The following is a 121,896-nucleotide window of genomic DNA, read 5'->3' as shown; positions in this document are numbered from 1 at the left end:
TTACTCAACTTTTTTATATCAACCCTTCGGCCTTTTTGATTTCACCTCAGTTACTAACAGTTACCTGTTAATTATCTCTGTATCGAGGAGAGAAGACGTTTTCTTTCAGGACCTTTTAGTCTGTGATCTCTCAGCCGAAAACATTCTATGCTCCTTGTCATTTAATGACTTGATAAAATTAAATCCTGTGGAAAACTATTTTTTACCGTGAAGACATAGTAGACATTGCATCCTTCAAATTTCTTCTGAGTTGGGTCAAGTTCAAGGCAGAAGAACAATCAATGCATAACCTTGTCTGATTAGTGAATAAAAGCCGTCTGAAATTCTTATCATTTGTTCACGTGCGAAGCCTCGTGAATGTGGTCTTCATCAGTCAGTGTAATTGAGTTTACCAGCTACTGCGAATAAATTCATAATTAGCCTTTCCGCTTTCACAGGATGCCTTTTGGTGTAGCGTTTCAACGCAGGTGGAATTCATGGTAATATCTGCAGTTGCCATTTCTTCCCTCAGTTGTCTCTTACTAAAATGCTATTGGTGAAGATAAACAAGCAAGTAACCTTTAGACTTACTTTTCTTTCCTTAAGAAGACTTGAATCGTGGTATTCCAAAATCACTCCTCCAAGACACATAACTTTGATTAGCAACATAATTCAAATTGTTTCCCGATATAAAACCGGTACTCAAGACTATTAGACAGCCTTTAAGGACCTAATTGTCACTGTTAGACAACAATTGATGGTGTTTCACTCTAACACTGCTATGCTATTCAATCCCTTATAAATCATGTCGACCCCACAAAACTGAACTGAAGAGATTTATTATCTAATCGTATCACTCTCTTTGAAATACTGGGCAACTTCGAATTCTTGAAAGTAGCTCAGTGGCAATCGTTAGAGTGATTATTCACGTTGCTTGGAAGAAAGATTAGAAAGAACTAGTCATAGTACCCTATTATATACATTAATTGCGTTCGTATAGTAAATACAGGCCGGCCAGTGACATAAAGATATCAACGCCCGAGCTCTTGTCAAATGATTTTCATCGCTTTCCCTTTCGTGATTGTAGAACTCAGTCCATAGGTGGACTTTCACCCCTCAGCATTTTCCGTCTGATCACTGACCAAGGTTAAATGTAGACGAATAAAAAAAAAATTGGAAAAAACAATGTTGGCATCGATTATGTGATTTGAGTACTAAAGAATTTGCACTATCATAACTGAAAGATGTTATATCAACGGTTTCTGTTTAAGCCAATAGCTTTTGACTTTTTTTCAGCTTTGCATTTTTGCACTGAGAAAAAGAGATAGAGAATGGGTTACTAAAGTGTCTATAGCTCACGCTTTTTGCCGATCAAAGCACGACGACTTGTAATTTGCCGGAATGTCATGGATAACCCTTTGCTCTTATCTCCTTGCCATGGTACAACACAGTACATATGCAATTTTCAGTGAAAATGTTATTTCAATAAAAAAAGGTTTTTTTTTGTCGTGATATCCGACTTGATAGCTCGGTCGGGGTTCTTTCATTAGGTTACTCTCACACTGACGCGAAAACAAAACTATCATCGCTCGTCTAAAACCATATCACAATCAATTTATGCTGTAGGTACAACTGGGTTTCGGATGATGGCCACCTCGGATTAGTCAAAGAAAGCCGGTTTTTTTCTACTGGAGATACAATTCCCACCGGTAAAGTGATATGAGGCAGGATAAAGATTTGCGAAAATACAAAATCTACGTTGTTCAGAAAAAGCTTTTCTTCAGAAATAAGAGCGCAGTGAATGATGGATAAACTACTCAAAGTCATTAGATTGTTTGTCGGTACCAACCGGAGCTTTCTAGCACTTCCCATTTCCTACAGAACAAGAAAGCAATCCTCGAATACACTACTGAGTTAAAATCATTCGAGATGAAGAAACATTAGGGCAAAATTTTTTGCATTTTATAGAATAACTTTTTCATTGTGCGCAATTGCATGCAACTGCTATGGATGGGAATGAGCAATGATTGAGTAGATCAGATGCAAAACCTTGTTATCGAGAGAAGCATTCTCGAAGCCTCTTAGATTTTTCCGTTCAAGTGTTTTAAGAGTTATTTCGAGAGCTGAGCATATCAGTCTGAGATTCCATTAAGAGTTGCAGCGCAACCTGTGAATGAATTTTTCAGTGAGACAACTTTCGGGATGAAAAAATTTAGTATTTAGGAGCAAATGTATGGTCACCTCACTCGGTTAAGTTTGTTACAAGTAGTGTTCTGACTATCATTTTCACTTGGGTTGAAACTTCGCAGTGAGTTCTTAGAATATTGGACCTGTCACATTTTATTATCAAGATTGATCGAGATTCTCTTTTCACAGACTTTTGGACTTGTATCATTTAGTTTCTCCACGTTGGCGGAAACTTGAGATAGAAGTTTCCACAATCAAGAGATTTTCGTTTTCTCTAAAAAAAAAAAAACCCTCAAAAAATCCCTACATTGCCCACTTCATGTCATGTATTGCATTATGCTCTGTCGTCTTTACTTCATCAAAAATCCCTCTTTACCAGCAGGCGCGTGATAGTTCAAACCTTGGTATTGACACACCGTTGCACTTTGGTTATTTTTTTTTTAATCGATGGATGCTGATAAAAGACCAAGTTATCTCTGCGATGCAAATGTTTAAGAGTGGCCGGTTCTTCTAAAAACTGAAATATTTACTTGAATACTAAGCCGACACTCAGGAAGGCTCAAATGGAATACGTATTATCTAATTAAAGTTGAGAAAGGGTTGACTATGTTTGGAGAAGCAACTGATACCAAGTTATCAGTTTTTAATTGTCTTATCGCTTCCCTCTGATATTACTGCTTAGGAAAGCAGTATATTCGAAACATGAACTTCACACTCCGGGGGAAGAAAATTCTTTCAGTTGCATGCTGTTTGGCTATGTTCGGTGCCAATATAGGATGATAACGCAAACAGTTATCTACAATCAGTCAAGGTAAAATTCTAAAACACAGATTAAACTAAAACTTCGTAACAACCAGTAATATTTGCGGGTGACACCATAACAGGTGTATGAATGACAATCTCAGACACACAGTTTCCCCTCACAATTTAAACGCAAGAGTATTGAAAAGTCTCATAGGCGAACCGGCTGTTTTCCTTACGAATATATCTACTGAGTGTGATGAGCCATGTTGTAAAAGTGAACTCTTGAAAGAACAGCGGCTAACTGTGATTATTACATAACATTCAGTTATTATATAACAGAGACTTTTTCATGGTAGTTACAAAACCGTTATTTTAAAAATATTACGATCTAGAGTCTAGTTATCATTATGGACATGAGAAGACATACAGTTATTAGTCATTTCCTTTACTCCCATTTACGTATACACTGAAGTTAAGATTCGTTGTTTGGGAATATAATTCCTTGTTCGGGTGTTTTCAATATTTCGAATTTTTCACGCTGTTTGTGCAACTGAACATTGCGGAAAAACTATCTAATTTTAGAACAGGTAACTGTTTAGGAAAGTAGGATTTCATCATGGCAACTCAGTGCATAAGAGATTTACAATTAGAAATTCAGTCGACAAGTTATAATAAAGAAATATTGACATGCATAGATACATAGTAAAGCCTCGGTGGAGTGGTATTGCAAACAGCGCGGCAAATGTAACGGAACCGCATTTAGTTGTAGTTTCAGAAGTCTGACCATGTAATAGTGAGAGAATACTCCTGATTGTTTTGGAAGAAGTGATTCAGTTCTGGAAATTTGAGTCAGAACGGCATCATCAGTAATCTTGAAGAAGAAAAGGTAATTTTTTGTCTTTGTACCCTCTAACCGGTGGCCTTTATAAAATTCCTGACCCGTATCGATTTGAATTTTTAACCAACTCGTGGGAACATTTATTGACAACAACGTTGGCTCCGCATAGCTCGCACTTCAGTATGTTCATTGCGAGACAACACCATGCAGCGAACCATAACCGGGCTGTCGCCGTGACGCAAAAACAATTAACTGTAGTGCCACCTTAACGAGAACGTGTCCTTATTAGCGATCGGCAATTAAGAAAACTGAACTATAAAATCAGAGATAGGAACACTTTCGAAAACAGATAAGGTTAACTTGAAGAATGACGTTTCCAAAATTCATCTGAGGAATTTTTAGCACGTGGCTTTATGTTCAAGACAGGTGTACATTAGAGTTTGCGGGCAGGCACCGCGGTTAAATCGTACGTAGGGCAAATATAGATTTCCATCGCGTGTTTATATCATGTCGAAAGTGCGCACCTGAAATAACAACCGCACGATTTCTCTGGCCATGCTTTTGCTGTCAAAAGTTGAGCGAATTAGTACTGAGGCTGTCCATTTAATTGACACCGCTTGGGTTCGGACAGTGTTAAAAAGAGGGGTGTCAACAAATTGGTAGCATTTTTTTGCGCGTGGGTTGGTAAACATAACACATCATTTAGCAGCACAAAACACACTTGTTATTATTTCGAATTCAAGCCATGGGATTTTTAATGTTTGCTTTCTCTTGAAGAATGCCTTTCACTCTTCGGTGGGCCCTAATTCCATTTGCTCTCTTAAGGTAAACGCATTCTTTGAACAAAGACGTCACTTCTAATTGTCGGTGCGTGCTCTTTAAACAGAAAGGAAACCGCAGCGAGTTCTCTCGCGCGCTTTTTGCGTAAAAAACAAAACGGGTGCTGGCAAGCTACACACTTGGAAAAAGACGACAGCAATTTGAGAAAATTCTAGTCCTTTATTACAGTATTTACACACAATAGATAGGTTGGCACACACACGGAAGGTTCTGTGACAGTCTACTAAACGCCTCTGTCAAAAATGGATTTCCTGTAAATCTGTTGGCGTACTTGGCGTGCTTCCGTTTTCGATCTTATCTGATGGAGTTTCCGTGACATTAAAATGAAGTACTTCTTCCATTAGTCTTTGGCATGATTGTAGGTATTCCTGAAACAAGAAAATCCCAAAATAGATCAATTTCAGTTTGTTTGTTTGAGAGGTTTTTTTTTTTTTCATTGTAAAGAAAAGTTCTATTTTAAGTAAGATTGTTTTTTTTCTTGCTGATTACATATCAAATGACCAAAAGGCGGGCCTCTTGGTGCAAAAAAAGGAAAAAAAAAGGAGTCTTTAAACAAGAGATAAATGTGTGAAAAAACCACGCGTTTTATCAAAGTTTGCGCAAGGCTTTTTCCTTATTTGCTCTTTGCAAAACTTTATTTGCACGGCACAACTGACCAGTCATTCCAAACACTTTTTAACTTAGAATGTTTTTTTTTATTTTATTTCATCCTTACCGGTTCGATATTTGTGAGTCCTTGTAGGAATGATTCAAGTTCTCCGCTTGTCCACAAGCTTTTTTGTTCTGTTGTAGCGAGACCAGCAAAAGCCGCGCAAATAGAAGACGCAGCCAAAGTGGAAGGCGGGTACATAAGAAACTTCTCATCTGAAAAACAATAAAGGCGGAATTTAAGAGAATTAAAAAAAAGGCATTTAGTGATGTATAAAAATATAATATAGTCAAAATACAATGAAGAAGATAAGTGGAAAATAACAAGAAAAAGGGGCTAAAATAGATGAATTCAGTGTGGCATGCATTTTAAAGTAGTTAAGGTTTGATGGGCAGACGCAGACAGTCTTGAAGACCGAGATATAACCCTTATCTTTGTAAGGTAAATAGATAGGAAGCTCGTCTTACCAGTACAGCATAAAGCGATGAAAGTCGCCGCATGCTTTCGGATCACGCTTTCATTGGGTAGGGAGAGGCGGCTAAAAATCTGCTCTAGAAAATCGTAAGGAGTAACGGCTGACAAGTCCCATTTAAGTTTCCCAAGAACTAAAATTTCCCAATCCTATACGAATAAGATAAAGAGAGGAAAAAGGTTAGCTTAAAAGAATGACGAAAATCGCGTTTTCTGGGAATTAGTGGGAAATACACTTAGCCGGAGATAGATTGACAACTCGTTGAAATCAGCTGCCAGACCGCAAGCACACGAACATTGGAGAAGGAATGAATGAACATATTCCTAAAGCGGTATTTCATATCGTATACTTACCAGTAATTCCTGACAAGTGATGGAATTATCTGTATAAATACACAGCTTTTCAGCCGATAGCGGTGATGTCTCTTTAAGTTTGCTTGCAATAAACATGCACACAGCGCCAAGCAGTTGAAGCTGGCATTTTCTGGTTGGTACGACCGATAAAAATCGGTCTAAATAGTTCACTGCCAGTGGAAAGACCTCTTCTTCGCACAATTGTTCCTCGCACACCTGGAAAATTCATAATTGAGACAAATTTTAGCACCATCATCACATCGCAGTTCAGCAAGGGAAAATAAGCATTAACGAAGGAAATACGTGTTCTTATTTACCTCTAGCATCCATGTCGTAACCATTCGCCTCATGCGAGGCTCAATCTCCTTCTGTACAATGTTGAAGTATCTACAGCTGGGAATGTATTTGTCTTCGCAAGTCAGTAAATTACGCAGAACACGATCATCTTGAAGGAGAATTGGATCTTGGTATGCGTACCGAACTCGAGGTCCCTCGCAGCACAACAGTTCCATGCTAGATTCGATGCTGACAGCGGAAGTCAAAGCGCTACGCTGATATGGACAGCGCCGGGGATATAAAGTAAGCCAGTTTGCAGTCGCAGGCTTTGATTACAGCAGCAGATACTTCACTGGATGGAAGGAATGCCGCTGAATCTCTACCTATTGCGTGTGGCCTCTTCGCGACTGACCCCCGGCGCAATTCAGCTCCGCTTTCTAATGTACTTGCGCCAGGTTAGGCGCAGAAAGAACCAGAGATCTGGGATTTTGTAAATTTATAATTGACAACCCGTCATTAGGCATATGCACACCGACGTCTCTACGTTGCTGGGTAGATTTTCCACTTACGCTAGGCAACGTGCATTGTGACAGCTTCCTGTCTTTCATTTACTGACCAATGAGCGAGTAGCGGCACGGACATATAGAAGAGTATCTTTGACCGCAAAATCCTTCACTGGACCGGAAACGATTATGAAGCTATCAAACAATCTAACCGTGAGGATTGAAATTTTATTTCGATTTCCCGAATCTTTTGAAAGTAAAAGTAATCCGATATGTTCTCTGCATCACACGATTGACTGGTTGCTCTATCGATTTCATAAACGCTTTTTTTTTAACTTTAAAGTTGAACAAGGTGGAGCTTAAGCTTACATGCCAAGCATTCCAGCACATAAAACCAACCGCCCATGACCGACAAAATGAGTGTTGACACCTAAGCGTTTTTGTAGATCAAATTTCAATGAGTTTTTATCTGCTGACAGGTTGCCAAGTATATTTGCGTCTCGGATTTTCTCTTCCAACCGCTGACGTGTCGTCGATGCTCTGTAAGAGAGATGGGAATAAAGGCACTTTGCGGGAAATTTATTGGAATTTTGTCTGTTGCGCAAGGATTTAAGAGAGTGTTAAAAGATTTTATTGGCTAAGTAAACTTTTCAAAAGGTCACGGATGATTAGTAGTGCATTGTTCTAAATATACCCAATGAAAGAAGCTAACTGAAAACCTCCTTTAATCCATGCTACAGTTCATAAACAGACGAAGATTATCTAAATATTCAAGTTCAAGTTATTAAAGATTTGAAGTATGCATGGTTAGGACTAGATAAAATTTCAACCAAGCAAGTTCACAAGGATTTAGAAGTGCGATACTCTGCGATATTTGATTGACAGTTCATATTTCAAGTTAACCAAGAAATTTAACCGATATCTACATTTTCTTGGAAACTGATTCGTGTTAAATAGCGGTATCGTACAAAGCCATGTAACTTATGGTAGCAAAAAAATTTATTTCTATTTTAGAACCCTAATATGTAAAAAATGTTTAGATTATTCAGCACAAATGCCCTCATGGCGTTTTTGTTTAAAAGTGCAAATCTGTATTGATTTTTCGGTCACCGCAGGTCAATAAAACAATACAACACAAGGTACAACAATCTAACAAAACATACTAGGAATGATTGATATACTCTTCAGGCGTTAGTGTGGGCTCGATTTGAGCTAAAAACTCCGTGAATATTGCGTCTTATTCATGTAACACCATACATCCTATTCAAAAATACTATTCAATTCCATACCACGAAAACTTAATTGCCTCAAGAATAAAACAATGAAATAAGCATATTCACGTGTTTATCATGTTGATTTCTCTTTTGATTGTCTCTTAACCTCAGTGGCTTTGCGTAATTGAAAATTTGCACGTATAAATTTTCTCTTAAGGAATAACATGCCTACTGCGTCTACGAATTAAACGCAATTGACCCATGTCACTGTTGTTTTGTCAAACAGTTGAAATCGTGAGGTAATGACCTAGCAACATGTCTCTTGCCAATTTAAGTACCACTGTTTTAAGTACGTCGATTACAAATAGAACACAGCTCCAATTTTCGAACCACAGATCGGTAGCCGGTAGGCATTTGATATCCCTGGATAATTCTGATCTGTCCGCTTAAAGGGAGAGAACATGAAAACAACAAGCAATTGCGCTGAGCAAAACGCTCTTTTCCTGTTTCTCGTGCATATTTAGTTTCCGACTGATCCTCTTTCGACAACAGGAAATTTATAATGAGTGAAAGCTGTTTTCCGCGCCAGGGGAGTAAATCTGTATTGTGTTATCATTTCCCACGGAATACTTTAGTATGCACTTCTTCGTTTCGCCAGATAACAGAAAAAAATGACCTTTCACCCTAAAAACAGCTGGAAAACCATCTTTGTGTTGTTTCTAACTACTGGCGGATTTTTCACGGCACTACAAAATTATATATCTGAGGGAGGCCAATACACGTTCGGATGTTTATCGGTGGGCACCAGCTGTACTGCTAACAGCTCGCATAATGAGCAATCTCACATCCTGCACGAGAACATAACATTAGCCGTTGGGGCGGGTCATCTTGTCTCGACTGGCCACTTAAGAGGGTCCAAAATAAAATAGCTTGCATTGCGTGAAAACTATCTTTTCCACGAAAAACGAGGTGGTCATGTTTATTTAGCGCTGTAGCTCACAAGGTATGAGGAGAGTAAAATACAAAAAGTGAAAATCAGGGAACTTTCTGACAAAACGACAAATTAGGACATTCAGAACAAGAAAGCAATGCAAAAACTTACGGCTAAGACGCTGTTTTTTGGGCATTAAAAATACACCTCGAAAAAAATGTGGCGAAAGTGATATGGATTCGAGGTGTTTAATTACCAATGCTTTCAGCAATAGATATGACGAGAGGTTACCGAGCTGATAAAACGATTTTTATCATTTCTTTGACGGAACACTTTCTGGCAATTAATGTTGCTGATGAAATAATTGTCTTATCGAGAACTGGTACATAATACATCACAAACCAGGAGACATATGGTTTTGTTGTTTTTTCCTGCTGCTTAATCCGCGCGGGAAAAAACAAATTTTTGTCCAGAAATGGCTCAAGTTGAGCATCAAAACAAACTGGTACCCGTATGTTCCCAGAGCAACGAGTCAATTAGTTATATCAATTTTGGCAAACAGGAGGGCTTCATCGCAGCATTATCAATATCGAATGGCAATCGATCCAAGGCGTTGATCAAGTCAAATCCCTATTTCAATACGAAGGGAACGGTTTTCAATTTCATAGTTGTACATTCAATATCTGGACCACCTTTCATACCAACTGGATTTGAGCTTTTGAGATATAACCGCGACTACGTAATTTCCATTCTTAAATTTTTATCATTGAAAAAAACCGAACCCGGGGAATATTTTTAACTTATGCCGAAAATAAATTTAAACCCATTAATATTGCGGTGACCTTGGTGGGCAATGTTGTTATGAAACACGTGTGCAAAGAGCTTTTCGCGCCACTTAAGTTAGGGAAAGCCTCTCGTGCGCATGCGTGTCATTATCGGTCGCGCAAAGTCCGCGCAAAGTTGTTTTAAGTGGAGTTAGCCAAAGAGCATGCGCAACAACTTCAAGAGGTATAACGGGCAGGAACGACGTAGACAAATAAACTTTAGCATTGACGATTAGGGAACAACTATCAATTAAACCTGCTTTGATCGCTGACTTCTTTCTGCCATTGCGACTTTTAGGGCCAGCTGTAGACTGGGCGGATGATGGTATCCAACGGATAAATCCCTATTCATAGGATAAGTAATAGCAAAACGTTATGCACCATCCACCGGATAGAGATTTATCCACTGGATAGGGTTAACCAACCTTCGAACAACCGGCCGGGCCTGGACTTTGAACCCAGGTGAATGAAAGTCAAATGAGCCACTCTTCCTATAATAATTTGCGATATTGGGCAGTCATAGAACTATTGGAGAAGACAAACTTTTGAGTATGATGCCGATGCCAATAAAAGTGGGGCTACTTTGGTGCAACTGCAATATTTTGCACTTGAAAGAGAAACGTTGCGTGCCTGCGCATCTGTTCGCTGTCAACGTGCCACCTTCACGCATACTTCATGTTTCTCTATTTCTGTTGACTATTAAACTGTACTATTCTTTGATATCAGACAAAAAAGAACCTATAATCAGCTTTATTAAGGAATTTTACAATTGGGTTGAATACGTCTCTCAAATATTATATTTCGTGAACTTAAGATGAATTCCAAACTGATGATATCGTTACAATCATGGCTTAGAACCTCTGAGCTGACATAGTGAAGGTCAGCTTAATTTTGATTGCCGTGGGAGCTGAGGTATTGTCTAGAACAGTAATAACGAAAATCCGTAAAGAAAACAACTTAGATTGATTGAAGGAATTCCCCGTCACATGAAGTCAGTTTAGTTTCTTTTATCTCGAACTGTTCCTGTCAATGAGTTACTTGTCTTCTCCCTGCTATATGTAATAACACGTCAGAAAATAACCGTTCAGTCATTGTACGCCAAATGCACTTTTTGAAAAGCATTTCAGATAACCATAGTCGCAGCGTCATGATGGCCATGAAAATATTGGAATTCTAATCTTATGTTTCTTTAATACGTGGGGTCAGTGGCCAGGAGCCGATTAAAATAATGCCCCCTCTAAAGTGATTAATAGTGAACTACGGAGAACCTTTCCAAACGTAATAGCAGTCATTTATTTTGGATATAATGGTTTAGATAACAAAGATTTAATATAATACGATTACGTACATACCGAGCATTGGAATTTTATTGTTGTTAGTAAGATTGATAGAGGGCCAGCTGGATTATCCGAAGAGTTTAGTGGTTATGATTATTTGTTCGAAAGGCAATAAACAAATTAGACAGTGTAATTATATATTTAGATATAACTTTGGTCCAATTTAATTATTGAGTCGTGAAAGCAATGCATTCAGAGAATTCTAGATTCGTGAAATTTCTGACTTGACCTGCAAGGCGGACAAATGCGTACGCACTCGATCAGAGCGTGGACTGGGCTCATTAGCTGAAGTGAAATAAATTGGCCATTATTCCAAACCCTGGATGAATTAATTGAAATGCCGAAATGTAAACTTGCCGACAACAAACTCGTCGAAAAATGAAGTCTCCGTAGCTGATTCACTGCTTCACTTTAAATCTTACCCTTCTATGGCGTCGGCTCGGTGTGCCAGCTACCACCTTTGGTCAACTCGCCGACCTCTTCGGTAACCTCGCACGCGTCCTTTGCGCTACGTGCAAATAAACGAATAAAAATAGGACATTTAAGATTTTATTTGTCTGGTTCACACAGGCTACTGGTTTGCATTAACTGCTGTTTGTTAAACGTACGATGCTTTTGATTTAATAAGTCAAGAGTAAAAAACATCACACACCCTACACTTACTCAAGTGTGTTTTTTTAAACCGCTAACCTGAAGCTGTTTTTTTAACCGGCAGCTATCGTTAAGACCGTTAAAAGAAAGAAAAAGAACCTAGTATAAAAATAAATACTTAACGCCATAAGCACCGAAACTAAACAATCTAAATTATTGCTTTGTTTCCTTCCTGGCTGCATTTTCCTCAACCTTAGTAACCAGAGTTAAAATCACTAAGAAACTTTGAAAGGGTTTTGTTAAATGATTTAGACGGCGAATTTCGTAATTCAATGTGCAATCGCTCTTTAAATCCAAAACTTTCAAAACGCGTAATATATCATTCGCTGCGACCTTTCAGTTGACCCATCTGAAATGGTAGAGCAAAATATTCCTATTAGTTTATCAGAATCGAGCAAACTGATTGTTATAAGGGTTTCTGGGAAAAAAAATGATTGGAAAACAATGACACTCACAATATTTTGCACACGTTACACTGTAAATTTGACTGCCGAGTTTGTTCTTCATTTTTCTGTATAACCCGTTAACAGATTGGGAAGACTGAATAATGTCTTTTTTACCCGACGAAAAACTGATAAAAGATCGAGAAGTGACTGGGGATGAGTATCGTTGAAAGAGACTGGGAAATATTTGAACGCCTGGTAGAATTTGTCGAAAGTCACCAAGTTTCGTTGTACGGACATTAAGTCAAATTTTACATGTACTCTGTATTTCCCTAAAAGACGACATGTCGCACAAGAAAGCGCTTAGTAAGTTTTTATTCTTTATTTTAGCGATGGGCACGCTAGTCATTTGGTCCACTTTGATTTTTAGCTGTTTCGACAGGCTTGAAACATCTCATTTCAGCGTTTGATGCTAAGATAAATTTATAGCTTTTCCAAATTCATGTGTCAGTGGATAAAAGAAGAGCAAGGAATTCGAAAGAATACACGAGAAACTATTCCCATCTAGAAAAGAAAATGTATTTCAAAGGGCGTTAAAATTTCACTGGATACTGTACTTACGACCAATGCATTTCTGAAGATGTTGTGGTAGTCAACATATGCTCGAAGTTTGGATAGAGGCCGTGTTTTTCGACAGACATGCACTATTTTCTACTTGTTTACTTCAAATATTTTTTCTGTAGCTTTGCTTGGCTCCAAGAGACCTATCTACATCCTTGCAACTCGATGTTTCTTTTCCACCGATTCTGCAAGCAAAGTTAGCAACTTGAAGGTATTTATTTCTATAATATCACTGAGATCAATAGAAATCGGCTGATAGGCTCCTGAACAGGTAACCTTGGTTGATATATCACTTACTGTAGTGGTGAACAGTTGACTGTTGTATATTGTTTGGTAGTCAATCAAATTATGTACCAAATGATCATTGGCCAGTACTGAAAGTCAATTAACACTTAAGCTACACTCAAATGATAGTCAGCCAGAGTCTCAAGAGCTTGTCTGCAGCAGCATGTCTATAAAAACATTGATCAACCTTTGGTCAATTAAGTTGATATTCAACCATCTATCAGGTCGATTGTCAATTGATTGCTAAGCAACACATTAATCAACTCTTTGGGAATATATCCCCCTAGGATACCTTTCGTTCATGAATTCCATTATTCAAAGGGACTCATTTGTTTAGTCATTAGAATAACTTTTATTACTGAATGACTTTGCCTTTTTAAATATTTTGCTTCTTATAACCCTATAACCCTTTCACTCCCAATAGTGACCAAGACACAATTTCTCCTTAAAATATCAACACGATCTCAAGTGAACAAGTGATAAGAATATAGAAAAATATAAATTAGTGGATTATCATTTGATTGAATACCAAATTCTCCAAACTAAAACTATAAGCAGTGTTTGGCAGATAGTAGGGAGAATTACTAAAGAGATCATGGCATTGAAAGGGTTAAGTGATATACAGGTTTATATTTAACTTCTTTCAATTTCGATACATTATATAGCAATCAGCTGGTGAGAATAAACAGATTATGTTTTCTTCGTCTATTTCAAATTTGGTCTTTATGAATTTTTTTTTATCAAGGCACTAGGAAGGGCACAAATATGTTTAATGGTCCAGCAAATCTTAGGAAATTCCACAGAAGGAAACACAATAAATCTTGCTCAAAAGATCTCTATTTTCTTTGTCAGGAAACATTTTGTAATGGGATAGAACTTTGCTAAGTTCTATATCTAAGCATGTATACATTATCAAATCTGTTGCAATCTGTGGCCTTTTGGCAATCTTTCCCACTGTTTTTTCTTTTTGGTTGACCTCTTTATCAGGCATAGAAGGCCTATGAATATTATGGGTGCAGTTGCTGGAAACACGTGATTTCCTTACATAAAAACTGTATTGTGTTAAACTGTTCTTAACTCACCTTTTCAGATGATTGTATCGAGCCACCATGTTTGTTTTGCATGGTGACACTTTTAAAGCTTGTGTATGTTTGCACCCAGATCCTATGGAGCCCTCTTAAACCATTTTAAGATGGATAGGTTTCTTTTTTTCCATTACCTTTCTGTTTAAAAAGGTATTTCTGTTGTGAGAAGAAATTTCATAATTGTCACTCCAAGGGGTAACAGAATTAGCACAGCTTTCTTCAGTCTATATAACAATATTATTGCTCTTCATTATTTTTTAGAACACAAACCACTTTGAGTTGGTTGAAATGAGTGGTTGGTCAAGGGTGGTACTGACTCCTGATCCAAGCACATCTTTGGCCCATTGTGTCAGTGCAGACTTTGACATGAGTGATGGTATCGCTAAGAAGTTTAAAAAGAAGTTTGGGAATTATCAGGATCTTGTCACAAAAGGTTTTGTTAACTTTTTCATGTTAATAAGGTCATGTGCTAAATAAAATTATGTTGTTTTCTCTCTGGAACCGTATAGTGACTTTTTTCAGAATGATAATTTTGTCCTTCCTGCCTTATTGAATTGTGATCTTCAACATTCCTTTATGAATGGGATTTGTGAGCAAGAAATGTCTATGCATCATGTCTTGCCATATGCCAAAGGGTAGGTAATAAGTAAGACAGGTCAAATTCATCTCAAGAATGGCCTTGATTACATTCACCAAAAAAATAGACAGAATGTTGTTCTGTGAAGCTACACGACTATACAAATATAAACTTCTGGAAATGATTTTTAGTAAGTCATGAAAATGCCAGAAAAAATGTCTCTGTTTGAAAGTATCTATGAACATTCCCACAAAAGGTCCCACATTTACCAAGTACTTTAATGTTAACAAAAGATGGATTATTTTTTTTTGTGAGGTTTGTTTTGTGGTGGCCATTTTGAAAACAAGTTTGAGTACAAAGTCTGAAGCAAAAGAGGATCACAGGTGTACTTGAATAGCTATGGCTGAGTACTGAGCTCAGGGGTGAGAAATGTATGGAAACTGCTCAGTGCTACTGAGAAAGGAGTACTTTGTAATTTTTTTTATCTTTCTCGACAAGCGATCAAACTTTCCATAATTTCTTAACTTTCTGATAGCCTTAGACCCACACAAACTGTGCAAAAGACCTGGTTTGTCACCTTTTTCCCAAAATCACTACCACAAAACAGATATCACAAATCAAGTGTAGTGCCTTTTTCTTTTATTTATGAAAAGATACTTCTTCTGCATATCAGAGCATGTTGCACGCTACCCACTGTATGAGTCAGTTGTCCATTTCACATCCAAGTTATGTGCTGTGTTAAGAATGTTATACAGACTGTCCTATGCTCACAAGTAAATGTTTATAATTACAGGTCTGTATTTTCAAGAAGAAGGAAAAGTGGGTGACATTGCTGTGTTGGAGAGAAATGAATCAAGCTTTGTGTACTATTTGGTAAGTTTTTTGTTAAGGGAGAAATGCTTCATCTTGTCTCTTCTCTATCTGTTGGTAAAGTTTTACTTTCTTCACTGAGGACCTCTAAAACTTTTTTTCACTGCACCCAATAGTTTTCCTTTGGTCTTGACCCCCTGGTTAATTTTAGCATTTGTTTGAAAGAAAAGGGAATTGTAAGTTTTAGGATTATAGTAATAACAATTATGATAATTATAATGATAATAATGATAATAAAATATTCATTTATATGGCATTGTTTAAAGGTTCGATGGATGAGTTTGTAGATTAAAGTTGGTGACCTCAATCGCCTATTGGGGGCATAGTTGTGAAGCAGATCACGGATATGACGTGGAGCAAAGTTGTGTAGAGCCTTAAGTGATTAGAAGCAATTTAAAAACAGTACGATGTTCAAATGGGAGCCAAGGAAGCTTTTCAAGTAGTGATGTAATATGATCATATTTGCGACCACCTAAAATTAGGCGAGCTGCGCAATTCTGTACAAGCTGTAATTTGTGAATGAGACGGGAAGGAAGACCAAATAGTAAGGAGTTACAGTTATCTAACCTTGAAATAACAAAAGCATGTACTAAAATCTTGGCATGATCTTTAAACTCATACATTCTGATACAATAAAGATAACGATTGTGAAAAAACAGGACTTGCAAATATCGGTGATATGGTGCCGATAGCTCAGCATGTTGTCAAACGTGACACCAATGTTCCGGGCGCTTTTGAATGGGAGAATAACAAAATCATCATAAAATCTAATAGGTAGAAATTTTAAAGGAGTTCTTAACTCTGATCATATTATCACGTTATTAACGAATTTTATGTCAAATGTATTGAAGGTCAAAAAATATGACACTTTACTTTCTTATTTGTTTTGACTGGCTTGCAGATCACCAGAGAAAACTGGTGGGACCATGCTACACCCTCATCAATGCGCGGCTGTTTGATGCAGTTGAGGAAGCACTGCCAGGAGAATGGAGTTGATAAGTTGGCTATTCCCCGCTTAGGGACTGGAGCAGACAGAATTGACTGGCCTTTTGTAAAGAGAATTGTAGAAGAAGTTTTCAAGGAAACAGACATTTCAATTACGGCATACACATACAGATAGTCTTTCCCATGTGACATAAATAATATTGTTCATTTACTGATATTAACCCTTTAGGCTACAATAGTGACCAGCATCTAATTTCTCCTAACAATATCATTGCCTGATCAAATGTACAGATCATGAGAATGAATGAAATGATTACCAAAGATGAAATGTCTTGATGTTTGTACAAATTCTCTCAATCAGTTAAATAAGAAACATATGGAGAACAGTGACGAGAATATATATATTTATTTAAAGGGTTAAAGAATCAAAGACGAGGCTAGAGCGAGAATGTGTGAGGTGGCCTGGGTTCTAAACATTAATTCGAGTCGCTTCACGTTATGGACGATGATATTGAAAAACATCTGAACTTCATTGTTCAAATTTGAAATTCTCTTGTGCAAAACATGCCCAAGAACTGCACTTTTCACGTTATTATTTCCTGTCTGTAGTTAGGTCGCATTTGAAAGGTTTGCCCAAAGACCTTTTAATGGATATATTTAAGGATTTAGATAACTAGATAATGAGTCCTTTGTGTCGTGCAAAATTTTCTTCTATATGGAGACCACTACATGTAGGACGCTTTTCAGTAGTGTATCTTAAAACAAAATCCGAAAAATCCCCTCGTCAAATTAGAGCATAGGAAAATATCCTAAGCGGCTAGTGAGAACTCAAAATGAAAACCATTGAATGGCTTGAAGTGCGTGAAAATACAAGTGATTAGGACAGGATTAGTGTTAGTTTTGCATCCGTTCGTTAAGTTCTCTTGACCAATAAAAGAGCGAAGGGGAGAGAAACCAACACAATCCTGGATAGCATTCAACAATTATTTTGTATGTAAGTTAAGACAGAAAGAAAACGCGAAAGTGATGGCCGCAAATCTAAAAACAAAAATGATAGCGACGAATGAAGAAGTTGAAACAATTAAAACGGTTGCAAATAGTTGTGATTGGTCAGTATACAAATGCCCTGCCAGAATCAAATTCTGAGTCTCAGAGCGAGAACCCGCAATATGTCCGCCCAAACGAGCTCTTCGTTCAGCCGACTTATTATTTTTTTCACCATCGGAATTGTTTTCTTAAAATTGACTTACAAGCCTTGATTCATCCTCAATAGTCTCGTGCTCTTCTAAAGCTGTGAGAAATCGGAACGAGATATAATGCCACGCAGTGATAGGAAACGATGGAAGGATACATCCCTGCATGCTCACAAACTTAACCCCACCCGCGACTTTGTCACACGTGTTTATCTGCGCTCAGGCTCAAGGCTGTTCACGTGTATAAACTTTGAGTTCTGGCTGGTCAATTTCGATATATGTGCCCGTACTCTTTGGATGTTATTATATCATTGGTTTTGGTAGTACAGTTACGACACGTTTTTAGACACGTTTTCAGTTATAGAAACACATGGTCGTTTCTTTTTTTTTCTGCTTACTTCTTTAAATATGGTTTTAAACGAAAGGCCTCAGTTATTTTTCGATTCTTTGTTTCGCCGAACAGGTGCCAGTTTCGTCGGCGGAAACCCTAAAAGTAAATAAAACCTTTGTTTAGACACGTAATTATACATTTAAAGTCAAATTTATGGCCTGTATGATTATACAGTGGATTCCTCTCTTATAGAGTGAAAAAATTTTTAAATGCCTTGTTTCACGCATCTCGGTGTTATAATGAAAGGATAAAATGCCTAGGAAAGGCCGGTTATTTAAGGTATCTTGTTGGTGATGACGAGTCGATGGCGGTCTGTCGGAGGATCTTGAATTTTCAAAATATTGCTGAAAAGAAAAGATTTTTGCCAAAAGCTTGAATTTTTAACATCTCATCAAAGAGAAGTTCAGACAGATCTTGTCGTCACTATGGGGAATCAGGTTGGGAGAGAGGGAAGAATGTCTTACAAACAGCTGATGCGGTAAATCTTCAAGCCGCACATTTGCAACACTAATTATTATTTTTCTTTGATATATTGTTGTAATTGAAGTGGCCTTTACCATGATCCTGGTGGTTTCTTGAGGTCTAATTATAGTTCTTATTATGAATTAGTATGCTGTAGATTAATTTTTTTGTGTTGTTAAAAAAATGATGATGATGAAAAGTAGTAACTCGTTAGCATTGCGAGGATACAAAACAAGCGTTTTAATGAAGTCTGGCAACATTTTGATGTAAAAGAGTAACTCCCTTTACGTTAGAAAGTCAGGCATTTAAACGCGCTGACTTGGCCTCTCTTTGTAAAATTTTCTAATCTCTCTTCGTCTATCCTCGCTTATTCTGTCTGTTTTGAATCGAGGATATGACTCATTTTATTGCACTTAATGGTGGATATAGACAACTAGAGGGCAAAACTCCCCGCTTTTGACATAAAACCTACCGTTAAAAGTGCTAAAATCTGAAATCTGAATGCCTCTAAGTTTGTTGCGTGACCTGCATGAAGCTTTCCCGAGAGGGCCTGGGAATGACTTAAAGTTCACGTGTTGGTCAGTGACTAGCAGAAACACGTGCCGTCTATGGGTCGTGTGACCACATCTATGCTTTGGGTAAATGTCATAACCAACCCATCACTAGAGAGGTTAAGTCACATTCTACGCTATAGTTGAGCAATGGAGATCTTCGTTTGAAGTGTAGCCCTTTTGCGGGAAAGTGCGCCAAACATTTGTCTTACCGACACTGTGTTAGTCGAAATATATCGTAATGTTTTCTTTCGGAAAAAGTAAAATTTAGGCGATCCAAATAGCAAAACTCAGGGACAAGGCAGATCCTACACTACCATTAAAACAAACTTTAATGCACTGTACACTTTTCGCGACCATAAATTCTTGCTTGAAATTAAGTTTAAAATCTTTGCTAGTGGGGTGTATATTTTTCTTTAAAAATCGTTCTTCCGGTCACGAACGGCCGTGAACTTTAGCAGAGGCTTGGGAGTGAATTGACGAGAGAAATCAACACGAGTATCGATCATCACGCACACCGGAAATTATACAACTCAGCTTAAAACTCGAATGCAGAGTGAGGATCTTTACTTTAATTCATAAATTTTTAGTCCTTTAGGTCTAAAATGGTCGGATTTTCATTTATAGAAACGATTTGCGGCTACTGGTATAATTTAGTACACCAGTTGATAAGCTGTAGCTTAATTTTAACTATCACTTGCTTTGTTATATAACGAAGGTGCAAACCTGGACGCGTGTTCTGAATTCAAGTCTCGTGTTTTTACGAGAACATGTGTAGTACAGGGAATTTCTTTACGCTTGACGACCTTCATATCTTTGATGTCTTGAAATCGTTGTCTGAATTATCTAGAAATTCTGTAGAAACTGAGAGTCACAGAAGCAGGTTTTGCCATCAGTCTACGGATAAACTACTAAAGAACTCTCTGTGAAAATAATCTTACTATTCACTTCCACCACGGCTGATATCACTAATGTCAACTCCTCCAACGATGAGTCGGGAAGTTCTTTCCGTCCTTCGACGCCGAAAAAGAACTTTGGTAAAGGTAACCTGAAATCTCAATCAAACGCCAGGCGATCCGTAAATGTTGTTATGGAAGATTTATCGAATTGTTTAAACGATTCAAGGGTCAGTGTTTCCAGCGACACTTCCGAAAACAGTTTTAGACCATCAACTCAAATGAAGAGTCTCGAATCAAGCATTTTAAAATCACAGTCGAGCTCCAAACGATCCGAGTTTGCTACTCCAGATGATGCGTTAAGCTCAAATGGAGATCAGTCACAGTGTGGAGAAGGAAACGAATCATTGTTGGTACAAGTAACAGGACTTAAGAAACAAAGGGACCGAGGGGTAAGAACCAATTTTTAGGAGTTATGAACTATGAAAAATATAGTTGTTTAGTTTTGTAACCTGTCGTCAGTTTTAACGTTGTAATAATGTTTGAAAATAATGTTCAAGTTTCTGAACAGATTTAATGATCGTTGTGTAAAGTTTGGTGGTATTTGGCACAGGATACCAATTCGGAAGTGTATAGGGCCGACGGGTGCAGAACAGGACATTCTCAGTAGAGTTTCCCTCACATCCCACATCTGACGAAATTATTTTCCAATCGATTGAGTTGAGAGGAAAATAAATTGATAACGTTCCGTCATTTTCAAATTTGGTAATATCTGTTGGGAGATCATCTTGCCTAAATTTGTTTTCAATATCATATAATTTTATTATCTTTTTATTTTATTTTATTTTTTGGTTTTACATGTGTATCCGAAGTCCATTGTGCAGGATTTTTTTTGGGAATTCCCAATTACCTGCATATCACTTAGTAAACCATGGCAGAATATTGTACATCTGTGTAGCTTATGAGGCACGATGGGCTAAGATTCTTTACTATTCAGATGTGTCTTCTGTATCCCAGCTGTTGGTCACAATATAATTTTTTTTAAAATTGAGTTTTAATCCAAAGGGAGGAAAAAGAGTAAATTTCAAGCTAAATGAAGTTGGAAAGATGTATTAAAATAAAATTAAGTGAAATCAATTTTGACCCCAAGGGTAAAGAAATAATTACTGACTCCCTTTTTTTCTTTCCAGTTTTACTTTATTTGCTAAAACTTGAAATGAATATGTTGGGTGAAGTGATATAGGTAATGAAAATGGAATTTTTGGAATGTGGAATTTGTCTCTTTGTAGTCTGAATGTTCTCACAAAGTGATTGAAAAGAGGCGCAGAGATCGCATCAACACATCTTTGGGGGAACTTTCCCAGCTGCTTCCAGCTCAGTGTAACAGCAAACAGGTATGTTGTGGGGGTTAATATTCAATTTATGCAAGGTATTCACAACTACTGGGAAGGAAGGGAAAAAAAACGTGAACATGAGGTGGTAGAAAAGGGATTTTGAAGGGACTTGTTTGATGATGATCATACCAGACTGAGATAAGTCTTGTCCTTGTAACGGTTATGATATTTGGTAACATATCTCCCTTAATTTATGAGCTCCTTTCATTTGCTCTCCAGGATCTCCCCATGCAAAGAATTAGTTTTTGCAAACAGTTTATCTCTGTTGAATTATTATTAGAATGATATTTATAGTTGATCACCTGTTGGCTGTATGAAACATATGAAGATAACTTGTTTTAGCAATTGGCTTTTTTTCCTTGAAATCAATACCATAGGGATCAGGCAAGCTTGAGAAGGCAGAGATTTTGGAGTTGACTGTGGAGTACTTAAAGGCTCTTCAAGGTCGTCTGGCCCAAAAGCAGGATAAAGAGATCAAACCAGAAGGTGGGTTACATGATTATAAATTTGTTGTAGCAACTAACTTGCTAGCTATGAAGCCCTTCATTACTACCTCTTACAGATATCTGAAGAATTATTTGTGGCATGTGTCAACCTTAACTTTTTTGGTTATTACACCCTATCTGCTTGAGGGATGGCCTTTTGCATTTACTCTAAGAGCATGACAAGCACTGATGATGCAAGACAATGAGGATGTTTCGGGAAGTTATGCATCCAGGCATACAGTGCAAATTCAGAAATATATCATATGGGCTACAACTTTGTTTTAAAACAGCTTCAGAAACTTTATATTTTGCTCAATGAAAAAAAAAATTTCCAATTGAAATTCTTTTGTTGATGTGAATTTCTTCCGTTGAACTGTTATGCAATGAAGGGGCCATGAAATTTGAATTTTTCCCAGATAATATTTGAATGTTTCTGATTCATGATGAAAATCTCCCTGTTAAAATTTGTTAAAAATATATGGGTCACTGCACTCAAATAAACTCTTCCCCCATTAGGCAGCACACCTGAGTTGCCAAAAACAGGAAAGGAACAAATGCAGTTTTGACAAGTTATTATTTATGGTATTGATTTTTGGTGGTTAAGTTTGATGCTGGGTTATCCCCCACAGAAGCGTTCCTTTACTTTGATTAGGAATTACCAAGTCAAATTAATAATGTGCAATTCCCATGAAAATATTGTGCAATTCCAGTTTTTCACCTGTATTGGGCTACTTTCTATACATAACCTATGACTGACATGTTTTTTCGAGCTGGCAATCAGGGTGGGTGTTTTCAATCTCTTTTTACATGTCATACCTGATGGATTCTTATTTTGGGCTGGAATAAAATGAGTTAAGTGTAAAAAGAAACCGAAGAACATTTACTCTGTAACTAACTGATGATCTTGTTGACTTTATTCTTTTAGATGATAAAAATTCAGTAGAAGCCACTGCAGAACCAAAGAGCAGCAGCACCAATACTGAAGTCAAGCCTGTCAATCACTTTGGAGGGTACAAGGACTGCACAGAAGAAGTCTTCCGTTTTCTGGTCAATGTGGAAGCTATGGACATGCAACAGCCTTGTTTTCAAAGACTTATGGCACATTTAAGACATCAAATCCAGTTGTTGGCTGAAAATTCATCAAATTCAGAAGATGTGAATCCCAAAGGAAAGGCCAGTACAGAGAATGGAAAGCGCAACACATCAAAGCGAAGCTTTCAGGGTACTATCTCATCATCATCATCCACATCATCCAGTATGGGTGAAATGAGTGGAAGTGGGAGTGGTGGGAAAGTCAAGAGAGCCAGACTTCATGCACATCATAGCAGCAATAACAAGGTACAGAGCGGGAGCAGCAATGGGAACAGTACATCAGGTGGCAGCAGTGACAATGATAACAACTCAGACAATGCCAGAGAAACCCAGAGTGACTCTGCAATATGTTTGGAAGATGACCTTTCAGAGATGCCAGGAAGTACAGGAAAAGAAGGTGACAATGGCAACAGAACAAATGGCAGCAGTGTCAGCAGTGGGACTACAAACAGAAGTGCAAATGAAACTAGCTCTTCAGCTAATACATGTCCCTCTATGCTTCCACAAGGAGGGAACATTCCACTGCGTGCTCCATTTGTACTTCCTCCATATGCAGCTCCAACATATGCACTTCATCCAGCTGGTACCCACTACATTCCAATTGTCTTGCATCCTAGTGTACCTGTACCTTCTGCATCAACATTTAATGGTGCTGGACAGATTCCATTTGGGATGATGGCATCAGGGATGATGCCCCCAGGAGTAATGCCCACTGGAATGATGCCATCTGCAGCAGGTGGAATTCCTCCCAACCTCCCATTTGGTTTCCCCTTTTCATATGTTCCTCCAGCAATGCCCCCTTATGGATATCAAGCACCTCCGATGGGTTTTCCTTTCCTTAATGGAATGAGGAAAGATCTCTCAGGACAGGGTCAAACAGACCCAGGCAATGGGGACAGTGGCTCTAATGGTGATGACTGCAGCATTGAATCACGCATCTCCCCAGAGAGTATTGCTATTCAGACAGATACACCTTCACCAAGTAATTCTGGTAATGAAAGTTCACACACTGATGAAGGAGGAAGTTGAGGTTTACCAATTTAGACTGAATGATATAAACTGTAAAATTTTGAAAACTTATGTGAGTGGGGTTGATTTTGGTGGAATTTCATGACAGCAGCATAATGGCCAAAAAAAATTTTATCTTAAATTAGTAAACATCAATGAGAAGCTAAGTAAATCATAGAGTTTTTGGAGTCTTCTCCCCAGAGCCCTGTACTGATATCTCCTGTGTATGCTGATTGTATAATAAAGAAGCCAGACCATAATGTATGCTACAACTGAAATCTTTTAAAAATAGTACAGTTACAAGCTGTAAAGGGGGCTATGTACAAATGACGAGGATGCACGTTGAAGCTATTGTATTAGCTACTGAAAATTTAGATGATAACTGTTCATCATCATTCTTTTTCACAATAAAAGGCTATTAGTTTCATAGGGCATAATGAAGAAGTGGGGTCAATAGTTTGGCACCTCTCAAGCCAAGTTTTACTCCTGTGTATGTGTGTATAGCTATAAATAGTCAAGCAAGGAAACTGAAAGTGTGTACAAGAGTAAGTGAAATTAGTTGAGCTTTTCCTATTCAATCCTTCACAGTTCCTATATTGCTCCAACTATGGAGAATGATTTAATAAGGGAAAATTTAAGTTCTGGAAGAATATCGAGTGTTTCAATTTTTTCATGACCATTACTGGCAGTTAAGTTTTATTTGTTTGACTAGAGGGTGAAGAATTTGGATGATTTGCCACAAATGTCTAAACCTATCTGTCTCTGTGAGCAGTAAAACGTTTGCCAGTAGGATTTAAATCTTAAGCTATTAATATTAGTATTTAAGTTTGCTTCACAGATTGGTGACATTCCTTCGTATATGCAAACTGACCTAGGTATCCCAGACCTACCATGAGTACTGAATGGGATAGATGAATACTGGAAAGGTTCAAGGTTTTTCTGTCTATCAGTGGGAACAGTGATTTTGAAAATGTCACCTCTCAATATGTGGTTTGAATGGGTTGGTATAACCATTGTAAGTTAAAAACAGTTTCCCAACTTTCCTTCAACAACTTGTAAATATGAGAAATGAAGCAAATTAAAAAAGATTTGATGTAGTAGTGTGTTAATGTTATTTTATAGCTATATTGTTTTCATAAGCCACCTGGTAGGGTGATACTTTGTGTAAAGAGGTTCACATGTCCTGCTCATGGGAAAAACATTTTTTAAAGTTTGGAATAAAAAGTTGGTCTTTGTGAACACAGGACAGGAGTTTACTTCAAGGTTGCCAGTTGAATGAAGGCTATTTGAAGAGATATATACAAGTTTCAATACATATATACACATATAGTTTCAAAAATTGAAGTTAACTAACATATCAAGACTATTGATTTACAGAGTTACTGTAAGAGGCTGGTCTTTGAACTCTATCTATGTACACCATACAAAGTTTGCACCATACTTCTGATACACTGCTTGACATAAGACCAAGGTCCATTGACAACTTTTGCTTTTGGACCCCAACAACTTAGTGTTTTTGGTGCTCCCCTCATCAAGGACTAAGAACAGAATCTAGCAAGTTAGAAATCACAGAAGTAATGTTTGGTGCATTCCTTAAAACTGTGTTGAATATAGTGTAGAAGTACTTGCTAAAACTTCAAACAATAGTTTTGTTTTTTTGCCTGTTTATTTAATTTCGTTTGTAATATTTTCTGTTTAAACAAGTAAAGGGTGAAAATCGTACTTGGAGATTTGCAAAACATATGAAAAAAATTAATTTATATAAGCTCTGACTGGGTATTTATTTTAATTTCTTTCAGTAATATTTTCTAGTAAGCTGTTAAACTATGGAAATAAATTATTTATATCATACTTGGACACTTGGAATAAGCAGTGACGGTCTTTCAAAGGCATTTGTATACCTTGCTCTGCCCTTTGTAAAAACTATCTTTAGTTTATCAACATTACAACCATTTTGTCATCTTTATGTTCACACAAAATTGGTAATGCTTACAAACATTTACAACTTGAATGGTAAATGGTTATCGTCTGACATCTTTGAATGCAAACTACAAGAAATGGGTACTGAATGGAGAACATTTAAGAGAGGCATACAGGCAAACTTTCTGTGTAACATGAAAAACAATAAGCAAACAAATTTTTGTCTCCTGGTTTGTCTTGTTCTTGTTTCTACTAGAACAGTCTTTGGTAGTGCACTGATACTTAGTCAGAGAGACGAGAAACAAAAGATAAGTTGTTGCTTGACAAGTTATTTACCAAAAGTCTTGAGTTGTATACAAACCTTGTTTCCAAGTTCTCTCCTCTTCTTGCTGTAAGAAGAGGGAGAAAAAAATAGGGCCAGAGCTTCAGGGAGATAGGAAGAAGCCACACCCTTGGAACAATGTTACTATTTGTTTGTTTGATCCAGTTGTTTTGACTTGTATACAATCACTTTGACTGAGGGCCAATATCAATGATGTGACACTTGGTCAATATATTAGTTCACTGAATATGACTAGAGCAAGAGACCTTCAATTGCCTTTGCAAAATGATTTTTCACACAGCTACTTGAACAGGGTTTTCTACATGGGAAAGGAGTTGGAGTCTTGCATAAGCTCTCATCTGGCATTGGGTCCATATCAGGCTGATGTATTATCATAAATTAACACTTTTTCCTCTTACCTATGGTCCTCCTCCCCTTTCCCTACCCTTTATCAAATGTAATATCAATACTCTATGGTTTTCACTTGTGGTGGAATTGGTGCAGCACAGTTCCTGACATACAGCCTCTTTGAGGTAAGGTCCACAGGCATCTGTTCCTTTGAGAACAATCCAATACTTATATAAACTGTCTGCAAACTTGATGCTGCTGAATGAATGACAGGTCTTCCAGGAAAATGCTACTAGACTATGTATAGATGCTTCATTATGTGATAACTGTACACCTCTGACAGGAATACACGTATGTTCTGGAAATCAGCTAGTTTCAAACAAATAGCTAACATTTTCCAGCATAAGAAGAGTGAATGAGTTTATCTGTGCCATGGCATCAAGAGAAGCAGCCTGAGATTTGGACCACACCAAGTTTGGCCCAAACACAATAGCCAGGTTCTTTGCTGTCATTTTATTGACAGCAGAATGTTCCTGTACCTGTTAAGAATGGGAAAAGAAGTTTAAACCTACATGAAGCTGAATAAAGACTGTACCCTGTGGCATCTTATATATCTGATGTTACACTATAATTACATCAAACACAGTAACATAGTAGATGTCTTCGCTACCAAGAACTCACCAGTCTTAAAGAATAAGAAATAAGGTAGAAATGTCTTAGTTACACTGGTGTAACAGCTCTTCAGTCACCTAATGGGTTGTAGCAGTTGTTACAAGTACTATAATGCAAGTTCATTGCAAATTTATTCATTCTTTTGTATAGTGACAGAAATTAGCTGGGTTTTTTTTGGTTGCTGTATAGTATATACACCTCAGTATTGGTGAGATTGGAGGATATTTATTCATTTAATATTTATTTATAACAAGTTCATTGCAAATTTATTCATTCTTTTGTATAGTGAAAGAAATTAACTGGGTTTTTTTTGGTTGCTGTATAGTAGATACACCAGTATTGGTGAGATTGGAGGATATTTATTCATTTAATATTTATTTATAACAAAAATGGTTAAACCAAATTAAGAACAAAAAATGAATTCGAAAATCATTTCACAAACATTTATCAATTTTGGTAACACATGAACACCAACCTCATTTAAAAACTGCATGAGAAATTTTAACAAAATATAGTTCTCTTCTGCTAGCTCATGGTGTAAGATTCGCCACATCTGCTTTAACTTCTCGGTTTCCCCGGGAATTGCTAATAGTTAGACAAGACATCAACAAAACACAAACAAAAATAAGTACAAAAATTTTGACTTTTAGTTAAAAAGTATATCTGTTTCAAATTTATTGCAATTCAGACTTCAGGTCAAATTAAATAACCACTAGATAATTACAATGTGTTTTGAAAAAACATTTGTACATTAATTCTGATAAATCAGAAAGATTGTGACTTACTGGTGCTTTGAATCACTGTATCATAGAGTTTAAATGTTAGAATCGGCTCTGGAAGTTCTCTTAAGAATCTCTTTATAATAACTGCTGCACAGTGAATGTCCTCTGGGTTTTTATAATGCACTGATAAACCTAAAATTAAAAAATTAACCTGCTCAATTGTCAAAGTATAAAAATCTTCATGGTAATCAACAGTCTCAACTTGCTAATATAAGCCCTACTTAACTTACTACTTGCAGTACAACTGCATTTTTTATTCAATCAGATGTTTTTCCATTAATTTGATTTTGGCTGATTTTATTAAAGATTTCCTCCAAAGTTGCCTTACCATGAAGCAATAGTTGCAGGTACTAGCTTATAGCCTCAACTTTAAGTAACAGGTTGCAGTTGAAACTGTCTATCTCAATTGAACACAACATAAGTGGACCAACCATAACATAATAATATATTGAGTACTAGTTCATGATTAAGGTATTTACAGGTTTAGCCAAAGTATGGCCAATTTGGAGAATTTTCTTTTTATCTAAAAAAACTACCAACATAATCATGTACCTTTGTTGAACATTTGAGTGATGTCTTTGACAATTGCTATGTTGCCAGACCGTCGGAAAATGCCCTCAACCTCAAGTGCTACAGAAAAATCAGTGTGATTGTTAGAAAATGGTATTTCTAATAGAATTTATGAGTAATAAAGAGTTTGGTTGTTCACAAATTGATATCTCTGTTTTGATAAGTTCACAACCTAAGGAGAAGGATGATTATAAAAAAAAAAAATAATAAAAAATATAGGGCAACCAAAATAGAAAAACTCAGCATGACAAAGTTGTGAGTAACTTAATGTCCTTAAAGGCAGGTAAACTGTACAATTTCATGCAATCACCTCAATAGCATTAAGTTACATTTGTATATCAATAAGTCAGAGAAGATTCCTGGTTCTACACACAAATTTCATTTCATCCTTACCAGTTTCTCTTAAAAATTCCACTGATGTAGACACAACAGGTGGGATACACTCACCATTGTTGTTTTCTCTCATCCTGAAACAACAGAAGAATGATATATGAAGGTAAAGAGCAGCCCCTATGAAATCTTTTTGCCTTTTAATTTGACCATACATTGTCTCCTTCTCAAAGAGCACATAGCACACAACCCCAGCCAAGGACCTAGTCTAGAGCTGGTAGTCTAGAAATAGAGCCCTTACTAGTGGGCTGTCACAAATCCCACCTGTTTTTGGTATTATCATACATTTACAGTAAGTTGAAGACAAAATATTTTGATACATATCATTTATGCAGCAAAGGGCACCTGATATTTGCTACCAGATATCATACAAAACTAGCTTGAACAAATTCCAATAACAAAAACTAAATGTTTAACAAAGAAAAGTGATTATCTACAAGACACTACAAGCTATTCAAGCAACAACAGGTTTGCACTTAGAGTAAAACTACGTGGATAGATGGATGTAGCCACTCCGAAGGAATTATTTTTAGATGAATATCACCCAAACAAAGTGCTGCATCGTATGTGGGGGGGGGGGGGGGGGGGGAAGAGGAGGGGTGGAGAAGGGGCTGGAAGTAAGGTATAAGGAATAAAATTTTAGAACATTGTAATTTCAATGATAAAGTGTCAACAATTCTGATGCTGATTGTATGTCAGTATAAAACTTACCATGACAAAGAAACACCAAACTGCTGAGTTTTAGGTATTTCATCAGGAGTTGCATAAAACACTCCTGATGGTTGTTTTGAGGAACCATTTCTCACTTGGCTGGAAATCTGTTTATCATACCTGAAAAGGAAGTCAAATTACCTAAATTATGTTGTTAATTTTCAATTGATTACTGCACACAGTACTTTCCATTTATTTTAGTTTGCATACTCTGGAAGTTAAAATGGCTGCAGCTGTAATTTTTGAAATAGAATGGGAGCAGGATCTAATTCAAACAAATGGAAAATGTTCCTACTATTTGGAGAATTTTTTATGCTCTTCAATGATAAAAAGCTAACTATGTGTACATCATCTAAAAAAAGGCTTGACTTCAAATTCATACCATGTATATCCCTGCATAGGCTTTCAACTGAAAATTCAAGGTATCTATACTGAAAATATCATTTTACTGGAAAAAAAAAAACTTACAGGATCAGTGGCAATCATGCTTATGTTGTATCTTTCCATGGACCAAATTGTAACATGCCCCAACATTGCTGCATGAGAGGAAGTTCTCTTTCTTCTATGTTTGAAAAACCTGGTTTGAAGTTTAATTTATTTATTTTTATGCTTTGGTTCAAATGTTCCATTGGTTTGAAGTTTTTCAAAAAAGCCAAAATTTTTACTGTCCTTTGCTTTGGATGGTTTTATCAATTGAACATAAAATTCAAACCAGTTTGAAAATGAAAAGAATAGAACCACAACATAGAATACACCTCCTAATGAATACTTACTCAGCAACCTGCACTGGGACATCGATCTGATCAAGATGTACATATTCTGCAAGATCTTCTAGTCGAGTCACATAACACAGCTTCCTTGAAAACTTGGGACTGAAACAAAAACAAAAAACAAAAACAGAAAATAAAATAAAATAAAAAACTTACAAGAAAAAGAGTAAAATTTAAACAAGTAGATGATTATGGCTGTAAACATAAGAAATGAATATAGAATCAATCCTTGCAGTTATGAACACTAATGAACTAGTAGTTGAAATAAGGCCTGAAAAAAATTCTGGCCTGTACAGGATTTGAACCCATGACCTTTGTGATACCGGTGCAGCACTCTGACTTGTTAGCTCAGTTGGTAGATCACTATGCACAGCAGTATCGCAGAGGTCATAGGTTCAAATCCCATACATGTCTGAATTAATTTTTTTCAGTAGTGTTCATAGGTAAATGATAATTTAAAGTGAAACATTCAGCTTCCTCGCAGTGATTACATTACAGGCTCCAAGCTTAAAATGTTTTAATTCTAACCATAGTGCTGAAGCTACAATGGTTGCAGCTTGGAGCACTGAACTTAAAGTAATTTAATATCCAAAATATTACTGATAATATACCCTTGCTTATAATATTGTTTCAAGAAGTTTCTAAGCTGCTGTTAATAAATAAAAGAAATTGTATCAAAAATTCTTTTGTTGCTTGTAGGGAAGTATTTTTTGTTATGGTTGATTCTAATGTAATTTATAGATTTAACATTAAAAAATATACACTGACTAAAAAGGGAGGCCAATTTAGACCTGCAGTATGTTGCACAAATTCAAACTTGTCTGGCTAATTGTTATTGAGGGCAGCAATGTGAAAAATGGGGACATGTTGTAAGTTGTTACATGCTAACCTTTCTCTTGAAAAATACTTTTGATAAGAAAATGGATCAAGGCAGTTTTAAGTCTATTTACTGTGACTCAATATTTTTCAAAAAGTTAAGACACCAACTTTATTTGGTAAGAAAACGTGATTGAAAAGTCTCTTAGTACCTGGCGATTTTGGCAATGGTTGCCCATATTAACTTTATAGTGCTGGATGGGTGCACCACAAAAAGAGCTTTAATGTTCTTGCGGTACCTAAATGATGTATCAAAACCAAACAAAAGAGTTCATTAACCACTAAACTCAACTCAAATTTAAGTAAGCACTGCCCTCTCTTTCCAAAAAAATTTGTTAGAATACTTATTTTCAATAAGCAAAGACAATACAAGATATCATTAACACAATGCACTCTTAACACAATGAAACTATGTAGGGGTTAGTCCACTCATTGTTCATTTGACAAGTTGATGAACAGCAGACCATCGTTTATGATAATATTGAGAAGATAAGTACTTAACTGGTGTGATGAGTGACTTCCCTGTGGCATGTGCACTCTGAGACATTTATAAAATTTGAAACGACAAAAGCTTTTTTTTTATATGATTTTATGGTGTGCAAGTTTCAGTGTTTGTTGAGTCACATTTTCAAGGTTTTTTTGTTAGTGTTAACCACATTTCTGTTCGGTGGTGTTTTTTTCCCCCTGATTAAATGTGTCTGTTTTCCAAAGACTTTCTATAAATGATTTTAAATATTTTCTGGCAACCAGATCATAGCTCATAACAGTTTACTGACGTATCTTGGCACTTAATTTTTCTTGACTAAATCTGAAAAAATCATAATTCTGTTCCATGAGCCCTTTCTGACCAGAAAAATTTAACAATACAAAAGAAAGCTGCAGTGAATGGAGAGCTTGACTCTAAGCTGAATTGAAGATCATTCTAATGGGGGTTAAATAAGTTTGTTTGTTGTCTGTACTGTCCATGTGTACTGACTTGTTAAAATTTACTGTACCTCAGCTTTCATATTCAAGTCCTGTTTAGTAAAATAGAATTAAAATCTTACTTCCTGTCTAGGTCACGGTAAAGCTGTATCACTTTTGACATTGTTGGCTTGTTCTTGCTTGTCAACCCATAATGGAAGTACACAATAGTGTAGTCATTCTCCACATACTGATCCAGAGTGCATAACAAGTACCTGGTCAAGAATGAAGCTGAATGTTAGAGTGATCAAAGGGCTTTCCCTGTGGCCTACCCTTCTGTGTAACAATACTCTTCCCAAGTTTGATTTACAGTGCCACAGAAAATGAACAATTAATGATTCCAGCTACCTACTGTATAATATTGGGCCACTCAGTTTTTACCACTAAAACAAGAAGAGCCAATTCACTGCTTGTTTTCTCTTACCCAATTTGTCAGTATTGTGCAAGTTACCCCATGACTGTAACCACAATTTAATTTAAATTTTTACCCTGAAAATATTAAAGTTTACAAGCATTTTCTGATATATTTGTTTTTACCTGAACATCCTTGTGTGATCAATGGAGGATATTTGTGGCATTCTGCATGCAGAGAAAACAATCACAGGCCTGCCACTTTTATCATCACCTGAATTAAAATAAAGGAAGTGCTTCGATGTTTTAAGGTATAATTAAAAAACACATATTACTTGCAATACAAAGTACATATAAAACAGAAAAATGCAACAGTCATGTAACACTGAATGGTTCTCTCTCAAAGAGGCTGTGGATATTACAAATCTTTTTTGTTGTAATCTAACTTGGTTGCAATAAAACTTATACTGTGTGACCTAATCATAAGCCAATCCAAATGTTTGTTTTAATAAATGTAAATGTAACGTGAAGTCTTGAAATTCAGCTAAGATTGCTCAAATACCCTGTCTAAAGTAAGAAAACTAAGAAGTCACCATGAACATTTTGTACAACCCCTTACCCTTACAATGTAAAAAAAAAAAAAAAAAAAGCATTTCTCACCAGCTACTGATAGTATTCGATGCTGAGCAATATCACGGAAGTTGTCATTCAGTGCACTCAAACCTTCATGAATTGAACCTGTAAGTTTCACTTCTGGTGTGTTTCCTTCTGCTGTGTCTGTTAAAAAATAGTGATGACTTTTATATGATGAAGGAGGTTAAGATCAGTACAGCTGTAGGGTCAAGTTACAAACCAGCAGACACATTTTGAGCACGAAGCCACTATAATTATTGCCACTTCCCTACATAGGAGAAACTCAGAGCAGAGCCATTTTTGAGATGTTAGAGGAATAATTCTTGTTTTATCTTGTTTATATCCCATTGTATTGACAGTAAAGTGGTTGGTTTAGCATGTTAATACCAAACTGTATTGAGCAAAAAGGTGTGGTGAGCACCAGGAAAGAGAATTTTTAGCTTCTGGATGTTATCTGCATCTAAAAAACTTTTTTTGCACTTAAGATCCCCATTTATACTCTTCACATTTGCCAAATGGTGACAGAATACTTTTTCCTGTCACCAGATGGAAAAATTTTGTTGATCAAAAGTTTGATGTGTAAGAGTGTTGCCTCACAAAACAATTTAGGTTGTAGGGATCTTTCTCCTCCCCAATATATCTTGCTACAATCAATGACCACTAGGGTGTAAAAAAGCACAACATAGAGAAGGGCAGAGCATCAACGTTCATGGTTGTAAGATTGTAATAAGGATCAACTAACCCTACAGTAAAACATCCAAATTGCAGTTAAATTATCACTGGATTTTAATCTTGAACTCAGGTTTACTAAAGAATCTGCTACAGTTGATTCACAATTTCCTAGTTTGTCTAGCCTTCTATTATAGACTACGAGCAGTCCCTCCTTTTTGGCAAACCAGTTGCACGAGTCAAGAAAAACTGGTGAAAAAAAGATTGATCTTGGCATGCTACAAGAAGCTCTTGGAGTGACATGGATGCAAGGCAGCAGCTCTAGGAGTGAGGCGTTTGAAAAGTAGGGGCTACCTACTAAGCCCAAGAGTTTGAATTCTACGTTGTGCTCACAAGGCAAAAATATGATTGGTCATTGGCCGGAAATCTCTCAAGAAGTGGTCATCCGTGTCCACGCTTGTCAATGTTTCAGATGGCTGATGACTTGCATAAATGTTTATGCAGTTTCCAACCACTCATTGGCTGGAATCAGAGCAGACTAAGGACCTAGAAACCCTTATTGCTGGCACAGATGTTCTCACAGTTTTGCCAACTGGCTTTGAAAAGAGTGTTGTCTACCAGGTGTTTTGTTTTGCAAAAATTTCTATAGCATGTGTCCTTGTAATTTCACTGCTTATTAAAATTGTGGTGGAACAAGTTAAAGAACTTGGCCCTCTAGCCATTCAGTCACCAGGAAAGGATGAAGACTGCATGAATGCTATCTCTGAAGACCAATTACTAGCACACACATGGCAAAAGTTGTTCTACAATGGTTCCTTAACCAGCCTGCCCTTCTCAATTATCTTCTTAGGAGTTTTGTTCACAAGGGCATCCTTACAGAGTTCCAATTTATTGTGCACCTCAAAATTTGAAATGGTATAATTTTCTAAGACCACCTGTGTGTTGTGATAACATGAAGATTGACTGGTAATTAAGATAATGAATTTCATCAGTTATACCTAATTGAGTTTAAATTTTGATACCTGAAATCTACTCAGCCATAGAGGGAAAAACTCTTAGGCTTAGTCTGTAGTCCTTACTTTTCGAGCCCCTCACTAATGGAGTTCCTGCTGCGCATCATCATTTTTTTCACTTATGTTTTATGACTCATGCGACAGACCTCGCCAAAGAGGAGGGACTGCTTGAATAATTTGGGTATACAACTAAAGGAAAATGATATCCAACTAAGCTGTCTTGTAAATGAAGGGAAAAAAGACACAAATAACTCTTGATACCTCAATGGTTATCCCTAAATTGTTCAAATATATCTGAAGTTATCACATTTTTCTTGACATCCAAAAAAAACATTCATATTACATACGTGCTGACTTTGTTATGGACCATCACACGACTAATTACACCTTCACAGACACAGGCAGTTTCAATTTTCTCAAAATGTTCATTTTTATCTTTTGCATCCTCAGAGTAATCAATTCCTCATATGCGTTCGATTTCAAATACCATTATTGAGAAGGCGGAAACTCAAATATATCCCTCTTGGTAAATAACACTACGTGCAAGACGTGAACTGAAATAAACTGACAACCAATGAAAATTAACTCTAGTAGGGCTAACGGATTATAATTAATGTTATTAACTCATGACAGCACACACAGCAACCTTACCGCTCTTCACTGCAGCATTTTCATGGTGTTTAGTAGTGCTGATACTCTCCAAAGTCGTGTTATTTGCATCATAACTGAGCCGTATATGAGAGACAGCATCTGAACTATCAACTGTTGAACTTGTTAATTCTGTTTCGTTAAAACGGCCGGACGTTAGTCCAGAACCCCGATGTAGTTCCATTTTGTCCCGTGAGTCTAATCTTTGGTTGGATCGCTTTGTAATATTTGACGTGTCTTCGTCCGCCAAACTCGAGCTTATACTTTGAGAAGAAACAAGTGGGTCAAATTGTTCAAGTAGATCAGTCTCCTCTCCAGCCAAATCACCAAAATCTGTCATACCGTACCTCCTGGTTCCACCTGGTGATAGGCTCCCTGACTTTCTGAAAGAAACATTTTCGTCACCTGAGCTGTTCACGTCCGAGAGAAAGTTGTTTCTGGCTTCCGACGATTTAGACGAGGTCGAAATATCCTGCTGCTCTCCGAAATGGCTTCCGAATACAGGAAGCGACTCGTTCATAACTGTCACGATACCTTTATTCCATGAACGAAACGACAAATTAAATCCCTATCAAAGTATTTATGAGAATTTCTGCGCCCATTTCAGTCGTGAAAACGTCATTTACCACATTTGAGATTAGATAAACAGCTTTCCGCCACACGAAATCATCATAAGAAAGTGGCTAAAGTTGTCAAATAAAAGTTTTGTGAAGGGTGGGGGGGGGGGGAAGGAGGAGGAGGGGAGAGCTGTGCATTTATAACTTTGGATTTAATAGCTTGTTGGTGTTTGACAGTATTGAAAAAGGTTTGAGTTAATTGTGAATCTAAATATTCTTACATCAATTTTATTTCGATTTCTTCAAATAGAGAATCGGTTGTATGTTTTATTTTTCCATTTCATATGTTAGCCCATTCCCAGCGTGACCTTAGACAGGTATTTTCTCACTTTCCCAGTTTACCTCATCTTTTAAGGAACGCCTGGAATATTCCACGCTCGTCGGCCATCTTAAACACGTCCGTAATTTGCCCAACGATATTCTTCTTAGTTGTTTTGCAGTTCCATCGTTGATTTTATCGGAATCTCACGTCACGAAAGATTTTTAAATATGGGCCGCTTGCGGAGAAAACGAATGCACAAGAACGACAAACATCTAAAGAAAAAGTATCGAACCAGAAGGCGAACAAAGGACTTGGACCAAATTCACGAGGACATGCAACCAAAGAACGCTGCTAAATTAAAATCACAAGAGTGTGACATGGATTTACCAGGTGCTGGACAATATTACTGTATACAATGCGCGTAAGTATCTTTATAATGGATGTTGCCTTAATTATAATTGCAATATAGGGAGACCTATTATTTTTGTGGCTACTGCCTCCTTATAGGAGGTGAAGCCATAGATGTTATGAGTGATGTTAAGTAACATTATATTAAAGTTCAGATTTAGTGCGCGCTGTTTGAAAGAGCGTGCTATATGAGAGTATCGAGCATAGAGCTGATCGAGCTCAAGCTGTCACGCCATCTGCCAAATTGTACTTGTACTATGTCCGACTTTCTCCAGGACTTTTCCCTAGTTTTGTTTCTTTAATTTAAAGTGAAATGTTGAAACAGGCAAGTCGGCAAATAGCAACAGAAGAACCAAACAAAGGTTTATAAACATGCCAAACACCATAATTGACATTGTTATAACATGAGCAGAGACGAAAACCCTCAAAGAGTAAATGAAATGGACAGTCCAAGTTTTGAAGGTTTTCACACTCAGTTAGATTGCAAGCTTACTTAGGGTAATAAAAATCAAACACAGCTGACATTTGTGTGGTGTATATAGTTTCATGTTCAAAACCGAAACAAAAAAGGAATGATGAAAAATACAACCAAACTGGCGTAACTGTTAAAACTCATACTAATCATGACAATGTCATGCTGAGGTCCAATGTGGCTAGCTCATCATGGCGATCTCTGGTTATAGCATTGAGAGAACAACTAAGAGCTTGCTCTGATATCCTTTCCGAGGCATTGAGTGGAAGGCTGCATCAGACACTGCAGCCAAGTTTGACAGTGCTGTCATCCCGAGCAGTCTTCATATTCTTGTAAATTTGGCTGTTGTTCATTCAAAAAGCAGATGCTTAAATACTTTGTTTTCTAATTTTCATGTGAAAAAAACTTGCATGTTTTTATGAGCCACAATTTGGCCAGATGTCACTGAACATTTCACTTCCAGATTCTGTAGCAGAGACTAAAAGGCTTCAGGCAAAAGAGTTAAATTCTACCTGCTGAACTATTACGTTAGTAAACTATTGATTTAATTGAACATTTCACTTTCAGATTCTGTATTAGAGACTAAAAGGCTTCAGGTGAAAGAGTTAAATTCAACCTGCTGAACTATTAAGTTTGTAAACTATTGCAGAATGTGAACTTTGATGGTTTGACATTTTTGACAGCTTTAGATTTAGTACAGCCAATTAGATTATTTGAACCATTCCAGTAAGGATACTGATTGGCTTATTGGAGTACACTTGGCATATTGTAGATTGACTTATTGTAGAACACTGTTCACCACTCCAGAAGGGGGGAGAAGTACTCGACTACTACTCATGTTTTTCCCTACACTTCTTTCACACTTTAGCCGCAGAACAGAGCACAGATAAGGCTTCTCTATTTGTTTAATAGAAGCTGAGCTTCACCTGACTTTGACACAATGAGACTTATTATTCATTTCATAGTACCTTTGTAGTTCTCATTGGTAACCATCTTAATTTTTCTTTGAAGAGAGATCATGTCATTGTTTGAATAAAATTTTCTCAGTTCTTGCCGTAACATTACAAAAGATGATAAACATCTCAAAAAAATTTCACAATGGCCTTTGTTGAAATCAAGACTTTTCCTTTCGGAAATATCTAAATATGTTTAATCTGCACATCATAGAAACTTTCGAGAAAAATTTTATTTATTTAAAGAGAGAAGATTTTGCCATTTCAATCAGAAAATACTGCCGAAAAGAGCATTATTAGAAATACTTGAATTTAAAAGGGAAATCCTAATTGATTAAATGTTTGAATTACATAATGGTGGAATGTTCTACAGTGTGGAATGCCTTGTTGTATGAAACAAAAGTCTCACAAAAATGGTGTTGCTAGGAGAGGTTGGTTTGGAGGGGGAAGTGTTTTAACAGAAGTTCTTATCTCTGAAACTGTGGTTGGTAATGTTTCAGTGGATACTATTTCATTTTTTGCTCATAGCAGTTTTCTAATTTTTTATTCAAAGAAGTAATTCAAACATTTTGGAAATTGAGAGAGATGTGGGAAAACTTTGCCTAGTGGAATGTTTGTCCATTTTTTTTTTTTTTTTGAAATTGCCTTTATTGTGCTGGTAGCCCAGATAGTAAAAGGAACAAACAAAAAACAGCATTTTGCTTCGCTACTAAATTCTATAAAGATGTACTCTCTCATCAGAGAAATTTGGGGTGCCCAGTTCCTGGACACTTTTATGAAAAGGAAAGATGTTCAAGTTGCCATAAGACCAAAGTTATTTTCCCGTGGTGCCTAATTAACAAATAGAGAAGCCTTGACTGTGCTCTGTTCTGTTATAAAGCACGCAGGAAGCGGCTAGAGCACGAAAGAAGTGTAGGGAGAAACACGAGACGTAATCGAGTGTTTCTTCCCACTTTTTGAGTGCTCTAGCCGCTTCCTAAGTGCTTTATAACAGAACAGAGTACAGTCAAGGCTTCTCTATTTGTTTTATAATAAAGAATCCGTTAAATTCCCCAAGCATTACTTTCAATTTTCAAAACAAACTTTATTTCCAAAGTGAACAACAATGTCATCAGCATGCTCTATACTCTCATAAAGCACACTACAATAAGCCAATCAGAATCCCTGTTAGAATGGTTCAAATAATCTGATTGGCTTTACAAGACTAAAGCTGTCAAAAGTGTCAAACCATCAAAGTTCAAAAACCATCAAAGTTCACATTCTACAATAGTTTACAAACTAAAATAGTTCGGCAAGTCGAATTTAACACTTTTGCCTGAAGTTTTTAAGTCTCTAATACAGAATCTTGAAGTTAAATGTTCAGTGAACTTCAGCCGAATTATGGCTCATAAAAACACGCGAGTTTTTTCACATGACAAGGTAGAAAACAAACTGTTTAAGGCGAGTGTTTTTTGAATGAACGACAGTCAAATTCACAGGAACATGAAGATCGCATGTGATGACAGTGCCGCCAAACTCAGCTTCAGTGACTAATGTGAATTGCCACTCAACGTATTGGAAAGGATATCAGAGCAAGCTCTTATTTTTTCACTCGAAAGACGGCCGATGTAGTTTCTGAGGCTTGCTTTACTGTGATGACCGGAGATCGCCATGATGAGCTAGCCGTGATGAACTTAGCATGATCATATTCGCTCAGACACCGTCATGATTAGTATGAATTTTAACAATTATGCCAGTTTGGTTATATTTTTCATCATTTCTGTTTTGTTCTGTTTTGTTTTTGAACACTGAACTTTATATACTATACAAGTGTTAGCTGTGTTTGATTTTTATTACCGTACGTAAGCTTGCAATCTAACTGAGCGTGAAAATCTTTAAAACTCGGAATGTTTATTTTGTTTTTCCTTTGAGGATGGTGCCTGGTATGTTTACAAACCTTTGTTTGATTCTTCTGTTGCTACTTGCCGGCTCGCTTCAGTTCCGAAATTTCACTTTCAATTATCCGAAAAAAGCTAAAAAGAAGTCCTGGAAAAGCTCGAACATAGTACAATTGGTAGATGGCATGACAGCTGTAGCTCAGTTCTATGCTCTATACTCTCATAGAGCACGCTCTTTCAACCAATGACAGCGCACATTATATCCGAACTTTATTATAATTTATCTTAGAGTACTGCTGATTTAAAAGTTTTTTTTTGTTTGAAGAACCTATTTCTTTTTTAAGAAGATTTTCTGTTTTAAGTCTGAGTCTTTTAAAATCCTTAAAGCTTCAGCTCCCTCAGTTGTTTGATAGTAAATCCTGCAACTCCCTTTGCAACTTAGGCTGCACTAATTCTGATTTTTCCTTAATTCTTGTTATCAGCTGATACCTAATTAAAGTTTAATTGGGTAAAATTTATAATATTTTATATTTTACTATACTTATATTGCTTTATTATTTGAGTCGGTAAATTAGTAATTACTGGTAGTTACAATGTAGGTAGTTAGTTTTTTACCTTAAAGTTTTGATTATTTATAGCAATATGGTTAGGTATCCCAATAGTTAGCTGAAAGATATTAGCATTAACAGTCTAACCTCAGTCTATAAATCTGAGACTTATTAAAATGTATGCTTGTATGTGAGAAATAGAGGGCAAACATTTGAAGAAGTCATAATCAGTGAGCACCAAAGAGTTAAACAAAATCTACTTTAAACTGAAAAAGAAAATTTAAAATGTGCATAGAAGAATCCCTCTTCTAAAGACAACTTGATTGTGCAATGACACTCTGCTACAGCCCATTTTATCAACAAAAACCTGAGTTTTGTTATATCAGAAATTACTGAAGAACTTCTCACTAATGCATTTACTTAGCTTTGTCAGACTTCTCTGATTATTTTGAAATTGCAAGGAACTAACAGTTCTTCTTTTTTTTTTGGTCTTTAGAAGATACTTTGTTGAAGAAAAAGCCCTGAAAGATCACATGAGATCTAGAGTTCATAGGAAAAAGTAGGTTACCTATCTTCAACCTTACATATATTTTCCACATGATTGGTGGCTGTGTGGAAGTAGAAGTCAATAGTAGGACTGATTTCTCATTTTTAAGGGTCTTAAGTTTTAAAGGGATGACAACTATTAATTGAATCAGTCAAGTGCATGTCTATCAAATTTTTTTTGGTCTTATGAAATTAATATTCTTACAATACAGATATGGTTTATGCGCAGTCAGACATGCATTTTGCAATGAGGGTTTTAATGCTAGCATTGGAAAAAGTTTTGTGATATTTGAAAAAGGTCAGCCAGCATACAAAAGGAAATAATTTATGTTATTTATCTATTATTTTACTCCTTAGAGGGCTTCTTCTCAGGTTCATTTGGGAGTGTCCAAGCAGGTCCCTTTTGTTTTTTTTTTCTTTTTTTTTTTGCAGAGCCTGTTGACATTTTCATGTACTGTGCTGGCTCACTTTTTATGAGGTGTAGCTACATTGTAACACAAATACTTATTTACTTACTGTATTTTTTTTTTACTTACATATTTTTAGAGTGAAAATGTTAAGAGAAGTGCCTTACACAACAGAAGAAGCAGAGAGAGCTGCAGGAATGGGATCATACACACTCACATCAACCAAACCTCTGTTACCAGTCAATGAAGATGAGGAAATGACAAACACAGAAAGAGTGGAAAGTGCTGGCACCTAATCACTCAGTGATGATGAAGTGATGCTAAAAATAAATTTCTGATATTTCTACATGTGTGCAATCTGTGTTACTATTTTCTTCTGTTGCTGCAAATGAAAGAAAATGTGAAAATCACATTTGACTGTGGTTTACTTTTGTCATGCCTATACATCAATATAAGAGAAAATGGTGAAAATCTTTAGGTGTAAACTTTAGGGAAAAGAACTCTACTGTAGATGAAGAAAGGTGTTTGCAGCAATGTTCCCCTCTTTACCCCCTCCCTTCCCCCCCCCCCCCGATATGTATGATAATTTGTGCATTACACCTTTTCACAATTTTGCATTCATCATTTTTTTGTCTTGATAGGGCCATCACAGGCAACCAAAAAATAACAATCAATCAATCTTTGTTGCTTCCCCCTTTTATTTCTCAATTTCAGTGATGGATGAAAAAATATAAACAATTGTGGGTTCAACGTTTGAGCGAAATTTTTCAGTCTATCACGAATTCGATTGAAGTCAAGCAAATCATCACCAAAACATTATTAATGTAAAGCGACAGTGTGGAGCTTGTGGAAATGTCGGTGATACAAAAAATCACGAACAGTTTACGGGATAAAATTGCAGCAAAGAGGGGCAGAGAAACCAAAAAAAATTGCGATGAATTATTAGGAAATTTATCGTACGAAAAATATTTTTATACCGAGGTGAAGGCAGAAAAAAGTTCCTGCCCTCATTGACCACCGGTAACTTGAGATGTGCTTTGAGGAGACAAAAAAGAAAATTGTACATGTACTTATTAACACGGCCATATTAAGAAACTTACAAAGGTTTCTTACGTCATTGACACCCTTGTTACTCAGAGTATCAGTTGTCATTGAACGGCGAAGAAAAGATGTTGTGATACAATCACAACCCTATAAATCCAGCCAGCTGTGAAAATTAACTGCAAGGTAAGTCCCATTCAATTTGGATATGAATCGCATCTCCTTGACAACAGTCCTTCTAGCTTCTATTATTATAATAGTTTCTATTACGGAAGGAACTAAATGTGCTACTGGTTCCAAAATGTAAACATCAGAAATGTCAGAAATTGATATTGCTCTTCTTACGAAAACGATAGAACATTAAAAACACTTCCTTGAATATATATATACTGTCTTATACCCAAAATTATGAAAAGATTTGGCTGTTAAGTTCGCTATGAAGAGAGTTCCGTGCATGCGATCGTACGTTTGCGTAATGTTACGCAACTAAGAAGTCGGTAATTTTCGTGTCCAGAGGCTTTATGTCTGTAGCATGGTTTTATTGATTACTGTATTTAAGTTGAGCCTCATGTTCGACAATTTTTTGAAAATAAATATCGTGAGTGTAATCTAGTGACTTGTTTAATCAACCGTGAAATATACAGTGAAATCTGGCGATTACTTCTCTCCATGCGCTAGAGTTTAGTGTAATTGACATCGTGTAATTGACATCGCGTAATAGACATCGTGTAATGGACATCGCGTAATGGACATTGCGTAATGAACATCGCGTATTGATCTCGAGCTTTAGAAATATCAGTTTTAAATCGCCATGAAAAACTTATTAATAAAGTCTTTTCAGTCTTATTTACTTCTGTTAAGTCATAGCTGTGTATCTGAAAAGAGAGAAGATTGCTTTGTACGACACTACCAACAATGTTTTTATAGTAATGGTGTAAACGATAAACGAATACTAAAGACCGGAAATTCCGTCATCTCTTTCGTGTGATAAGATCAATGACAAAAGGAAGGGAGATAAATTTAGTAATAGTATACTTTATTCACAAAGGGAAACGCGAAGCAACTGGTGGATGATTCATGCTAGCCAGTGAGTATCATTAAGCGCTGACACAAGTCGACTTAAAAGGCACACGCGTGACCCAACAGTGGAGGATCGAAAACGAGAATCAGCAAAATTTCCAATAGCAATTTTAGTCGAGTGTTTAAGTGCCAGTTTCGCATTCGTATGAAAAAAAAAATAAAGAGACGTTACGACCCAGCGCAAAAAAAATAGTCAGTCCAAAAACCACTCAAAATAAATTGTATGATCCACTAAAAACTCCATTAATCAGTAGCAATTACTAATACAACCACCTCCCACCCCTCCCTGCGTACTAATAGCTTGCCTCCCACCCCTTCCTGAGTAGTGACAGACTGCATCCCACCCCTCTCTAAGTCCTAATGGTCTACCTCCCTTCCCCAATAAAATGTTCCAAAAAATGGTCCAAAAAATAGTCCAAAAATAGTTTTAAAAATAGTCCAAGGGTCCAATGGTCCATTCCTTTTTTATCATATGCCGTGCTTAAGCACTAAATATTATCATGACATATTTAAGTGATTAAACACATACATTGCCTCTTTGTTATGTTCAATGAATAAGGACGAACTAGCGTTGATAATCGGCTCAATATTGAACCCTTTCTGATGCGACGATGAGTAGGTACGAATGGGTCGCTTAAAGAGCGATACTCAACTAAATATATATACGTCCATATTTCTGCCGGAGTTCCCGTAATCTTGCTTTTCCTGACAAGATCCCTCTTGGAGTTCGAGAAAATAAGTGGTAGCTCAAAAACCTTTTGATTTTTCTCGTCAAATTATCACTTGGCCTCGGGATTTCCTTTTGTTTTTCATCGCTTATTTCATCTTTCCAAAGAGCAACAGCGACGACCTCTCTCCTTTGAGGAGGTACATTTTCAGACATCGTAATTTTTATTTAAAACGTTAACAATTATGAGAACAGGCTGTACATACAAAAATACAACTGAAAAGTTATATCCGTGCTATTTCAGGCTAATTTTGTAATACGTCGAGACCATCACAGGATAATGATTTCACAATTATATTACAGACCTAACGCAAGGAGAGAAGTGAATCGGTATATTTTATAACATATTTCGTGGTAATGTTAACAAAAACTTACTCTCCCGCGCATCAATATCATCTAAATCCATTTATGATAAAACTGCGGCGAAAAAGCGTTGATCTCTCTCCAAGATCGTTTTTTGGACGTCGAAACAACCTTTCTCCATAAATTTCTTTTCAACAACTTGCAATGTTTGCCCTGAGGAAATCCTAGAAATCTTTGCGCAAACATATGAATCCGATTCCGCGCCATGTCACCATTTCCGATGTGGATGAAGACTTTCGACTGCCCGCTGGTGATCGTATTCGGGCAATTTATCAAAAAGTGCTGCAAATCTCGGTTCTACTGCAAAAGGTGTTTTCTTGAGTGCGATCGCATGTTCTAGGTTGCACTTCTTTTCTAGCTCTCATGTTCGCATGACTTGGTTTGATTTCAGATGCTCGGGTTATTGTTTTTAGTGGGGCGTAACGTACTGTTTGAATGCTCTGTCTGAGTCTGATTCTGTTCATTGTTTTGTTCAAGATTGGTTGTTGACATCCTATTTACTGTCGTGTATAACAAGTGAAATTTTCGGGCTTGTTAATTGTTGTTCACAGGAAGCTTAAGCCTGGGTGAAAACTGCTTGAAAACCTTACAGATGGCAAGAAAATCCATGGACACTTTCCATAGAACGGGGCATCACTATTATTCATTCAAACTCCCTCTAAAGCCACGAACTTCTCAACTTCGAAAAAATAAATTATTGAGAACTAACATAATTATTAGACCGTTCGTTTCCGCGGTAATATAATCCACAAGCTGTTATGAAGTGTTTGGCTATAGTAAATTATGATTTGGTGATTTGTTTATATCCAGCATAAACCAAGCTCTGTTTAACTAACCAGCATTTAGTTAAGATTTGAATTCTAAGTCCAGAGTTGTTTGGGTTTTAGCCATCACGATGAGATTCCTGATTTTGATTGTCTTGATAGTTTGTCTTTTGACTCCGCCTTAGACCCACAGTAAACTTCTTTGTTTTGGCTTTCGAAGTCGAAGACTGATTGTTTGATCGGAGGCATAAGGTACTTTGTTGTTCCTTTTCGAGATTCTGATGAAAGTGTTCGGGCTATTGCTTTGACAACAAATGTTTAATCTTCCATAGTCAGTTCAATTGTGATTCACAGCCGTAGTCAGTCGATCACATTTAGAGAATCAGAGTTTAACAGTCGATCAAAATTAGAGAAACAGAGTCGATCAGTCGATCAGTTGATCAGAATAGGAGGCAGACTTAGTCCGAGAGCAGGCAGAACCCATTTTTAGCAGAAATGAAGCTGAGGGCGTTAAGTAAAGAAGACTAAAAGTTACTCGCGGGCGGAGAAACGTTCGTGTCGCGGTGATTTTAGTGAAGGTCTACTTGCAAGCTATGGTGCCTTCCACTAAGCGTGATACGCTCTGCAGCTAGTTTCCCCTAAACCGCACTGTTACAAAGCTATCACAGGGTTACAGAACCACGCATGCTCAGACTTCTAATAAGCTAAATAATTAATTAAATATATCTTCCTTCTTTCAGCATCAATGGAGAATTTCGCTGTTGCGCCCTTGAATTCCTCTTATCAGTCCTCAGACGAGGAAAAAGCGAACCCCGTAGAAGGCTATGATGACTTGACCTTTGCAGTATTTGTTGCAACTTGTATGACAGAAGAGACGCCGCTAATCGCCGTATCGCCTAAAGAACGCGGCGCTTCTGTGTGGAAGGCAACCCTAAACATTATCAACTTTATCGAAGGAGTTGGCTTTTTAGCACTTCCATTCGCTATCGCCAAAGGTGGCATTGCAGGGATCGCTGCGTTTATTATCATGCCCTTTATCTATTGGTTCACTGCGAAAATACTGATCGAATGTCTTTACAAGAAAGACAATCTCCATAGACGCATGCGCGTGCGCTCTTCTTGGAATGAAATCGGAAAAGAAATGTGGCCGAGATTTGGTGGGACTATGATAGTTGCTATTCAATGTTTTGATTTAACCGTCATCGCAACATCCTACCTAATCGTTTGCGGCTCTCTGATGGCATCGGCTTTCCCTTCATTGCCCTTGACCGTTGTCAACTGGACGTGCATTGCAGCCGTTGTGGTTCTTCCGTCGACATTTCTTAAGTCTCTCTCGCAGATTGCTTGGCTCAGCGTCATTGGAATCGCAGCTTTACTTGGAACTGCAGCGGTCATTTTTTGGTATGGGGTTACGCATCGTTCCCAGTGGAACCCCAAAGAGCTCTTGTTCTGGGACACGCAAGGGTTCCTCATCTCACTGGGGATAATTATGTTCAGCTACGGTTCAGCCCCCATTGTACCTTCCGTGGAGAAAGGTATGGCCGATAAATCGAAGTTTGGACGAGCTTTGGGACTTGCCTACGTAGCTGCAGTGTTCTTTAAATTGAGCTTCTCCATTTTTGGTTTTCTGTCGTTCTCTTTTGCCACAGATGAAATTATAACGAACAATTTACCTCACAATCTACCCCACGTGATAGTCAGTGTGGTGTTTGTGTTAAGTTGTTTATTTTCTTACGCCTTGCCTCTCCAGTCTGTTTTTCAATACATTGAGGACTCTGACACTTATGGTCGACTGCAAAGGAAGGTACAGATACCCCGAATAGTTTATACGGTGGGAATTCGAGTTCTACTTGTTTCCATAACCCTCACAGCGGCTGCCTTTATTCCCCATTTTGGTTTGTTATCATCGTTTTTCGGCAATTTATCTCTTCCTTTATTCAATTGCATTCTTCCTTGCGTGGCTCATCTGATTCTTAGGAGAGAGGATTTAAAACGGCGGGAAGTCGTTCTGGATTATGTCTTGATCGTTTTTGGTGCATTGGTGACGATATTTGGAACTTTTGTCTCCAGTAAAGCTTTGATTGAAACACTACATAAATAAGCAAGTGATAACTCTCCTTACTGTGTAACATGCTTTTTTTTTATTTGGATGGAGATGAAAACTTTACAGGACATATGACTCTTAGCTAGTATTTAGAGTAAGTTTTTTATCACTGATCGACAAAAACGATTTTTAATACGAGTGAGATTAAAGTTACAAAAGATTTCCTGAAGTTTGAGCGAAAAGTCTTTTCATGATCAGTTACAATACAATACAAATTTTATTGTCAACTCCCCATGGGGGCTTTTCAGAGAAAAATATTAATAATGCAGATAACCAAAAAATGCTCAAGAATCGTAAAAAAAAAAATATTAAAAACTATTTGCATATAAAATTTATGACATTATAAATTGATTTAAGATAATTTAAAAATACTCAAAAATTATCAATAAACTATCAAGAAAAATTTATGACATTAAAAATTGATTTAAAAGGAAGGCTCTGGGGATTCACTCAATTTAAAATGGGGTTTTAAGGCATTCCACAGTGTCACAGTTCTGTAATAAAAAGATCTCTGTCCCGACTTGGATTTAAAAAGCGGTATATTAAGCTGGGAAGATGATCTGGTCGTTCGACCGCTGATATTCCCTCTGGAGAAAAAATTTGAACTGAGGTAGTTTGGTACTTGACCTGTCATAGATTTAAAGGCCAAGATGGCGCTTTTTAGATACAGGTGGGACTTAACTGGTATCCATCTCAGGTTTTTCAGGGCTGGAAATACGTGATCAAACTTCCTTGTCCCGGAAACTATGCGAGCAGCGAAATTTTGTACTCCTTGTAGTTTGCGTGTATTGCTGGCAGAAGTATTCGACCAAACGGACGAGCAGTAATACAACTTACTAAATACGAACTGAGAATTAATTATTGTAACAAGTATATTGTAATGGCATATAGTTTGTATTTAAAGTAACTTTTTATCACTGATCTAAGAAAACGATTTTCAGTATGAGTGTCGATAAAGTCGCAAAAGATTGCCTCAAGTTTAGCGGGGGGTCTTTAACGATCAGTTTTAATTCAATAATTTTGTGCAAACAACCCAGCCTCAGCAAAAAAATTTAAATAAGATGCATGTAGCTTTAAATGCGCGAACTCTCCTTCACTCTGTGCCGCTCCTTTTAAAGCGACTCATTGGAAGGTTATTAAGTGTTAGCAACTGAGTTGAAAACGTAAATTGGCCACCGTAGAGAGTTTCAAGGCTGGCGTTTCGAGCGTTAGCCCTTCGTCAGAGCGATTAGAGGAATTGTGGGTTGTGTGTGGGTTGATATGCAGAAAATGGAGCTACTTTGTACCACTGGTGGGAATATGGTGACGAGAAACAGGAATAAAATCGTTGAATGAGAAGCGCTCGTTGATATCGTGGGGATTAAGAGTGCCGGTTTGGAAGATGAATTTTCGTTCTAGTCTTTTGCGGCTTTCCGAACTGCATAGATGTAAAGAAAGGCTGCAAACTGCCATTTGCTGTATAGAATGTTTAGGGGAGATAAAAAAAAAACAGCAAATGGCAGCTTTTCATTCAACTGATTTATTTTTGTTTTCTCATATTCCCAGCAATAGTGTTGCTCCATTTTCTGCATATAAAACCCACACTCAACCCAAAATTCCTCTAATCGCACTGAAGAAGGCCAACGCCCAAAACGTCAGCCTTTAAACTCTTTACGGTGGCCTATTTACGTTTTCAACTCAGTTAATAACACTAAATTACCTGTTATACTCTCCCACCGCGGCACCACAGTTTCTTTAGAAACTTACCCCCTTTATTCATTGGCAGGTTGCCTTCAGTTCAACTGAACAACTTGTTTTTTTTGCCCTCTGTCACTTTCTTTGGTGTTGGCATATTCATAATCGGTTCAACGTTATTAGAAATCCATAACCGAGAAATAATGTTAAGATTGCATCTGGGAACTTGGATTTCGACGCCAGCGATGCTGTTTAGACTGTTTACCGGAATGTCATATCGCTTTGTATATCAGTAAAGTGACGTGTTTGAGAAAATGATGTGCTTTTGCAGCAACATGGTCACACAAGGTCAACAAAGATCAGAAAACTCAAAATTTTTTCTTTGTCTCACGCTCGTGACAAGACGAAACACATCTTTCTCTATTTCTTTACGGGGCCCAAAACTTCCCATCTCTCTTGTTCTATTTACAAACATGACGCTATCGACATAGCTGATTCTAGCAGTATGTGGGACACGTGTCATATAGTGGGCCTCACTCACCACAGAGTCTCCGAGGCTCAGTGGCACAGCATCCGAGCGCGAAATCTGAAGGTCTGAGGTTGTTTCCTCATGGGGATTCAGAATTTTTTCTTCGTCCCACGCTCGTGACAAGACAAAAAACATCTTTCTCTCTTTCTTTTAGTAAGATCAGAACATATTTGGATCGTGAATCTGCTGGAGCAATTATTCATGCTTTTGTAACCACTAACTTGGACTATTGTAATGCGATTCTACATGGATTACCTAAAGCTCTCTTAAACCGCCTACAGCTAGTTCAGAATGGGGCAGCGCGCATTGTAACATTCACAAAGAAATATGAACATATAACTCCCATTTTAATAGATTTACATTGGTTGCCTGTTGAATATCGTATTACTTATAAAATCTTATTGTTAGTATATAAGGCTATCAATGGACTTTCACCAAGTTATATATCCAATTTGCTCAGTTTTGTATCAACTCCTACTCTTTGCGTTCTTGTTCGAATAAGTTACTCCAAGTCCCGAGATCTAAGCTTAAGTCTTATGGTGATCGAAGATTTTCTATTGCAGGACCTAAATTATGGAACGGCATACCCGCATCTTTAAGAAATGTCGATTCCTTGAATTCTTTCAAAGAACACTTAAAGACATATTTAATTCGCCAAGCCTTTTTTGATTTGTAAATATATTTCTATTTCATTTCCATGCTTATACATGTAGTTGTTAGATTTTTTAGTGTTTTTTTTAATACATTTTGTGATATTGTTAAGCGCCTAGAGCAATTAGTGATATAGACGCTATATAAATAAAGTTATTATTATTATTATTATTATTATTATTTCTTTACCGGGCTCAAAACATCCCATCTTTCTTATTCTACTTATAAAGATCACTTTGAAGTGAAAAAAATATCGGATGTTTTCTTTCCTATTGGAGGTAAGACTGCGGTACACGCTTTACTTCATGTCACACCCTACAAAACCTTGCTCAAAACATTGTGCATTAGACTTCGCTCATGCATTTTTGATGGTAATGGGAAAAATTTAGACCCTAAAGGTGGTTCAACACGTCCCATGCATGTATGGAACGATCTTGAGCTTCTCGCTTAAGCACATAGATCAAAAAATTGTTTCACAAAGAAATTTGATGTATCTTTGGTCAGAGATTATCCTTATCGTTCTGAGGCGCCGCAAAGCTGGAATGTACTTAGTGTAGGATACCTAAATAGGATGAAAGCAGCAATAAGCCTTAGCAAGAGGCCCATTATTTTCTCTTGGCCTTTGTTAATCATCAGGCGCAACATAAGTGATTTGACGGGTCAAGATAAGACATAAAATGAACTGGCAAAGATCATCAATGAAAAAAAAATTAACCATAACGCTGCCGTCAGTTTTACCAAACTAGTGCCAACCTTGAATTACTTCTTATGATGTTCGCAGTCAACAGGGGATATGTAAACAGTTTTAGTTTCAAAGTTCCAGCGAGTTGTTATTTCCATAGGGTTCCTAATAAGTTATCATCAAAAGGATTACCAACACAATAACTTGATTACTATTCTCTACCAGTGTTTATTTTGCTATGTCGCGATAATCTTTTGCGAGTTTCTGTGAGAATCATTTGTAATTCAGGACATTCGAATCACTCCCGAGTGCAAAACTCTAGAAAAATAAAATCAGAAGAAACACTTTCACAATAAACTGAAGTTATAAATCCTCTCTCACCAGCTGACCTCTCGGACAAGTGCCACTATTGTTTATCCAGCTCAGGCTGACTTAGAAAAGACTGCAATGTAAATAATTCTAAAAATCCGAATGATGAAATACTGAATGTCACGCTACTCGTTTTTTATAAGAATCAGGTCATTCTGAAACAGCTTTTATCCAAATTGCTTTTCGTTAAAAACATAGAGAAAGTATTTTAGTGCAAAGGTCATCGGAGTATTGTTTCTTGGCCAGCTTTTCCCGACAAAAAGTGTAAACAACTGTTATTTTTTATTATATATTAAGATGTATTCGCAACAGGATACGTTGTGGGTCATTGGTCACATGGATGAAAATTTCATAAAATATTCATTCAACCTAAACCTGTCATCTTCAGTTGACACTTGTAAGAGATGAGCTAAGAGACTTACTTCTTCTAAAACGTGTCCACAACAACTGCCTGTTTACAGAGGGATATTGGGCTTGTTTTACCTCTTAGATTTCTAATGCTCTTGTCAAACGAAATTTACTTTATTGATTGTACGATTCAATCGGTTTGTTACACTTAGTTGCTTTTGTGAACCCGCAAGAAAGTAGCAACGAAATTCAAAATGCCACTCGCTCTGACAGGTTCTTCTGCAACCACGGTGAAAGATAAAAGAAGTTACAAAGAGGTTCAAGAACTACTACTGCTTCACAGACGCTATGAAGAAAAAGCTGTTCGAATATATAGGAAGGGATTGTCTGACGCAAACAGATCAGATGAGGGACAAACCAACACTGGAAGGTTAGAACCTCGCGGACAACAGATGGTTATTAATTCGTCTCACGGCGGATTAACGAAGACCCGCACGCGTCACAAGAAATTCTCACAAAAATTACAGCATGATGAATTGCCAAAACAACTTTATATTAATGACCAGGATTATTTGAGACAACTTCTTCTGAAAAGAGACTCTTACGAGGATATTGGCGATAGTAACACCGTGTCACACTCAGGAGATCGCGCTCAACTAAGACTACCGAAATTAGAAGGTATACCGCCAGAAAATAAGGAGATATTTTACACAACGCTTCCAAAGATGCCATCTTTACCGAAACTCAAAGACCGTAAGGTTGATAGCATCAACCCGCACAGGAAAAAGAAACGTTTTCGTCAAAATTATCAGCGTGGTGAGTCGAGCACGTTCTCTGCAGATAGTTGTTTAACCATAAGACAGTTGCCTAGAGACCACTTTATGCTTCACAATCAGTCTGCGTCGCTCGCATCTCTACCGACAAATTTTCCTGTAGGCATAACACCACCATCTCCCGAGCGAATGACCATGGACGAAGGACAGCTATGGTTAGTGCCTTTTGTGAATATTGAAATTCCTCCCTATCGCTTAGCAAAGTGGAACGAAGTTGAAAACGGAAGTCTGTCAGCGGAGGGAGCTGGATACAGAGAAATTCAAAATAATGAAGAAAGCTCGAATGATAGAAATAACGGTGGAGCAACGCAACCCAAGTATAAAAGAAACGTGCATTTTAGTGAATTTTTACACGAAATTCATCTTTATTCTCCTCTTTCAACTCACAGCGTAAGGTCCAAAGAAGATATCGAGGATATCAATAATTAATCGTTACTGTCGTGAGATATTTGAACAAAATGACATCTGTTCATGCAAGTACTAATTACGTGGCGTATTGAAGGAGAAATTAACAAAACATATTTTTTTACGCGTACGAGGTATAGTATTAATTATAGTTGAGTTATAACGGATTTGTTCTCGAACAAATGTCCTTACAGAAGCAAAAAGCCCAGTAAGATTATTGAAATAGAATGGAAATTTACTCCTCTGTTGCAGTTTGTTATTGTGAAATAAAAAAATATATCAGCATTTTGTTACTTGTTGTACATTTTCCATTTTAAGTGTACAAAGACAAAACATTGAATCATGTTCTAAACTTTGAATTCACCCTTTAAAATCTGTTTTTTAACGAGTATTTTTTGAGTGATTGGAAGCTGACCCCTTTTCTAATAAACCATAGAACAGAAAGTATATAACAGTATACATTGTTTTTAAGAAGAAGAAAAAATCCGTTTGGGCAATGGCATTTTTTTTTATTGACAGATGACGTCCCTTAGAGATATAACATCATATGAGTGTGTGTTTTTTTCACACTAAAACAGGCAAAATTAAACTTTTTGGTTGCTGTCATTCAGATTTTTGTAACTGGGAGGGTTTTTTGACCTGGGATAATAAGTTTAGGGTCTACCCGTCAGCTTGAAACATCTTCGTAGGTCTTGATTGACACCCGCATTACACACCTTTTCTGAGATATTTGATCCAAACTGTGTAATTCACGCTCTCCCGAAAAGCAAGGAAAGTCCTATTGAGTTCTAACCACCTTCTGATCATAACGAATCAACCAACAGCGAATTCTTCGTTCAGAAAACCCTACTGTAAGATACATCTTCCAACTTCAAGTTTTATTCTCTCTATCAAATTTAATCTAAGATCTCTCTCAAAGTGAAAGTATATTACATTTACATTATCCCTAATGAAGATAAAAGTAACAAATCAATCTCAACCTTCTACGAGCAGTTATTTAACGAGATAATTTATTAAGTAGAATATTACATGTGCGATGGCAATCAACTAAGAAGGAAAATGTTGTGGATAAATATTGCGCATCATTCTGCGTTAGTTTCGTTTTCGGCCGGATCTAATTGAGAGATGGTTTGTAGCGAGTTAAAAGTATCCATACTGAACCTATGATTATGACACACTTGTTTATAGCCTCAGTCTAACAGATTAAATACAAATTTGTTAACTGTTTTGACAAACAGCTTTTCATGACTTCCTTATCTAACTTTGCAGGGATATTAGGCATTGTGCAGTAAGAAGTTATAACACTTGCGCAGGTCAGTCATTCGTCTTCGGGCAGTTGATATTTAACCATCTTTCCTTGAGGTAGTCTTATATCAATTTGTCGAACAGGTGTGGGTGGGGGTTGTGGAATTGTTCTCTCGTGGTATCCTTGTTGTACTCGTTTAGGATCTAATCTGAGAGTCTTTATACCAGCGGCAATATCTATGGCTCCCACTGTGGTATGTCTCTCAGAATCGTCGCCCGTGTTTCGTTTTGGTAAATGTACCTTCTTAGACCGCACACCCCAACCATTGAAGAAGCAACTTTTCGGAACTTCGATTTTATTTTCGTGCATTGATTTGTCCTTACGACCACTCGGTCTAGCAGAGAAAGTGACGCGATTGATCTTCATGTTCGTAGAGTATTCCTTTGTTACTTTCTTGTTACGAGTGTTACCGTCAAAGCCGTAGGTAAAAGTATTAAGGCATTTGTACGGATCAATAAAACATGGTCCACTTGACGCGGACTTCGAAGTACGTCTACGTTCTCTTACTTCAACATCTCTCAAGATGATCTCATTTACGTTTGTCGAATGAAGCTGTTCCTCGGTCACTGACATCGAACGAGACACACGCAATGGCGCACGACCAGTTTGTAAGGCTTTTTGGGCTTGATTACACTTTAAAATTCGTCTTTTAGTCTTTTCTCCGAATGGATTCGAAGTATTGGGTTGTAAAGAAAGAAAGCACCGTTTCTCAGAACTCCACTCTGTTGTCCTAAATCGTTCCTTGTTGGTAGACTGCAAACGTGTACTCGTTATGATGCGTTCACCAACATTATATCCATGTTGTTTTGAAAATGCTCCGTGAAGCACCAGCGAAGTGTGCAAATATTTAAGCCTCCTTAATGCCTGCTCGATCGATTGCTCTTTTGACGTATTTGATTCCATTGTCTAAATTACTCATTCAAACTGTGGACGGATATTGCACATCAAATGCGTTTGAAGAGAGTTTAAGTTATTACTTTTGTGTCGCCGTTGAGTTTGTGAAAGACTCGTAGGGAGCAACGAATGAACAATGAGTAAATTTGTTTGACAAAAGAAATTCTTTTTCTGCTGAACGCTCATGCGATTCGTTCAAATTGATAATTGTTGAATATTTATTAACAAAAGAATTATCTGAACACAATTATTTATTAAAGTAACTCTTAGGGTTAACCATTGTTGTGTTAACAGTTTTGTACGCGTTTTCATTTACACGAACGAAAAGTAATTTATTGATACTATGTTTTGAGAGTTTGACTAATTATTTAACAGCCGCTTAACACTTTTTGTACGACTGGAATGCAACTAATACTTAATGACTCTCTCTGAGATCACATTTTAGTGTAAAACAACAAAAGAACCTCAATCCAATCAGAATCTAACTGCGTTAAGTGTTTGTCATTAGTTGTCGCCAGTGTGGAGTACCAGACATTCAATGAAATGGAAACACTGCGGATAACCATATATAACACAAACGCAACGTTGTCAGAGGCACAGTTCTCTGCATGTCAGTGATATCTTAGTTGTCTTGTCTCATCCTGGTCAATCTTGCAGTTTTTTTCCTTTTGTCAGTTGCTTTCATAATGATCTTTTTTTATTGAAGCAGGATGAGTAAGTAGGCAAGTGACATCTACATTAAAAAATGGGGCTTAATTATTCACAAGTACCACAAGTACCAGCTCTTTATCTAAGATGAAAATATTCAAATGCAAAAATTAATTTAGAGTAATATCAACTAGTAAGAATTTTTGCTCCCATGCACGAAAACGGACGCAATTCTTAACGGAGCTAAAACTTCATATCGAGAGAGCCTATACTCACTCAGAAGTGAAAAACACTGGCGAAATGATTAAGGCTGAAAAAAACCCCTAAGCGATCAATGGTTAGTGAAACAAAGAGAAGAATAGGATGCAACCAAAAAGACTTTCTTCTCAGTTTGGTGATGGTGTGCGGTCCAAACTTCTCTTTACATATTCTTTATTTACTTTTTATATTCTCATAAACTAATTAAGGGAGGAATCAACCCTTTGTTTGCCTTAAGGTTATACGCGCATTTGTTGGGACCAGGAAAAAACAAGTGGATAAACAAATAAACACTGGCTTACTTAATATTCCCGTTTCAATCTATGCAAATATTATCAGTAATCCTTGATTTAATCGCCTTTACCATTGTCTGTCCACTTCGACTTCTTTTGATAAGATAATTATCCAATCATTTTTTGGTTTTTGAATCATACGTCTGTATCTTTATTAAAATTTAACAAAAGAGACGACAGGGATAGTTTATATACTATAGAACCTTACACAATGAACAAGGATTAACCAGTGTCTTTGTTAATATAAATTAGAAAAACTTTACATCCTAGAAACGGCAGCGAAATAATCACGGACAAGCCAGAGTTCTAACAGTCAACAATTACTGATGAGATTATAGGACGAAATTGAAATAGAGTAAGAGCTAAGCAGCAAATTTTTTAGTAAGTTTTCTCCGGGCGTCTGGTAACAACCTTAGCGACGTGCAGTTGCTTTTGTTTGATAGTTTGAGTCTGACGAAATGTTAGCGGCCAGCTGATATAATGAACAAGTAAGGAAGCGTCTGTTTATTTTAATAACTTTTAACGAAACTTTATGTATGATATATAGGCTTTCAGTTTTTTTTCTCCCATGATAGGGGGTAAAAATAAAATAGGGTTTCACGTCTTCTGCACAAACAAGAGCGTTATCATCTTTAATCGTTTACAGGTCGATTCACTCTCATCCTATCCTTATGTCGACTTCTGTTGATGATATTTCCCAAAGTCAGATACCCCAGGCATCGCCCTTCTTCGACCTACAGGAATTTAGAAGTGGATCACGGACAAGCAACCACTCACTTGGTTCTTTACCGGCCATTGATCTAATGTCAATTTGCTCCCAATTTTCCCAGCGGAAAACTGGGTTTGGTGGCGCCGAAAACCGAAGTCGCCGCGCAAACTTGGCTCTTATTCCTGCTGTATTTGGAGTTGATGGTAGCTCTCCGCCACAAGTGAGTAGCTGGGGATATAAGCCGGTTACTTCCCCTAATCGTAAAGAGTACAAATCTACGAAGAGAAGGCATTCAAACACCAACAAGGAAAAACCCAAGTACGAAATGAGTTTGGACACTAATGCGCACAGTCCGAGATGGGGTTACTCGTCCCCAGCGTTTCATTGTAGGTCTCCACCGGCTCAACTTTACAAATTCAAAAAGGCATTGAAACTTGAACATGATTCTGCTGAAAACTGCGATTTTGTTTCGGGCATGACAGTGCACCAAGCCATTCTGTTTCGAAGAAGTATAAGCTCAAATTGTCTTTCAAACACTCGGAATAATTCACTGGAGGATAGGAAGCATAATAACACTCCTGTCTTTAAGAAAGAAACGCCGCGAAAGCGTGCCTCCATGGTTGATGTGAGCTCTATACCCCCATTTTGCGGCGGAAATGATAAAGAGAAAAGTGCAAAGTCCTCTCAGAAACCAGCAGGTAGTAATGTTACGATGACGTTCCAATCTCCTGAAAAAAACCCATCCAACCTTGAGATTAAGTGTTCGTTGTGTGTCAATGCAGAAAATCAAGACTTGAGGAAGAACTTCGTTCAAGCAAAAAAAATCGACATCAAACTTCCATGCTTGGACAACAACCACGAGACTTAAAATCACGCATTATCAACTGTTTGGTCTCACTGTTTAGTTCAACTAATTTTCCTGTGAACCAGGAGTAAGGAAATTAATCCCTCCTCGTGTGGACTTACCCAAAACTTGTGGGCGTGTACCCATTATATGTCATTCATATATTGAAAGCTGTGTGTTAAATCATCACAGAATAAGTACTATTTGAAATCTGCTTGAAACTTATTCCAGAAGAACTGGTTATGAAATATGTTTCATGTTTGAATCATGCCAAGCAGCTGTTTAAACGAGTATATAATCAATGGAAGTTTGATCTTACTAACCAGTCTATAACTAAGAACTTGCTGTGATGGAAGTTGGCTCGATAACCACCGCCCTTGAATCTTGTTCTGTTCTTTACAGACCGAAAGAGTGGAGGGAAAAAAGCGGGGAAGAGGAGCTTAAGGGGCTTGGTATTGAGCTTCTCATGGATGGTATCCTTCTCGGTTTTAGTTGTAACATTGCAATGAATAGAGGAGTCGGATGTGAGTCAGTGTGCTTCTGATAAAGTGGATTTGCTAACGTGATGATGATGAGCTTCTACGTCACAACATTTGAGTCGTGCTGGGTCGTTGAAAGTTACCTTCGATTAGTGGGAAATCTTGGGGCTATTATTAACTAATGGAGACAACATTCTAAGAGATACGAATAAGCTGGAAAGTGCTTGATAACACTGATCAAGGACAGGTCAAATTTACATGGGGTACAACTGAACTGAATCACAGAATTTAAAAGAATGAGGCTTTATTTTTTAAGAAGTACGAGACGATACAAACCAACTTGAAGCTTTTTTTAAAATCAGGCAAGCTTGGACGAAGTAGAAGGAGTCCGCTTTCGAAACAAACATGTGTTTATCAAATTTTACAATTTGTTTTACAAGCCCAAAATGTATTTCTATCCATGCATCTCCCTGCGGTTGCGTAGCAGCGGAAAAATGTAAAGGGACTGTAAGTAATCTACGCTATTCAGTGAAAGTTATTGTTGCTAAGGGAAACTACGTAGTCATGCCTAAAGGACATGTTGTATCTGGATAGGAAGGATTATTGGACATAAGAAGGCATCTTTTTCGTCATACAGATAGAATCTACCTATAAACCAGTCAAATACAACTTTCCAACCTGAGGGAGACAGTATTTCCTCAGGTGATTTCTTATGTAGTGCATAACGTTAGTAAATCTATTTGAGAACTAAAATATTTTCTATTGTGTTTACGTACCACGTAGGCACTAATTATGATCTTACATTTTAAGTTAATCCCTAAATTTTGTAGCACGCCATAAAATCGATATTAGACAATTCATCACCGTTTACAAAGTTTCGCCAGTTCTTATCTTACCCTCGATTATTTAATCTCTTCATCTGGATTAGGAAATTGCTGTGTTTACTTAAGGGAACATCGATCGAAATTATTGTACGTAATTAACGCGACATGGGTTCACTTATTTTTAGTACGAATTCGCTTCACATCTTTTAGAGTATTAAGTCCTGAAGTTTTCTTTGTTATGCAGATCGTCACTTGTTTTAACCCTTTGTTCGCTTTTCAGTCTAACCACTGTTTTCAGACTCTCCTAATATTGGCGCACAGCTTCGACAAGTTTGTTTACATACCCCATGCACCTTTTTAGAGATTCAAATTATTACCGCCTTTGAAGAACAAGTGTCATTTGAGGTTTACCCAATGCAAATTTCCCCATAGTTTTGATTTGTTATTTCTTAAAGATGATTTCACAGACACAGAGTCGGCAGGGGTCAAAAACAGGGAGATTTTGATAAGAAAAACAATGAATTAGAACTTAACAACGTGAAATTTTCATCATTATGTCTTGGAAAAGAAAAAAGGAAGGGATTGCATAATATTTGATGTGTCATTCCACTTCAAATCTTTGGCAGCTGCTATTAATCAGTCGACTACATTAGTTTACCGCAGTGAATATTTGTCCTGACGCCTGGGCAAACCAGAAAAAAAAGACATGGTTACTTTCATTATTGAGCTACCGTTGTTCGGATAACTACCATGTATCAACCCAAAGAAACACGCAAGAAGGCTTCAGCACTTGAGGCGGAAGAAAGACAAATGTGCGATCAAAGAAAAAGAGTGAAACAACTTAGCCAAAGTCTCGGCGATTTACCGAACTTCAAAACAGAAATCGAAAACAAGCTAATAGGGAAACTTCCTAGATCAAGCCCTCGTTCATTAAAACCTCGACGTCTTGGCGAAACGAAATTTTCACCTGAAACTATTGAAATGGGCACTTACGAGGTAACCGGGTATTGTGGCTGTGCTTTGCAACCGAATGTGAACGGCGATGTTTTGAGTTTGCCAGATGAAGACGCCTTTAGGCCACCACTTTCGATGGATTACAGAGATCAACGTTTGGAAGAAATAGCACGAGAAAACGCAGATACTCCGAGACTAAACTTCACCAGGCAAAAATCATTGAAAGTTGAAGATATTGTTCGCTCAGCATCGAAGTTAGAAGCGGAGTACCTAAAACGAGCGAAAACGCCAAGACCTGTTCACTCAAGGAACTGCAATCAGAGGAGTCCGTTTGGAAATTATGGTGTTTGTGATGTACATTGTACTTCTGAAAAGAACAAACCCGGTCTAAGGCCTGCCAAAAGAACTTTGGTTGTCAAGATTCCTAGGCTATCGGATACTTTAAGCGAACACGATTATAGGGGAGGGTGGGGTCCGAGCAATAATTTTTCTTACCGGCACAAAAGATAAATATGTTTTGAAACACGATTGAATTAGAGATAAGTCAGAGAGGATTATTATGTATTTCTCATATGCAAATAGATAATTTTGGCATAATTCAAACAATACTGTTTACTAATTGCATTTCAATCTTTTCTGAGCAAGTTAATTTTATTTCTGTCCAGAAGTGAATCATGATAGCCGGTTTATTGCATTCGGTTGTTGGCTTCCGTCCGTCACGGAAGACAATGGAGTAACTATAAGCTCTAAAGAATCACTCTGAGGTTGAAACGAATTACCTCCTGTTGCTGTACAGCCCGATCTTGGAGTGGCAGGCTCTGTTGCCGCGGTTTTAGGAGCAAACTTGGTTCTAGATCCGTTGTGTGCGTTAAATTCAGCAGCCCTTAGTCTTTTGGGTTCTCTTCTCTTTTCTTAAAATTAATTTTTAACGTTCTTCAGCACTGTAACCATCACGAAATCTTTTTTGAGCGAAACCACTTTACCTTTATTAGTCATAGTTAGTAGAGTCTCCTCTACTAACTATGAATTAGTACAAAAGGGTTCATTTCCTACAATGCGAGAATTGGTAATCAATAAGGAAACATGATTTGTTTCTAAAGAGAGTTGTTTTTGTGCTCATTCAATTTAGATACTTGTCCGATAAGCTAACCGTAAGTTATTTTTATGTCCACTTTTACGTACTGATCATTGAGTCGCCTGAGCTACCAGAATAAGACGGTGCGCCTCGGGAGTGTAGCTTATCAATATCACCATGATCTTAACTAACACAAACGTGCATTGTAAGAACACTTGACAGGGCTGTACTTTAAGAATAATTAACTCCCCTGCATTTTAAGAGGCACTTTACAGTCGTGAATTTTAAGGACCTTACAGCCTCGCATTTTAGGACACTGAACAGTCCTGCATTTTATGTACATTCGTGCATTTAACCAAACCGCGCAAGGCCATTTATTCGACTTTGTTAATGTAAGGGGTGTTAACTAGTCCTGCTCTATGGTAAAGTAAACTAGTTTTTTTCAAACAAAGTGTCCTGGGCCAAACAACTTGTATTGATCCACTATTGCCAGTCGTCATCAGAAAATACTGAGTGCATTTTGCCCTTTTTCCTTCCGTAAACGGACAGCAACAGTTTTTTCGTAGATCTGCTTTATAGATTTTACAGGCGTGTCTAATTTCCTAACATTGTCCCCGCTCTTCGTGACTTTCCACTGTCACAAAACTGCATCAGTTGGGTATAACTTTGGATGGAGAGCTGCAGAAGGGATTAGCTTTGCACAGATTTAAAGATCCTGAAAGCTCTCTGAAAAATTATCCTCCCTCTGTATAGAACTCATTTAAAGGGCTATTATTATCCCATAACCAACAGCTGGTCCGACATGTCTGCCTGCATGAATAAGCAAGACTTCTGCCGAGGCAGAAGATAGCGATTTGGCTGATCCTCCACTTCCATACCCTAGTGAATAAGGACCCCCCCTCCCCCATTATTTCAAATAGCTAGAATTCAACATAGGTACGGCTGTAATCCCTACTCTGCCGTGCCGTGCCGTGCCTCCTCTAACCTGCTCCAGTGTGGACGTGACAAAATATCTTTCTGCGTGACATTCCCAAGAGTCCATGCGGTTGCGCAACCAAGATGGCGGACGAAGACGAGGAATATCTGCAATTCATGGCAGTTCATAAAAGTCAGTTAGAATTTGCAGGTATACCTCTTCACTTCTGGAAATCAATTCATAAAAAGCTGAAGAACGAGGTAAGTTGATTTTTTCAGAGCTGAATTAAATCTTGCTGAGGCTGTAATAATTTTTTGAAAATAATTTTTTCTCGAGCTCTTTTAGCACGTGGAATCAAACAGCCTGATCTTTCCGTAGAATTTCACTGCACTGCATCCTTCTTGATTGTTTTATTTCGCACTTTTTTGAAGCTTTTGCGGCGTTTTGAAGATTTTAACCGATCAATGCAAGTGTGAGAGACTTGAACGAGTTTGTAAATCCCCCATAAGTAGCTTCACGACATTTTGAACTCTGATGAAATTCTTGTTTGTGACGATTTAATTGTGACACGTATAAGTTTTGAAATGGTTTGCAGAAAAGATGATTGTGGGATTCAAATGTTGGTAAAATTTCCGCACAGCTCCATACTATTGTAAAACAAATCTGTTTTCCCAATAGCAATGTATTGTTTTTGTCATTGTTTTCTCTATCCAAGAACTGAATGCATAATTTAGTATGGGGCTGAGCGGAAATTTTACCCAAATGTTTTTTGAAATTAAAGCTGAAATTATTTATCGTCTCAAACCCTTAACCTAGATTTCATATTTATCTGCCAAAATTCAACAGAGATTTGGTATTGGTTGTACATTATGGAAGGGTGTGCATAATGAAGTATAGAACTGAGCAGAAATCTTGCCTTTTTAACTATTTAGAGTTGTATATTTTCCACTGCAGACTTATGATGCTGGATTATTTTTTACAATGGCTAAAGATGGAGATGGAATTTTGAAAGTTTTTGTTACTAGTGAAGGTGGAATGAAGGTGTCAGATCCTAACTGGTAAAAAATAATTTTAAAATTGTTTCTATCAAGTATGATACACTGAGGGTACTGACTTACATACAAGTTTCTAAGGCAGAAGCTGATGAGTGCAGAGTGAAATTGGTTGCAAGGGGTAAATAATCAAGGGAGATATACTATTAAATATAGCTCATTTATGTAGGGAATACAGTTGTACAAGATAATGATATGAAATATCCCATATTTTTTCCATCAAACAGCAAAAGCTAGTGTGAAGGTGGGCTCATTTAAACACTAGTTTCACAATACTGCTTAATTGTGTTAATTTTACACATGAACATGGTTTAATCCTTTGAGAAAGGTAGTTACTAAAACAAGGAATGACCTAAAATGACCTTAAATGACCTTGAGTGATTTCTAAAATGACCTAAAATGACCCTGAGTGATTTCTAAAATGTACTGAAACAACCTAAAATGACCTTGAGTTTGAGGTGCCAATAAAATCTGGATCTGACTGGATCAGACCAGATCAGACCGAATTAGATCACAGATTGGATCTCAGACTAGATCATGGATCAGATCACTGACTGGATCACAGGTTGGATCATGGATTATGGATCGCATCATGTAAAATAAAATCAGAAATTTTGCATGACATGCCAAAATGAAGTCTGTGTGACAAAATAGAGCATAGGCCCCTCTGGGATTTTGTTTTTTGCCCATAAACCCCATGAAGTCACTTTCATGGCTGTGTTGTGGAGTGTTGTGTAGTGCCACCGTGGATGAAGGCAAGCAAGAGATATGTATCATTTCATCAGTCAGTTAAGAAAAATGCAACACAATCCACAGTTACTTCTTAAGGTCCTTGAGCTTCTTCTGTTGTTGGCGTGTGAGGCACTATGGAAGCCATAGTTTGCAAACTGATCAACCTAGGTGCTCCACATTGCAAGGTCATAGTCTCAGGTGCTATTTGAGACGCTTGACCTCCTACAGATCCCTATGATATTCAACCAACAAGAAGTTATTTCAGTGACATTTGGTTTGTCACACATTCCTCTCAATATCATTTGCATTTCATGGCTGTTCAAGATCAGTGGAGGTGCTTAAATTGCTGCTCAGATCGAAGACAAACCAGAAAAATTTGGAAAACCCATCTGAATGTTTGATGAAATCCAAAAATTAAATGCTAAACCACACAAAATCCACAAACCGAAATCCAATCAGGTCCAATCCAGATTTTGTCAACACTGCATTGTTCACATCACTCAAGGTCATATTAAGTTATTTTAGGTCATTTTAGAAATCACTCAAGGTCATTTTAGGTCATTTTAGAAATCACTCAAGGTAATTTTAGATCATTTTAGGTCATTCCTTGTTTTAGTGACTGCCCTTTGAGAAGACCCAGTGACAGTTTGTTTTGACAAGACAAAAGGGAAAGTCATACAGTTTTGACAAAATTAATTCATGTGTGTCTGGTAGGATAAATGACAAAGAAATTATACCTGAAAAAATTGATGCAAGATGTTACTGTGTCAATGGTTGCCTCTAGTCAAATGTTGATCTCCTCCAAACACCAGAATTATCAGACCAAATTAAAAAAAAAAATGCTGGCAGAATTTCATTGAGTAAATGCTATGCTTAGTTCCATGATTTCTGAGAAATTATTTTTTTTCTGGTAAAATAAGTAGACTTTCTGTGATGATCTTGTTGGTTGGTGGGGGAAGTGGCTATAGATATTTTCTTGAACCAAACAATGCAGAATTCAATGATTTAATGAGGTGTATTTAGTGAAGCTGTCTTCTGTTATTCTGTTTACAGTGTTTTTTTAATTGATCATGCCTGGACATACCAAGTGAATTTTGCAAGAGCTCAGCTCAAGACAGTCCCTGGTCTTGCAGACAGAATGGGTTCTTTAATGGGAGTAACAAGTATGATACCACAAATACTTACTTTTCATCATTGTAGGATATTATGTGGAGTGATAAACCTAATATCTTACATCAACAATTTTAATTATAATTTTTTACCCTAGAAGATGAAGAATCATCTCAATCAAGTCAGGAACAACTTATTGAAGCAATCTTGGAAAAGATGTGGAGGTCAGTTCTCCTTAATTTCATGGCTGCAAATTATCTTTGTTTCCTAGTGAGTCTTAAGTGTTTGTTAATTGTCAGAGTGACTCTCTGTACCCAAATTTCTGGTCATTAATTATTTTCCTCATATTTTTGTGTCCCTCAGCAAAACTGACTGACAAATTATTACTCAGGCATTTTCTTTTAAATTACTTTGGAACTTTTTAACAATATGTATTTGGAAAAGCAACTCAGTTTTCCATGTGGCATCTTGTAAGGGTCCTCACTTAACTGAAATGCCAAGTAATTAACATGATGTCTTTTGTTTATGCACATATCAAAACTAAAATTTAAGGATTTCTTTCTGTTTTGTTATGATGAAATCTCTGTTTAAGTTTTTGTGGCTTGTAGGGTAAGTCAGGTCAGATAAACCAAAATTTGATTTAGGACTTACTGGTGCATTCCTGCATTTTGTTCTAAAATTTAAATTATCCTTACATTTCTTTAATTTATAGTTTTAACCAGAATTACCGCTTAAAGATGGTAAGTGTCTTTTTATAATTTGTGAATGTATGCTTCTTTCCTAAGTTTAAGTACTACTAAAATCAACTGTCTTTGCCTCACAGTAGGTGCACACTGTACATGTCTTCTCTAAACCTTATATTAAAAGAAAGACAGTTTGTTTAATGCAGCTGCTACAAATTATTTTATAAAAATGCTTAATGTGTGTTTAGTTGCTTGATGATTTAACACTAATTAAAATTTTTAAATTTCCAATATATTTTCATATTGCATGTTAATGTGAATTGTCTTGCTGGCAAAACTTCTTTTGCTAGAGTTAGGATTGCTCAGAGGCAAGATGGTAATTTTTATGATCTTTAAATACAGTGTAAGCATATGACTGATTATTTGTCACTTCTGGGGTAGTTAACAAGTTAAACACTCAGAGTAAATGGATTTTCAAATTGCAAGGTGGTAAACTGTCTTATAATCTACATGGTAGCCTCTTATTCTCTTGATTTGTTTAATTAATTTTAATTCATAGTTTCTCAAGTAATGCAGATAATCTTGAGTATTAATTTTTTCTTAATTCTCTAGACTTATTCAGAAAGCCACATGTATCAAAAGGATGCTCATAATGATGATGAACATACTCCTTTGTGGTTTGTCATGGATGAGTTTGGTTCATGTATAAAACATTCAGATGACCCTTCTTTTGCAATTGGTATTCTTCATTATGTACCTATTGGCATGGCCTTCTCATTATTATGGCCTTTGAGAGATATGGATTATGGAGGTATGTTGATATTTATAGTAACCTACATTTGTGAGCAGGAGTAATGCTGTTTGTCCACAATTGAGTTTGAATGTAGAAACTAGGTAGCAATTAGATTTGATAACCAGCTGCTTTGAGGAATGTAGCCCATGATGTTTGTGGGAGGATCAAAGATGAGCTGTCCAAAATTTTCTGCTTATTACCAAACGTGGAAGAGTATATTAGTCCTTGTGTGTCAAAAATTTGATGGGGGTGATAAAGCTGCACTGTCTGGTCTAGTTTGATTTTAAAATAATCTTTAAAGAACCTTCAATTTAACCAGAGCTCTTCATAGCTCTCCTCTTAATCAACCCTTTATTTGCCTTCAGTGGCATTAATTAAATGAATGTCTGTGCTACTCATAAGATGGTCTTTACGATCAATTACTGCTTTAAGCTTTCTGTAAAATGTTATCAACTCCCACCTCTCCTTTTTGGGTATTGTAAATTATTTGAACTGCAATTGCACACACTTCTTTTTTCCTGCAGATGAAGTTACACGTGATTATGTAGCACCCATCACAGAACCACTTCTACGGGATTGCTCTCTGTTGTCTTGGTTCCCTGATAAGCTGGAAGATGAAAACTGGATTAAACAGTTGACTTCTGAAAGAGCAACAGAACTTGTTGGGGAGGAACTCAGTGCAATGCAGAAGAAGGTTTGACTGCTGCATGACTGACATTTCAGATAGGAAGATTTCTTGCTACAGTTATGTATGAATTAAATTAGTAACTGTTAGGTTAACTTAACTGCTGATTGATTGACTGACTAGTTGGTTGGTCCATTAAGTGACTGTACAAACTGATTTATTTATTCCTGTAGGACTGGCAGGGTGAGGTTTATCCTAACCTTGAAATTACAGAACTTACTACTACAACACCTGACAATGAAAAAATATATCGTGTTTTCACTGATGTTGAACAAGTGACAGATTTTCTTACACATCCAAGATTTGTTCTGGTAGACAGTAAAGAAGAAGCAGATATTCTATGGATAAGGGAGCATTTTAAAGATTTTAGGTTGGTTTCAATGCCCACATCAGATGATTGTTAAGCTTTGATATCCTGGACTATATGTAGCTTATAACAACAATAATACTCAAGTCAACAATAATTACTGGCGAGCAAAGATATGCTAATTTTGATGAAAATTAGTCATCATTTATAGGATTAATTTGTGATGAAAGGTTTTTCAATTGCACTTAAGATACATGGGTACTTAGTAATGTATTTCTACTAACCAAGTGTATTAAGACTATTCACTGTTGAGTGACAGTATGCAGGACGCCTGTCGTATATAAACTTCGTAATGGGCTTTGCTCACCATAGAGTCTCTGTGGCTCAGTAGGAGAACATTGAAGCGCAGAATCTGAAGGTCTGTGGTTTGATTCCTCATTGGGACTTAGAACTTTTTTTCTCTGTCCCATGCTCATGGCAAGACGAAAAAGTATATTTCTGTATTAAGACTATTCATCTCAACTCCATCAAAACATTCTCTTAAATAAGACTGGTGTTCGTGTTTTAGATCTCTTCAAGATTATGGTAAATTTATAAACCAATTTCCTAATGAGAACAGCCTGGTATGCAAAGATCTCTTAGCAGCAGTGTGTCAAAATGCAACCCCCTATGGAGATGGCAAAGAAGATGACTTGCTTGTGAGAGGACCTGAATGGCTACCTGTTACATTCAATTTAAATTTGGAACTTCCTCTCTTTCTTGATCACTACATCAAGAGAAAGAAGAGGTGCGTACACATTATTTTATTAGCCGGAAAATATAGAAGACATATTTTGATAAAGTATGGTTGCATGTACTTAATATTTCTTTTACCGGTAAAATATAATGCTTTGATTTTAATACTTTGCTATAATATGTTACGAACTTGTGTACCACTTCCTCGTCTATGCGAGCGCCGTTCTTTGATTGGATACAGTTTGGAAGCATCAAAAAGTAACTCACTCAAGGATTTTCCTTAGTTATACCTTACTTCCTTATGTTGAGAAAACATTATATGTAATGGTTGGCTTTTGACCGCTATCCTTGTTTGCTCATCGACTTGCGTAACCAGTTACGGAACTACACACGAAATCAGTCTTTTTGGTATTGAAATATCACTAGTTGTAGAAGAACAGGGGAAACACACATGCATAAACACGCAGAAAAGACACTAGTCACAGTCACAAATAAGACTGAAGAGGAAAGGAGGTTTACTTTACTCTAATGAAATCCTCCATGTTTATATGAGAGAGAACTTATCATGTGTCCTTTCTGTGGTATTTTCAAGTGATATACTTATTTTAAGGATAAGTCAACTTCAATTCTTACCATGACTAATTCGTTTCATCTTTTGAGGTATGCGTGTTGATTAAAACATCAACCTTCCTTGCCTTTCGATTTCTTTTTGAATTCTTCTTCAATGTGACAAGTGAGAGTGCTAGTTTATTATTGCTAGCGTGGATGTGTAGACGCGTTCAGTTTGGCGCGAAAACTGTGAGCCACAACCTCGATCCTATGCAAAGGCGACTTCTGAGTATTTACGTCGCTTACAGCGGGAGTGGAAGCGAGTTTCAGAGTTTTTAATAGATGAAGATACAGATTTTAGGCCAAAATAAAATTGAAGAAGTTAACTAAATCCTCAGTATAAGTTTCGTCATGGAATGGCTCTGTTTATTTACTTTAGGCTTATTTCCGCCACTTTTTATTTCAGAGGGCTTGATAATCACTGGATTTGTAAACCGTGGAATCTAGCAAGAGCCCTCGATAGCCATGTAACGGGAAATTTAAACTACATACTAAGACTGAGAGAGACAGGGCCAAAGGTTTGTGCATAGATATTTTCATGGATAAAATAGCTGTTTATGAAGTGAACTAGCCCATCTTTAGAATAAAAAATTGATGGCGATTATTTAGAAAAAGGAGAATATCTACATATTCTCTTGTTTGCAATAAGTCGTTCTAGCTCTACATGTAGTTAAAGATAGTTCTATGGGCCTAATGAATTAGCTGGCTTTACACGTAGAAACCCAGTTAAAGCCTGAGATTGTACTGAAGGCTGAAACAACCCTAGGAAATGAATAGAGAACAGTATGAAGAATAGGCATACTGATGTTAGCGCGTAAAGGATTAAGAGTACATTAGTTAATTTGGTTAATGTAGCGTATGGAATCGTGAAAGAATTGTTGTCGCTGCCGTTGCCAACAAGTGATCCTTTGATATTATTATTATTGTTGTTATTATTATTATTATTATTATTATTATTCAGCTGTCAATCAACTCCTTCCTTGACTCACGATGAATTCCACTTTGGTTGTTGAGACTCAGTTTCTGCCATTAAATAAAATAATTCGGAAAGATCATTGTTTTTCAGGTTGTCTGTAAATACATAGAAAATCCGGTTCTGTTTCATCGCGAAGATGTTGGTCAAGTCAAGTTTGATATACGTTACTTAGTTCTCATCGCCTCAGCAAAGCCCCTTGTGCTCTATGCAGATAAACTTTTCTGGTTACGATTCGCCAACCAGTAAGTAAGATGAGTTTACGAAAGGTATTTAAAGAAATATCATACAGCTTCATTTCCCAAGATTTAAATACTTTACTTTATCTCCTTGCTGCCTGGCATACATTTCTTTAAATGCTAGCAGCAAAAATCTGATCACAGGCCAGTGTTATAGAGGATTCTTAATAGAGATAACGGTAGAATCTTTTCTATTATAAATACATTCCCATGTCTCACTCTGTTCGTTATTCTCACCTTGATTAATTCTTACGCTTGTGTTTGTACGCGGTAAGTTTCTATCGGAATAAAAAACTTTGATGTCTCCTCTCACGTCGTTTATTTCTTTTATTTCCAGGCCATTTTCTTTGGATTGTTTTGATGTTTACGCTAAACATTTCACAGTTATGAATTATCAGGACAGTGAAAATTTAAAGCAGGTGAGCCCATGAGTACAGATAACCCTTGCAACTCCAAAGACTTGGCAGTTTGCGAAAAATACGCTGAATGTATCCTTTGTCTTTTACAAACAGGTGCATCACCACGAGTTCATTCCTATGTTTGAAAAGCAATACCCCGATCACAGATGGGCCGATGTCGAGGTAAGCATGAAAAGATTGCTAAATGTTTAAGCCCTTTCCGTCTTCATTGAACATAGGGACAACTTATTTGATACGGAAATATACCCGCCTTTATTTAAGGTAAAACGGCGTGAAAGCAAATTTGAAGTTGATTATAATTGGTGATCCCGTTCTTTTAATATATTTGACATATACTTGACATTTTTTGCCTTTTTTGTTATTTACAGTCAAAAATTTTCAAAATGTTTCGTGAGATGTTCGAGGCGGCCATCTGCGACTCGCCACCCAAGAAGTTGATACACTGTTCACAGGTTTGTGTTTTAACAAGGATATTTCTTCTCACACGTTTATGCATATATCCAGGGGTTTCAATAACTTTTTCCATAATTATATATTATCCGCACCTCTATCTTATGCAGGAAAGTTGAACAGTATACAACGTTTATTCCTTAGCTCAGGACTGATTTCAACTATGACCGGAGCAGATTGCGTCACACAATGCCCTGATTAGTTGCTCCATTAGCTGAGTGTTTCTTTTCTGACAGATAGTCAGGATTTCTGTCACAACTTAGTTTGTTAATCTAGAATTTGGCTGTGCTTTTGTTGGGTGAACGAGCTCACATGAATGATTCTAACTTGTGAACGATTCAAGGTGTATGTGTACCTCAACGGAAACATTATGGAAATGGTAAATCTGGTCTTAGGAAAAAAAAAAGAAGTTGCGGAAACATTGTGGAAATGGTAAAAGACTCGAACGTGCTTGAATATTGAAGAACTGCCATGAGGGATCTTTATTTAATGATTCCAATAATTAATTAAACAATGGATTACTTGAACAGTTTTAAACTGGAAGAACTGTGTCGTTTATTTTACAGTCTCGTGCATTTTATGCTGTTGATTTGATGCTCAAATGGGCGGACAATGGTAAGTTCGTAACTGATAATTTTTAGATCAACTAACAAATTTTGCAAACAAAGTTAATTGAACAGAAGGTTGAGTAACACTTTCTTGTCAAAGCTGACTGATAGGAGGGACCTACCTGGCCATTTGCGTCCTCCTTTTCCTAGTACATTTGTTCTTTGCTTATAAAGTTAATGCTCCTAGAAGGGGCCGAATTGAACCAGTTTGGAAACGCAAGTTAAAAATCAGAATCTGTCTCTAATTTCAAATTGGTAAAGTCTTCCTAAGAAAGTCTTAATTTGTGTGAAATGCTATTTTAGAGCTTTTTTTTTCTTCTTTTTTTCCTTCTTGTTTTTAGGCTCAAACGAAATAGTGCCTCAAGTTTTGGAGGTAAATTACTGCCCAGACTGTGAGCGAGCGTGCCGCTATCATCCAAATTTCTTCAATTTTATTTTTAGTTTGCTGTTTCTCGGAGATTCAGATGGATGGCCTGTTGAAAAGTTATCAGGTTGAAAACCTTTCATACACCACCATGAGTGTTTTATTACATTGTGTTCAAAGTCCTGTGAAACCATTCTCTTTTTTAATTCGAAAGTTTTGTTGGTGTGAAGACAGTCATAATATAATTAATACTAAAATGTGTTCTACTACATTTAAATGCAGAAACCAATCTATTTATTGTAAATAATGATAAAACCCAATACAATAAACTTGTAAATGCACCGGAAAAAAGGAGACTCTTTTCCTCTGAGTTTCAAATAACTTTTTTCTGTTACGTATATACCCTTAATTTTCCACTGTTAGTATATCCGTTTTCTAATGTATGATTTTCTCAGTGTCAACAGTAGTCTCCAAACCTCTGCGTCCATTTGCTGCTGTGTTGAAGGAGAACAAAGTAATTGAAAACTAATTGATAAATTGATTAATTAGTTGAAAATGCTTTACAGTCACACAAAGGGAGATGTAGGCGAGGCTTACAATGCAAACGTCAAACAGAAGGCTAAAAAGTATAGACAGGTCCTGCAAACATTTGGGCGAAAAAGTTTCCCCAGAATTTTTAGCTTCCTGTATAAAAAAGCAAAATTTTGCAAAGGTGCACCTCTTCTAGAGGATGTCGTGGACTTTCGTTGAAGGTTTTCCTAAGGATGTTTGGTTTGGAAAGCGGGCTGTCTTATACTGGGACATCCGATCCAAAATGGTGTTTATTAGAAGGGTGCAGGGCAAATTATGTAAGAAAAGGTGACAACTTTTAGTTGTTGTGATACACCGTAGCTTGTTGGAAGGTCTTTGGATGTTTTTATGTTTACAAAACTTACGTTAGTCTTTTGCCGGTAGAATGTTCTCAATGTAGTCATTTATGTCAACTCGCATGCCGGCAGGTTCATATATTGCCACCACCACTGTGCGGATATTCGCGCCATTTATAGCCACGGCCATTCCGCAACCCATTTTCTCGTGGGACTTCCACATCAGCTAGAAAAATAATTCAGCCTTAATTTCAATTCTTTCTTTATATTTTGGAAAAAAAAAAAAACTGGACGAAAGAATTATCGGCTGTCCATGTTTAGATTAGCAGCGAAGTCTCAAGGTAAGAAAAACACTCGGGTACTATTTGTACAATTATCCTTCGGTTTGAATTTTTCCTGTTACACCTACATTGATTTTATGCGTGCAGTTACCTGTGTGATACGCCTGGCTACCTTAGTTTTAAGGATGGCATAGCGTCACGTGAAAGAGTATTGAAGAGTGAAGGATGTGTCGTCTTACCTCTAAGAAGCGGGTGTTACTTGAGGAGATTTCAGGCTGCTTGTAATTGTAGGAATTTCCTTCAGTATACCTGGAATGTGTACGGAAATGTTGCCGCATAATGGCATGGATGATCATAGGAAGACCGATTTTAATAACAGCTAATGTTGCATTATCCTCCATCTGGCCACGGGAGTCCATTTTCTAAAATACTTCTACTTTTTCCTCAGTCAAACAATTTACATGACAAAACGACTGCTTTTGCTCGCCAGTTTTCGTTTTATCTTCGCTAGTAGTCGGATGGCCTTCGCGTGGCTAAAATTATTATATCCCTTTGTGCGTGCACTATGATTGATCAATTTAAAGGGCAGTAGTTTACTATTAAGCCTACCAAATTCAAAAGTTTGCTTTCGTTGAAATCTTCCCCCTTTAGTTGATTCCAGAGATATAATAAATATCTTACTAATCCCGTTTTCTCGGTCCTTGCTGAAATTTACGGAACCTCGTTTTTTATCGCTCGGATTTATGACCCGCGCTCCTTGCACTTGGGCCATGAATCTGAGTGGAAAAACTCGATCTGTAACTTCTAGTACGGACCTCGAACTCTGTTAGTAAAAGGTATATATGAACTCACTGACCAATTTTCCACTGCGTCACTTATTGTCCGCGGAACGGACGAGTCTCCAATGAAATAATTGACGTCATATATCCCCTTAGTAACTTTCTTAGTCGTTTGCTTCGCCAGTGTCACTGCGAGCTTTTGAGCCTCTTCTGCGATACTTTCACTGTATTTCAAAGCTGGAGTTCCATGCTTGTTTCTGTACAAGTTGTGCTTCCGAATGCAGTCTGATTCAATACTTCCATCCGCTGAGGATTATTGGAACGTATTGAGAGTCTCAAAAACGATTACCTCCCATTCAGCCCTTTCCGCTCCGTTACAGAATTTTTTTTTAGTTTTTCAAATATTTCGAATCTGTTGTTAAAAAGACATTTGCAATTTTTTTGACAAGTTTAACTCTGGTTATTCTGAAATGGTCTTTGAAAGTGAGTATAATCATTCTTGATTTTTGTCGTCAATGTTTCCTCTGCCTTGGAGGTCAAATGCTTTTTAAAAGCTCTATCAAAGGTAACCTCAGAGTTTGGTCTAATTGAATCTTTGATATTTTTGGATGATAACGGGAAGAAAAAGGGGAAAAATAAGCTATTCATGTAGCAAGGATATACATATAAATAAATCATTAATTCCATGGAAGGGGATGGAAACAAGTCTCCAGTTTGAACTTTAATTTATAGAGGTCAGTCTCCTTTTAAAAAAGAAGGCGATAACGGCTTATTAACTTGGAAGTCTAAGTTGTTCCTTCTTGGTTTGTATGATATTGTAATGTGAGAATCTTTCAATAAGGCAGTTTATATTATGCTCCGAATATGATTTGAAATAACGTACCATTTTGTAGGACCAGGCAGCCAACGAAATAACAAAGAAGAATCCTCATACTTAGCGGGCGACGTTGAATCTACAATTGCTTACTCCTTTTGCATAGAGTTTGAGCGTAACATGACGAACAAAAGATGGTGTTAACAGAAGAGAGACTAATCAAACGTGAAGTGTTTAAAAGACAATTACTTCAATACAGATCACTAAGAAATTGAAATTATCTTGAAACAATTCTGATAATGTATTCTGATTTAAATTATCACACTGTAAAATTTCACTTAACATTTGCAAAAGGTGGCAATCCCGTGAAGATTCCCTTGGAAATAACTTCTAATAAACGGGAAAAGTACGAGTTGCAGTATAAATAATCAAATATTCCTTAGAATGCTTCGAGAAAATAACAACCCATTGAGATACTAGGAAGGTAATTTTTGCGAGTTCCAAGCTAATAGGGCTTTTGAAGTTTGGTTACGAAGAAACTTAGGAGAAGGATTGGTATTTCAATTAAATTTGTCTTGTATCTATCACAGTTAAAATTCCCCAAAACCGAAAGACGTTTTAGAATACTACCAATGAGTATGATTATAAAATTTCATCAGCCATATTTTTAAATCTTTCCCTATTAAGCACATTTTAGCTGTCAGGATTTAGATTGCATGGTTCGTGTCATGGTTTGTTTTGTTTTTCTCTGTATTGTTTTCAATTTCTTTGGTTTTTTAATAGGTGCGAACAAAGCAGACAACGTTAGAGGGATCATTGTAATTATACTAAAATATCACATAATGGTACAGAGTACTCCGAGCAATACATATTGTTACTAGGTAACAATTCATTAATTTTACTTAAGTTCTAAGATCTCTATATGAAATCTCTTTACTCTCTGCTACGTAGTTTAAACAATATCAGTTCTGAGAATTTGGTGTCAGATCGGCAAATACTTGCTACCTGATTTTTTTCTTTATTCTCATTACCCCTATGCCTAACAATGCATGGATAGCAAATGGAGAAATTACTTATTGGCAAGACGAGGGGTGAACGTTTTACGTGCTTGCTGGTCGTGTCATTTTGTTAATTAACTAAATACGACCAGCACAGAGATCAAGAAAATGATTTTCAAAAGATACTGTTGGATTTTCTGTGTTTCCCTGGCTTTTCAAGATGGTGAGACATATTGAAATGTGTAATTAATACTATTTCTATTTGCTTCACTGATGATTTTTGCAACTGAAAAGTTCATATTGTCACATCGCTACTTTCGTACAATTCTCGAGAGGAAAGAAAAATTACTTGAAATAATTTATTTCGATTTGAGTCGGCTGGTTGCATACCCAAGGGGATGATATCCTAAAAAAGAAAAATCTTTCCTGAAAAACATTTCCAGTTGTCCATTCATAAACTTTTCTTGTCTTTCTTATCTAAAAAAAGGTTGAAATGTAATTATATTTCGAGGATCAGATGATCCACTGAACCGAGAGCAATATACTTTCGATCACAAATTTCAAGTTGTTTTTTTTATTATTTTCATAACTTTGCGAACTTTTTCCCAAACATGATTGCCTTTTTTATGAGAAATAACTGATGGAAAATTTAAAAACTATCATAAAATTTTCAAAAAGTTTAGAAAAGGATTAGTTTCCTGCATAGGGATCCTGTATTAGCCTCTTAGTTACTAAAGAATCACTTTATTAGTTACAACGTATTACTTTTCATGACAAAGGGTGGGACCATATCCCTATTGCCGCTCTCCTTCCTCTCACAGTTATGTTCTTGTTTTTTGGTAGCAGTTCTCGCCAGTATTGCTTCGGACTGTTTAGAAGAGCACAACCTTTACCGAAGGCGATATCATGTCCCGGATGTGAAGTACAGTACTAAGCTCGGGAAAAGAGCTCAAAGTTTGGCGACTTTCATGGCAAAAACTGACGCCGAACTGCGAATTCAAGGAAATGTGGATGAGAACTTGTATCATGAAAACTCATCACTTCCCATGACTATAAGTGATGGTTTAGAGCACTGGTAAGGAGGGTAACTTAGGAACTTGAGCACCAAAGGTTCAGGTTTGCCAAATGAGTTTTAGCTTAAAACAAATTCCGTCCGGTATAATCCAGAGGTCCATACATAACAACATTGTTAATAAACCCTTACTTAGACCCCACCTTTGCTGTTTTCCTCGTTATTGCCATGTACGTTACGAAATATTTTTTCTCTCACTTTTATCTCGCTGATAATTTCCTTGAAGGTTAGACGGTGGTCTCTATTACAACTATAAAAATCCACAATCAAACTTCGAAAACAGTAACTTCATCAGGGTAAGTGGTATACGTTGACCTTTCCCTCCTTTTTTTTCTTGATTTTTCCGAGATAGTTCCTCGTAATCCGTATTCAAACACCTCTTGTATATTTATCTGCTAGTAATTAAAGATGTGAATATGCTTCAAGAATTAGAATGGACCTTTCAATTCCATTGTTTTTTAGCTCGTTTGGAAATCGTACTTGAGGATCGGATGTGGTTATGCTTTAGTGAACAAGAACGATGGCATCGTTGAAACCTATGTGGTGACTTTGTACGAACCGCCAGCTCCTCGACAATTAACTGCAGAAGACCTTATGGCAAATGTTTACCCATCCCAGTAATCGTTAAGGTATCTTATGTCTGCTAATCTAATTTAAAAGTTCGTGTTGCTTATATTATCTAACTAAAACAAAAAAAAAAATCAGATTTTCTGAAGAAGTGACCGTGATCATTGGTTGTTTGGAGGATAAACTAAAAGAAGCTTGCTCAGAGAAATTCAATTTTAATTGCACTATGGCAATACTATTGAAAATACGAAACGATGGAGACATTTCTAATTTTCTTGTCTGATATAGTACTATAATTGAAAATACATATATCATTTTGATTTTCCCTAACAGGTTGTCAAGTACTAGTTGCAGATGACAGATCTGAACATGTAGCTGCAGTGGCCCATCAAGGCTCATAGAAATCCTTGGGATCAATATTTGAAATAGATGAATTGTAGAACAAGGGAATTTAAAAAAAAACTATTATATTAATTGGTGAATAAAGACTTAAAAACGGCACTGTTCATTAGTTTTTCAGCCCCAATGGCTAGAAATGAAGTGTTTCATTCATGACTATAGTGGTGCCATTAACTCCTGTTAGAGACCCCTTCACTTGGCATCTCAGGCGACTGTAAATTTAAAATTTATCAATTATCTTTATGTGTGTTTAAGTTCGTGCTGTGAATTAAAAAGAAAAAAATTAATCGTCAATGGACTCCTGACAAGTTATGTAATGCAGTTATAATCACTTACAAACGATCTGACTCGAAGTAAATGGTTTATGCATAAAGAACAATTTAGCACACGAAAGAAAATTTCGTAGTAGTAAAGGAAATATCATGGACAATAGTCACCCTAAAATAACATAAACTGTGAGTCCTCTCAGCTTAGAGGCGCGTGTTACCAAGTTTAAACCCCAGTTAAAGTAGGATTAAGTGAAAGTGTCGGTTGTCCATCAACGCATAGTTATGAATAAATCCACGAAAGAGATTATGCACGGGTGGTTTGGTTTCATCATGAATTGCACTTTGATTGGCATTTTCAAGAAATAACCATAAAAAAAAAAGAAAGAAAAGAAGAAAAGTAAGAAAATAAGCCATCGCCTAGCGCCTATCGCGACAACCCCACCCACTCCCTTCCCACAGATCCTCGATCTGATGTTTCGTTCCCAGACCTACAACAAAATTAATTATTTGTTCATTTCGCCACGAGCATCCGACTTTCTTGTTTGGCCCAGGAACATAACATGGCCTCTGTTCGCACCGAAACTATTGCTTCTAGTGATGGAAAATCCACTGGTCCAGCAAAACTAAACAAAGATCCCACTATAGCGCAGATCTTTGAGAGTTTAGAGTACGGCCCAGCACCTGAGGCAGCTAGTAGCGTGGACTCGTGGCTTGAAGAACATGGAAGGGACTTCGGACATTTCGTAAACGGGAAATGGGTGAAACCCGAGGGGAGGAAAGTTTACGAGACAAGAAATCCCTCCACAGGTGAGCGATGAATCGTTTTGTTAAGGCCACTGTGAGCTATCTGGAGTGATCCTCATGTGATCATAGTATTTATTAATGAACCCCCCAAGCTGCACTGTGCTGGATCGCGGACTTTGAAGGAGTGCTACGTGTGCATCAGCTGATCTCGTTTATGACTTATGCAGAATTATATTGTAGATTTATTCTAGAACCTTGCAGTGCTCTTGTTTCTTGCATCTCTCTCAGGGTTCGGAGATGCCCCACTCCTTCTCCCCCCCCCCCCCCCTCCCCGGCTTCAAGCTGTGCTGTGCGAGATAAAGTACCGGGGAGTATACTCTAATCAGATGGTTTTTTTCAGGGGAGAGGGAATATGTAGCAGTGCAAGAATCAACAGTCAGGAAAACAAATAAATAAGAATGCCAGATTAAGTCGTTTGCTTCCCCTTGGTTGATATGATGACTCTATCCTTCGTCATACTTCAACTACAAAAGACAATCAGATTTTATCTGAATAAGCACATTTTTGATCACACAGAAGTTCCTTTCTTCGTTGATCATGAAGTCAAAGATCAGCAAGTCCTAAGACAATGTCAACATTCATTGGCTTAATTTCTCTGTTGACATGGACAGATTTTCTTGACTGTAGCAACAGCAATTCCACAATCAACCTTTTTAAGATTATCTACCTTTTTTGAATGTTTTGTCTTCCATTAAATTCACTACTTAAAACAGAAGAGCATGTCAATAACAATCTATGTATTAGATTGGTCACATCCTCAAGCCTGTATGACTTTCTTTGTTTGATAAGAAAAAAAGTGTAAACTTTGTAGGAGAGAAACTGGCCTCCACAATGCAAGGAGAACAAGAGGACATAGACCAAGCAGTAGGAGCAGCAAGAGAGGCTTTTAAATCCTGGAGTAAGCTTCCTGGTCATGTACGAGCTCGTTATTTGTACAGTATAGCACGTCATGTTCAAAAGCATGCTCGCTTGCTGGCTGTACTTGAAAGTATGGACAATGGTAAACCAATCAGGGAGACACGAGATGCTGATGTACAGATTGTTGCAAGACACCTTTATCATCATGCTGGCTGGGCTCAACTGATGGATTCAGAAATGAGAGGTAAACAGTTTATGACAAGAGTAAACCTTTTGTTTTAGAATTTGCTTATTTCAATTTGTAAGTGGAAAAGAAGTTCTTTTTTGGTGGGAGTCTTATGTTAGTCTTAGTCATACAGGAAATAGTTACAAGTAACAAGAAGTATGTATAACTGTCAATAATGATAACTGAGTTGCTAGTCCGTCATCAGAATAGTTTCTCAAGAAAGATTTGTATCAGATACTCTTTCTATAGTAGTAGTCCTATGTCTTAAGTCTGGCCTAAGTAAAGAGAGAGATATAAAGAGACTGTATTGAACCTCTCAGCTACCAAAAAAGATATGCTCTTATCTTATGTATTCAGCTATGGTTCTTAAGGTTGATGTCAATTTGAAAATTCACTTAAAACCAAATTGCACCTGTACGTCCCTTACCACTTAAGTGTTTCGCATGCAAATACACTAGCTGTGCTTTAGGTGTTAGATAATTCCCTTATTAGAGAATTAAATTTAAATCTGAGCAAGTTTTCACCAGGATAATGGTTTAAAATTTTTGTTCTGTCTGATTATGTGTTCTTAGGATAACTTGCCTAAAACTGACCAATCAGATCACAGGAAATGAGCTTTGAATTCTGTTTATTTTTATTTTTTTTTTTACTTTAGCAGGCTTCTGTACTGAATACTGATTGGCACAATTGGATTTATATTTAGTTGGGGTCATTTTCTCTTTGATTTAATTAACCTCATTTGCAGTAGTCAGTCATTGTGATTTTAAATCCTCTCTAGATTGGAAACCTGTAGGTGTGGTTGCTGCCATAGTACCTTGGAATTTCCCTCTTATGCTACTCTGTTGGAAAGTTTGCCCAGCCCTTGCCATGGGTAACACCGTAGTGCTCAAACCAGCAACTTACACCAGGCTATCAGCTCTTCTGTTCGCTGAGATTTGTGCTGAGGCAGGGCTTCCTCCTGGTGTATTTAATGTTGTTACTGGAAATGGTGCATTTGGAAGTTTACTTGCTGCACACCTGGATGTTGACAAGGTGGCTTTTACTGGTTCTACAGAGGTATTCTATTGAGATTTTCTTTTGTTGAATGACTCTCACAGAGATAAATCATGTAATTCTAAAAAGTGTGAGTTACATGTTTATATAACTTACTAGATTGTCTGTGTGCGTGACCATGTACTGGAGATAAACTTTACCTTTTCTTTGGCTTAAAAAATTATAATATCAGTTAAATTTTCATTTTTGTTTGTAGAAGATCATGAATGTTACAATGCAATTTGAATTAAAAACAAACTTAGAGATGAATTAGGATTAAAGTAGTTTGAAAATTTTGAGTCATAGTCCATTTATTCATATTTGAAGGTTGGCAAAGTTCTTCGAAGACTAACAGCAGGATCTGGTAAGAAATTGTCATTAGAGCTTGGTGGTAAATCCCCTGTGGTTGTGTTTGACTCGGCTGATTTGGACAGCACAGTTGAGGGTATTGTAGATGCCATTTGGTTTAACCAAGGCCAGGTTAGGAATCTTTTTTTGTTTTATTTTCTGTGATTAGGCAAAGAAAATAGCTACAGTATTTTTTGTAATACTTGCAATTCATTTTGAGTGCAAATTCAAACAAAAAGGCCTAAAATTCAAACACAAATTGTATTGTGAATTTGATAGTGAAAATAGCCATGAGAGGTACTCCTTTATTTTGCCTAACTGGGTATGGTCATCAAACAGGTATATGGTATTTTGAGTTGTAAGTCTCAAACAAGGTATAAAATTTTACTACTTTCCCTCTTGAACACGGTGTCTTGCAGGATTTAAAGCTTTGATTAGGGTGGAAACTTTCACATTACTCAGTCTCCTGTAATTCTGAACTTTCTGTCTCTTTCTGTCTCTATGTCTCTATGCTGAGGTTGACATGCCACAAATTTACAGTTAATAGCCTTAAATTAAAGTGAGCAGCGAAATGAACAGATTTTTTTTCCTCACACAGAAAGAGGGTTTGAGGACCTTTCAATACACTCCCACCCAAACTTTTATCCAGCCCTTAGCTAAAACATCAATTTTAAAATTATGTACATTTAAAATATAAATAACGCCCATTTTTTTATTATTCTTTTATATTTTTTTATTATTCTTTTATATTTTTTTATCTTATGGTGGCACTATTATGGTGTAATGCTTTGATTCAGTGTTGAGAGATTTGTTTCTGAATTATGGACCTCTTGTTTTATTCTTCATTCCTAGTTGATGGTGTAATGCACTCCTTGAAAGAATTTTTTATTTGTATGAATCCCAATCATGTGATTTGTGGTTGTTTATTGTGTAAATTTTCATCTGAGACAATCATAATAATTATAATGATGTGTTGGCCTGTAGGTTTGCAGCGCTGGTTCCCGCTTGATTGTCCAAGAGACCTGTGCCAAGCAGTTGGTAGATAAGATCAAAGAACGCATGACACATCTTCGACTTGGACACTGCCTAGATAAAGTGATTGACATGGGAGCAATAGTTGATCCCTCACAGAAAAAGGCCATTGAAGCTTTTGTCGAAGAAGCAAGGAAGGAAGGGGCTGAAGTGTATCAAAGCTGTGCATGCATGCCATCAAATGGGTCTTACTATCCGCCAACTCTCATAACTAATGTACAACCAGTGTCCAAGATTGTGATGGAAGAGGTACAGCAAAGAGAAAAGCAGTTACTATGTAATTTTGAATGAGATGCATTTTGTACATGTAAAAATAAATTTAATTTTTCTTCTGTACTAAACAGGTATTTGGCCCGGTGTTGACAGTCCTCACATTTAGAACTGCCAAGGAAGGAATAGCTTTGGCTAATAACACTAACTATGGGCTCGGAGGAAGTGTCTGGACAGAAAATTTGTCACTAGCCCTGGAGGTTGCCATGAGCATCAAGGCTGGCTCTGTATGGGTCAATGGACATAACCTTTTTGATGCTGCAGCTGGTTTTGGTGGATACCGTGAGAGTGGATTTGGTCGTGATGGTGGAAAAGAGGTTTGTTGAATTGCATTGATTTTGAGCCAGTTAGAGCTGCTACACTATTGAGTTTTGCAAGTTGGGATGTGGCTTCTTTAAGATTTAGGATTTTGAGGGAAAGGGGGGAAAGGGGAGATTTGAGATTGAATAATGTTAATGTAAAAAGAACTCACGATTTGGGAATTCTGCAGTAGGTAATTGGCAATTTAATCCATGCTCTCCACCCAAGACCATAAATAATAATGATGGAGTAACAGCTTGAAATATCTTGACAAACAGTGAAAATGCTTTGGAGAATTGAGAGCATGATAGTCTATTTTATCCAGGGGTAAAAGGAAAGCATACCAGTTTCAATCTACATGTTGCATATGAAGATTCTACTTTCCTTACCATATTGTGTGCCTAGCTAGCTGTGGCCATCTTGCCTGTGTTCATGATGTATTAATTCACTGAGGGTGAGTTTGAATACACTGACTGTTTGCATTCTACAGGGTTTGTATGAGTATGTTTACCCATCATGGCAAGCCAGACCTAGGCCCAGTGTGGATGATTATGATGTGAAATCCTTTGGCTCCTCAGTTCCAGCCAAAGTATTGAATCCAAATTCAAATCCTATAAAACTCCCAGATGCATCATCTGGAAAAGCAGGGATTGCTCCACTACCAAGGTAACCAAGGCTTGCTCTCAAACTCATCACCATTCCCTTTTTTTCTCCTTAGTTCTGTGTGTTAAACTTGTTTACATTGACATTAACTGAACTAAACTTAGCAAACTGAGATGTAGGGCTCCAAGCTGAACTAGACAAAGTCCTTGTCTCTCTGTGCTTCAGGAATGTGGGGTAATCATACACAGTTACATGTATGACCCATTTGGCTCTAAGATTTAACCCTCTCTGTGTGGATTTCATTCTTGTGATCTATTGTTTCTTCTTGCCTCATCGTGATACCAATTTTCTTGTGTTCAGTATTGATCACACTTACAAAGTATACATTGGAGGAGCTCAAAAAAGGCCTGACGGAAACTACTCTCGACCAGTATTGGACCCTAATGGACAGGTTATAGGACAGGTTGGCGAGGGGAACAGAAAAGACATCAGAGATGCTGTGGAAGCTGCCCATAAAGCAGCTCCAGGGTGTGTTTTTGTGCACTTTTCATTTTCAGTAATTAAGACCTTAACTCTTTCACACTAACATCAGTATCCACATTCTTTACAATCTTCTCTGTACAATTTTTTTGGTACTGACAAGGAGAATTTGTTTAACATCAAAGCTTCTTAGGTTGGCCGTCATTTACTTTATTCCTTTATTCACATGATCTTAATGAATAATTCAGGAGAAATTAGATGCTGGTCACTCTTAGGGTTTAAAGGGAAAGAGAAATATAGAAATATAAGAAATATAATTATTTCTCGTAGAGGATGTATGTTACATATTGTTAACATAGCTACATCTGACAAGTTGATAAGCTGATTGATGTCAAGACTCTTAAGTTTTTTTTTACTGTTTCCTAAGTTATTTTGAATCAGATTTGTTGCTTATAATCTATTTGTCAACTTTGAGATTCGGTAGTTCTTGAAGTGAGCATCATACATGTGCAAGTATGTTGCGGTTAATTAGGTTAATATAATCACTCCTTTTTTTGTCCTTATAGTTGGGGGAAAAGAGCTGCCCATAACAGAGCACAAATCGTTTACTACATGGCAGAGAACTTAGAGCTACGGCACAGTGAACTTAGCCAGAGACTCTGTGACATGACTGGATGTTCTGTGGAAGAAGCTAAGAAAGAAGTGGACATCACAATTCAGCGCTTGTTTTACTGGGGTGCTTATGCTGACAAATATGGGGGTGCTGTGCAGGTTAGTCCAAGAATACACCTTTTGAGGAGATGCATTTCATATGGGGGGTGGGTAAGAATGAAATAATAATGATAATAAATTTAATACTTATATAGTGCAAAATTCATTACAAGTATATGATCTAATGCGCTTTACAATAAATTAAAAAGCGATAAAAATCTATATAGTACATTGTCTAAAAATGTTCACACAATTAACAGTATGCTTGTTGTTATGCCTGTAGCCTTTTTTGGAGGTCTGCGTGCATTCTCATTGATGAAGTTATAGTTTAGAGCTAATTTAAAACAAGAGGGGAAAAAGACTCACATTTTGATGCATCTTTCAGTCATTATTATGGAATGCAGTGGTGTGCTACACACTACCGAACCAAATACATATATGTTCCTATATGTCAGCAAATTGCAAGATAACGTAGAATTTTGAATTTTTTTTTTGTTAAAATGAGAAATATGGATACTGCAAAGCATACCGATACTGTTTTAACTTCCGTTACCGGTGTATGAAGGGGAAAAAAGGGAACGAAAATAAGTTGGAGTAACGATCACTGATCTCTCCATCCTTATTAACATCACTCACGCAGGCTAACACTGTTTTGAACTGTCTGCTTCAGTTGTGTTCTTGAAATGTTATCACTTTCAATTTCTTTAAAGGAAACTCCATTTTATGGTGCCACAGTAAAAATTCACGAGCCAGTAGGAGTCATTGGTATCACGTGTCCCGAGTCCTGTCCTTTACTGGCTTTTGTGTCGTTATTGGCTCCCGCTGTCATCAGAGGAAACGCCGTGGTGATTATACCAAGTCAGAAACACCCAATGATAGCAGTGGACATGTATCAGGTTAGACAGTTTTATGCCATGGGCGAGTAAAGTAAACGATGAAGGCCATTTACATGATTCCACGCAACAAATGATAAATAGGAAAAATCAAACATAATTTATTTGATTTTCAGATCTTTGATACATCAGATTTACCTGGCGGCGTGATAAATATAGTTACAGGTGATGGAGATCATCTTACCAAATACTTGTCTGAGCACCAAGACGTGCAAGCTATATGGTACTTCGGCTCGGCAGAAGGGAGCAAATTCGTGGAGTGGTCCTCTGCAGTGAACGTAAAACGTACCTTTGTGAACTATGGCGAGAGCCGTGACTGGTTCGAAAACGCTCAAGGGCAGGGAGAGGAGTTTTTGTTTCACTCTACAGAGTGTAAAAACGTCTGGCTACCCATGGGAGACATTTTTGCCAATTAAAATGGACTTTTGCACGAAGTATGTCTACAGCCGTGAGGAATTTCCTCTTGAATAAACTGAGGGATTGAGAAAAGCTAAAAACTAGAATACAGCCGATTATTTCCTGCCGGGGGAAAATTTTCATTTGTTGTGAGATAGAAAGATTCGTTTTTGTTCGTTACAGAAATTTAAAGTCTCTCCGATATATATGTAGCTCTTTCAGTATTAATATATTTTTTATCTACTGATTAATAATGCAATGAAGGTTTAATATGTTGGAGAAAAGAAATATAAATGTGAAACACCATTAACATTAATTATAACATACGTGTGGTTCATTTTCGAGTTAAAAAAAATGCTTGGTATGTGGATGGCCAACAGTAAAAGAATTCAGATGTACTTATATGCTGACTAAGAATAAGCAATTTTCTTTTATTTTACTTTGAGATTCATCCCAGGTACTCGAGGTTTATTGAATAAAGTCAGTTATTTCTCTCTTACATGTTCTGTATTTGTTGAAACTTCACCTTCGTTTGTTTAGTAAGTTTGGGGCTGAATTTAAAACATGGATAATAGTCTATGACTTTTGCAAGGTACAAACTGATATTTCTTGTTACTTAATCAAACTTCTAACCTTCATAAGAAATAGAGGGTAGCTAATCAGAACACAGAATTCGTTTCATCTGCCCATAAGCGCTGCCAGCTATGTTATAAATTAAGTTATTCCTCTACTCCTTCATTCTTTTGAATCCATCTCGTAGACGTCTATCTTAACGCCCTGGTGGAAAGTCCCATTGAAATAAGCCTTGGTGATGACACCGTCTTTAAAGTTAATAAATCCTTGAAAGGTGATTTACTGTAGACCCATGGTGGACAAATGGTGCGAGGGATAGAACCTCGCTACAACTTTGTGAATTCCAATGAAACCGATTTGGGATGCAGGCCTGTAGCACGCGGGAATTTACGAGGTTTTATTTAAAGAGGGTGGATGCGATGCAATTTTATGTGCTGATAGTACGTTTGTATCTTTGTTTCTTGCTTTTGAATTAAACAGGGAGCAAAACTCAATATTATCAATTCATGATGAAACTTGCAGAGTTTCGTTTCGAAATCGTCAGCCGTCACCTTGTCTCGTTGCACTAACCGTTTAAAGAAAACATCACCGATTAATTTCTGTCCAAGTGTCAGAACATAAGTGAGGAAAGAAATGTGATATTCTGAAAATTCTGAGCATGTCATTCACGGCACAATCTACATGCAGTTCGTTACCACATTTCACTGTACTCTATTGCTCTTAAGAACCCTTCTGGCTAAAAAGTTTGAGACAACAACAAAGTTATGTTAACACGCCCTCAAATTTCTCTTCTGTTAATGAGTCCTATTTTCAGCGGCTGGAAATAGCTAATAGACCATGAGATTTGCAGATTGTTCCCCTTACCCATCCCTCCCACAAGTACTACAAAACCTACAGTGGTGACTCTGAGCAACTCGTCTGTACAGTGCAATGTAAAAGCACAGTCTTTCATGAATGGCATAAACCAAGAGAGAAGCTAAACTCTAAAACTAGCAGCAAATAGAAGTGATGTAGCGTGCATCTATTGTTCTACCACCAGAGTCGTCACCCACATTTTGCATGTCAAAGCTGAAGCTGAAGTCTGAGCTGATGATAGCATTTCGATGGAAGTAGAGATAGTCACCAACTAAGTTGGTCTTCAGATATCATGGTTTAGTGACGAAGGGGCTCTCGCAGATGACGAGCATTACTCCATTACCAAGAATTTAAATCATACAGTTTTTGAAATACGTAACACTTTTATCATCAACAGTACAATCATCAACAGTACAATGATACCTCTCGTTATAAATTGAAAGTTCTTGGTGAGATAATTTTTATTCAGTAATAGCGTACGATATCTCAATTTGAATATGTGCGAACTCTCTGTTTGTGATTTTTGAAAGTCTTCTATTCGCGCGTTCGTTGTTGTTTGTTTGTTTGTTTTCAGTTTTCTTTTCATTCCCTTTCTTCTTTCTTTCTTCAATAATGTTTACTAGGTGTTCTCGTTGTTCTGCTGTAGACTAATTTATACGCCAGCGTTCAGTCCAACCCATTTTTAGTTTTGGAAGCTGAAACCAAGAGTTATTTTTTGGCGCGAAGAAAAAGCTAACCCTGTCTGAAAAGAATGTAAGGGTTTATGATCAAAGAACAAATATTTCCCACCCAAATAGTCTCATTAAAACTGATATTCAAATCTATCTCGTAGATGTCTCTCTTAAAGCTTTGGTTAAAAGTCCTGTTGAAATATCCAACGATGGTAAATTCCATTTTGAGAGTTGAAAAATCTTTGAAATGCAGTTAACTCTGGAAACATAATTGAAATATGTTACAAGGACTGGAACCTTACTATACGCCTCTGGGAACACCAATAAAACCGAGCTGGAAATTTTTGATGCAAGCGAAGCGCAGGCAAACGCAAATGCAGACTTATTCAAAGTTAAGGACTCGACGATGCCATGGCAACGACATGTTAGTAGACGTGGTTTAAATTGGCAAAAAAAGTTGTGAGCTAAGGTCGTGACTAATGAGACAGCAACTCATTGCGAAATGTCTTTATAAAATTTTGCTTCGTACGCATTCGTATGCACTGCTTCCAAGCAATTCCATTCTTATTCTTCCTTTTTTTGATCTCTTTCTACCCAACATTTCCGGCAACATTTCGCAAAATTGCTTCAATCTCTTCTGTGTTAAGACGGTATGCGAGTAAGGAGGCAACAAAATTGAAAGAGAATGATTAAATACTCCGATAATGTATATCGTTCTGTACGTGGGAACAATGCTTAGGAAGGCGCATTTTGCTTCGTTAGGCTTTAGAAATTGCAAAAAGGATAAATGTTGCCATTTTTCTGATATTTATTTATATTTTGACCTTAAGATAACAGAGTATTTGTTTAATCTATCGTTTTTAGTTCAACCAGCCACAAGGAAGTTGAAAGACTCACAGAAAATAAACGCCCTATCCAGCATGTTGTGTTAAATGATCCTTATTACACCGTTAAAAATGATGTCATCTATGCATGCGCAGCCACTGTTCCGACACACGTAACTTACCCAGCCATTGTCACGCCGGTACAACCTGTCACCTCGAATCATCCTCAGTGTTCATAACTGTAAAGATCGCTTTCGTATCCACGTCTTTATCCGCTGTTCAAATATATGAATTTCATATATTCACTGTCGTTTATAGCTCTTGTTTGATGTAAGCGCCACGTCAATCACAAGCGGCCCATACTCCAGGTGTGAGATGATCATCTTACAAAATAACAGTCATGGCGAAATTATATGAGTTTGTATGGGAATATTTTGGACCGCTCTAAGGAATAAAAAAAAAAGAAGTCAAATTCTCACAAAAAATACCTCACCTTACATCCACAGTGCGTTGCTTGTTATCTGACCGCTTACTACGTTGAAGGGAACCCATTTTAGCGAGTTATCTATTTTGAAGTTTTCTACTTACATAAGAAAAGGGCTTTACTTGTGTACGTAGAAAACCTCGGTTTCTTCGATGCTTTAAATGAGTATGTAAAAAACGATCCCGCCCCCAGTTTATGCGGGTCTCCATCCTGCCTGAAAATGACATCGCCAGGAATTTGGATGTCGTTATTAGTCGTGGAAGGGTCCAGCCAGAATTCAGAGATGACAAATACATTATAATTCCCGTGAACAATCGTTTGCTTGACCAGCTAAAACTTCTCGCGTGAAGCCATTGACCGCACATTAAGATGAGCGATAGTAACGTTGACCTTTCTGCTCTTTGGGTTTTTCCCCCCAAAAACTGGGAGGCCCAGGGTTCAGTTCAAGGTCGTGGATAAGTAGAAGAACAGGATAAAGTGAGCAAACCGAGTTGGAGTACAACAGCGTCGGGGCACTAGCTCTTTTCCCCTTGATTACCACTCGGGCTAATGTCCGCCGCTATGTTGGAACGAGAAAGTTCGGTTGATGAGCAACGTTTCTGGTCACAATACCACCCAAAAGTCTCGCACATTTCGGCAGAAATTAGTGTTTTTACTTTTTTGGAATTACATCTTGTTCCTGAGTCCCTTCTGGTGTAATAAGAGAGCGAGATAAGGCAAAAAAAGGCAAAAAGTATAGTATTTGAAGACATGACTAATATCCGAAATTACAATTTTCCCATTTGACAACAAACACGACTTTGAGGAAAACAGTCAAATTTTTGCATGTTTTTTATTCAAAACAAGTTAGCACATGATGGGATGGATCAGCTTTCGTTCAGTTTTCAAAGAATAATAATTGGTTATCCTTTGAAACATTCGCTCTTGCTGATGTATCTCAAATTAAAAACGGCAAAGATGTTATTTTATCTTACCATCATTGAATCAAAGGCTCTGTGAGCCAACTCATTCAAATTATTTGAGGGATGAGATTGAGTTTTTGTGTAATTTCACTTCATGGTTTGTTTCAGTTTTGCCTACTTTTATTGAAATGCATGAATGTGTGTAGTGTGTTGCACTGCTATGAGCTTCATATAAGTATGCTATGTGCATGGATCTTCATAATTGTGGGCTGAAAATGAGTAGGGGTGTTAATTGGTTGGGATATGATAATGCACACAGGGAGCAAGCTCTTTGGGGCTTTGGAGTAATACATTTCACTGAAAGTGAGCAGAAGTGAAACATACTACCATTTGTTTGCTTTCCTTGCAGTTCCACAAATTCTTGGAACCTCTGGTTAGTTTCTTAACAACAGTGGACGGAGCAGTAGAACAAGTAAGTGGGCCAATGATGCATAAAAGTATTGGGCTATACATTGGTGCTTACGACAGTGCCTACTATAAAAATCCTTCATTCTATGTTCAGCCCCTCCCATAACTTTTCTTATGGTTGAACAATAACAACAACAACTTGCGATGAAGAACAATAATATTCTGAGGAATAGAGAATGGTTGTGAGTATCAGAAAACCCACATACCTTCTTTGTCTTAAATGGCATTATTGACAAAGTATATTTATTTCTTTACCTTCATTTACAAAATGTTTTTGTCCTCTTTGATCGCAAGAACAAGTTCTGGTGGGGGTGTGCCACCCGCTTGTTTAAACTCTTACCCATTTTAGACCAAAATGTGCGATTTTCCCTACCCAATTTCAGACCAGACTCTTAAAAATGGCAAAAATCTATTACCTATTTCAGACAAGCAGGCAAAAAATACCCAATTTCAGGCCAAAATGTCCAAAATCCATACCCGTTTCCAGACCGGAATAACTAAAAAACTATACTGTTTGGGGCAGCACACCTATATAGCTTATATAAGGGAGTACCTCCGGGAAGTGGTATTATTAAGTCATAGCAACAGCAACCGTGAGGATGACAAAGTATATTTAGTATTTGTCTTTATTAACTTAATTTCTTTATTCTCTTTGATCGCAAGAATAACTTGCAATCAACAACAATGATAACTGAAGAATAGAGAAGTCTTGTGAGGGTTAGAAAACCTGCATACTTCTTTGCCTTAAGTGGCATTTCTAAATTATTATAACAGGAATGGTGAGGATGACAAAGTATATTTAGTTCTATATCTTCATTTACATAGTTTTTGTCCTCTTTGATTGCTAGAATAACTTACGATCGACAAAAACAACAAGTTGTGATCAATAACGTTTTGAGGAATAGAGAAGTCTTGTGAGGATCAGAAAACCCACATATTTCTTTGCCTTAAGTGGCATTATTAAATTATGGCAAAAGCAACAGTGAGGATGACAAATTATTAATACTTAGTTCTTTACCTTCATTGTCTTAATTCTTTGTCTTCTTTGATCACAAGAATAATTTGTGATCAAAAACAACAACAATAACTTGCTATCAACAACAATAACATTTCGAGGAATAGAAAAGTCTTGTGACGATCAGAAAAGCTGCAAACTTCTTTGCGTAAATGGCATTTTTAAATTTTAGCAACAGCGACAGTGACGATGACAAAGTATATTTACTTGTTTATCTTCATTGACTTCATTTTTTTGTCCTCCATGTAAATCTGAAATGAGATTTGTTTTACCAAGAGGAGAGTTTGGACTATTAATTTCCTGGACATGTTATTTGACTTTGTTTCGAGATTATATCCCTCGACTTCCGGAAGTGACTGAAACATGCCATCCAGGGTTTCTCGGTTGCAGTAAAACCTACCCAAGTTTTCCTTATTTTCATCAGCAATAATATTAATGATATATGCTGATACATCCACTGACAGGCTTACTTTAAGCGTGCTTATTTTGCAGGGGGAACACAGTGTTTAAGGTCATCAGGGGTGTCTTCATCGTAGTCATTGCGATGTTCGCAGTTTACTCAGACATGTTGTTTGTTGATATCGATGGCCAGGATGCTTCCTGAGATTTCATAAACTTCTTTCGCCTTGGGTTTCAATCGAGCAGCTGCTGCATCATCGTCGGGGGAAAGTTTAATAGCTTCAGAAACAGTAATGCTTGGGTCTTGCGAACCATTAAGGTACTTCGTAACGTTGTCAATGAATGAAGTAAGGTGACTGATACCCATTTATGAAGAAGGCTTAATTTCGTATTTTGATGCGGTATTGTTTCGCAGTTTGATAGCGGAGGGGGAGGTGTTGGAGCCTATTAGAAACCGCAAAACCGTAGAAAAAATCATCCAAAACCGAAAAACCGCGCGCGCAAAACATTCTACATTGCATCACAATCATATTTCTGAAAGGATTTGAAGAACAAATTGACCAGCTTAGAGGCGATCGACTTGTTACTGACAATGGATTTGCTTTTCAAGACGTTTGTGTTCTTCTTTTTTCTCCTTTTGTGTAAAGGTAAGAAAAACCTCTCTTCACTTAGCTGTATAACAAATAAACCATGCGACTTTGTTAAAAAAAATACACGAGACAAAAAGAGAACAAAAGAGAACGAGCAAGTTCTCATCAACACTTGAAAGTACAAACCTAAAATTAGTAACCGCTGTGGTAATGAGAGTTATTCCCGTGAAATGACATGATTTGAATATTTTTCCGTTATGCTGCATTCTATTAACCTTAAGTTTTTCCCAAGTATTTGCCTTTTTTAAATTTAACTTTATCTCGTGGTTTATCCGGCAGTTCAATTTATGCGTTGCATGGTCTGACACTGGTGGACTCTAAAACATTATGGTCGTACGGGCTCTACAAAGTGTCAGAGTAAGACATGATTTCGGGGAAGCTATGGTTGTAATTTTCTTTGAAACACCAAAAGTGTACACTGAAAAAAATCAATGATTGGTCCTGATTCCGTTGCAGACTGACAACAGCTAAGAATAATGCAGGCCCTAGTGCCCTTTTTGTGTGTTAATTCCTTACCCTATCACCAAATTTTGCTCCGAAAAGGGCCCTTTCTCTGGTAAGAGAAAATTCAAAGACGAAAAAAGATTATTCCTTTCAGGAATAAAGAAAATATTCCACGACTTGAAAGACTCTTCTCTAGAACCAGAATGATATTTACGTAGACTATAATAGTACAAAGCATCTCTGTAAACTTTTAACTAAGTCACGTGATTTCTTTTATTTTAATTTTGATGGTTTAACTGATCAGTGTAAACCAAAATATAACGATACGTATATGTATTCTTGAGATATGGTTGAGTCAATCTTAAAACAATGTTTAAATATCTTATTGGGATTGATTGACTTAACCATCAGACACTGTTGGGCAGCCATTCTGAGTTCGACGAATATCCATAGAAATCAATAAACTATCGGTTTTTGTTGGTGTTTGTTGGATTCGGAGTGACTGCTTAGAAGTGTCTGAGACATATATTGCTTTAATATTTAAAAGAAGTTGTATATAAATTTTTATATTTTTAGATACATTTATATATATTATTTATTAATATTATTTATGTCATATTAATTTTGTTTTAACACGACCCCACAAGCCTCTGGCTTTAGGTATTTACTGTGTTTAAATAAAGTTTTATTATTATGATTATATACTTATAAGTTTATTTCTCTAATAGAAGGGGAATGCTATAAAGTTTGGTCACTCGACCCAAATGTTGATGTTTGTGCTGGTCAAATGCCTTTACTCAGAGTAAAGATTTCTGGTGAACATGAAGATGATGTCAACGTACGCTGGCGTTACAAAAATGAATACGTCAAGAACGGAGGGCATTATGGTATAGGATATGGAGGAATATATCTTGTTGTATACGACGCCTTGCCTGTTCATTCAGGATGGTACTATGCAACTGTTTATCGAAAGAATGATGGTCGTAAACTTGGCGCAACACAGTTCTTTTTGACAGTGCGAGGTAAGATTACTTTTATACAAACTGTTCCGTGCCCTTTCAAAGAACAAAGTAATTGTAAAGATATCAGTGGTCTTTCTTCGATCCTCCCTCCCAAATCTTTTAACTTCTCTATTTTTGTTATCAAATAGCACAATTTCAATTCTATCAATACCATGAAACGAAAAGTACTCTTCTATCTCTATCTTACAGAAGTCCAATTAAAACGTCTTGTCCCGGATACCGTAAGGATAATGCGTACAACTTCAACCATCTTGAAAGTTGAGAAATCACAGTTGGGCTTTTTATCATGGACGCATGATGGAAAGGATGTGTACGGCAAGGAACCTGGTTTAAATTTTTTAAATCCAAGTAAAACCCAACTACAAATTTCTAATGCCCGAGCGGAGCATGGGGGTAAATACGAGGTTATACTCAGAGAAGGCAAATGCAAGTTGAAGAAAGAAATTAATCTGGATATAATAGGTTTGTGAGTTAGTAAGCTCAGTTGAGATCGGGTAATTTAGTATTATCAACTGAGTTGATATCGTAAATTGGCCACCGAAAAGAGTTTTAAAGCCGATTTTTGGAGCGTTAGCCCTTTGTCAGAGCGGGTAGAGGAATAAACGAACTGTGTGTGTTTATATGCAGAAATGGAGCTACGCTAATTGTAGTTCGAACGCGGCGAAGGAAGATAAGTTTAATTCAGTTCTCAGTGAGGGCTTAAATTTTGTTCTCTTTTCCAAAAAGCCTAACAAAATTTCAGTTAAGCAAGGCGTTGAAAAGTTCCGCGGCGAAGGAAGATCAGTTCTTAGTAAGGGCTTAAATTTTGTTCCCATTTCCGAAAAACCCGACGAATTTTCATTTAAGCAAGATGTTGAAAATATCCTTCGCCGCGTTCAGTTAAATGCCTTTTTTACGATAAGGAAGACGATTTTAACACCTCGAACAAAGATACTTTTCAAAACACTTCAGTCGAAATGGACTCCCCCAGAGGGTCAATTCGCATCTTAAGATTTTTTAATCAAAAAAATGTTATCACGATATTAACAAACTTAAATTCAATCGAAACGCCAAATTTTCCAGCCTTTCTTCGGAAGAATGGTTGGTACTAAAAAGTCAAAAAGAACGCAAAGACACAGTTATCAAAGCGGCCGAAAAGGAGGCGCAGTCGTTGTTAGGGAGGCCGAACTCTACCAAGAAGAGGCTTTGCGGTAACTTTCTGACACCTCTTGTTATGAAAAAGTTGACAAAGGTCTCACTTTCATCAACTAAAACATCGTCAAAAACACGATAAACGACCAATTTTCGGTCAGTACAACGGCTCAAAACCTGAACTCTACGGTCGCTTCATTAACGACTGCATCGGAGCTACCTCCTCTACCAGAGAGGAACTCACTCAATTTATAAGCGCTGTCAATTTCTCTCCTCCGGCTCTGAATTATACCTGGGAAATTTCCGACACTTCTTCGGTTTTTCTAGACATCAAAATTTTAATTGAAGGCAACGGTCTATGCACTACTACAAACCTACAAATTCACATAGTTACTTGTTGTATTCATCTTCGCATCCATTACATATCAAGAACTCTATACTTTTTTTACAGTTTCTCAGTCTTCGTCGTTTACGTAGTTTAGGTTACATAAAAAAGATTCAGAAACTGGCACTGTCTTTTCGCAACCTCCATAATTTCATTTAAACGCGTAAAAAACAAATAGGCAGCTTTTTGGTCAAAAGTTGATTTCAAACCAATGACTAACCTGGAACTGTCAAATGCACTCGCTCACGGTGCAAAACTTTTCCATTCATTCATAACGTTGAGAAAAGGTTGGGACCCAAGAGATCCATCAAGGTCACTGATCACTTCACGAGCACCTCTGCCGATGTCATCTATTGCATAACTTGCACTTATTTAAAAAAGTTATACATTGGTGAAACAGGAAGACTTTTAGATGACCAATTCCGAGAACACCTTCGCGACGCAGAAAGATATGACATGGACGCATCCAAATCAGTCGCTAGACTCTAAATCTCCCTTATCATTCTAAGCAGCATATGACAATTCGCGGCCTTTCCCTACATCTAGGTAGTTCAGAAAGTCGCAAATCTTTAAACCAAAAACTTTATCTTTCAAATCAGCACTCCTAATGCCTCCGGTATCAACGAGCGCTTTTCATTCAACTAATTGATTTTTGTTTTCCCGTCACCATATTTACACCAATAGCGTAACCCCCTTTTTTGCATAATAACACACATACAACCCACAATTCCTCCATTCGCTCTGACGAAGAGCTTACGCTCGAAACGCCAGCTTTGAAATTCTTTACTTTGACCAATTCACGTTATCAACTTAGTCGATATTACCCTGTTTTACTCTCCTACCGACGTAGCACCACAGCATCTTTAGAAACTTACCCCCTTTACTCAGTTGAGATAGCTTGTTCTGGCTATTCAAATAAGTAACACGGATGATAACACTTACTAAATTGCGCTTAAGAATAGCCAGCATATAACAGTCGTAATTGCTTTCCAGTATTATGGAGACATAATGCTACAAACTTCTCCTCTAAAACCAATGATATAACTGCAATCAGAATATATATATCTTATTAGACATTTTGGTGTGTAGTATCGCTGAGTATTTTTACGAGTTGTACCGTATTTTGACGAGCACCTTTAGGCTTATTAAAATACAAACAACGAGTAAAAAAACTAAGCAATATTTCACACTAAAAGGTCTAATAAGTTATTTATTATCCAACCCCTCTTTTGGTGCCAAGTGTCATTTCTTGGAAGGCGGGAAATGCTATGAGGATAAAGAAGCGTAGCGGGCGCAGCCGACCGGTTAAACAGGTGTTTTACAGTACAAAATAACTAACTGTACAATATCGCAGGATAATTGCGCTCTATGGTTATACGTTTTATATTTTCCCGGTTAATTGTTGTCTTACGGAACGAACAGCTTTCTTATTTCTTGGCTCATAGGCGAGTTTTCTTTTTCTGCATTTTGATCAGGAATATGGGCATCTCTCAAATAAGTGGGACTTGTAGCTGTCACAAGGTTTAAAATGAGGCCATAATTACCACTCTCTTTAAAAATTTATCTCTAAAATTGGCATTCCACCTTTTGTAGACCAGCCCCATTGCAAAAATCAGCTAGGTGCATCGAAATCCTACAAATATGCAATGATAGTGATTCAGTCGATGAAAGCAAAGTGTGTCATCTTTCTCAGCGTTGAAAGGCGAAGTTCACGGTGACATAGCTGTGAAATCATACCTCACACTCATCAATGTTGTTTTAACACCGCAGGAAACTTTAAACTTTCATTGTTGAATTCTGTTGACGACGTCTGTGTTGGTGGAAACGCTTCTTTCAAGATCGATTTAACCGGCGATTTATATAACCTTAGATACTACTGGGGACAACAACACTCATACTTGCCGAAAAATGAACATTTTGAGGAGAAGGCGGATGGGAAAATTCTGAATATAATCAACGCTTCAGCTATACATTCTGGAGTATATACTTTTTATGTTAAAACTAAAGAGTGGTATTTGGTTCAGTCCATTTCGTTTGAGTTGAAAGTTCGTGGTAAGATCATTGCTACTTGCAAACATAATATAGTCTCTTAGGAAACATCATACAGACCTTTGCGACAGTTTTATTCTTTTCAATTCTGTACATGGAATCCTCTCTCTTCCTTCCTTCCTCTCATCCATCCATTTATTCATTTCTCCATCTGAATGTCTAATCCATCTGCAGTCGGTATGTCCATCTATCCGTTTGCCCATCCATCCACCCACCCCTCCCATCCTTTTTTTTCGCCTCCCTTCTTAATTTTTCCTCATTTCCTAACTTTGTTTCCTTTTCCTGCTCTATATTTTATTTCATTAAAAGCAATAAAGCTAGACATCTCATTAACATCATAATTCATATGCTAATATTTGTTACACCTCAGATCAGCGTTGGTTATGTGTTTCATTGATAATAACGTATCATAAATCGTGTTTATGGTAAGCAGAAATGGCAAGTTTTCTGGCTTCCGAATCAATTTTGCAGATCTCTACCTAAACACTTTGGTCAAAAGTCCGGTTATCGTACAGTTTGGTGATAACACTATCTTGAAAGTAGAGAAATCAGATTTGGGCACCTTAGATTGGAAGCACAATGGAAACCTATTGTCTGGTGACGAACCTCACCACACCCTTTTGACTCCCAGAAAAACCGAGTTGGAAATTTCTAATGCAGGCCCGGAGCAGGCAGGAGTTTATGAGGTTTTCCTCAAAGAGGGCGGATGTGTGAAACGTAAAGAAATTCGAGTCCAGACAGGTCTGTATTGTTTGGTCATTTTTTTCAAGCTCCCGGAAGTTGTGATAGGTCAAAATGAAGTAAATATAAAGTTTAGAATAGCCAGCGACTGTTTTTTCTTATGCTGATTATACATTCATACCACAGGGGAAATCAAAATTTGGTCGATGAACTCTCATTTAGACATCTGTGTTGGTGAAAAAGCTTCCTTTGCAGTAGAAGTTAACAGCAATTTTCATGGCTATGATTTCCACGTTATTTGGAGTCATAACATGGTTCCTGAAGTACACGAAAACGAGCATTTTTCTCTGCGGATGAATAATACGGCGCTGTATGTCCACAATGCTTTACCTTCTCACTCTGGAAACTACACCGCCTTTGCAGTTTTAATGCAGAATGGGTCACCTGTCGACTCTGTATACTCCTTTACTTCTGTTGTTTTAAGAGTTAGTGGTAAGAAAATTTACTTATGAATTGAAAACGTCCTTACCCTTTCCCGTACACAAATATTTACCCATCTGTCCTCTTCCTTCATTTCTTTCTCCTCTTCTCCGTATTATTTTCTCTCTCATCTTAGTTATTCCCCTCTATCTCATTTATTTTTATCTTCTTTCTACTTTCTATCTTCTTTTTTTTGTTCAAATGTTTAAGTTTACTAAATTATGTTTGTATGACCTTAACGGATGCAAATGATTGTCACTCGATTTTCGAGATAATTTAATCATTTGGATTTAATTTGCCATAGATGGTTTATTGTGGCGCGTTTTATTGTCAAAATAATCCAACAATCATACTTTTAAAAGGATAGACAATTTAATCATCCCAATTCTACTATTCTGCAGATGTATTCCTGAATACCTCGGTTGAGAGTCCTATTAAAATAAAGGCTGAGGATTCTACTATGTTGAAAGTTGAGAAATCAGATCTGGGCGCCTTATTTTGGACGCATGGTGAAGAATTGGTGAACGATAAGGACCCTCACTACACCTTTTTAAACGCTGATAAAACCGAGCTGGAAATAGTAAAAGCAAGCCCGGAGCAAGCGGGAATCTACGAAATTTTACTCAAAGAGGGCGGATGCGAGATAAGAAAAATTATTGAAGTGCAGCTATATGGAGAAGGTTTGTCCCTTGCTGTTTCAGAGGATTCAGAGGATTCAGAGTTTTGGGCGATCACGAACACTTTTCTGATTTACATCGAAATCTTCCTAGGATTTTTCTTCCGCGAGTGGTACATTATACCTGTTGCTGGAGTGGGATTGGTTCTTTTAATCTTTGTGTTGGTCAAAAACTTTGGTAGGCTGAGAAAGAAGGAAAAAAGGTAAACAAAAAAGCATATTATCACAGTACTAAATACTATCTCGGACTACAATTGAAGGGAAGACAAAGAAACAAAAATTAGGTTATATCTGTAGCTTATATGTAAGAAAGAAATACATGTAAAGGACATTTAACCCTTTCGCAAACATATCTGGTTAAAAACCACCTTCATTTCTAGATCGATTTTTAATGATAATTTGTATCGCCTGGCTATTTTGAGTGTAAATCTCCAGTTTTAAATTTAATCTTAGCCTTGGGAACATGTAATATAATTTTTATCATGACACAGCTTATGGAACAATTTTCAATTAAATGTTACCGCTGACTTTATCGATTTTGCCTCACCTGACTTCAGGAACGTACATCGGATGAACCTGTTACACAAGGAGTCAGTATCTAAACTCTAAGCTGCTATGAAATACTTTCTTCCTTTTTCTAGTTACATATTTTTGTGGTGAAGTTGCATTGAATTTGTTTGTTACATCTGTTTTTGCCACATTTTAAATGACAGACATCAGGAAGTTGAAGAAGGACAACCCAGGAAGCATCTTGTATTGCAGAAACAAATTTACTCAATTCAAAATGACCTCATCTACACATCTGCTAACCAAGCATATCCATCTTACGCGGACGACTTATCCATCAGCAATACGTACGCGAACATGAACAGTCGTATCCCGTCGTCCGCTTTGAGTCCGTACGGGTACAGTGGTATTATACCAGCTCACGATTCGCTTACCGGGCCAACCGTCCCACCTCCAATCCAAGAATATTTAGAGACCGAGACGTCCACCGAAGGGAGCGACTACTATAGTGACCTATAGGTTTTGGTTTGTTTGCTTCCTTATGTAATCGTTTTGGTTTTTAAAAAGTACAATTAAAAAGTTCAATTATTCAGTGAGTGTCATGGAAGAGTCATGGTATTCGCGAAAATCATAGACAACCACAAAGCAATGCATCGGAAAAGATGGCAAAGACTTTTCATCATCATTATCATTATCACGCGAGAATTGCAGCGACAGGGTAGTAAAAGTATAAACTGGATCTGAATTGGAAAAAGTTTGTGAGCTTCTCGCATGTCAGAGAACATTGTAAGGTGACCTATACGTGTAAAAGATCGCTTCGTATGCACTTTTCCCAAACATTTTGATTGGACTAATTTAATCCTTGAGATCAACATGTATTGCTTAGTGTGTCTTGGCTTTTTATTTTTCCCTTGGGGTTTAAAAGAATCATGATAAAATTGAGAGCGAAAGAGACATTACACTGCACCAATGGTTGCGAAGACGATTAGTGGTAATGGTCTCTTAAAGTTTCCTTTTGTCGCAAAGAAAGCCTTGGTAAACTGTAAAAAGTCAACGATAACTGATAAGCATCGCTGCAAAAAATACACCCAATTGCCATCGAGTTCTCTGTAACTCAGCCCTATAAGACATCCTCTCTTAACCGTACTGAAAGATACGTTGAAAAGACTCAGCCGAACTTATAAGTTACAACAAAACAGATCTAAGGATTCTACAGAGTCCAAGGATTCCAAGTTGATTGGAATCGTTGACAGTAAATACCTGTAGTCTTCAATGGAGATTTTACGGGCGAGTGGTACATTGCGCTGAAAGACGCAAAGAAAAAAACGCGCTGTTGCGCATGTTGTGTTGGATGATCCTCATTACACCATAGAAAATCAAGTCACTATACAGCTCCTCTTCCAAAATACCAAACTTACTCAGTCATTGACTTGCTAGTATAACCTGTCACTTCGAGTCATCCCAGGTCCTTTCGTTTAGACTTTCCCAGTCCACCAGTATCAACGCTGACTTTAGGATTCTTACGCCCTAACTGAGGAACGCGATTCTAATTATCATGATGACTTCAAAGAACTCGTTTAGGTTTCGATGAATTGATATGTAATAAATTAATATTTTCAACCTCAAACACCCTTATAAGCTTCATATTCGTTCTGTGGTCTTATTAAGACCTTTAATTACAGGTTAACGCACTCAGCGAGTGAATTATCGGGATTTACCTGCACGAATAAAGGGGGTAAGTTTTTAGATAAACTGTGAAGCTGCGTCGGTGGGAGAGTATAACAGGGTAATTTAGTGTTATCAACTTAGTTGAAACAGTAAATTGGCCATCGTAAAGAGTTTCAAGGATGACGCTTCGAGCGCAAGCCCTTCTTCAGAGCGATTGGAGGAATTGTGGGTTGTGTGTGGGTTTACATACAGAAAATGAAGCTACGCTATAAGTGGGAATATGATATCGAGAAAAAAGAAAAATATAGGTTGAATGAAAAGTGCTCGTTGATACCGTGGAGATTAAGAGTACCGATTTGGAAGATAAATTTTTGTTCTAGAGTTTTACGGCTTTCCGAAATGAAATGAACGAGATATTTCATTTCGAGTTCACTGTCTGTGAACGAGTACCGTTAAATCCCGACAATTTACAAAGAAACACTGCATTGAAACCAATATATACTGGGTAGACCAGACAGAATGTTGATTTTAAATTTAAACACCTCAACTAGCTTGAATGAAAAATTTAAAATTCGCAACGTCACCTTTCAAAATAGATATTCCTCAGGCAGTTGCTTTCTTGATGTTTTTAGGAATTGCATCATCAAGAAGAGAATCAATGTCTGCATCTGATAAATCGTCACATTTGAGTCAGCCGAAGCCGAGGTGTAATGACAGAGGTGTGTTGAATCTATACTACGGCTATTACACCACGATGATGACCTCAAGGAGGTTGTTTCTTAACAACCCAGTATCACGTGGTACAAGTTAGCCAATCAGAAAATTGGAATTCGTACAGTATATGAAAGTTAAATAATAATTAAGAATAACTAATGTAGAACGCGACCGCTTGTCGACCGCTTGTCGTGTTTGGGTTTGTCTACTGACCCTGCTTTGAGTCCTCAACTGCAGTTCTTCTTTTGGTTTTATTTGTCAAAGATCGATTTTTTCCCCGGCCTGATGTATCGAGTAATTTGTGCCATTTCAAAAGTCTAGAGAAATTGTTTGGGTCATTGTTCTAAAAAGATATTTAATGTGCCAAGGTTCACAGAAAAGCCATTTCTTATTCTAAAAGATGATTCCATTTTACGAACCGCTCTCTCCGAATCCCTTATCACTTCGATGAAATTCGAACACCTCTCAAACCAAAGAACAAAAACGACATTCTGATTGGTGCGAGATACATACCCTAAAAGATCTGATTGATGCGAGCAACATGCCACTCTCTGTAGGAGAACATACATGTTATTTTTTTTTTTTAAATAAAAAAAATAACTGAAAATTGTCAACTATGGGATTACTAATTGATCCAAATTTTCCAAACTGACATAATGAGAATCGTTTGGCAGACAGTAAGGAGAATAACTAATGAGATCTTGGGAGTTAAAGGGTTAAAGGAGGAATGGAGAGCGGAGGAACTGGGAACGGGGAACTGGGGACGGGAAATGAAGAATGCACAATGGGCAATGAGTAATAGGTAATGGGCAATGGGCAATGGGCAATGGGCAATGGGCAATGGGCAATGGGCAATGGGCAATGGGCAATGGGCAATGGGTAATGGGCAATGGGCAATGGGCAATGGGCAATGGGCAATGGGCAATGAGAATCGGGAATGGGAGTGGGGAACGGGGAATGGAGAATGGGCAATGGGCAGTGGAAAATGGGAAATGGAAAATGAGAATTAGAAAATGAAAAATGGGGAATGGGAAAATGAAAGGGGAAATTTAAATGGGATAATATATATTTTTCTGACTTATTGTTTGTTATGCGGTTTTTTTTTCATCTTTTTTCAGTGGTCATAACCAATATCCACGCTTTTTGTTTCAAAAACATTCGATTAGAAAAACTTACCAAATTTTCGCTAAGGGAGGCTTCCAAAACATTCATGTTTAGCTGTCATGATATGCAAGATATGCAAGTATAAAATTTCACCTGGAAAAAAATTACTTTGGTCCGGTAGTCTTGTTTGGCGTGCGATGGCAGAATTTCCCTCGTCCACCTGATCCTTTTTCTTTCGAGTGGAATGAATTTGAGTGCCGCTTTAATTCAAATGTCTGTGACTCGTACCCTGGGAGCGGTTAAACTGGCAGCAATTTAGAAAACATATGGCTTCTACGAGAAATTCTCCTTCCGTAGCAAGTATTGAAGCCAGCACAGGTAGCGCAAGTGTCAACGGAAACGAAAAAATTCGCGCGATATTTTTTTTCTATTTCTTTTTAGAGTGAGGTAGGTTTGTGATTGACGTATGATTCAATCCGTGAAGTTTTCATCAATGGATATTAGTTTGATGCGACCGCCTCCAAAATTTGGAAAGAGCAAAAATGTTGCCAATCTTTGGTTTGCAAAAAAATGAAAAATACTTGAATTCACTTTAGTGCGACTCGGCCCTGATAGAGGTTTTCTTGATCAGAAGCGGTTCCAGCTAGCGGTTGCAGCGAAAATGAAAAATCATATCTAAGAATAATCGCACGTCCTTAAGACGAGCCAAGCTGATAATTAATTTAAAAGGTTGCAAATGGTAATCTACTTAAATAGTTTTAGCACGTGATGTATCAGACTCCTGAACTTCCGTGGGTTTCCCACAAATATAAGTAACCTCTTCCTTAAAATGTGAACAAAAACCCGAACGGAGCCTCGATTTGGGATTCCCTCCTTCGGGAATTTGAGTGAAATTATCATAGAAATTATTTTCGTATTGCGCTAAACTTCAGATAGTGACTTAACGAAACTGGTCAGGGTAAGTTCTTTCCTTGTCATCAATTTATTCCGTTTCTTTAATTTTGACCCAAAGCGTTTTTGATAGAGAATCTGGATATTGATAATGACCGCTGAAAAATATATGTTCCGCATTATAAAAAGTAAGTCTAAAAAGAAAAAATCATTTTTTCTCTTTAAACTTGATTTCCTATTTTCAATTTCCCATCCCCCATTCCCGCCTTTAGTGACATACCATGCACTCCTGTTTTTGTTTTGTTTTTATTGTCTTTTTTCCGCATGTCTTTAAAAGTGTAACTATCAGGTGCACTCGAGGTCTTCTTAGTCCTTAACTTAAATTCTGATAAACCCATCAAACGGTTTTCGATCTTTAAGGCCTGTTTACATGGAGGTGGGGGACCCCAGGTAGGTGAGGTAACCCGTCTTGGCGGGGTAACCCGCTTGTCCATATAATTTCTTATTTTATTTTGATCACGTTTACATGATAGGTAGGGTAACCCTGTCAGCCGGGGAGTCAATTTGCCATGTAAACGTGTCAAGGTGGAGTAACCCGTCTAGCCGGGGTCGCGTTCATGGCAAAAAGCTCAAAAGCGAAGCATGTATGTTTTAAAACTTTGTACATTTCCTAGCCGTCTCATGGCAGAAATCACCAGAAACCGCAACGGACACCCAAGGAGTGTAAAATGTTCACATTTCGGAATATTTTTGCGTTATAAATCAACCATATTTGGTTTCCAAAACTATTTCGTTTAACGCATTAAGTCAACGGTTCCTCGCGAAACCAAACACCGCGTAATAACGCGTGACGCTTTCATGAATAAATACATATGTGTCCGAGAATTAATCTTTCGTCTTTCTCGAGATGTGAGCTTGGGACGCCTCTGCTCAAACTCCTTAATTGCAAGCGCAACAGCAACCTAAAAAAACCTCACTCCAGCACCCCGGGGTTGTAAGATTATATGTAAACGCGCTTTATTTTTCGACCATGGCTAGGCGGGTTACCTCACCTACCTGGGGTCCCCCACTTTCATGTAAACAGGCCCTTAAAGAATCAATGTCTGAGCACTAAGCTACTATATACTTTTTCCCCTTCTGGTAAAATGTTATGCTTACGTTTAAATTCATTCATTGCACCCATCTTTTTTAGCCCCAACAAAAATGAAAGACATGAGGACGTTAAAAAAGAAAAACTTTGGGAGCATGTTGAAAGACATTATGTGGTTGAAAATCCACCACCCAGGCAGCTGGTAGCGAGGTCATCTATGCATCCGTTGACCAAACATATTCAGCGTAGGCGGACGACTTAACCATCAACAATACTTGCGCGAACATAAAAAATCGTATCCCGTCCCCCACTTTGGGTCATTATGGGCACGGAACCCATTACAGTGGTATTACACCAGGCCACGATTCACTTATGGGGCCAACTGTCCCACCTCCGAATCAAGTATTCACGGAGACAGAGAAGTCCAGTGACGGGAGCGACATTGACTATGACAGCGACTACTAGATTATTTTATCTTTTAATTTATCATGTAATCGTTGTGATTTTTTTAGAAAGTATCATTAAAATTACAATTACCCAAGAAGTCATTAGGTGTCAGAAAGCAGTTATAGTACGTTAAAATTGTATGCATAGCAATACGCTAACGCAAAGATACAATCAATCACTTATCCTACTTTTTAAATGAGAAAAGCACCCTGTTTTCGTCTTTAGATCCTCAACCACACAGTTAGTGTTACAGATATGTTGGGACACATAAGAAACGAGACAAACGAAGAATTGACTAATTACAAAAATTTAGAGCGGAGTTCGCAGCGCGCAAAATAGTACGAAAAAGTAGTAACCCATCAAGCCGAAAAAATTTGGACGTATGACCGTACGACCGACCGTACAAGGTGCTACTTTTAGCATGCGCGACCAACTGTACCACGGGCACTATCTCAGCCATTAATGGAGGAGCGAGGGATCTAGGGAGAAGGTAATGCGCAGGCGATATGAGGTGCCATTCCCGCCAAAATTCAGCCCTTCTGTTTTTTCGTAAATGGTGCTTGCATTTTCGTAAATGGTGCTTACATTTCTGCCTACGTTTTTTTTAAATGATGCCTCGATTTTATAAATGGTCCCTATAATATTGTAAATGCTGCCTCTATTTTTTAAAATGGTGACAGTTGTTTTCATAAACGGTGCCTATCGTTGCGTAAATGCTGCCCCTATTTTATGTAATTTGTGGCTATTTTTCCCTAATTGGTGCTAAGAATCTTCTTTAATGATTTCTTTACTTTTGTAAATGCTGGCTCGAGTCAATTTTGGTAAATGGTGCTCTTTACTGAAAAAATATGATGCAGCAGTTCGGAGACTAACCCAGCCCTGTTTACGGAGCAAAACCTGCTAACTAGTCATTTGCCGCGTTCCTCTCACTCTTCCGTCAGCATGGCGGACGACCTTGCGAATGCAGCGACGATGCTGTCAATGGCCGTTAAATTGAAAATTGAAAATGTCTGTTGTAGTTTAACAAACCCCGTTGAAACGTTGGATATCGATGAAGCACTAGGGAACATATATCAAATCTTAAACGCTGTTAATTGTTTGGATTCTCTGATGAGATTGCCATATGATGTGTATCGAAACATTTCCGCATTAAGAAACATTCTGAAAAACTCAAGCCGAACGTCAACGAGAACTCTTAGAGTCGACACTAGTATATGAGGTCGCACATCATATGACATTACGCAAGATCAGCTACAGTCACTGATTGGCCTGAGGTTTACAGTTCCACAAATTGCCGAGTTACTTCAGGTATCAACGAGAACCATCGAACACCGCCTCGCTGAATATAGTGGTTTAGCAAGAGGACGGGAACGTCACTTCAGAACGGGAAAGCGCGCGGATAATCTGGACACGACTCTATTTCGACTTCCGTTGTTAGCGTTGCCGTTCTCCCTATCAAGTTCAGGACGCCATTTCGCTGGTTTTCCTGTTAAGGCTAAAGCAAGAGGACGGGAACGTCATTTCAGAACGGCGCGCGCAGTATGTCGATAAGAAACTGTGTCGAGAACGTCGACGCGTTGAGTTGAAAAGTGATTTAGCAGTCTTTGCATCGAGAATCCTCACCTCAGCTTGTTAAAGATCACCATTACCTTTGAATTTTTGGTTTCAGAGACCACTCTAAGGACAACGAAATTATCCTCTTTGAGAGTTATGTAACAAGCGCCAACAGAGGATAGTTATAGATACGGCACGTAAGTTGTTAATATGAATCCACATGGCGATTAAACTTTGAAACTATTCCATTCCAGTTTAGTCTCGAGTCTGCTGATTCATCTATCAAATTTTTAAGCCTACTACATAGTTCTTTTTTTTCTATGATTTGTGTCGCTGTCATTCGTTTCGTGCTACTAGATTTCAGCACTACTCGTTTTTCTTCATAATTCTGTAAAGGATAGTTTGGAAATCGTCGTCGTTTTTCCCCTTGTTTACTGAATATTCTTCTCAATTATGACAGGACATCTCTTTTGAGCACCACCTTCTTATAATTGAAATGCATTTTGAACGGAATTATCAGGAGTTATGGCGAAACCACGTAGGAACCAAGCGACCCAATGATGGAGTTGTTTACGATGAGTTCCTATTTATCCGTGAAAGAATGAAATTAACTCAAACTAGTCCCAACGAAACGGTTAGACTTCGTTACTGTTTTATTTTTGGTTTGTTTTTTTTTTGTTTTTGTTTATTTTAATTTTTTTTAACGAGTGAAGTCGTTCAAGACTGAATCAAATTAGTCGATTTAGAAAGCCGTGCCGAAGTCAAGTTGACTGTCATTTTATTTCGAAGCGAGAGCATGACTTTCTTGTCTTAGTTTTCATCGGCGTTGATAAAAAATTTCAAACATAAAAAAGTGCATACTTGAGCTATTCTCAATTTTATTTCATATCTGACTTCAATTCGCAGAAAAGTTTTCAATCACGGTAAAAACGACAGTAACAAAAAATCACACTGAATAATACAGTAGGTAAGCGTCGTGATATTTCATTTTGATAAACTTCAACATGAAGAAAGTTTAATTTATTGATGAATTGGTTCATAATAAAATTAAAATTCTTAGAGTTTTCATACAGGATTAAAGAAATGTATCGAAGAACACCCCTTTCGCTGTTTTAAGCCTTGCTCAATAACAAGTGTGCTGAGCCCTAAAATCTTGGATACGGGGCTTGCCAACGATTGTGTTTCCTTTCGAGAATTTAGCGTAAATGAAATTCAGACAGCGACGGCGTGGCCTTCCAAAGGAAAAAATGACTTCTTTTAAAGAAACGAGAGAATTAACACTGCCGTGTTATGCTGAAAATTTACTTTCCGACGATGAATTTCTCGTTTTATGTGGGTAAGTGCCATTGAACAATATTATTTTAACACTGTCCGCAAAAATAGGGGTAGCATTGATTTGAATGACCTGATGCAGTTTTTTTTTTAAGGACATGGCTAAAATTTAACGAAAAGTCATTTGCCTATATACGGCAGTATATAAAAAGAACTGCTTGATCTTACAAGTTTGGAGCAAATGTAAGAACAAAAGATCACTATTATCACTTCTGTTGCTGTATATTAAAATTAGGAAGCTATGGGTTGATCAATACAGTAAATACCTTAAGTTTATTACTTTGCTTTTTTTCTTTACTTTAGAGGGTAGGAGGCATGATGCAGGGATGTTACATGATTCTGGGCTACTTCACGACCTGGAAGCCTATGCCTACTCAGAAACAGGGCTACCAATGTGTTTGTATGGCGACCCTGCTTACCCCCTAAGAGTCTATCTTCGGGAGCCATTCCAGAACCCCCACCTTACTCCCTTGATGGAAGCAAACAACAGTTCGACGAGTTCAGTAAGGGTGTCTGTAGAGTGGTTATTTGGAGATATCATAAAATATTTCAATTTCGTGGATTTCAAAAAGAATCTCAAGATAGGAATGCGCAGCATTGTAAAGATGTACATTGTTTGTGCGCTTCTCCAAAATGCTTTGAGTTGCTTGTATGGCAACAATACTGCTACAATTTTTTGACCTTGAGCTTCCCACCCTGCAAGACTATTTTGCACAGCTGATGTGTTGAAGAAAAGAGAACTTTATCTTCTTATAAAAATTTATAACTTGAAACAGTTATGATATGCAATAACTTGGTTACCTTATGAAATTTGAGGAGCAACCCCTCCCAATTAGCTGATTAAAAAAAATGCATATAAACCTATCATGGTCAAGGGTTGTTGGGTTTAGTAGAGTTTGTGAGACACAAAATTTCAGACTCTTGTTATAAACTTATATTCAACATGTACAGTCGAACAATTTTGACCAATAAATTAACAACAAAATTTTTAAGCCTAATTTGTCTTTTTTCGTACCAGCTTCTGCATGACTGAGAAGCCACCAAAGTTTCTAAAGGCATTCATCATAATGAGCGAATTTAAATGATTATAACATGAAAATGTAAACATTTCTTTCATAAATGCCATTGTCCTATGAAAGTTTATGAACATAAATTAAAATCTCTCTCTGCAAAGTGTCATTCAAAAGGACACCATTGGCTTACAACAACAAATTGAGTTATGATAATTAACAATTAATTCTTCTCTTTAGGCAACATTTTTTCCATGAGGGTGAGCAATGCTTGATTCATCTGCTGTTGTTGCTGTAATATCAACAGTGTTTGGCTTTGTTGATCTTTCCTTCACTGTAGCTCTTCCTCTCTCAGAGAATGTTCTAACTTTGCTTTTTCTCTGAGAAATTCTACTGCATCACTGCCACTTCTCCTTTTTTAACTCGTGAATTGCGCGCATGCGCAAGAGCGAGTTATAGATACGATGTGGGGAATGGCATTCGCTCGATTGGTCGATTCCTGTAAACTTTTTTTAGATTTTAGGCTTTTGAGTGCATTTGATAGTTTTTGGCGAGCAATAAACAGACGAAATGGCGACCTTTGTTGCTAAGAATAGTGGTGGGGTGAAAAAGAAGCCAATGATAATCTTAAAAGAGTTTTTTTTTTCGTTTTAGTTTCAACAAGCGGCGCCAGCGACTAGCAGGCATGCAAGGATTCACACTGAAATAACAGAACAACCTTCGTTTTTCATAATTTAATTTACAGTCCTTGAACTTGAAAACAATCCGAAGATTCATTGAAAATATCACTTACTGCGAAGCGCTCGGAGTTTACAGATGTTCAAAAGCTTTTTCTGTGAGATTGAGGACAAAATTGATCATTACGTTTCGTCGCGTGTATTTTTCCTGTGTGAAGCAACAGAAGATGCCGACGACTGACGAAATTATAAGTTAACACGAAAATCAAATAACACCTAAACAAACAATTTTTTAGCTACCGATTTTCAGTGAATTTTTAAAGAACAATTTTCTTTTAAGTTTCAAGACAATTTGAAGATTCAACATACATACAACGTACTAAAATGCGAAAGTTACATACCATAAAATTGATAAATAGGCCTGAAATGAAATTCTATCTTGTTATTGATGATACGTTGCCTAGCACGTGACTTAAATCTACCCAGGCGGAGATCCAAGATGACGGTGGCAGGCTTGGCTTAGTTATATCACTCAAAACTCGTCCCCTTTTTTCTCATTTGATAAAGAGGGAATCGTTAATGTTTTCATTAGACAATATTGCCTTTATTTTCTAATATTTACAATGAAAGACAGTAAATTTCACTTTTCACCCACATTTACTTCCAACCTTTTCTTTTGAACCAGAAACAAAAATGATAGACGTTTAAAACACATGACATCATCCACCCTTGTCAAATGTAATAGCATGATCATTTCAATTGTAATGCCTTCTTATCCCAACGTTACTTTGTTTCTATGCTACATTAGCGAACACTGAAGTACTGCTCGTACTCTAGATATGACAATCAACCACAAAATTCCCTAAACCAGATAACATTAAACATAATCTAAAAAATCATATGTCAATTCACGAGTTTGCTCACAGAGCACTTTGATTTCTTTTTGGCTCCTTCCTCTCCATCCTCTCCACCTCTTTTACTGGTGTTTCCAAACCGTTCCATAGCCTTAATCCATATTTCTTCTGCTGCCTTTTTATCAGCTTCAGCTTTCTTCTTTCCTTCTTTATCACTGTCAATAGCATGATCTTCTTTTCCAATAAGATGTTCAATGATCTCATCAAGTTCTCCAACCTCAGCATCTATTCCAGTTGCTTGGATTTCTTCTGACATCCTTCCTTTATACTTTGTGCATAACAGTGTCCAACGATCGTGACATAACCGTTTTGCAACTTTAAACTTTGGGTAATCCATTGCATTTAAATTACCAGCAATAGAATCCCATAATTGACCCCTTTCTGGAGTGCCCTTCTTGTACTGAAAAAGATTCTAGGTAACATTTAGACAAAAAAGATTGTTTGTTTTGTTTATTTGTGATTGATAGCTGCACATGCAACAGAGAACAGAAACAGGCTAATTTGAAATTCTGGTGTGATTGTTTGGTTGTCCATGAAACATACAATTTTACTTTACAACAATTATTGTAAAAGTTCCAACACCAGACATGAAAAGCTATTTTTCAGTTGAACCAGGACAAGAATAAACCCATAGCAACCATTTATAGCTAGATCATTTGCATATTTTTGTGTTGTAAGAATTAAAATTCAGCATTCCTGCATGCGTAATTAGCAATGAATTTTAGAAACTACAGCATCTCAGAATTTCGTTAGATTGGAAAATCTTTCAAACTTTTGAATGGAGAAAGTTCCAACAGATGCAGTAATATCGAATTCTTAATTTGACACATAAATTCATTATTTACTACGCATGCATGAATACTGAATTTCGAAATCTGACTAACGAAAGCTAGAAAGTTCAATATAAATAATCGATCCATTCATGGAGTCTTGGCCTGGTTCGACCGTAAAAAAAACCATTTGTCACAAAAAGACAATTCAATATCCAGCTGTGTACTTCGGAAAGCTCCCTCAATTCATAAATGTCCGTTTAAAGAAAAGTTAAGTTTATTGGAGGCACTGATTTCTCAAGAAAATATAACTCACATATTTGCACTGCGGTGGAAAGATGAAATTAGGAGATCCTCGCAGCTATGAACACTACTGAAACGATTAGTTGTAAATAGGACCTGAAAAAAATTTCAGGCCCGTACGGGATTTGAACCCATGACCTCTGCGATACCGGTGCAGCGCTCTACCAATTGAGCTAACAAGCCAAAGTAGAACAAGTAAGTGGGCCAATGATGCATAAAAGTATTGGGCTATACATTGGTGCTTACGACAGTGCCTACTATAAAAATCCTTCATTCTATGTTCAGCCCCTCCCATAACTTTTCTTATGGTTGAACAATAACAACAACAACTTGCGATGAAGAACAATAACATTCTGAGGAATAGAGAATTGTTGTGAGTATCAGAAAACCCACATACCTTCTTTGTCTTAAATGGCATTATTGACAAAGTATATTTATTTCTTTACCTTCATTTACGAAATGTATTTGTCCTCTTTGATCGCAAGAACAACTTCTGGTGGGGGTGTGCCACCCGCTTGTTTAAACTCTTACCCATTTTAGACCAAAATGTGCGATTTTCCCTACCCAATTTCAGACCAGACTCTTAAAAATGGCAAAAATCTATTACCTATTTCAGACAAGCAGGCAAAAAATACCCAATTTCAGGCCAAAATTTCCAAAATCCATACCCGTTTCCAGACCGGAATAACTAAAAAACTATACTGTTTGGGGCAGCACACCTATATAGCTTATATAAGAGAGTACCTCCGGGAAGTGGTATTATTAAGTCATAGCAACAGCAACCGTGAGGATGACAAAGTATGTTTAGTATTTGTCTTTATTAACTTAATTTCTTTATTCTCTTTGATCGCAAGAATAACTTGCAATCAACAACAATGATAACTTGCGATCAACAACAATAATATTCTCAGGAATAGAGAAGTCTTGTGAGGGTTAGAAAACCTGCATACTTCTTTGCCTTAAGTGGCATTTCTAAATTATTATAACAGGAATAGTGAGGATGACAAAGTATATTTAGTTCTATATCTTCATTTACATAGTTTTTGTCCTCTTTGATGGCTAGAATAACTTACGATCGACAAAAACAACAAGTTGTGATCAATAACGTTTTGAGGAATAGAGAAGTCTTGTGAGGATCAGAAAACCCACATATTTCTTTGCCTTAAGTGGCATTATTAAATTATGGCAAAAGCAACAGTGAGGATGACAAATTATTAATACTTAGTTCTTTACCTTCATTGTCTTAATTTCTTTGTCTTCTTTGATCGCAAGAATAATTTGTGATCAAAAACAACAACAATAACTTGCTATCAACAACAATAACATTCCATTCCATTTGCGTAAATGGCATTATTAAATTTTAGCAACAGCGACAGTGACGATGACAAAGTATATTTACTTGTTTATCTTCATTGACTTCATTTTTTTGTCCTCCATGTAAATCTGAAATGAGATTTGTTTTACCAAGAGGAGAGTTTGGACTATTAATTTCCTGGACATGTTATTTGACTTTGTTTCGAGATTATATCCCTCGACTTCCGGAAGTGACTGAAACATGCCATCCAGGGTTTCTCGGTTGCAGTAAAACCTACCCAAGTTTTCCTTATTTTCATCAGCAATAATATTAATGATATATGCTGATACATCCACTGACAGGCTTACTTTAAGCGTGCTTATTTTGCAGGGGGAACACAGTGTTTAAGGTCATCAGGGGTGTCTTCATCGTAGTCGTTGCGATGTTCGCAGTTTACTCAGACATGTTGTTTGTTGATATCGATGGCCAGGATGCTTCCTGAGATTTCATAAACTTCTTTCGCCTTGGGTTTCAATCGAGCAGCTGCTGCATCATCGTCGGGGGAAAGTTTAATAGCTTCAGAAACAGCAATGCTTGGGTCTTGCGAACCATTAAGGTACTTCGTAACGTTGTCAATGAATGAAATAAGGTGACTGATACCCATTTATGAAGAAGGCTTAATTTCGTATTTTGATGCGGTATTGTTTCGCAGTTTGATAGCGGAGGGGGAGGTGTTGGAGCCTATTAGAAACCGCAAAACCGTAGAAAAAATCATCCAAAACCGAAAAACCGCGCGCGCAAAACATTCTACATTGCATCACAATCATATTTCTGAAAGGATTTGAAAAACAAATTGACCAGCTTAGAGGCGATCGACTTGTTACTGACAATGGATTTGCTTTTCAAGACGTTTGTGTTCTTCTTTTTTCTCCTTTTGTGTAAAGGTAAGAAAAACCTCTCTTCACTTAGCTGTATAACAAATAAACCATGCGACTTTGTTAAAAAAAATACACGAGACAAAAAGAGAACAAAAGAGAACGAGCAAGTTCTCATCAACACTTGAAAGTACAAACCTAAAATTAGTAACCGCTGTGGTAATGAGAGTTATTCCCGTGAAATGACATGATTTGAATATTTTTTCCGTTATGCTGCATTCTATTAACTTTAAGTTTTTCCCAAGTATTTGCCTTTTTTAAATTTAACTTTATCTCGTGGTTTATCCGGCAGTTCACTTTATGCGTTGCATGGTCTGACACTGGTGGACTCTAAAACATTATGGTCGTACGGGCTCTACAAAGTGTCAGAGTAAGACATGATTTCGGGGAAGCTATGGTTGTAATTTTCTTTGAAACACCAAAAGTGTACACTGAAAAATCAATGATTGGTCCTGATTCCGTTGCAGACTGACAACAGCTAAGAATAATGCAGGCCCTAGTGCCCTTTTTGTGTGTTAATTCCTTACCCTATCACCAAATTTTGCTCCGAAAAGGGCCCTTTCTCTGGTAAGAGAAAATTCAAAGACAAAAAAAGATTATTCCTTTCAACAATAAAGAAAATATTCCACGACTTGAAAGACTCTTCTCTAGAACCAGAATGATATTTACGTAGACTATAATAGTACAAAGCATCTCTGTAAACTTTTAACTAAGTCACGTGATTTCTTTTATTTTAATTTTGATGGTTTAACTGATCAGTGTAAACCAAAATATAACGATACGTATATGTATTCTTGAGATATGGTTGAGTCAATCTTAAAACAATGTTTAAATATCTTATTGGGATTGATTGACTTAACCATCAGACACTGTTGGGCAGCCATTCTGAGTTCGACGAATATCCATAGAAATCAATAAACTATCGGTTTTTGTTGGTGTTTGTTGGATTCGGAGTGACTGCTTAGAAGTGTCTGAGACATATATTGCTTTAATATTTAAAAGAAGTTGTATATAAATTTTTATATTTTTAGATACATTTATATATATTATTTATTAATATTATTTATGTCATATTAATTTTGTTTTAACACGACCCCACAAGCCTCTGGCTTTAGGTATTTACTGTGTTTAAATAAAGTTTTATTATTATGATTATATACTTATAAGTTTATTTCTCTAATAGAAGGGGAATGCTATAAAGTTTGGTCACGCGACCCAAATGTTGATGTTTGTGCTGGTCAAATGCCTCTACTCAGAGTAAAGATTTCTGGTGAACATGAAGATGATGTCAACGTACGCTGGCGTTACAAAAATGAATACGTCAAGAACGGAGGGCATTATGGTTTAGGATATGGAGGAATATATCTTGTTGTATACGACGCCTTGCCTGTTCATTCAGGATGGTACTATGCAACTGTTTATCGAAAGAATGATGGTCGTAAACTTGGCGCAACACAGTTCTTTTTGACAGTGCGAGGTAAGATTACTTTTATACAAACTGTTCCGTGCCCTTTCAAAGAACAAAGTAATTGTAAAGATATCAGTGGTCTTTCTTCGATCCTCCCTCCCAAATCTTAACTTCTCTATTTTTGTTATCAAATAGCACAATTTCAATTCTATCAATACCATGAAACGAAAAGTACTCTTCTATCTCTATCTTACAGAAGTCCACTTAAAACGTCTTGTCCCGGATACCGTAAGGATAATGCGTACAACTTCAACCATCTTGAAAGTTGAGAAATCACAGTTGGGCTTTTTATCATGGACGCATAATGGAAAGGATGTGTACGGCAAGGAACCTGGTTTAAATTTTTTAAATCCAAGTAAAACCCAACTACAAATTTCTAATGCCCGAGCGGAGCATGGGGGTAAATACGAGGTTATACTCAGAGAAGGCAAATGCAAGTTGAAGAAAGAAATTAATCTGGATATAATAGGTTTGTGAGTTAGTAAGCTCAGTTGAGATCGGGTAATTTAGTATTATCAACTGAGTTGATATCGTAAATTGGCCACCGAAAAGAGTTTTAAAGCCGATTTTTGGAGCGTTAGCCCTTTGTCAGAGCGGGTAGAGGAATAAACGAACTGTGTGTGTTTATATGCAGAAATGGAGCTACGCTAATTGTAGTTCGAACGCGGCGAAGGAAGATAAGTTTAATTCAGTTCTCAGTGAGGGCTTAAATTTTGTTCTCTTTTCCAAAAAGCCTAACAAAATTTCAGTTAAGCAAGGCGTTGAAAAGTTCCGCGGCGAAGGAAGATCAGTTCTTAGTAAGGGCTTAAATTTTGTTCCCATTTCCGAAAAACCCGACGAATTTTCATTTAAGCAAGATGTTGAAAATATCCTTCGCCGCGTTCAGTTAAATGCCTTTTTTACGATAAGGAAGACGATTTTAACATCTCGAACAAAGATACTTTTTAAAACACTTCAGTCGAAATGGACTCCCCCAGAGGGTCAATTCGCATCTTAAGATTTTTTAATCAAAAAATGTTATCACGATATTAACAAACTTAAATTCAATCGAAACGCCAAATTTTCCAGCCTTTCTTCGGAAGAATGGTTGGCACTAAAAAGTCTAAAAGAACGCAAAGACACAGTTATCAAAGCGGCCGAAAAGGAGGCGCAGTCGTTGTTAGGGAGGCCGAACTCTACCAAGAAGAGGCTTTGCGGTAACTTTCTGACACCTCTTGTTATGAAAAAGTTGACAAAGGTCTCACTTTCATCAACTAAAACATCGTCAAAAACACGATAAACGACCAATTTTCGATCAGTACAACGGCTCAAAACCTGAACTCTACGGTCGCTTCATTAACGACTGCATCGGAGCTACCTCCTCTACCAGAGAGGAACTCACTCAATTTATAAGCGCTGTCAATTTCTCTCCTCCGGCTCTGAATTATACCTGGGAAATTTCCGACACTTCTTCGGTTTTTCTAGACATCAAAATTTTAATTGAAGGCAACGGTCTATGCACTACTACAAACCTACAAATTCACATAGTTACTTGTTGTATTCATCTTCGCATCCATTACATATCAAGAACTCTATACTTTTTTTACAGTTTCTCAGTCTTCGTCGTTTACGTAGTTTAGGTTACATAAAAAAGATTCAGAAACTGGCACTGTCTTTTCGCAACCTCCATAATTTCATTTAAACGCGTAAAAAACAAATAGGCAGCTTTTTGGTCAAAAGTTGATTTCAAACCAATGACTAACCTGGAACTGTCAAATGCACTCGCTCACGGTGCAAAACTTTTCCATTCATTCATAACGTTGAGAAAAGGTTGGGACCCAAGAGATTCATCAAGGTCACTGATCACTTCACGAGCACCTCTGCCGATGTCATCTATTGCATAACTTGCACTTATTTAAAAAAGTTATACATTGGTGAAACAGGAAGACTTTTAGATGACCAATTCCGAGAACACCTTCGCGACGCAGAAAGATATGACATGGACGCATCCAAATCAGTCGCTAGACTCTAAATCTCCCTTATCATTCTAAGCAGCATATGACAATTTGCAGCCTTTCCCTACATCTAGGTAGTTCAGAAAGTCGCAAATCTTTAAACCAAAAACTTTATCTTTCAAATCAGCACTCCTAATGCCTCCGGTATCAACGAGCGCTTTTCATTCAACTAATTGATTTTTGTTTTCCCGTCACCATATTTACACCAATAGCTTAACCCCCTTTTTTGCATAATAACACACATACAACCCACAATTCCTCCATTCGCTCTGACGAAGAGCTTACGCTCGAAACGCCAGCTTTGAAATTCTTTACTTTGACCAATTCACGTTATCAACTTAGTCGATATTACCCTGTTATACTCTCCTACCGACGTAGCACCACAGTATCTTTAGAAACTTACCCCCTTTACTCAGTTGAGATAGCTTGTTCTGGCTATTCAAATAAGTAACACGGATGATAACACTTACTAAATTGCGCTTTACGAGTTGTACCGTATTTTGACGAGCACCTTTAGGCTTATCAAAATAAAAACAACGAGTAAAAAAACTAAGCAATATTTCACACTAAAAGGTCTAATAAGTTATTTATTATCCAACCCCTCTTTTGGTGCCAAGTGTCATTTCTTAAAGGCGGGAAATGCTATGAGGATAAAGAAGCGTAGCGGGCGCAGCCGACCGGTTAAACAGGTGTTTTACAGTACAAAATAACTAACTGTACAATATCGCAGGATAATTGCGCTCTATGGTTATACGTTTTATATTTTCCCGGTTAATTGTTGTCTTACGGAACGAACAGCTTTCTTATTTCTTGGCTCATAGGCGAGTTTTCTTTTTCTGCATTTTGATCAGGAATATGGGCATCTCTCAAATAAGTGGGACTTGTAGCTTTCACAAGGTTTAAAATGAGGCCATAATTACCACTCTCTTTAAAAATTTATCTCTAAAATTGGCATTCCACCTTTTGTAGACCAGCCCCATTGCAAAAATCAGCTAGGTGCATCGAAATCCTACAAATATGCAATGATAATGTTTCAGTCGATGAAAGCAAAGTGTGTCATCTTTCTCAGCGTTGAAAGGCGAAGTTCACGGTGACATAGCTGTGAAATCATACCTCACACTCATCAATGTTGTTTTAACACCGCAGGAAACTTTAAACTTTCATTGTTGAGTTCTGTTGACGACGTCTGTGTTGGTGGAAACGCTTCTTTCAAGATCGATTTAACCGGCGATTTATATAACCTTAGATACTACTGGGGACAACAACACTCATACTTGCCGAAAAATGAACATTTTGAGGAGAAGGCGGATGGGAAAATTCTGAATATAATCAACGCTTCAGCTAAACATGCTGGAGTATATACTTATTATGTTAAAACTAAAGAGTGGTATATGGTTCAGTCCATTTCGTTTGAGTTGAAAGTTCGTGGTAAGATCATTGCTACTTGCAAACATAATATAGTCTCTTAGGAAACATCATACAGACCTTTGCGACAGTTTTATTCTTTTCAATTCTGTACATGGAATCCTCTCTTCTTCCTTCCTTCCTTTCATCCATCCATTTATTTATTTCTCCATCTGAATGTCTAATCCATCTGCAATAGGTATGTCCATCCATCCGTTTGCCCATCTATCCACCCACCCCTCCCATCCTTTTTTTTCGCCTCCCTTCTTAATTTTTCCTCATTTCCTAACTTTGTTTCCTTTTCCTGCTCTATATTTTATTTCATTAGAAGGAATAAAGCTAGGCATCTCATTAACATCATAACTCATATGCTAATATTTGTTACACCTCAGATCAGCGTTGGTAATGTGTTTCATTGATAAGAACGTATCATAAATCGTGTTTATGGTAAGCAGAAATGGCAAGTTTTCTGGCTTCCGAATCAATTTTGCAGATCTCTACCTAAACACTTTGGTCAAAAGTCCGGTTATCGTACAGGTTGGTGATAACACTATCTTGAAAGTAGAGAAATCAGATTTGGGCACCTTAGATTGGAAGCACAATGGAAACCTATTGTCTGGTGGCGAACCTCACCTCACCCTTTTGACTCCCAGAAAAACCGAGTTGGAAATTTCTGATGCAGGCCCGGAGCAGGCAGGAGTTTATGAGGTTTTCCTCAAAGAGGGCGGATGTGTGAAACGTAAAGAAATTCGAGTCCAGACAGGTCTGTATTGTTTGGTCACTTTTTTCAAGCTCCCGGAAGTTGTGAAGTTGAAAGTACAAACCTAAAATTAGTAACCGCTGTGGTAATGAGAGTTATTCCCGTGAAATGACATGATTTGAATATTTTTTCCGTTATACTGCATTCTATTAACCTTAAGTTTTTCCCAAGTATTTGCCTTTTTTAAATTTAACTTTATCTCGTGGTTTATCCGGCAGTTCACTTTATGCGTTGCATGGTCTGACACTGGTGGACTCTAAAACATTATGGTCGTACGGGCTCTACAAAGTGTCAGAGTAAGACATGATTTCGGGGAAGCTATGGTTGTAATTTTCTTTGAAACACCAAAAGTGTACACTGAAAAATCAATGATTGGTCCTGATTCCGTTGCAGACTGACAACAGCTAAGAATAATGCAGGCCCTAGTGCCCTTTTTGTGTGTTAATTCCTTACCCTATCACCAAATTTTGCTCCGAAAAGGGCCCTTTCTCTGGTAAGAGAAAATTCAAAGACGAAAAAAGATTATTCCTTTCAGGAATAAAGAAAGTATTCCAGGACTTGAAAGACTCTTCTCTAGAACCAGAATGATATTTACGTAGACTATAAGAGTACAAAGCATCTCTGTAAACTTTTAACTAAGTCACGTGATTTCTTTTATTTTAATTTTGATGGTTTAACTGATCAGTGTAAACCAAAATATAACGATACGTATATGTATTCTTGAGATATGGTTGAGTCAATCTTAAAACAATGTTTAAATATCTTATTGGGATTGATTGACTTAACCATCAGACACTGTTGGGCAGCCATTCTGAGTTCGACGAATATCCATAGAAATCAATAAACTATCGGTTTTTGTTGGTGTTTGTTGGATTCGGAGTGACTGCTTAGAAGTGTCTGAGACATATATTGCTTTAATATTTAAAAGAAGTTGTATATAAATTTTATATTTTTAGATACATTTATATATATTATTTATTAATATTATTTATGTCATATTAATTTTGTTTTAACACGACCCCACAAGCCTCTGGCTTTAGGTATTTACTGTGTTTAAATA

At 37.2% G+C, this 121,896-nt stretch overlaps 13 protein-coding genes across 15 annotated transcripts; 9 read left to right on the top strand and 4 right to left on the bottom strand.

Moving 5' to 3' along the window:
- Positions 1-4,727: 4,727 nt before the first annotated feature.
- Positions 4,728-6,817, bottom strand: LOC131769043 (G1/S-specific cyclin-D2-like). The gene is made up of 5 exons (XM_059084779.2): positions 6,380-6,817; positions 6,063-6,278; positions 5,705-5,858; positions 5,304-5,452; positions 4,728-4,956 (listed from the first exon to the last, which is right to left on the bottom strand). Exons 1-5 carry the CDS (start codon positions 6,572-6,574, stop codon positions 4,825-4,827), a joined length of 846 nt encoding a protein of 281 aa, XP_058940762.1. The 5' UTR covers positions 6,575-6,817; the 3' UTR covers positions 4,728-4,824.
- A 5,633-nt stretch (positions 6,818-12,450) lies between these two features.
- Positions 12,451-17,639, top strand: LOC131769016 (ADP-ribose glycohydrolase OARD1). The gene is made up of 5 exons (XM_059084754.2): positions 12,451-12,547; positions 12,925-13,013; positions 14,434-14,605; positions 15,543-15,622; positions 16,521-17,639. Exons 1-5 carry the CDS (start codon positions 12,526-12,528, stop codon positions 16,737-16,739), a joined length of 582 nt encoding a protein of 193 aa, XP_058940737.1. The 5' UTR covers positions 12,451-12,525; the 3' UTR covers positions 16,740-17,639.
- Positions 17,640-19,888: 2,249 nt separating this feature from the next.
- On the top strand, positions 19,889-25,133 carry LOC131769008 (class E basic helix-loop-helix protein 40-like). The gene is made up of 4 exons (XM_059084744.2): positions 19,889-20,509; positions 21,347-21,451; positions 21,829-21,937; positions 22,862-25,133. The coding sequence occupies exons 1-4, from the start codon at positions 20,252-20,254 to the stop codon at positions 24,055-24,057; spliced, it is 1,668 nt and encodes a 555-aa protein (XP_058940727.1). The 5' UTR covers positions 19,889-20,251; the 3' UTR covers positions 24,058-25,133.
- On the bottom strand, positions 24,448-36,352 carry LOC131769036 (rho GTPase-activating protein 8-like). Its single transcript, XM_059084773.2, has 12 exons — positions 35,678-36,352; positions 33,372-33,488; positions 32,898-32,985; positions 32,444-32,575; positions 31,550-31,636; positions 30,525-30,623; positions 29,752-29,871; positions 29,044-29,117; positions 28,633-28,710; positions 28,084-28,212; positions 27,774-27,883; positions 24,448-27,165 (listed from the first exon to the last, which is right to left on the bottom strand). The coding sequence occupies exons 1-12, from the start codon at positions 36,192-36,194 to the stop codon at positions 26,992-26,994; spliced, it is 1,725 nt and encodes a 574-aa protein (XP_058940756.1). The 5' UTR covers positions 36,195-36,352; the 3' UTR covers positions 24,448-26,991.
- A 158-nt stretch (positions 36,353-36,510) lies between these two features.
- On the top strand, positions 36,511-42,121 carry LOC131769046 (zinc finger protein 593). Its single transcript, XM_059084781.2, has 3 exons — positions 36,511-36,974; positions 41,308-41,370; positions 41,904-42,121. The coding sequence occupies exons 1-3, from the start codon at positions 36,781-36,783 to the stop codon at positions 42,058-42,060; spliced, it is 414 nt and encodes a 137-aa protein (XP_058940764.2). The 5' UTR covers positions 36,511-36,780; the 3' UTR covers positions 42,061-42,121.
- Positions 42,122-42,915: 794 nt separating this feature from the next.
- Positions 42,916-48,098, top strand: LOC131769060 (vesicular inhibitory amino acid transporter-like). Its single transcript, XM_059084796.2, has 2 exons — positions 42,916-42,991; positions 46,480-48,098. Exon 2 carries the CDS (start codon positions 46,485-46,487, stop codon positions 47,838-47,840), a length of 1,356 nt encoding a protein of 451 aa, XP_058940779.1. The 5' UTR covers positions 42,916-42,991; positions 46,480-46,484; the 3' UTR covers positions 47,841-48,098.
- A 4,038-nt stretch (positions 48,099-52,136) lies between these two features.
- LOC131769017 (uncharacterized) lies at positions 52,137-53,617 on the top strand. The gene has a single exon (XM_059084755.2). It carries the CDS (start codon positions 52,351-52,353, stop codon positions 53,356-53,358), a length of 1,008 nt encoding a protein of 335 aa, XP_058940738.2. The 5' UTR covers positions 52,137-52,350; the 3' UTR covers positions 53,359-53,617.
- Positions 53,618-53,917: 300 nt separating this feature from the next.
- On the bottom strand, positions 53,918-55,639 carry LOC131769042 (uncharacterized). The gene has a single exon (XM_059084778.2). It carries the CDS (start codon positions 55,541-55,543, stop codon positions 54,653-54,655), a length of 891 nt encoding a protein of 296 aa, XP_058940761.2. The 5' UTR covers positions 55,544-55,639; the 3' UTR covers positions 53,918-54,652.
- A 7,009-nt stretch (positions 55,640-62,648) lies between these two features.
- Positions 62,649-72,639, top strand: LOC131769000 (tubulin--tyrosine ligase-like protein 12). Of its 2 annotated transcripts, none has more exons than XM_059084724.2 (16): positions 62,649-62,794; positions 63,489-63,592; positions 65,372-65,481; positions 65,589-65,652; positions 66,141-66,168; positions 66,724-66,922; positions 67,429-67,598; positions 67,763-67,959; positions 68,465-68,683; positions 69,647-69,758; positions 70,307-70,458; positions 70,790-70,871; positions 70,965-71,033; positions 71,240-71,323; positions 71,888-71,936; positions 72,271-72,639. In XM_059084724.2, exons 1-16 carry the CDS (start codon positions 62,678-62,680, stop codon positions 72,423-72,425), a joined length of 1,911 nt encoding a protein of 636 aa, XP_058940707.1. In that variant the 5' UTR covers positions 62,649-62,677; the 3' UTR covers positions 72,426-72,639. The 2 variants fall into 2 exon arrangements, with proteins under 2 accessions (XP_058940707.1, XP_058940706.1); XM_059084723.2 differs by having other exon boundaries at positions 65,586-65,652.
- A 590-nt stretch (positions 72,640-73,229) lies between these two features.
- Positions 73,230-75,151, bottom strand: LOC131769021 (Golgi-associated plant pathogenesis-related protein 1-like). The gene is made up of 4 exons (XM_059084760.1): positions 75,103-75,151; positions 74,297-74,525; positions 73,680-73,749; positions 73,230-73,385 (listed from the first exon to the last, which is right to left on the bottom strand). Exons 1-4 carry the CDS (start codon positions 75,149-75,151, stop codon positions 73,230-73,232), a joined length of 504 nt encoding a protein of 167 aa, XP_058940743.1.
- Positions 75,152-76,199: 1,048 nt separating this feature from the next.
- LOC131769020 (Golgi-associated plant pathogenesis-related protein 1) lies at positions 76,200-77,724 on the top strand. The gene is made up of 4 exons (XM_059084759.2): positions 76,200-76,254; positions 76,875-77,106; positions 77,330-77,399; positions 77,566-77,724. The coding sequence occupies exons 1-4, from the start codon at positions 76,200-76,202 to the stop codon at positions 77,722-77,724; spliced, it is 516 nt and encodes a 171-aa protein (XP_058940742.1).
- Positions 77,725-78,853: 1,129 nt separating this feature from the next.
- On the top strand, positions 78,854-86,790 carry LOC131769002 (aldehyde dehydrogenase family 16 member A1). 2 transcript variants are annotated; one of them, XM_059084725.2, is made up of 11 exons: positions 78,854-79,145; positions 79,954-80,244; positions 81,005-81,282; positions 81,586-81,738; positions 82,591-82,887; positions 82,983-83,225; positions 83,699-83,874; positions 84,172-84,339; positions 84,858-85,062; positions 85,713-85,898; positions 86,012-86,790. In XM_059084725.2, the coding sequence occupies exons 1-11, from the start codon at positions 78,899-78,901 to the stop codon at positions 86,309-86,311; spliced, it is 2,544 nt and encodes an 847-aa protein (XP_058940708.1). In that variant the 5' UTR covers positions 78,854-78,898; the 3' UTR covers positions 86,312-86,790. The 2 variants fall into 2 exon arrangements, with proteins under 2 accessions (XP_058940708.1, XP_066030705.1); XM_066174608.1 differs by having other exon boundaries at positions 79,023-79,145; positions 79,932-80,244.
- A 7,573-nt stretch (positions 86,791-94,363) lies between these two features.
- LOC131769019 (hemicentin-1) lies at positions 94,364-106,439 on the top strand. Its single transcript, XM_059084758.2, has 9 exons — positions 94,364-94,598; positions 94,788-95,060; positions 97,885-98,166; positions 98,635-98,904; positions 99,031-99,336; positions 99,726-100,203; positions 100,714-100,905; positions 106,077-106,176; positions 106,224-106,439. Exons 1-9 carry the CDS (start codon positions 94,364-94,366, stop codon positions 106,437-106,439), a joined length of 2,352 nt encoding a protein of 783 aa, XP_058940741.1.
- Positions 106,440-121,896: the final 15,457 nt, after the last annotated feature.

This window comes from Pocillopora verrucosa, chromosome 1, assembly GCF_036669915.1.
Source record: "Pocillopora verrucosa isolate sample1 chromosome 1, ASM3666991v2, whole genome shotgun sequence".
Lineage (NCBI taxonomy): Eukaryota > Metazoa > Cnidaria > Anthozoa > Scleractinia > Pocilloporidae > Pocillopora > Pocillopora verrucosa.
This window is presented reverse-complemented; position numbering and strand designations above follow the sequence as displayed.

Excerpts from the sequence above, each read along its gene's own strand:
- LOC131769060 (XM_059084796.2), top strand. The coding sequence starts at position 46,485 with ATGGAGAATTTCGCTGTTGCGCCCTTGAATTCCTCTTATCAGTCCTCA.
- LOC131769002 (XM_059084725.2), top strand. The coding sequence starts at position 78,899 with ATGGCCTCTGTTCGCACCGAAACTATTGCTTCTAGTGATGGAAAATCC. Across the intron at positions 81,283-81,585 it reads CTTTTACTGGTTCTACAGAG|GTTGGCAAAGTTCTTCGAAG; the intron begins GTATTCTATTGA and ends TCATATTTGAAG. Across the intron at positions 82,888-82,982 it reads CCAAGATTGTGATGGAAGAG|GTATTTGGCCCGGTGTTGAC; the intron begins GTACAGCAAAGA and ends TGTACTAAACAG.
- LOC131769042 (XM_059084778.2), bottom strand. The coding sequence starts at position 55,543 with ATGGAATCAAATACGTCAAAAGAGCAATCGATCGAGCAGGCATTAAGG.
- LOC131769036 (XM_059084773.2), bottom strand. The coding sequence starts at position 36,194 with ATGAACGAGTCGCTTCCTGTATTCGGAAGCCATTTCGGAGAGCAGCAG. Across the intron at positions 33,489-35,677 it reads AAATGCTGCAGTGAAGAGCG|ACACAGCAGAAGGAAACACA; the intron begins GTAAGGTTGCTG and ends ATTTTTTAACAG. Across the intron at positions 31,637-32,443 it reads TACCGTGACCTAGACAGGAA|GTACCGCAAGAACATTAAAG; the intron begins GTAAGATTTTAA and ends TACATCATTTAG.
- LOC131769019 (XM_059084758.2), top strand. The coding sequence starts at position 94,364 with ATGCCTTTACTCAGAGTAAAGATTTCTGGTGAACATGAAGATGATGTC. Across the intron at positions 98,167-98,634 it reads GTTTGAGTTGAAAGTTCGTG|ATCTCTACCTAAACACTTTG; the intron begins GTAAGATCATTG and ends TCAATTTTGCAG. Across the intron at positions 99,337-99,725 it reads TGTTGTTTTAAGAGTTAGTG|ATGTATTCCTGAATACCTCG; the intron begins GTAAGAAAATTT and ends ACTATTCTGCAG.
- LOC131769043 (XM_059084779.2), bottom strand. The coding sequence starts at position 6,574 with ATGGAACTGTTGTGCTGCGAGGGACCTCGAGTTCGGTACGCATACCAA. Across the intron at positions 5,859-6,062 it reads TCACTTGTCAGGAATTACTG|GATTGGGAAATTTTAGTTCT; the intron begins GTAAGTATACGA and ends TTATTCGTATAG. Across the intron at positions 4,957-5,303 it reads GACTCACAAATATCGAACCG|GAATACCTACAATCATGCCA; the intron begins GTAAGGATGAAA and ends TTCTTGTTTCAG.
- LOC131769021 (XM_059084760.1), bottom strand. The coding sequence starts at position 75,151 with ATGAGGATTCTTCTTTGTTATTTCGTTGGCTGCCTGGTCCTACAAAAT. Across the intron at positions 74,526-75,102 it reads CTGCCTGGTCCTACAAAATG|CGGATGGAAGTATTGAATCA; the intron begins GTACGTTATTTC and ends AATAATCCTCAG. Across the intron at positions 73,386-73,679 it reads GTAACACCCGCTTCTTAGAG|CTGATGTGGAAGTCCCACGA; the intron begins GTAAGACGACAC and ends TTATTTTTCTAG.
- LOC131769046 (XM_059084781.2), top strand. The coding sequence starts at position 36,781 with ATGGGCCGCTTGCGGAGAAAACGAATGCACAAGAACGACAAACATCTA. Across the intron at positions 36,975-41,307 it reads TATTACTGTATACAATGCGC|AAGATACTTTGTTGAAGAAA; the intron begins GTAAGTATCTTT and ends TTTGGTCTTTAG. Across the intron at positions 41,371-41,903 it reads TCTAGAGTTCATAGGAAAAA|AGTGAAAATGTTAAGAGAAG; the intron begins GTAGGTTACCTA and ends ACATATTTTTAG.
- LOC131769020 (XM_059084759.2), top strand. The coding sequence starts at position 76,200 with ATGATTTTCAAAAGATACTGTTGGATTTTCTGTGTTTCCCTGGCTTTT. Across the intron at positions 77,107-77,329 it reads AGTGATGGTTTAGAGCACTG|GTTAGACGGTGGTCTCTATT; the intron begins GTAAGGAGGGTA and ends ATTTCCTTGAAG. Across the intron at positions 77,400-77,565 it reads AAAACAGTAACTTCATCAGG|CTCGTTTGGAAATCGTACTT; the intron begins GTAAGTGGTATA and ends ATTGTTTTTTAG.
- LOC131769016 (XM_059084754.2), top strand. The coding sequence starts at position 12,526 with ATGTCGCACAAGAAAGCGCTTA. Across the intron at positions 12,548-12,924 it reads GTCGCACAAGAAAGCGCTTA|CTTTGCTTGGCTCCAAGAGA; the intron begins GTAAGTTTTTAT and ends TTTTTTCTGTAG. Across the intron at positions 14,606-15,542 it reads TCAGGATCTTGTCACAAAAG|GTCTGTATTTTCAAGAAGAA; the intron begins GTTTTGTTAACT and ends TTATAATTACAG.
- LOC131769017 (XM_059084755.2), top strand. The coding sequence starts at position 52,351 with ATGCCACTCGCTCTGACAGGTTCTTCTGCAACCACGGTGAAAGATAAA.
- LOC131769008 (XM_059084744.2), top strand. The coding sequence starts at position 20,252 with ATGGAAGATTTATCGAATTGTTTAAACGATTCAAGGGTCAGTGTTTCC. Across the intron at positions 20,510-21,346 it reads AGAAACAAAGGGACCGAGGG|TCTGAATGTTCTCACAAAGT; the intron begins GTAAGAACCAAT and ends GTCTCTTTGTAG. Across the intron at positions 21,452-21,828 it reads CTCAGTGTAACAGCAAACAG|GGATCAGGCAAGCTTGAGAA; the intron begins GTATGTTGTGGG and ends TCAATACCATAG.
- LOC131769000 (XM_059084723.2), top strand. The coding sequence starts at position 62,678 with ATGGCGGACGAAGACGAGGAATATCTGCAATTCATGGCAGTTCATAAA. Across the intron at positions 65,482-65,585 it reads TTCTTTAATGGGAGTAACAA|AAGATGAAGAATCATCTCAA; the intron begins GTATGATACCAC and ends TTTTTACCCTAG. Across the intron at positions 66,923-67,428 it reads GAGAGATATGGATTATGGAG|ATGAAGTTACACGTGATTAT; the intron begins GTATGTTGATAT and ends TTTTTCCTGCAG.